At 34.1% G+C, this 133,282-nt stretch overlaps 10 protein-coding genes and 1 long non-coding RNA gene across 21 annotated transcripts; 6 read left to right on the top strand and 5 right to left on the bottom strand.

Moving 5' to 3' along the window:
* Window positions 1–1,986: 1,986 nt before the first annotated feature.
* LOC110646002 (glutamate decarboxylase 4) lies at window positions 1,987–4,549 on the bottom strand. Its single transcript, XM_021799286.2, has 4 exons — window positions 4,331–4,549; window positions 4,017–4,221; window positions 2,890–3,559; window positions 1,987–2,795 (listed from the first exon to the last, which is right to left on the bottom strand). The coding sequence occupies exons 1-4, from the start codon at window positions 4,414–4,416 to the stop codon at window positions 2,263–2,265; spliced, it is 1,494 nt and encodes a 497-aa protein (XP_021654978.2). The 5' UTR covers window positions 4,417–4,549; the 3' UTR covers window positions 1,987–2,262.
* A 25,992-nt stretch (window positions 4,550–30,541) lies between these two features.
* On the top strand, window positions 30,542–34,454 carry LOC110645996 (protein NRT1/ PTR FAMILY 8.3). Its single transcript, XM_021799281.2, has 5 exons — window positions 30,542–30,698; window positions 31,196–31,301; window positions 31,565–31,782; window positions 32,158–32,714; window positions 33,403–34,454. The coding sequence occupies exons 1-5, from the start codon at window positions 30,645–30,647 to the stop codon at window positions 34,223–34,225; spliced, it is 1,758 nt and encodes a 585-aa protein (XP_021654973.2). The 5' UTR covers window positions 30,542–30,644; the 3' UTR covers window positions 34,226–34,454.
* Window positions 34,455–35,813: 1,359 nt separating this feature from the next.
* LOC110645995 (eukaryotic translation initiation factor 3 subunit I) lies at window positions 35,814–40,387 on the top strand. The gene is made up of 8 exons (XM_021799280.2): window positions 35,814–36,128; window positions 36,319–36,534; window positions 37,701–37,828; window positions 38,382–38,501; window positions 38,628–38,717; window positions 39,058–39,144; window positions 39,236–39,315; window positions 40,068–40,387. Exons 1-8 carry the CDS (start codon window positions 35,945–35,947, stop codon window positions 40,141–40,143), a joined length of 981 nt encoding a protein of 326 aa, XP_021654972.2. The 5' UTR covers window positions 35,814–35,944; the 3' UTR covers window positions 40,144–40,387.
* Window positions 40,388–41,317: 930 nt separating this feature from the next.
* Window positions 41,318–42,497, bottom strand: LOC110646000 (short-chain dehydrogenase reductase ATA1). Its single transcript, XM_021799284.2, has 2 exons — window positions 42,326–42,497; window positions 41,318–42,236 (listed from the first exon to the last, which is right to left on the bottom strand). The coding sequence occupies exons 1-2, from the start codon at window positions 42,376–42,378 to the stop codon at window positions 41,438–41,440; spliced, it is 852 nt and encodes a 283-aa protein (XP_021654976.2). The 5' UTR covers window positions 42,379–42,497; the 3' UTR covers window positions 41,318–41,437.
* Window positions 42,498–43,405: 908 nt separating this feature from the next.
* Window positions 43,406–47,404, top strand: LOC110645997 (NADH dehydrogenase [ubiquinone] 1 beta subcomplex subunit 7). Its single transcript, XM_021799282.2, has 2 exons — window positions 43,406–43,881; window positions 47,155–47,404. The coding sequence occupies exon 1, from the start codon at window positions 43,534–43,536 to the stop codon at window positions 43,840–43,842; it is 309 nt and encodes a 102-aa protein (XP_021654974.1). The 5' UTR covers window positions 43,406–43,533; the 3' UTR covers window positions 43,843–43,881; window positions 47,155–47,404.
* An 11,900-nt stretch (window positions 47,405–59,304) lies between these two features.
* Window positions 59,305–63,004, top strand: LOC110646001 (myb family transcription factor MOF1). Its single transcript, XM_058140940.1, has 6 exons — window positions 59,305–60,156; window positions 60,304–60,380; window positions 60,507–60,543; window positions 61,133–61,253; window positions 61,427–61,670; window positions 62,617–63,004. Exons 1-6 carry the CDS (start codon window positions 60,030–60,032, stop codon window positions 62,893–62,895), a joined length of 885 nt encoding a protein of 294 aa, XP_057996923.1. The 5' UTR covers window positions 59,305–60,029; the 3' UTR covers window positions 62,896–63,004.
* A 2,910-nt stretch (window positions 63,005–65,914) lies between these two features.
* Window positions 65,915–69,653, bottom strand: LOC110661491 (uncharacterized). 5 transcript variants are annotated; one of them, XR_009146186.1, is made up of 6 exons: window positions 69,381–69,651; window positions 69,185–69,232; window positions 67,325–69,085; window positions 67,043–67,220; window positions 66,222–66,352; window positions 65,915–66,105 (listed from the first exon to the last, which is right to left on the bottom strand). It is a non-coding gene; the product is annotated as an uncharacterized LOC110661491 (long non-coding RNA). The 5 variants fall into 5 exon arrangements; XR_009146188.1 differs by having other exon boundaries at window positions 65,915–66,352; window positions 67,325–69,104; window positions 69,338–69,653; XR_002496123.2 differs by having other exon boundaries at window positions 65,915–66,352; window positions 69,338–69,652.
* A 435-nt stretch (window positions 69,654–70,088) lies between these two features.
* LOC110661489 (uncharacterized protein At4g15970) lies at window positions 70,089–74,284 on the top strand. The gene is made up of 5 exons (XM_021820143.2): window positions 70,089–70,653; window positions 71,076–71,441; window positions 72,244–72,725; window positions 72,857–72,983; window positions 73,991–74,284. Exons 1-4 carry the CDS (start codon window positions 70,378–70,380, stop codon window positions 72,921–72,923), a joined length of 1,191 nt encoding a protein of 396 aa, XP_021675835.2. The 5' UTR covers window positions 70,089–70,377; the 3' UTR covers window positions 72,924–72,983; window positions 73,991–74,284.
* Window positions 74,285–88,933: 14,649 nt separating this feature from the next.
* On the bottom strand, window positions 88,934–99,225 carry LOC110673114 (protein ACCUMULATION AND REPLICATION OF CHLOROPLASTS 3, chloroplastic). Of its 3 annotated transcripts, none has more exons than XM_021836146.2 (16): window positions 98,778–99,225; window positions 98,563–98,621; window positions 98,023–98,087; window positions 96,736–96,870; window positions 95,309–95,357; window positions 94,620–94,732; window positions 94,466–94,537; window positions 94,076–94,186; window positions 93,643–93,824; window positions 92,987–93,181; window positions 92,790–92,878; window positions 92,256–92,650; window positions 91,924–92,028; window positions 91,670–91,807; window positions 90,802–90,968; window positions 88,934–89,181 (listed from the first exon to the last, which is right to left on the bottom strand). In XM_021836146.2, the coding sequence occupies exons 1-16, from the start codon at window positions 99,113–99,115 to the stop codon at window positions 89,109–89,111; spliced, it is 2,286 nt and encodes a 761-aa protein (XP_021691838.2). In that variant the 5' UTR covers window positions 99,116–99,225; the 3' UTR covers window positions 88,934–89,108. The 3 variants fall into 3 exon arrangements, with proteins under 3 accessions (XP_021691838.2, XP_021691839.2, XP_057996693.1); XM_021836147.2 differs by having other exon boundaries at window positions 98,019–98,087; window positions 98,778–98,912; XM_058140710.1 differs by lacking the exon at window positions 98,023–98,087 and having other exon boundaries at window positions 98,778–98,912.
* A 19,024-nt stretch (window positions 99,226–118,249) lies between these two features.
* On the top strand, window positions 118,250–123,399 carry LOC110673096 (protein indeterminate-domain 5, chloroplastic). Of its 3 annotated transcripts, none has more exons than XM_058140360.1 (4): window positions 118,250–118,403; window positions 118,710–119,106; window positions 120,935–122,230; window positions 123,119–123,399. In XM_058140360.1, the coding sequence occupies exons 1-3, from the start codon at window positions 118,250–118,252 to the stop codon at window positions 122,172–122,174; spliced, it is 1,791 nt and encodes a 596-aa protein (XP_057996343.1). In that variant the 3' UTR covers window positions 122,175–122,230; window positions 123,119–123,399. The 3 variants fall into 3 exon arrangements, with proteins under 3 accessions (XP_057996343.1, XP_057996344.1, XP_057996345.1); XM_058140361.1 differs by having other exon boundaries at window positions 120,935–122,236; XM_058140362.1 differs by having other exon boundaries at window positions 120,935–122,288.
* Window positions 123,400–127,232: 3,833 nt separating this feature from the next.
* Window positions 127,233–132,709, bottom strand: LOC110673116 (protein indeterminate-domain 5, chloroplastic). 3 transcript variants are annotated; one of them, XR_002498445.2, is made up of 4 exons: window positions 132,123–132,427; window positions 131,457–131,853; window positions 129,283–130,486; window positions 127,233–127,432 (listed from the first exon to the last, which is right to left on the bottom strand). XR_002498445.2 is itself a non-coding variant. In XM_021836155.2 (3 exons), the coding sequence occupies exons 2-3, from the start codon at window positions 131,810–131,812 to the stop codon at window positions 129,334–129,336; spliced, it is 1,509 nt and encodes a 502-aa protein (XP_021691847.2). In that variant the 5' UTR covers window positions 131,813–131,853; window positions 132,465–132,709; the 3' UTR covers window positions 129,076–129,333. The 3 variants fall into 3 exon arrangements, 2 of the variants coding, with proteins under 2 accessions (XP_021691847.2, XP_021691845.2); XM_021836155.2 differs by lacking the exons at window positions 127,233–127,432; window positions 132,123–132,427 and adding an exon at window positions 132,465–132,709 and having other exon boundaries at window positions 129,076–130,486; XM_021836153.2 differs by lacking the exon at window positions 127,233–127,432 and having other exon boundaries at window positions 129,076–130,486.
* Window positions 132,710–133,282: the final 573 nt, after the last annotated feature.

The raw sequence follows: 133,282 nt of genomic DNA, 5'->3' as shown, positions 1-133,282 counted from the left end.
ATAGGATCATCTCAAGAAAGTCTGAGATAATAGGATCATCTCAAAAAAGTCTTCCATCGCTAAAATCTTGTGTGTGAATCAAGAAGGGTCAAGAGGAACAAATCAATCTATTAAATTAAAGGGTCTCTCTCAATTATCAGCATAACTCAATTAAACTCCGCATCAGGTACGCTTTCTAAATTAGTGAGAATTTATTTGTTCAAGATCTATTATTAAGATGATGATTTAGTCTTTTGTTTATGATTTACATTATGTTTATGATTGTTAGGATCTATTAAAATTTATTTTACAAGAATCTGACATTTGAATTGAATTGGGTCAGACCTACTCTAATACTATATTATAAACTTGAATTGAACAGGTAAAAGCAAGTGAGTAGGCCGAGGCAAGAATCCATGATGAATGAAATAGACTTATTGGAGCTAAGACCAACTATTGCTAAAATATTATAACTAACCAAATAGGTAGCTAACCCTTTGCCCTTACAAGTCTTTTAAATTACTTATGATTTTTTAACGTGGGTCTCTTGACATTAATCAAGTAAAGTGAAATATATAAACCCTACACGTATTCAAACAAATGAAAGAAAGCTGATTGTGAAATTGGCGTTTGATAAATTTATTTTAAAAATTAAAAAAATAAAGATAGAAATATTTTTAATTATATTAGATTTAAGTCGAGGTTCTTAAATAGACACAGCCTATCACAATATTTATAATAAATTAAACAATATATTTTTATAAATAAACGTTTATAATATGAAGGAATTTAATTGATTTAGTCTATAAAGTAAAAAGCTTATTTTAATTATTAAAAAACACCTAATAATACTTATTGAAGTTCTCATCAAATTAAATGAGTCAGCCAAATTCATATATAATTTGAAAATAACTCAATTAAGCTCAAACTTTATAAAAAATGAGTTTGAGGTTTACGGGCTAAGTAGGCAGATGGAAATTTTGTTGCGCTGTATTGTGCACGCGGGCAGACCTTGAAGGAGAAATTGTCCAGTGCGTTACGTGCCCCATATGCATTAGAAGTAGTCGGCATCTCGCAACTGCGCCCAATAATTATAAAGATTATATTAATAAAATATTTAATTAATATAATATCGCAATTTAAATTTTTATACAAATTTTTTTTTTCGTATATGATAATATTATAGTATATTATTTTTAATTATCAATTAATTTAGTTAAAGTTAATTAAAAAAATAAAAAAATAAAATTAATAAATTATTATTTTAATCAATTAAAATACTATAAATAAAACACATGAAGTAAAATTTTTAATTATTTTAGTAATTAAAATACTATAAATAAAACACATGAAGTAAAATTTTTAATTATTTTAGTAATTAAAATATTATAAATAAAATATTATAAATATAATATGAAAATATGAATATTTTGATTTTAAAAATTAAAATTTGTTATTTATTAAAAGTTATTTTCAAAATAATTTTAATTTTTTAAAATTTTTTTAAATAAATTTATTATAATTTATATAAAATAGAGATTGTAAGGTAAAAATTTATATCTTTTATCAATTTTTTTAATTTAATAAGAATTTTAAAATTAATATTTTTTTATAAATATATTTTAATTTAATACTTTTATAAATAATAAAAATAATGAGCGGTGCTTTACAAAACCCGTGTCTCCATTTAAAGGAGAATCCCATCCAATTACAGCAGCAGCAGATTTCCATCCCAAGCTTTTTAACACTTTAAAATAGTTATGTAGCAAATGAACTTTAAGATGTGGGGTTAGATTTGAATTTTGAAAAAGCAGCTATTTCTCCACTTCCAGAACCAGCACATTGAAATGGCAAAAAAGGAAGATTAGTTTTCCATCAGGAACAATCCAACTTTGTACTGGAGGATTTCGCAAAAGCCACTTCCTACCACTGTAGGGATTTTTTTTTTTTATTTATTTAATTATGATTTTACTTGAACTCAAGAACCTCTATGATTATTTGCCAGCATTCAAATATTAATAACAGTAATTCAATAAGGGCCGATTAAATTAAAAATCAAATAACACCCTTTCTTTCCATCAAAAAGAGATAATAATTTTTTAAAAAAAAACACTGTTTTATAGGGTTGTGTTTAACTTAACAAGATCAGGAACAGGACCACATTTAGAATTTAGACCAATTAAATTAAAAATTCTGAAAATTCAAAAATAATAAGGGGGGAGGGGGGGTTGTTGGTGTTTTAACTCCGGATGATCATCCCTGGAACTGGAAGCCTGTAAGCTCTTAACAAATGGTGTTCTTGTTATTCTTCTTGGCCATGACAAAATTTTTCCAGTAGGTGGTGATTTCCCTCTGGGTCTCAATGGCAGTTTTCTTGATCACCGTACCATTCTTTTGTTCATCAACGATGGAAATTTTAGCATTGATTCTCGCAGGCAGCGAATCCAGCTCATGAAGCACCTTTGTGATGTCAAGCACGAGGCGCTCGGCCAGTGCGCGAGAGAAATCTTCTCTTATCACCACACGGAGGACCGTCACATGCTGAGCATCTGCCGGCATGGTGTAGGCAGGAACAATCCACCCGAAACGCCGTAGCATATCAGCTATCTCAAATTCAGTGTGTCGGCTATTGTCCTTGAGTGAAAATGCCACCAGAGGAACTCCAATGTCCTTTGACACAATGTTGAAGCGTCCTGTTTGCTCTAGTCCCTGTTTCAGGACTATAGCGTTTTGGTGGCAATTCTCCATCACATTTCGGTACCCCTCATAGCCTAGGCGGATCAGTTGATAATACTGAGCAATGATTTGGCTAGAACCTGCAACTCACACAAGCTCAATTTAGTGAATTTTTCTCATCAGGGAAAAAGATGAGGATGTTGATCATGATGACTAATTTACTAATTTTCTTACCCTTGGAGAAATTGAGAGTGAAAGTGGGTTGATCTGTTCCAAGGTAGTTAATGTGGAAGATGAGCTCTTCAGGCAAGTCTTCTTTGCTCCTCCAAATGACCCACCCAACTCCAGCATAGACAAGCCCGTATTTGTGACCACTAACGTTAATGCTCTTCACCAATGGAAGCCTGAAGTCCCATTCAAGCTCTGGCCACAAGAATGGTGCAATAAATCCACCACTAGCTGCATCCACGTGAATGGGAGTATCCCACCCAGTGACTTTGTTCTTCTCTACCAATAGATCATTCAGAAGCTTAACATCTTCGAATTCACCATTGAGTGTAGAACCCAAGATGGCAGCCACACAGATAGTGTTTTCATCCACCATTTCCACAGCCTTTTCAGGGTCCATAACATAGTAACCTTCCCTCAGCTTCACCTCCTTGAGTTCAACCTCAAAGTACCTGGCAAATTTCTCCCAGCATACCTGAACATTGGCACCAGTGACAATGTTGGGCTTGTCATAAGGTTTTCCTTCAGCCTTGCGCTTGTTCTGCCACTTTCTCTTGAAAGCAAGTCCTGCAAGCATTATAGCCTCTGAAGATCCCACCGTTCCAACGCCGATCGCGGCCTCAGAGTCTCCCAGGGGAGCATTGAACAGATGTGCTATCATGTTCACACACCGATTCTGTACATACAGATACATTAACCAATTAATGGGAATTGAAATAAAATAAATTAGTCCCTTTTCTTTTGGTTCACAATTAAAAAAATCTGCCAACTACGCACCAATTTCTTGGATTTTTCTTCTTATTTATACTTTCTTGATTTTTAAGTAATTGGGTCTATAAAATAATTTATATACACCGACGAAACTAAGAATTTTCCTTGGTCAAGCGTCTGTGGGAGAAAAAAATTTTATTGACTGAAACACATCGAAATGGCTGTCCAAATGAGAATTTGACTTGTCAAGTATGAATGAATATATTAACGAGAATATCAAATATAAAATATTTGAATTATTCCTGCAAGTGCAGAATAATTATTAAACTATAAATAATTTTATTATCTTCTTTTTTTTAAAAAAAAAAAAGCCAAAAAAAAATTGTGGTTCCTGTCTCTGTGTTTTTGCAAAAGAGAGATACCTGAAGCTCAGTGGTGACAGGGTACTCATCCATATCAACATAGTTCTTGTTCATGGCGTCCATCATAAGCTTATCACATTCAGGCTCCATCCAAGTAGTCACAAAGGAAGCCAAGTTCAGCCTCGGCTTTCCATCCAGCATCAGCTCATCGTTTATGATCTGGAATGCAGCCTCCTTAGGTATCGAGTTCTCCGGCATCTTGTACCTACATATCCATGCACCACCATTAATTCCGACACAAGATCCCGGGAAAAAACATTTATAAAAGAAACAATAAACACCAGAGATGGTGGTAATTATTGTTAATTAATTACCTTGGAAGTGATTCCCGGACATAGCGAGAGGCGAAGGTGGAGTGAACGGAGACATCAGACTCTGAAGCAATTTTTGAGAGCACCATGGTTATGTCTGGTGACAAAGAAAAAAGAACAGCTATAAATGGGAAATGCAAAGAACAAGAAGGTGAATTTGGTTTGCTTGGAGAAGAGGGTGGAAGCCAGTGGTGGGTATTTATAGTGGGGGAGGGTTCATGGTGGACCACACCTTCTGCAAATGAAAAGTGGAGAAATCTCCCTTTTTCTTTATTAATTATTGCATTTTGTAAATCAGGACGTGTGAGAACGAGGAAGGAACGCGAAAAGAAAACGCAATACTATTCCTGCAGTTCCCTTCTCTGAATTGAAAAAGGAGACCAAAATTGACCACGTTATTGAAAGAGTTTTTTGGGTTTACTTGTTCGCCAAATGGCATTGAATGGAAAGGTCAACTACACATTACAGACCGTCCGATTCAATCAAATGGCTCTTGTAAACCCGACCCCACCTTTGGGGTTCACCATAATCTCTGGTTAGTGGTTTAACTTGCAGCTGCAGGTTTTGCTCTGCTTTGGCATTGCAAAACCCACTGATCTTACCCACCGAAAACTGAAAGGTTCCATTCTATCATGCGTATATAAATTTCTTGGCCCAAAGCAGAAGGAATTTATCAATCAAGTTTCAACTTTCAAGACAATCTTTGAGGTTGCTTGTTACTTTTTACAAAGATCCATGCCATTCTTTATTACGGATATCGCCATTTTTCCTGCTCCCAGATCTGGAAGTTGCGATTTGCATAGTTAACGTACACAAACATTAATTTCTATTTCATACTCCTGTATTATCCGTGATTTTAAGACCATCAAGGTATTAATTTTTTTTCCTAGTTTTATCCTTACTTTTATTAAATATAATTATTATTTTAATATTTTTTATTCTTATTAAGTAAAATAAAAAATAATATAATTAAAATAAAAAATATTTTTATTATAATGTAAGTGTTTTATTTATTTTTTAATTATCGTATAAAAATTTTATATAATAAATAAAAGTGTACAGATGTAATTTTATTATTGCAGTTTGAAAATCAAAAAATAACTATCTTAATATGTATATTAATTAATTATAATTTTAAAAAAAAAATAATAATTTCAGAATTTAAAAAAAAAGTACCAAGTATTTATCGCATAAAAAATAGTAAGAGATTAAAAAAAATTTAAGTTTTGATAATCTTTTTTATCTGTCAAATCTAATAGCGTTCGATGTAAAATTGGATTTAATGGGTTTATTTAGACCTGGCCATGGCTAATTTAGAATCGAAACCGGCCCATATAAATCAGATAAAAATCAATTTACCTAATGTTTGACTCAAATCATGGATGAATTAAATCAGAATTAAACTAAAATTGTCTGGTTAGATTTCTATCTAAATCAGATTATTTTTATTTAAAATTAAAAAATTTGAAAAAAATTTATCATTAAATTTGAACTAAACCAAAACGAATTGAAATCAAAACTTAAACCAAAACTTCCGTGGAGTTACAGGCCAGTTGAAATTCACCCTTTGTTGAATTGTAAATTGAGGATTCCAAATCGATTTGAACCAGAATCGGCCCAATTGCCAAGTCTAGGTTAATTAGCAGAATTAGTGGCGTCAATGAAGCATCAAGTTAAAAAACCATTGCCTTGTTGGTTTCAAAACGTGGAAAAACATTAAAGAGCTTTCTCAAAGGAGCTTTAGAAAAAGTCAAAAAAGAGAACCCTAGTGAACCTGATAATTCCCATTTTTATATATATAAAAAGCTACTAAACTTGAAGACTATAAATGGAATCCAATACCATGACCATTTCTAATTAATTCACCATCAACCAAATAATTTCATTAGAAAATTAAATAAAATGCAATAATACTAATAATAATAATAATAATAACAACAACAACGTGAGTGATTCAACTAATTTTAATTTGTTCCCATTAATTCCTAAATAATTGACGAGAAGTAATTTAAAATAATAATAATAATAATAATAATTTCATAAGGAAAGGTGGTTGGACAGTTAGTGGAGAGAGACCCAAAGGTCTATAAAGAAACTGTGATAATCCTCCCCCAGATAAATATAATACTTTTATATATAAATATGTATATATATATGATCTGGAAGGTCATTATTTATATGTTTTTCATTTTTTTTTTAATTTCACATTTTTCTGAGTTATGGAAATTCAACTCCTTGGCATTTGTCATTGCTTACACAGGAAAATTTAGCAATTTAGAGTCTTTAATTCAAAGCGACTTTAGTGGGTTTTTTTTTATTATTATTATATAGTAGAAAGCTTTAATTTTGGCAATTTAATACATAAACTATAAAATAGGATCACTCAATTTAAATTTTGTTGTCCCTATTCTCTTATAAGTAAATTATATTTTTTTTTTCCTTGTGTTCTCTTTCATTATTAAAAAGAAAGCTAGTTTATTTTTATTTGTATAAGTAGACAAAGTTAGTTTATTCTTCACTTTTATGTAAATTTAGATTAATTAAATTAAATATAATCTATATTTATTTTTCATGTGAACGAGTTTCGAGTTTTTTGAAATTAAAAAGAAAAATATTTATTATTTCGCATTAAAGTGATTATAAACAAGTTGTCGACTTCACTTTCTTTTTGGTTTCAAGCAATTGGAGACCAAAACTCCGTGGCAGAATCACTAGCATTTGTGATTTTTCACTTGTTACATTACATTTCACATTTATTCCTTAAATTTGGAGCCGAAGATTAAAGAATATGTTCCTTAGCAGAACAATTAAGAAACTATAAAAAGCAATTTAAGCGTATGCATTTTGTCTACGGTTCTAATAGAAATACCCTTTTTAACCAATAAAGCAAAGCATATATAAAAGGATAGAAGATGCGGATAAATCTCCCCTCAACCTGCATGAATCACGCCATTCTGCTCATTTTTCTACCAACAGTGCCACTGATCAGGGGTTAATAACGGTCCAATTTGAAGTCCATTAATAATTTTAAATTTAAATTTTATTTTAAATTTAATTAAAATTTATTATAGATAATTAAACTCAAGATAATTAAACTCAATTATTATTAATTAAATAATTTATAAAACCGTTTGTTTGTATATATTTTAACTAATAATTTATATAAAAATATATTTTTATTGATAATTTATATTTTAAAATTTTAATAATTTTATTAAAATATTTAAAGTTTATTGATTTATAATATAATATTTATAAAAATTATAAATATTATTATATAATATATATTTTATATTTAATTAATTATTTATATAAATAAATTTAAATAATAAGTATTTAATATATAAAATTTAAATTCCAACTCAATTTATATTATCTTTTATAAATCCACTCATCTTAAACTTATATTATGTACCACTCAAATTAATTTAGTAAAATTAAATCAAATTAAATATTAAAAAATATACCATCCAATACAATCCCGATCACTAGCTGCACTGCACTTTGATGTTGTATGTGTCTGGTAGAAGCTATCCATGGGGCGTGCCGGTGCCGTCCCCGGTATGGGTATGGCACCATTTCAAACTTTCAAGGGACATTTATGTAATTAAGAGCAAAAACCAGTGTATTTTAGGAACAAACTATTGTTAACGAAGTCAAAGCGTCAAACCCAGGGGTAAGAACCAAGGAAGGGTCTTTCTTGGAGGCGGAAAAAAGAAAACGGCGACGTCTATGGACGAAATGTACCGCCCTGAAATTGAGGACGCGGCGAAACCATGCCGTCACTTTTCGCCGTCGGCCGTCACGCGCTATTTTTTTTTTTGAATTATTCTTATTCAGAAGAGAAAAAAAATGTTGAAAATATGAAATCACTTTTCGTAAAATGATGAATCAGTCTTCGGTCGAAAACAGTGCATAATATTAATTGATAGTTGTTGAATTTTTCATTTAAATTAATAAAAAAAATTCCATTTTATGTTACATAACTTAAAACATGTCTCCGTTCATTATTACAAATTTATGTCAATGTTAGGTACACATAAAATAAAAATCAAATTCAATGGTCAAACCTATAAAAATAATATTAATCAATATTTAACAATTCAAACTAATTGTTCAATTTCAATGTTTTTTAATTATGGGTTTGTTAAGTTATTTGTTGCTAGAAGCTTATGAAATTTAAGAAGCATTTAATATATGGTTAAAAAACTAACGGTAATTATTAAAGTGGTAAAAAATAATTAATGATGTAATAATAAAAAGTAGTAATAGGAAGTGTTCATTTATTTAATTTTTTTTATAAGATTGTGATTAAGAAATCAAATGAATACACATTTAATATAAATTAAAAGATTTTCAATAATATAAAATATCTTATTTATTATTAATATTTTTTGAGGTGAAGTTTTCCTTCATCTTTTACTCTTCCCTCTTTCAATAATTTCCCTCCAACCACATTCTCTTTTTTTAAGCAAATAATAATAAATTATGTTTTCATTTTTAAGAAAAAGTTATATTTTTTTGTTGAAACTATCAAATAATACATGTAATGGTAATAATAAAAACAGTGATTTTTTTTATTATATATTATAAATTAAGACTAATATGAAGGATGATTTATGAGTTATGATATTAATTAATTATTTGTTAATTTATATTACATAAATATAATTATAGATTATATTAAATGGAGTTAATTATACATTAATCAATTTATAATTAGCTATATGACATGTAACATAAATCATATGTGAATGTTCATATAGTTAATTATATATTGATCAATTTAATAATTGACTGTGTGACATGTAAAGTATATAAGAAGTGAATGCTTATATACTTAATTTTATATTGATCAATTTTATAATTTACCATATGACATGTCACATGGATTACAGGTTAAGACTCATATAATTAATTTTACATTGATCAATTTAATAACTAACTATATGGCATGTCACATAAATCATAAGTGAAGGCTTATATAGTTAATTATACATTAATCAGTTTAATAATTGACTATGTGACATGTAATATAGATCATAGGTTAAGTCTCATATAATTAATTATACATTGATTAATTTAATAATTGACTATATGACATGTAATATAGATAAAAGGTGAAAGCTTCTATATTTAATTTTATATTAATCAATTTTATAATTGACTATGTAACATTTCATATAGATCATAGGTTAGTGCTCATATTGTTAATTTTACATTAATCAATTTAATAACTAACTATGTGACATGTCACATAGATCAGAGGTGAAGATTCATATGGTTAATTATACATTGATCAATTTAATAACTGACTATGTAGCATGTCACATAGATCGGAGGTGAAGGCTTATATAATTAATTATACATTGATTAATTTAATAATTAACTATGTGGCATGTAACATAGGTTAAAGGTGAAGACTTATATAGTTAATTTTAAATTGATCAATCTAATAATTGACTATGTAACATGTAACATAGATCAGAGGTGAAGACTTATATAGTTAATTTTACATTGATCAATTTTATAATTGACTACGTGACATGTCACATATATCACAGGTTAAGGCTCATATAGTTAATTTTTTATTGATCAATTTAATAATTGACTATGTGGCATGTAACATAGATTAGAGACGAAGGCTCATATAGTTAATTGTAAAATGATCAATTTAATAATTGACTATGTGGCATATAACATTGATTAGAAGTGAAGGCTTATATAGTTAACTTTAAATTGATAAATTTAATAATTGACTATGTAACATGTAACATAGATTAGAGGTGAAGACTTATATAGTTAATTTTACATTGATCAATTTTATAATTGATTGCGTAACATATCACATAGATCACAGGTTAAAGTTCATATAGTTAATTTTACATAGATCAATTTAATAACTGACTATATGTTATGTCTTACACACACATACACATATTATAATATATTGTTTTTTTATAATATATATATATTTTGTTTAGTATTTATAGATGGCTATATTATTGAAAAAATTACGAATAAAATATTTGCATATACTATCAAATATAGAGAACAAATTTATAGTAAGTAAAATATTTTAAGAAGAAAGATAATATTTTATGGCATGGAGGGGAATGTATGATCAAGAGTATAATTTGAGAGATTATTCAGTTAATAGTCAGCACAATTAAAAGAGACACAATATAGTAAAAAAAAAATGGTGACATAATAATGTTTCCATATTTACAATGAACCTCTATTTGTTAGGCTTAAAAATGCTTTTACTTTTCTCAAAACCAAACACATTTTCTTTCACTTTTGAAAGAAGAGAAAATCTTCTAGCCACGTAAACACACATCTTTTTCTCCCAAACTAATTCTCTCTTCTGTTATACAAAATCATTTCTTCATTAATTATTTTTGATAATTTTCTTTGGCGATGTGAGTTCGCCAAGCAACAAATCAAAGACGCATTAGGGCCACCTAAACTCATTAATCTCTTTGTTGCAGAGCCTACAGTAGGACGATCGCGAAATTACCTATAAGAGTTGCAATTTTTACCACAAATTTATTTATGGAGATCACAAATTGATATAAACATAGTTTTTTTACCCTTTTATCTGTTTTTTTTTTCCAAACCCATTCATCCTTATTTTGTAACACCCTAAATTTTTAAATAATTATTTTGTGTAGTCACTTGAGCATTGTCTAGTTTGGCGAGCCCAAGAGAGGTCATATGATGCTATTACTATTGTGGGTCTGAGGCCTTGTGTATTGCGTTTTGTTGAATTTTCATGCAGGAGGTTAGGTCTAGTTACAAGGAAAACTCTGTCAAAATTTCAATAATATCTTAGGATTTATTTTTGCTTTTATAGATTAAATTAATTGGTTAATTCTATCAGTTTATTGATAGAGGTCAATGTATATATATAGGTGAAAGATGCCGGCCAATCTTCTTCCATCCAGTTGGACTAGCTATAGTCGGGTCATTCTCTCAATGAGTAGATATTTATTTTATTTATAATTATAATATTATTATACTTCTGACATGCTCATGCATCACTTATATATATATATATATATATATATATATATATATGTAGTTAAACATTAGGCATGCCTCGTATTGCATTTGTATTTGATGAATACTGTTTTAGTTGCTGTGTTTTGGTAATCTAGAACGCTATGTATGTGTCGACGTGCATGTGGTGTGGTGTGATAGATATGGGTAGGACGGGCAAATCGGCTTGAGCTAGTCTTGCTTGGGGCCTGGTCCTATTTGAGGAAGTCGGGGTGAGTATGACTTTGAGTTGATCTCGCTGACCCCCATATATGGATTATTAAGCGAAAGTCCGGCTCAAGTTGATCTCGCTGGCAGGCCTTGGATTAAGAGAGCTAGGTAGGGAGATCAGTTCCCTATATATGTATGTGTGAGTATAGGTTTGACATGCGTGAGTGCTACAGATTATCTTTGATGTGACTTAATATGATTTGTATGACTTGTATGAAGATGATGCATTTTATTTTCAAGGATGCATTAGAATTAGATAGTTATAGAAATTATATGTAAAATAAATATTTACTCTCTGAGTCCAATGCTCACTCCTATTCACTATTTTTCTAGGTTACAAGAGAGCTTTGTTCTTAAGTTTAACCTGCTTTTATTCTTCGCAGGTCCCCTTACTATAAATTTTATGTTTTGTACTGTTAAGTATAAATTCTAGTCCTCTGCATGTATAGAAATATATCATTTAGTTTGGGACTGTAAAATTTATTAATTTGGAATTGTAATTTATAAACTTTGGGTATGTGTAATTATGTGGTTGGATTCTTATGATGGTTGAGGGAGCTAAGATCCCATTAATTTTATTTTGAATTATGGATGATTGATGGGTGAGCTGAGCTCCCCAAATGTATTTTTATTGAGATTACAGGTCGGATGAGTTAATAACTCCCTATTGGATAGTCCATTTTATGATTAAACTTTGTCCGGTTGTTTTCTTGAAATTGGGCTCAATATGGGCTTACTGATGGGTTAGAGAATAATTAAGCTTGCTGCAGGCTTTGTGGGCCTTATGCCGACCTAAGTCCTAGTACTAGTCCGGCCCATTGGATCGGGTCATGACAATGTTGGTATTAGAGCTTAGGCTCTAGATTCATGGGAAATACATGTCTAAGGCTTAAGAAGAGTCTAGTTAGGGATTCACATGTGGAGTATAGGATCCTATTTCATCTTCTTCTATAATTATTTGTTTCTAGATTATGCGTTATTTCTCATGTAATATAATAGTGCTTTAGTTAGTGTCTTGGTTTTTATGAAGCATGTAGAGATGTAAAATAGAGTTAGTAGACATATTAAGGTCTACCATGGGGATACGTATTCTAAAGAAATATTGTGTTTCTATTATAGTGGGGCTAAATGGTGTGCCTATCTAATACAAGGCACGAGTACTTAAAGGTGAATTATGATAGCATAGCTGTCCTAGATGAGAGAGAGGGTACTACTGCTAGTAGTCATCAATGGATAGCTTAGTCAGAGTAAGTGTATAATATTAGTGGGTTTAAAAGAGATAAGAGATTGAGGAAGTCTGGCATGTTGAGATGTATTGTGATAACTATGCAATATTCTCGATATTTGTGCTGTAAGCTACAGATTACAATGCTAACATGAGATTATTATATAGAGCTGCATGCTTTCTCGTGGTGCACCAGGATGAGGGTGTTTGCAAACTATCTCTATTTTGGTATAATTATGCTAGAACATAGCTCTATTTCTGCAGAAGAGTTTGGAACTCTTAGTTAGCAGTTTAAAACCCTTGAGCTAGAATATCAAAGGTCATAGTTGGTCAGTAACTAGAGTTAGTGACTCAGTTATCCTAACTTGAGCACATAATTATAACATAAGTAGTACAAGACTAGAGGTTATTAGTATGGTTGCAGTGTAATGATGACACCTACTTAGTGGAGTCATCTGGTCTCTGATATGAGATCATTGGCAGTATTGGTGTTATGGTAGACATAGTGCCTAAAGTTTAATGGAGATAGTATCTCCTTTGTGTGACAATGGAGCATTAGTACGGCTCTACTCCCTAAAGGAGATTGAAGGTTATGAATAATATTCATAGCTTGCGAAGTGACATTCTAGGAAAGTTTACAATATAAAAGAGAGCAGATAGCCTTATATAGTTATGATAATGCGGTAGAGGTAATACCTTTCTTGTAGTTAGTTATGCTACAAAATATGATAATGTCTTCTTAAGAGAGATAGTACAATACCACTAATATAATGATCTATGGAATGATGTCCTAAATAAGACTGTAGTATAATAGGAAATAGTGGCTCAGGTACCCCCGCTTAGAGAGAGTACAATGTTCATTGTAAGGATCATAAGAGATCAGATCATGATGGATGTAGAGCTTGGAGTAGTAAGGGAAAAGGGGATCCTATAGATTCCCTCCTTGAGGTATTAGAGGATAGTTTATAGCTAAGCAATGGAAAGGACAATGGCTGCAAGTCAACGAGAATAAGTCATAGAATGTCAGTATATAAAAGGAATTATAGAAATGAAAATTTGAATAGTTAGTTTCAGATATAACAGGAGAGAAATTCGAATGGCAGTGAAAGTACTAATCAAAGTGATCAAAAGATCAATTCTGAGTAGTACCAAAGTGAAGATGACCTAGCAGAGACACTGAAAAGTACAGTTATCTAGCATAGCTATTAGGTTAAGAAGAAGAATGGAATTAGGGAATAAAGTAATCAAGGTTCTATTTTGGGTAAGATAAAAGAGATGAATTAAAGAGCAAACCGAATAGCCAAGAATAGGACAAGATTAGGAAGAGTAGAGTCAAGATATAAAGGAGGCAAAGTGCAGTTCTAGGAAAGTTAACAAGATAAACAAAATAATAAGGATGGAGAGCTTAGAAAAGGATGACACTAAGGAGGATGTTTGTCACAGTATAGGACCTAGAAGTGCAGAGTTCAGAGCAGGTCATAGTTGATACAATTTTAAGAGCTAGAACATGAAGCTCAAAGTTGAAGGATCTAGAATAAATTTTATCTATTTTCTGTCCCCAAGGTAGAATAAGAGGCAATGGGACAAGGACCTTTTGAGTATTAATAGTATGAGAGAAGTTAGGTGAGGTAGGTAACCAAAGTAAATTGTAACTTGAGGGTGTGCAACAACAACCCGAATATTCTTAGTAAACAAAGAAGTGAAGTTAGTAGGTAGTAAGTTGAATAAAACTCAGCCTAATGGCTTCGAATATGCTTGATGGGAGAACGAAATGATAGATAATGGCACAGAGGTTTAACATTAGAATTCCAGATGGTGAGACCTAGAGTATGTAATTGGAGTTAGACAAATATTTTTGGTGTGACCAACAGGATAGTTATGTAAGAAAACATGAGTAATAGTATGATAATATGTAGCAGAATGCTAGTAAAAATCAAGATAGGACAAGATAGGTATAGATGTAATTATAAGATATTGAGAAGTATATGGATTAGAGGAGTAATTATTGGTAAGATTGGAGTAGATCTGAAAGAATCTGTCAGTACTTTATCTTCTAGAATATAACGAAGTATAAAGAGTATTAGACAAATAATTATAAGTATGGAGAATAAATAGAGAGTAAAAAGGAAATTGTAAATTCTAAGATGATATATCAAGTAGGACAACAGTCCAACAAAGGGTAGATACAACTGATATCTTGTAATAAAGCACAATAATTATAGAGAAATGATGAAATTGAAAAGGGAGACTAGGAGGTAGAGCTAAACATTATTTATTAAACACTAGTGTATTATAAATTATAAGAGAATATCTCTCCTTCTTTTTAAATTAGCTCATGTTTTGATTTTAGAAAATGGTGTTAAGAAGGAAGGCTGTCTCAAGGTGACTAATCAATTGAGAATTTGATGGGCATTATTACGTACATAGCCTCCTGAGGCAAAAATGATAGTAAGTGCATAAATAATGTCAAAAATGAAAGAGGATTAAGAGATGTGGCTATATCAAGGAGAATGAATACATGACATATCTTCTCTGGGATTGTGGTATAATACACATTTTTCATTGCCATGTTAGTATAGGTGGGACCTATAGATTCAAGGATACCTATCTAATCATAAAGGGCAATTCCCTATAAAGAATAGTACAGAACGAAAATGTTTTGATGGACATGTTAGGAAGGAGATATAGGAAGAATCATCCATGAGGGATTGCTTAAGTTCCATAATAGGAGTTGTAAGCTAGTGCTATAGTATGATACTATATGTTGTATTTGCCAGTGGAAACCAATCGCAGAGTTAGAATTTTGGAAGTAATGGAATTAGCAAATCAAGCTAGAATTACGAATCAATAAAAAGGTTAAAGTTAACATTAATGGGATGAATATCTTTAGAGGAAAAGGAATAAGGTGAGAAAAGATAAAAGGAATGGTATGAGAGGAACACTAAGGGACGTTTAGAACGAGTTATGGTAAATTGGCAGGTTGATGGAACGATGGAGCCTTGATTCAAGTGCCAGTGTGCTAGGAAGTAAGTCAGATAGTAAGAAGTCTCAAGCAAAAGTCAAGAAACTCCTTTTTCAGGAAAGGAGTAGGTTATGATAAGTGGTGTTAACTGGGTGGCTTGAGAATACTTAAACTTTTATCAAGTCAAGAGAGAGAGCCATATCACTTTCTGATGTCGATAGATGGTGTAAAGAATGTTTGACAATTGGATGGTATTTAGTGTGGTATAGTAAGGGCAGATACAAGTAAAGTGTTATCAATCATCTATGTAGACATTGAGGGAGCATCAGCTGTATGATAAGTTTTTAAAGTGTGAATTATGGCTGGAGAGTATTTCATTCTTGGGACATGTAGTCTCTAGTGAAGGTATTCAGGTGGATTCCAAGAAAATTAAAGCAGTAACTGATTGGCTTAGGTCTATCACAGTCACTGAGGTATGGAGTTTTCTAAGTATAGTAGGCTACTATAGGCGTTTTGTGCATAATTTTTTCCAGAATAACAGCTCCTTTGACCCGATTGATTCGAAAGAATGTCCCATTTGCCTGGTCAAATGAGTGTGAGGAGAACTTTTAAAAGCTTAAGGAATGTTTAACTACAATTCTAGTGTTAACCTTGCCGGTGAGTGGAAAAGGGTATACAATGTATTGTGATACTTTCAGAGTTAGGTTGGGGTGTGTTTTAATGTAGCACGGTAAAGTAGTGGCTGCTTCAAGGCAATAAAAAAGGCATGAGCAAAACTACCCTACTCATGATCTGGAGATGACAACTGTAGTTTTTGCATTAAAGATATAAAAACATTATCTGTATGGTGAGATATGCTAGATATACACCAACCATAAAAGGTTAAAGTACATTTTCCAACAGAGAGACTTAAATTCAAGGTAGAGGAGATGGCTGGAACTTTTAAAAGATTATGACTGTACCATCTAGTACCACCCCGATAAGGTTAATATAGTGGCAGATGCCTTAAGTAGGAAATCTTCTAGCAGCTTGATACATATATCAGCGGAAAGGAAACCGTTGATTCAAGAGTTACATGAGTTGATGGATCAGGATTTGATCTTGGCCATAATGGATTCGGGTTCACTTTTGGCACATTTTAGAGTAAGGCTAGATCTATGGGACATGATTAGGGTTTCTTAGCATATAGACCCACAATTGATGCGAATTATAGAAAGAGTACAGCAAGGAAAAATTGTGAATTTGGATTTGATGCAGACGATGCCCTTATACAAGGCTCCAAGATATGTGTGCCAGATGTGGACAACCTCAGGAATGAGATCATACAAGAGCCACATTACATATCCTACAGTATTCACTTAGGATCCACCAAGATGTATCATGATGTGAAAGAAAGGTACTGGTAGAATGGCATGAAGAGAGACATGGTAAATTTTATGTCCAAGTGCTTGACTTGTTAGAAGTTGAAGTTTGAACATTAGAAGCCATCAGAGAAGTTTTAGGAGATTCTCATTCCGGAGTGAAAGTGGAAAATGATTACTATGGACTTCGTGATTGGGTTACCTTGTACCACATGAGGACATGATTCTATATGGTAATTATGGATCGTTTAACTAAGTTGGCTCACTTTTTACCTGTGCGGACCACCTATTCTATTGCATAATATACCAAGTTCTATATTCGTGAAATAGTCAATTACATAGAGTTCCTGCATCCATAATATTTGACAGGGGGCCTTAGTTCACTTCTTGGTTCTGGAGGAAGCTACAGGAGGCACTTAGCACACAGTTAAACTTTATTATAACCTTCCACCCTTAGCAGACAGGCAGTCTAAAAGAACCATTTAGGCATTGGAAGACATACTTTGCATGTGTGTCCTAAATTTTGGGGGTTAGTGGGATGATCAGCTGCTATTAGTGGAGTTTGCGTACAATAACAGTTATCATTCCAGTATTGGAATGGTACCTTATGAGGCACTATATGGTAGAAAGTGTAAGTCCCCTCTGTGTTGGACAGAAGTTGGAGAGGTGAGAGTGCATAGTTAGATCTGGTGCAGTACACTTCAGAGATGGTTTTTTTTTTATCGGGGAACATTTAAAGATAGCTTTCAGCAGACAGAAGAGTTATGCAAATCTAAGGAGGAAAGATGTAGAATTTGTAGTAGGTGATTATGTGTTCTTAAAGGTCTATCCTACGAAAAAGATTATGAGATTTGAAAAGAAAGGCAAGTTGGCACCTCATTACATAGGACATTTTGAGATCACGGATAGAGTGAGAGCAGTTGCTTATTGGTTAGAGTTGTCATCAAGCCTTTCTCATATCCACCTAGTATTTCACATTTCCATGCTTAAGAAGTATGTTCCTGACCCTTCTCATGTGCTACGACTAAACACAGCAAAGCTAGATGAGAATTTGACTTTTAAGGAGCAGCTAGTAGTTATAATAGACTATCAACTGAGGCAGTTTCAGTCAAAGTAGATCCCCATAGTTAAAGTTCTATGGAAGGGTCAATCTGTAGAGAAATACACTGGGAGTCAGAGTGGGGTATGGGCAGCAAGTATCAGTATTTGTTTAATATGTAGTTCTTTATTATTATTCTACCTTATGCGAAATTCGAGAATGAATTTTTTGTAAGGAGGAAAAAATGTAATACCTTGAATTTTTAAATAATTATTTTGTATAATTACTTGAGCATTGCCTGGTTTGGCTGGCCCAATAAAAGTCGTATGATGTTGTTGCTATTGTGGGCCTGAGGCCCTGTGTGTTGCATTTTATTGAGTTTTCATGCAGGAGGTTAGGTCTAGTTATAAAGGAAACTCTGTCAAAATTTTATCAATATCTCAGGATTTATTATTGCTTTTATAAATTAAATTAATTGATTAATTATGTCAGTTAATTGATAGAGGTCAATGTATAAGTATAGGTAAACGATGCCGGTCAATCTTCTTCTATCCAGTCAGACTAACTGTAGTCTGGTTATTCTCTCAGTGAGTAGATATTTATTTAATTTATAATTTTAATATTATTATACTTTTAATATGCTCATGCATCACTTATATATATATATATATATGTGTGTGTGTGTGTGTGTGTGTGTGTGTGTGTGTGTGTGTGTGTGGTAAAATATTGGACATGCCTCGTATTGCATTTGTACTTGATGAATACTATTTTAGTTGCTGTGTGTATGTGTAGACATGCGTGTGGTATGGTGTGATGGATATGGGTAGCATGGGCAAATTGGCTTGAGCTAGTCTCGCTTGGGACCCGGTCCTTTTTGAGGAAGGCGGGGTGAGTACGGCTTTAAATTGGTCTCACTGACCCCCACATATAGGTTATTAAACAAAAGTCCAACTCGAGTTGACCTCGCTGACAGGCCTTGGATTAAGAGAGCTAGGTAGGGGGATCAACTCCCCATATATGTATATGTGAGTATAGGCTTGACATGCGTGAGTGTGGGTACTTGTTGGTCACTGACTCCATCCCCCTTCGAGTTATTTGAGAATGAAACACTTGTATCAGGCCAAGCATTTTCTCGAATTCATTTTGGCACTAGTTTCTAGCCTCAATGATATGGTGTTCTGTTGTAAAACTCTTGTTTTTTTGTCATATGGGGAGAGTAGTATGTGCTGGGCAGATCAACTTGAAGGAACGAAAGCGTGAAAAACACAAGTTTATACCATTGAATTCAAAAATTTTCACCTAGGGTCACATGCATCATGCAAGATTTATTTTTATCTATTTGATTTCAATGATAAACAACATATTAAAACTCTTTTAATATGTTTTTGAATCTGTATTTGCCATTTAAGATTTTAAAATTAATCAGATTAATTTTAAAACCCTAGATTAAATCAAGAACGATTACACTAACCTCTTGATGCACTGCAGCGTGTCTGCGCCTTTGAGATTCGTCTTCAGGACACCAGATGTTGTCCCTCTAGCTTGTCCACACCAAGAACACCTATGGCAGCCCTTGAACAGCTTCTAAAGCCTTTTCTATTAATTAGAAATTCAAGTTCTGCCTTTTAAGAGATTAGAGATGTAAACAGGACACTAGAAACAATTCCTAGTGTTCTTAATTCAAGAGATTGATGGCTAATCTCTTTGAATTGATAAGAGATGAAGAAGAAGAGATAAAAACCCTCAAAGTGGCATGACAAAGGAGTGTGGCTGCTGGTTGTATTTTATTTTCTCATAACAATACTAAAATAGCTAGGTTAACACATTAAACCCTTGCCACATGTCACCCTTTGATTAGCTCTAGGTTTAAGTGACCCAATCACATTGTGCCAAGTGTCAAACCTATATTTAATCTTGATTTTAATCATCTTACATGATTAAAAAACATTTGGCAAGCTTATGTGTTATGCCATGTGTCACCATCTCATGGTGCCACGTGTCACACTGCAAAATGACCAAAATGCCCCTGTGTCTTAATTTTGAGTTCTTAACCCAAAATAATTATTTTCTTCTTCTAATTAATTTATATCAAATATAAATTAATTAATTAATCTCTATTAATTAATTTCTCATTAATTAAATTCATATTTAAACACTTTAAATATAAATTTAACTTATATTATACATCCAATAATCTAGATTTGGTTTCAAGTCATGCTAGGGACTTTGCAATCTAATTGCAAACCAAACCTATTTAATTAATCAATTTAAACTCTTTAATTAATTAATTAAATTATATTTAAATAGGTGATAACTTGTGTATGTGTGTGACTTACTAGGCTCATCACTAATTGGCAATGAGACATGATATCGACTCTTAATATCATCAGAACTCTTTCTTACCATAAATGATTTCTCTAAATCATTTTATGAACCTCATAGACCATGGTTAACACCTAGCATAGCATGCCATGGCCACCCAATTAGTAATAAGGTTTACCTTAAATGAACCTATAATCATATGTTACCATGCACTAGAATCTCTGTTACAAAATCCCAACTCAAGCTGGAGTCATGGTTTATGTCAAACTCCATTTGCTATGAATATTATGTTCTCTTTTAATTCTAGTTCTTGATTAAAAAGATTTTCTCATCAGAAACTCTTTTCTGAATAAATCTATCTGTCTGCCAGAACTTGAAACATCAAGAACAATTAAATGAACATAGGATTTTATCTCTATTTACTTAGAGCAACAGATTCCATCTTGATCAACACCTACCTCCATATATAACTAGTAGGAGCCAACACATGCCCATATACCCATACACAGTACAAGTATGAAAGCAGTATCAAACTCAAACTACCTATATACAAGATAACTGTGCTATCTCAGGTCTAAAGATTATATGCACTGATATGATTTATGACAAAACATTGACAAGAGTAAACTCCATGTGCTTGTCATAAGTGTCACTGGTTCGGCCTACTTATCATTTATAAGTGCCTATCATGTTTGTTATATGGCATGAGACTCACCATTCCATCTTATTTATATCTCATATAAATAACTTGGGAACAAACATGAATACAATCTTTCTGGATAAGTCATGTCCTTATTATGAAGTATCCTCGATTGTGAACCTATTTATGATACTTTGTGCTAGAAATATTGTCACTCATATTCTTAACAACTTAAGAATAATATTTCTAACAAAATATCAATTGACCTTTTCTATTACACATAAATATATTATGTAAACGGAAAAGTGGAAATGCCTTTTATTAATAAAAATATGTACAAGATACATACTAAATGATATGCTCTAGGGTATACTACTAACAATCTCCCACTAGCACCAGAACCATTCATTACAATATCTTAGACCTATCTTCTCAAGATGTCGGTCTAACTGAGTTTGTGACATAGGCTTAGTGAATGGATCAGCTGGATTTTCAGCTGATGCTATTTTCTGCATGGCTACATCGCCTCTCCCAACTTTTTCTCTGATAATGTGGTAGCGCCTTTCTATGTGTTTGGATTTCTGGTGAGACCTTGGTTCCTTAGCTCAGTATGATCGCTCCATTATTGTCACAAAGGTAGTGGAACCGCTGACTCAATGGAAGGAACTACTGTAAGTTCTGTCACAAACTTCTTTATCCAAACGACTTCCTTTGCAAGATCCGATGCAAGAATATACTCGACCAGAGTGGAATCTGCAAATGTGCTCGCTTGGAACTCTTCCAACCGATCGCACCTCCATTACAAATGAACACATATCCAGAGGTAGACTTTCTATCATCGATATCCGATTGGAAATCGAATCGTGATAACCATCCAATTGCAAGTCTCCATCTCCATAAATCAAGAATAAATCCTTAGTTCTTCTCAAGTACTTAAGGATATTCTTGATACTATCGATGTTCCAAACTGGATTGGATTGATACCGCTAGTCAAACTAACGAGATATGCGATATCCGCCTAGTACACAACATTGCATACATTAAACTTCCAATAGCCAAGCATATGGAATCTCGCCATCTTATCTCTTTCTTCAGGTGTCTTTGGAGACATCTCTTTAGAAAGATGGATACCATGTCTCACTGGTAACAATCCTCTCTTGGAATCAAGCATGTTAAACCTCTTTAACACCTTTTCCAAGTATAGACTTTGGGATAAACCAATTATTCTTTTCGCTCTATCTCTATAGATGCGAATCCCAAGAATATAGGTTGCCTCCCTACGTCTTTCATGGAGAATGTATTTGACAACCATACCTTTATAGTCCAAGATACCTGTTTCATTACCCATCAACAGTATGTCATCCACATATAAGATAAGGAAAGTGATAGCACTGTCACTAACCTTCTTATATACACATGGCTCATCCTCATTTTTGATAAAACCAAAGGATTTAATGGCTTCATCAAACGGATGTTCCAACTCCTCGAAGCTTGTTTCAACCCATAAATGGATCGCTTTAGCTTGCATACCTTGGAACCATCTTGGGATTCAAATCCCTTAGGTTGTTCCATGAAAATGTTTTCTTCAATGTATCCATTGAGAAAAGTCGCTTTGACATCCATCCGCCAAATCTCATAATCATAGTACGCACTATTGCTAATAAAATCCTAATTGATTTAAGCATGGCAACAAAGCAGAAAGTCTCCTCATAGTCGATTCCTTGCCTTTGGCGAAACCCTTTCGCTACTAGCCTTGCCTTATAGGTCTCTACCTTTCCATCAGAACCAATTTTCTTCTTGAAAACCCATTTGTTCCCTATAGGTATAATACCTTCAGGTGGGTCAACAAGATCCCAAACTTGATTCTTATACATGGAATCAATCTCGGATTTCATAGCATCAATCCATTTTGAAGAGTCTATATCTGATATAGCTTCTTCATAGGTAAGTGGATCATCTCCATGATCTACTTCTTCATGAGTAGACAACTCTTGTTCTTCTTTATGAAGAAAACCATATCTCACTGGTGGGTGAGATACCCTGGTTGTTCTACGAGGAACAGCTGTAGATGTTTCATCAACTGGTATTGGTTGACTAGATGGATCTATATCCATCTGATCTGTTGGTTGGTCAGAATTCTCCAATTCTAACTCTATTTGCCTTCCTTTGCCTCCTTCTTGAACAAACTGTTGTTCAAGAAATGTGGCATCTCTACTTATCACAACCTTTTGTGAAGTAGGCAAATAAAAATAATATCCAAAACTATCTTTTGGATATCCAACAAATCGACCTTTTTCTGATCTGGTCTCCAATTTATCAGTGTTCAGCTTTTTGATATAAGCTGGACAACCCCAAATCTTAACATGCTTAAGACTTGGTTTTCTTCCATGCCATATCTCATAAGGTGTGGAAGAAACTGATTTTGATGGAATCCTATTCAGAATATACAAAGCTGATTCTAATGCAAATCCCCAAAAGGAGATTGGCATATCAGTATAGCTCATCATACTACGTACCATATCCAATAGGGTACGATTTCTCCTTTCAGATACACCATTCAACTGTGGCGTTCCTGGAGGAGTCAGCTGAGAAACAATGCCATGCTCTCTCAAGTATTCATCAAATTCAATATTCAAATATTCACCTCCACGATCTGATCGAAGAGCTTTAATATTCTTTCCTGTTTGATTTTCTACTTCAGATTTAAATTCTTTGAACTTTTCAAAAGATTCATGTTTGTATTTCATCAAATACAAATACCCAAACCTTGATTTATCATCAGTAAATGTAATAAAATAATGAAAACCCCCTCTAGCCATTTCTTTAAATGGACCACATACATCACTATGTATTAGCTCCAAAATATTTTCAGCTGTTAGCCCCTGTCCAATAAAGGGTGATCTAGTCATTTTGCCCTGAAGGCAAGATTCACAAGTTGGAGTAGGCTCAGAGCCCAATGAGGATAGAATCCCCATTTTCTCCAGTTTTGCAATCCTATCTTCTGCAACATGACATAACCTTAAGTGCCAAATATATTTTGAACTTGAGTTGGTTTTCACCATGGCATTGCATTCTTTTAGATCACTTGCATTCAATTTGTGTTTGTCATTATTATCCAAATAATAAAGACCATCATTCATATAACCCAAACTAATATATTTATTTCCAAAATAAATATTGCAAAAATCATCAGTGAACTGAAATTTATAGCCATTTCTAGTCAAACTAGATATAGAAATGATGTTCTTAAAAGCATCAGGTACATATAAAATATTATCCAAACACAAAATATGTCCAAACATGTAAAAAGATTTAGATCCTATGGCTAAAGCTTCAACAGTTGAGCCATTGCCAATCCGGACTCTAATATCTTGAGAACACAAACTGCTACTGTTTGTTAGTTCCTGCATATCATTAGAAATGTGAGAACTAGCACCAGTATCTAAAACCCAAGCTGTAGATGAACTATGAGTATCATCAGAATCTAAATAACAAGATATGGACATACCTTCTGAAGGTGTATCCTTCTTGTCCTTCAGAGAAGCAAGATACTCAGGCGGTTCCTTTTCCAGGCCCATCCTTTTGGCGGTGGAAACACTTTCCTTTGCCTCCATCACTTTAGTCTTCCTTTCTGCTTAGCTATTTTCTTGGAAGGACCAGAATCGAGGTTTCTTTTTCCTATTGCCCTTCTTCTTGTTGGACTTTCCACAGTAAGAAGAAGCAACCAAAGCTACCTCTTTTCCTTTATTGCCTGGCATATTCTTTTGGGCAATAACCAGCATGTTGAGTAAACCAGCTAAGGTGCATTCCTGTTTAGTCATATGGAAATTTGTCACAAAATTCCCAAAAGACTCAGGAAGGGACTGAAGGATCAAATCCGTCTGTAGTTGGAAATCCATGTTGAAGTCAAGATTTTCCAACTGCTCAATCATCCGAATCATCTTGTGGACATGATCCCCAACATTCTGTCTCTCAGACATCCTCATACGGAATAGCTGTCTAGATATCTCATACCTAGCATTCCTGCTGTGCTCACCATACAACTATTGTAGGTGAAGGAGGATCTCACTCGCACTCTGCATGTTCTCATGTTACTTCTGTAACTCATTACTCATGGAAGCAAGCATGTAACACTTAGCTCTCATATCATGCTCCTTCCACTTGTCCAAAGTTTCATGTTCCTCTTGTGTGGCCTCTGGAGGTAAGGGACCAGGAACATTTGAATCTAGAACATATCCTATATGTTCAAGGTTCAGGACAAGTTTCAAATTTCTTAGCCAATCGCATGATTAGGTCCTGTCAACCTATTGTGATCAAGTATGCTTGCAAGGATATTGGATGGTGGTGGTTGTTTTGTGCTCATTTTTATCGTAAAATTAATCGCAGAAAATAATCGATTAATTAGTAAATGTATCATGTAATTAACCAAAATGATTATGGTCTTTTAATCAAATTGGTCCTCCCACTAACTTAGCGAATCCTACACTTCCAAAGTAGAAAACGGAAATCCTAGTTGGATGGATTTCTAGTGGGTGATTGAATTCTTATAATTCTATTGATCATCCTCAGGTACATCCATTATTAGAATTACAATAAACTATAAGTGAGCAACTCTTTGCCCATCACATCTCATGTGAGGTTCAATCCTTTACCTAGCCCCTAATGCTCAAAATCTCAGGTACATCCATTATTGACTTATCTTGCATTAGTTAAGTTGATCCCATTGAGCCAGTAATCATGCAAATAATTTTAATGTCCTCAGGTACATCCAATATTGGCCACTAAACCATTTACATATTTACAACATCTCATGCTTAACAATTATTCTTAAGAAAATCTCTTAAATAAATTGCATCTTATGCAACTATTTAAAATTTCTTAAAATAATTGCCCTAATGGAGGGCCTATGTTATAATTACTTTAATTATAGCATTTCCAACTTAATCATTTGTTTGGAAGATTTTATGGTCATTCTATTTACTATTAAGGTCTCACTTTGCACATTATCCATTTAGCATGCATATATCATATAATTGCATACATTCCCATACATCTCATGCATTCATGGATAAGCAGTAAATATGGTATGATCATGGACTTTTCTAAGGGATTCAATTCTGAGCCACCAAGAATTGAATCAGGGCATTCCTAGGTGCATTTCATTCATTCATTTTACAAGAGTTGCTGAAGGAGTACATAATCAACACTTGATCTTGAATTCCTCTCACCGGGTCCCACCAATGCTCTTGACCTCCTTGAACTTCTTGCAATCCAATATTACATAGTAATCCTTGGCATACCAAGGCGAATTTACAAGAACTTAAATAAATGAAATTACAACCCAAAAATTATTACAAACTTAATAATACATGCCCAAAATAAATTAAAATAAATTAATTAATTTACAATTCCAAAGAAACATAAAAGAAATAAATCCAATCACATTGGTCTTTTATAGTCCATGATCATCCATCATGCATATCACTATTTAACAATTAAATAAAACATACATACTTAAATTAAATTGAATATCTCATATTCAACTTAAAATCCAGATTTGAATATGATTCAAATAAATTTAAAAATTCAGATTTGAATCTCATTCAAACAAATTTAAAAATTCAGATTTGAATCACATTCAAACAACTTCAAAAATTCAGATTTGAATCACATTCAAACATTTTTTAAAAAATCAGATTTGAATCACATTCAAACATTTTTTAAAAAATCAGATCTGAATTTTATTCAATGAATTTTAAAAAATCAAATTTAAATATGATTCAAACAACTTTAAAAATTCAGATTTGAATCACATTCAAACAACTTTTAAAATTCAGATTTGAATCACATTCAAACAATTTTTAAAATTCTGATTTGAATCATAATTTAATTGTGTGATAAAAACTACTAATTAAACACTTTAATTAGTCAAAGAATAGGCCTTAGATCATACAAAAATTGCAGAATTAAAAGCCAAACCTTAAACCACCCATGGAAGCCAAACCATGCGCACCATTGATGGTGTTTTTTTCAAGTATGCCGCCAACTTGCTTTGCAACCAGCAATGAACACTTGATCTCATGATCAAACACACAATTAAATCATATAATCAATAATATAAATGGCAAATATAGTGGCTCTGATACCAATTGAAGGAACGGAAGCGTGAAAAATACAAGTTTATACCATTGAATTCAAAAATTTTCACCTAGGGTCACATGCATCATGCCAGATTTATTTTTATCTATTTGATTTCAATGATAAACAACATATTAAAACTCTTTTAATATGTTTTTGGATCTGTATTTGCCATTTAAGATTTTAAAATTAATCAGATTAATTTTAGAACCCTAGATTAAATCAAGAACGATTACACTAACCTCTTGATGCAATCGCAGTATGCGCTTTTGATTCGTCTTGAGGACACGGATGTTGTCCCTCTAGCTTGTCCACACCAAGAACACCTATGGCAGCCCTTGAACAGCTTCTAAAGCCTTTTCTATTAATTAGAAATTCAAGTTCTGCCTTTTAAGAGATTAGAGATGTAAACAGGACACTAGAAACAATTCCTAGTGTTCTTAATTCAAGAGATTGATGGCTAATCTCTTTGAATTGATAAGAGATGAAGAAGAAGAGATAAAAACCCTCAAAGTGGCGTGACAAAGGAGTGTGGCTGCTGGTTGTATTTTATTTTCTCATAACAACACTTAAATAGCTAGGTTAACACATTAAACCCTTGCCACATGTCACCCTTTGATTAGCTCTAGGTTTAAGTGACCCAATCACATTGTGCCAAGTGTCAAACCTATATTTAATCTTGATTTTAATCATCTTACATAATTAAAAAATATTTGGCAAGCTTATGTGTTATGCCATGTGTCACCATCTCATGGTGCCACGTGTCACACTGCAAAATGACCAAAATGCCCCTGTGTCTTAATTTTGAGTTCTTAACCCAAAATAATTATTTTCTTCTTCTAATTAATTTATATCAAATATAAATTAATTAATTAATCTCTATTAATTAATTTCTCATTAATTAAATTCATATTTAAATACTTTAAATATAAATTTAACTTATATTATACATCCAATAATCTAGATTTGGTTTCAAGTCATGCTAGGGACTTTGCAATCTAATTGCAAACCAAACCTATTTAATTAATCAATTTAAACTCTTTAATTAATTAATTAAATTATATTTAAATAGGTGATAACTTGTGTATGTGTGTGACTTACTAGGCTCATCACTAATTGGCAATGAGACATGATATCGACTCTTAATATCATCAGAACTCTTTCTTACCATAAATGATTTCTCTAAATCATTTTATGAACCTCATAGACCATGGTTAACACCTAGCATAGCATGCCATGGCCACCCAATTAGTAATAAGGTTTACCTTAAATGAACCTATAATCATATGTTACCATGCACTAGAATATCTCACATAAAATCCCAACTCAAGCTGAGTCATGGTTTATGTCAAACTCCATTTGCTATGAATATTATGTTCTCTTTAATTACGGTTCTTGATTAAAAGATTTTCTCATCGTAAACTCTTTTCTCAATAAATCTATCCTGTCCTGCCAGAACTTGAAACATCAAGAACAATTAAATGAACATAGGATTTTATCTCTATTTACTTAGAGAATCGATTCCATCTTGATCAACACCTACCTCCATATATAACTAGTAGGAGCCAACACATGCCCATATACCATACACAAGACAAGTATGAAAGCAAGATCAAACTCAAACTACCTATATACAAGATAACTATGCTATCTCGTGTCTAAAGATTATATGCATCGATATGATTTATGACAAAACATTGACAAGAGTAAACTCCATGTGCTTAAGTGTCACCGTCTTACTACTTATCATTTATAAGTGCCTATCATATTTGTTATATGGCATGAGACTTACCATTCCATCTTATTTATATCTCATATAAATAACTTGGGAACAAACATGAATACAATCTTGTTGGATAAGTCATGTCCTTATTATGAAGTATCATCGATTGTGAACCTATTTATGATACTTTGTGCTAGAAATATTGTCACTCATATTCTTAACAACTTAAGAATAATATTTCTAACAAAATATCAATTGACATTTTCTATTATACATAAATATATTATGTAAACGGAAAAGTGGAAATACCTTTTATTAATAAAAATATGTACAAGATACATACTAAATGATATGCTCTAGGGCATACTACTAACACAACTAATGAAGAGGGGGTATTTGTTTTCTTCTCTTCCTATTATTGAGCTTCATATGTGTTTTAAGCTCTCTTTATGTAGTTTTTCCCTTGCTAGAGTTTCTCTGATATAGGCTTATGGCTTGTACCCATGTTCTTAGAATAAAGTATTCTTATTTCTTGTCAGGGGCGTGCAAACGGTTGGTTTGATTCTGAACCATACTGAATCAATAAAATAAAAAATTAAAAATTAAGAATTTTTAAAATTAAACTAAATCGATTACTAAGAGAGAATCGAACTGAATCAAATCGAAAAATATTAATTCGGTTTGATTTTAAATTGATCAAATCCAATTTTATAAAATTTTATATTTTCAACATTAAATCTTAATAATAAAAATATAAAAAAATACTTAAAAATCAAAACTCAAAAATTTTAGAGTTTCTTTGATATATATAATTTCAGTTCAATTTATTTTTTTATTTTTTATAAAAATAACCAAACCTAACCAATTAATCGAAATTATCAAAATTTATAAATTAAACTAAATCGATTAAATTTAAAATTAATCAATTAAATTAAATTAACTCAATTCAATTTAATTTTTTAATTTTGATCAAAATCTACTCACCCCTATTTTTTGTCAAAAAAAAAATCCAAAATCAGAAGTGAAATTAACCTCGACCTAAAAGGCTGTGCTGTACTGCTCCTAACTTATCCATCTCCCTTGTCCATCGTTAAACGTCATCTTTCACACTTTCCAAAGTATAAAAAAGATAAATTACTATAAGTCCTTATAATTTATTAAAATTAAATACTTAATTTTTATTTTTCTTTAAGTTCAATTAAAACGCCATGTATTTTTGTAAGGTTAAACTCTTTAAAACTTTATTTCAAATAATACATTAATCAATTTGTTACACTCTTAAATATTTATACTATTTATTTTATATAATTTTAATTAATTCAATTATTTAACTTTTATAAAAATTAAAATAAGTTCATTAATTTTTTTTAAAGATTTAATAAAATAATTAAAGAATTTAATTTTATAAAATACAAAATTTTATAATTATGTTTTAAAAAAAATGGACCCATTAGTTAAGTATGATAAGTTGTAGGGATCTGTCAATAATTTACAAAAAAAAAAAAAAGTCATATAATCATCCTTGGCCCACGCTTTGTCAGTATATTTTCTCTGATCCTTCCGCCCAGATTATTTTGTTGTTCAATCGTAGAATCTTTGAAATACCCACGGAGAAAGGAAGTGACGAATCGGAGCATGGGTACGGTGGAGGAACAGACTTCGCTTCTGGAGGACGGGCTCCTGGAACAGGTCTCCATTCTCTCTTTTTCTTATAGCTGGTTCTGTTTTGCCAAATTTGTGTATTGATTATGGTTCAATATATTTGAATAAGCTGAACAATCATGCGGTACAAAGTAATACCTCAAGTTATGAAATTTCTTTCTGGGTTTTTTTATGGATTGTGAATTGCAAGTTCTCTTTCTACTTTTGCGGATAGATTTTGGTTCTTTTAGATCGTTTTGTTGTTAAAATTGTTTGGTGCAACCACTTCCACTTTAGGTAGTTTCTTTCTCCATTTTTTTCATGTTTAATTTCACTTCCTTTCGGAGGAAGTCAAAAGAATTTGCATAATTTTTAATAAATATGAGTATGATTACTTCATTTAATGATCCATCGTCATCTTATAATTATGTACAAATTGAAACATGCTTTTGTTCTCTTGTTTCTATATTTATTTTTTGCTTTTGACTGCCAAAAAAAAAATCTTGCACCATGCCACTTATGCATGATGTTTCATATATCTTCAGAACAAAAGCAATGGGCTCTATACTGGTGATGGCTCAGTTGACCTTCGTGGCAATCCTGTACTTAAGGAGAAGACAGGAAATTGGAAAGCATGTCCTTTCATTTTGGGTACTGTATTATCTTCACACTGCTCTCTTGTATTTAGTATCGCTATCCCATTATTATTATTATTTCTTTCTGATGTTTGTCACATAAAATGTAGGTACTGAATGTTGTGAACGCTTGGCCTATTATGGGATCTCCACTAATCTGGTTACTTATCTTACCAATAAGTTGCACGAAGGAAATGTGTCTGCTGCTAGAAATGTTACCACCTGGGCAGGCACTTGATTATTATTATTTCTTTCTGATGTTTGTCACATAAAATGTAGGTACTGAATGTTGTGAACGCTTGGCCTATTATGGGATCTCCACTAATCTGGTTACTTATCTTACCAATAAGTTGCACGAAGGAAATGTGTCTGCTGCTAGAAATGTTACCACCTGGGCAGGCACTTGCTACATTACACCCCTTATTGGAGCTGTGCTAGCAGATGCTTATTGGGGAAGATATTGGACAATAGCTACTTTCTCCACAATCTATTTAATTGTAAATTATTAACTGAACTCTCTATTTTTATTTTTAGCTACTGTACAGTTTTTTTCAATTGCTTGGCCACTCACCTCTCACTGATCCTCACATTGCTCTAGCTGATGGAGCTAAACCTGGTGTTTGTTATTTCCATTTCAATTAGTTGCCTCAACCGATGAAAGTTTGGATGAAGTTATGATATCTTTTGAATTGTTATAGACTTAGTTGGATGAAGTTATGATATCTTTTGAATTGTTATAGACTTAGCGCACGTTTACTGTGTTCAATGAGGTTTACATTTCTCCTTTCCTGCATTGATTGCTATTTTGTGAATGTGTTTTATGTGCTATCTTAGAGTGTAGCATAACTGAATAGTTGTCAATTGGCGTATAGGGAATGTGTACCTTGACGCTCTCAGCATCAGTTCCTGCATTAAAGCCACCTGAATGTGTGGGTTCTCTATGCCCTCCTGCAAGTCCATCTCAGTATGCTGTATTCTTCTTTGGGCTCTATCTGATTGCACTTGGGACAGGTGGTATCAAGCCATGCGTTTCGTCCTTTGGGGCTGACCAATTTGATGACACTGATCCTAAGGAAAGGGTGAAGAAGGGATCTTTCTTCAACTGGTTTTATTTTTCTATCAATATTGGTGCTCTTGTATCGAGTAGTTTACTGGTGTATATTCAAGACAATGCTGGGTGGGGTCTGGGATTTGGAATTCCTGCATTATTTATGGGCATTGCTATTGCTAGCTTCTTTTCAGGCACAGCCCTCTATAGATTTCAGAAACCAGGGGGAAGTCCTATTACAAGGATGTGCCAGGTTTTGGTTGCATCATTCCATAAGAGGAATCTCGAGGTTCCTAAAGATAGTAGTCTTCTATATGAAACACAAGAAGGAAGCTCTGCAATTGAAGGGAGCAGAAAACTGGAGCATAGCAATGAATTGAAGTAATTTTCTTCACCATTCTCCTTAGTTATTATACTTAACTGATTTAAGCTCTTTGAGATGATGGGCTTTCTTGAATTTCTGTGCAGAGTGCATCGAAATTATATATTTTCTGAGGTCTAAATGCTCTATTTATTAAGTATCCTATTCTTCAGAGTGTCCTGTTGAATTTTGTTCATTCTTCCACTTTTAACCCATGTTTTGTTGACATACATTTAATAAGTGAGGACTAAATGACTATAAAAGCGGACTTACTTATGCATTTTACTTGCAGAATACTTTATAGTTTTTCTCTTTGTAGTAGCACAGAATCATGCAAAGTTCTGCTTGGATAGTTGTTTGCACGGCCTCTTGATTGATATATATTTTATCTATTCTTTTTTCCTTTAGATCTTTGTTTTTGGAAGGTCTTTTCTCAATGTTCCATTGAGTAAATATAATGCTTCTGGAATATTCTCAGCTTTTATAGATTTGTTAACCTGATTTGTGAAACAGTTATAGGAAAGTGCATCATTTGATCCATCTCCTTAATGGTTGACCCTGTATTTATGAATTTGTTCATACCTAATTTGTATCATTATCATTTGTCAGACATTATCTTCTTTCTATTTGTGTGGAAGTTTCATTTAGGTTACAGCCATTAATTAGTATTCAAAAGAAGTTTGAATTTCAAATCTTGGTTCTTTGTAGGTGCCTTGATAAAGCTGCTGTAATTTCAGATACTGAGGCCAAAAGTGAGGACTTTTCCAATCCGTGGAGGCTTTGCACTGTGACACAGGTGGAGGAATTGAAGATTTTGGCCCGCATGTTTCCAATCTGGGCCACAGGAATTGTCTTTTCTGCTGTCTATGCCCAAATGTCTACAATGTTTGTGGAACAAGGGATGCTGATGGACACAACAATTGGTTCTTTCACCATTCCCCCTGCTTCCTTGTCGACATTTGATGTTATCAGTGTTATTTTCTGGGTGCCGATCTATGATAGAGTCATTGTTCCAATTGCAAGGAAGTTCACAGGCAAAGAGAGGGGCTTCTCTGAGTTGCAACGGATGGGCATTGGCCTTTTCATTTCAGTTTTATCCATGTGTGCTGCTGCTTTGGTAGAGATCAAGCGACTGCAGCTCGCTAAAGAGCATGGGTTGGTCGATGAGGATGCTGCCATGCCTCTTAGTATCTTTTGGCAAATCCCCCAATATATGTTAGTAGGTGCTGCAGAGGTCTTTACATTCGTTGGGCAGCTTGAATTTTTCTATGAACAATCTCCAGATGCCATGAGGAGTTTATGCAGTGCATTGTCGCTGCTGACAACATCTTTGGGCAATTACCTGAGCTCTTTTATTCTAACTGTGGTAACATACTTCACTACTGTGGGTGGGAAGCATGGATGGATTCCTGACAACTTGAACAAGGGCCATCTTGATTACTACTTCTGGCTCTTAGCTGGACTCAGCGTAGTTAACATGTTCATCTACATTGTCTGTGCCAAGAGATACAAACACAAGAAGGCCTCCTAGGTTGTTACAACTTACAATTTACAAGGGCGTGATCTCATATACACATGCAAAAAGGGTCTTGGTTGCAAGTGGTTTGCACATAAAAGAATCATGTTCCACAGCTATTATCTTATGATCTCCTTCAGTATGTACCATATTCGTTAATTTGCTTACAATATACAATGCTTATGCTGATGCATTTGATTGAACATCAAATTTTACTTCTATTTTATTGCTACTTTTGGATGGAGTTGGAGTTGTTTTGTTTAGCTGCTAGAGGATAATATCAACAGAATGTTTGACAGGACGAGGGATGTAATTACCAAGGCTATTCAAGCAATCATCAAAGTTAAGATAGAGTAGATGGAGTCACTGATGGATAAAATGCAGTCCCCTGACCCAATTTTTGATTTGGTAACACGGAAGGCAAGTTTAGTATTAGTTTGTCCTCATTAATCTTCTTAGTGGAAGCAATGGCCCTTGGCAAGAAAATGCGAAAATTATTATTTAGTTCATATATTATAACAAAATTAATTAATTGGTCCTTTTATTTTAAAAAATATATTATTTAGTCATTCTGTTAAATTTTTTGTTATTCATGTTATTTAATTTATTATTCAGTTTTTTTATTATAAAAAAATTAATTAGTTGATCTCTGTATTTTAAAAAATGCTTCTACTTAGTCTCTCTATTTTAGTAAAATTAATTAGTTGATATCTGTATTTTAAAAAATGCTTTTACTTAGTCTCTCTATTTTAATAAAATTAATTAATTGGTATATGTATTTTAAAAAAATACTGTATTTCAAAAATATATTATTGGATACAAATAAAAATTTTGCTATTTGAACTTTTTTTTTTAATTTTCAATTTTTTAGACATTATTATTGTATTTTTTTTATTAAGAAATAATTTTTTTTATTACATATAAATTTAAGAAAATTGATTTTTTTTTTGTAAATAGTTTATACCATTTTTATCAATGGATGAAAACAAAGAGAAAATAAGGAATAAGGTTATAGGTGTAAAGAAGAATAAGTATTAAAAGAAAGAAATAGGAAAATATAAGAAAAAAATAAAGGAGAAAGCACAGAGATTAATGTGTTTTTCTAAAAATAAGAATTAATTAATTAATTTTACTAAAATAGAAATGTTAAATAGTATTTTAGTTAGTATTAATTAATAAAAAATTTAATAAAAAGATTAAATAGTTTAATAAAAATAAAATATAAAAAATAAATAATATAAAATATAAAAATTAAATAGTTAATTTCATTAAAATGCAGATATTAAATAATAATTTACACTAAGAAAATGAGGTGCTAAGAAAGTTATTATTTATTATTTTACTTCAGATAAATTTCTAGATGATCCATATAGTTTGACAAAAAACATAAATTAGTCCTACTGTTTGAAAATATGAGATAATTGGATAAGTTACGCCTATGTTACTTATGACCCATAAAAATCGGATCCGGATTAACCAGTTGAGTAATTAATTTTTTCAAAAATTGTATAACAATGAAATCATACAAACATTTTGTAGCCCGAAGCCTTTAAATGGGTTTGCAAAGGCCCATCGACCCACTCTCACTATATATACAAACCTCATATAGCCAATTGCTGCCCTTTCGCTCTTCTTTAAACCCTACCTCTTTGTGTGCTGGTGAAGGAGAGAACTCGAGGAATTTCCTATTTGTGATTCGGAGTGCTTATCGGAGCAGATCAGAATCAGCTAAAGATGAGACCCATTTTGATGAAAGGGCATGAAAGGCCCTTAACGTTTTTGAAGTATAACAGAGAAGGCGATCTCTTGTTCTCCTGCGCCAAAGACCACAATCCCACCGTCTGGTTCGCCGACAACGGCGAACGTTTGGGTACTTACCGCGGCCACAACGGCGCCGTTTGGTGCTGCGATGTCTCAAGCAAGTCTTCTTCTCTCTGTCTCTCTATGAAGATTTCCTATTTTTTTTTTTTTTTTGGTTTGTTGATTTTTACTCGTAGTCTATAGCAATTATTTTACTAACATGGTGTTGTATTAGGAAAATTATGTATCTTGTTGTCTTATCCAAATACCAATAAACATTTGTTTTTTTTTTTTTTGAAAAAAAAAAGGAGATTCGATGCGCCTTATTACTGGAAGTGCAGACCAGACAGCAAAGTTGTGGGATGTTCAAACTGGAACTCAGTTGTACTCCTTTAACTTTGATTCGCCTGCCAGGGCTGTGGATTTCTCTGTTGGTGATAAACTTGCTGTTATCACCACTGATCCTTTTATGGAATCGCCTTCTGCCATTCATGTAAAACGCATTGCAAGAGATCCCAGTGACCGTAAGTTTTATATGCTATTATTTGTCTGTTATGGTGATATGCTTCATTTTTTTGTTTTTCATGTTGTTCATATTCACTTAAATTTAGTAGGATACCACCCTGTTAACCATGTTTTATGGATGCATACCTTGTTGATATGATGGATTATGCATTGTTCTTTTCCCTCTTTCCGATTCCGTCTATGTCATTACTTTAACCCTATGAATTGCGTGAAAGTAAGATACTCAAAATTTGGGAGTCCAAGATCTCCGTTGACAAGTTTAATTCATTCATAGCTCCCTTGTTTTCCTATAATTGGAACCTTAGGAGTCTATCCATTTTTTCATTCGGTAAACTCTTCAATGGACTCCCCATCCCATCTTTTTTCCATCTAATTGTTGGCATAGGGGTTACATCCCGGATGAAACTTAATAGTATACCACTTCGAATAACTCAAGCAGAAAAATGGAGAGTGAAATGCGGTTCTGTTTTCACTTGTTCGAGATGGTGAATCAATTGTATGATATCAATGAAGAGATAATTTTGTGCTCTTCCAATCTTATAAAAACTTGAATTGCAAAGCGGATTATCCTCTTAGCATATAATAGCACTGTGGTATTTGAAGTATGGATTTGGTCATCCTACTTTGGCTTTTCTGTGGAATAATGCCAAGTCCTTTCCCCGCTTTTTCTCATTCATTCCTACTGAATTTTGTGACAATTTTGTTCAATTGTTTAATTAGTTGCATTGCTTGTGCTAACTTGTTAGAATGCACTTTATATTGCAGGTTTTTGTGTAGATTTATTGAAATTAAATAGTATTTTAGTAGCAACTCTATGTGTGTGATTGAGGGATTCTGATTTTGTTTGAAGAGGTAGCAAGGGTTTGAAGTGGAATGATGGAGTTATTGTGTGTAACATAAATTATGAGATACATGATGCAACTGGTTCAGTTGCACAACAGAGGCCATCCTTGTGTTTCATAACTTCTTTTTTATCCAGGCTGACTTAGACATCATGAACTCACCCAAACATGTAATAATATTCTGAGTTTTTATATTATGATATAGATGCTAAAATTGTTTACTTATGATTGGATTTCTACATGTCTTGTAGTCGTTGTTTATACTAGGATATTTCTATACATAGTGTTGTGCCCATCTAAATTTGTCAGCGTCTCATTTTTAGAGACTGGTGAATCTGTGCTCATTCTCAAGGGCCCTCAGGGAAGAATTAACAGAGCTGTTTGGGGACCCCTGAACGAGACTATCATAAGTGCTGGAGAGGATGCTGTAATTCGCATATGGGATTCTGAGGTAACTGGCAATTTATGTGCATAATTACTTTTGCAGTAATGTCACATGGGTGGGAGTGGGACACATAAACTCCCAAAAATATGTAGGATGGATGCATAAAAATGTTTTTTTAATTGATTGTTTGGTGCATTCTTGAAAAGGCCAAATGATTTATAAGTTTTTTCAGAATTGGTAAATACAAAACTGCTATATGAACAATATGTTGTGGTTTTTCTTGTGCTTTAAATACAATTTTTTGATAGATTGCAAGTTTTCTGAGGTTCCATGAGATGGAAGTAAAACTGAATTTTTTACAGTAACAAACAAGCGCTGGTAGAACTGGGGTGTATAATAATTAGCTCATGCCCATAAAGTTGAGACTACCAAACCTTGATTTGTAAAACTAAAGAAAATTGAAAATAATATAATTGCTTTCTATCCCAAATGAATTTAAAAAATGACTTGAAGCTAATTCAACGAGGCTCAAGAATGGAAAGCCTTTAGTTTAAATTTGCAGATTAAGGGCTTGTTTGAGGTTTAAGTTTAAAGTTGCATTCTTCTGTCAAACTTGTAGACTGGAAAGCTTCTGAAAGAGTCAGATCGGGAAATTGGGCATAAGAAGACAATAACATCTCTTACAAAGTCTTCTGATGGTTCACACTTCCTTACTGGTTCTCTAGATAGGTCTGCTAAGGTATAGTGTCCAGCTAGCTGCATATTTTTTAATTTATTATTTCTTACTTTCCTTTCTGATCTTTCTCTCTACAATGTGGAGTTCAACTGGCCCTTTTTATATTAATTGTGTTTCTCCAATTTTTAGCTATGGGACATCAGAACGTTGACTCTTATCAAGACCTATGTGACAGAACGTCCAGTCAATGCTGTTACAATGTCTCCTCTTCTTGATCATGTAAGTTTATTAATATTATTGACTATTTTACGGTATGAGGACCATCATATAGTGTAGGTGTAAGTGGCTTTACCTGATGCCAATAGGTTGGAGTTTCTTGGCCCAAGGGCCAAGGACAGCCAATTTTCGCAAAGGTAAAGGGTAGGGGATTTTTTTCTTTTCTAGGATTCACTGGTTAATGGGTGGTTTAATGATCAAATTGGTTGAAGACAAATTAATGTAGATGACATTATTTGCTGATTAAAGGTCTTATGCATCATTTTGTATTTTTGTATCATTTCTTTTCTCAGTTCCTTCACATAATTTTGCTTGTAAATATCTGCCCTTTTTTGCTTTGCAGGTTGTGCTTGGAGGTGGTCAGGATGCTTCAGCTGTCACCACAACTGATCACCGTGCTGGGAAGTTTGAAGCCAAATTCTATGACAAGGTTAACTTTTCATGCTGATGATGTTTCTCTATATGAAGATATGTGATTTGGCAACTTTTTGATTCTATCCTATTTGAATTTCCTTGTTTAGATTCTTCAAGAAGAAATTGGAGGCGTCAAAGGTCATTTTGGACCTATAAATGCTTTGGCTTTCAACCCTGATGGGAAAAGGTATAGTTTTCTTTTTGGTTCATCTCTTCTATTTGTTTTCTTACCTGAGTTTTATTGCTTACTTGGGTGAGGGGTGAGTGGTAAAAATAGTGGTGACTGGGGTAGTTAAGGTCAAAAACATATTTGTACTATGTAATAGTGAATTTCAATTAGAATCCAGGGGGAAGGGAGCAAGAGGGAGAGTCTGCATTTGTGGGTCAATTCTACATGTTAAGAATAAGATACCACCTTTTGCTTACTACCATAGAGATCTGCGGCTTGTGTATTCATCACTTGGTCACCAAGTGACATGGGCAATTAGACATATACCAACAAATATCTTAGTGCGATTACCGCAATAAGTCTGTTGAACTGCAACCTTATTAATTTGAGGCAAGTGTGAATGAACAACTGATGGAAGTGTTGTACTTCCAGTATGACCACCAATGGTCTAAAATATGAGACATGTTCCTGTGGTGTCTCTTAATCCCAACATTTCAGTTGCTGACAGAATTTCATTCGTTATATGTGGAGCTTTTCTGGTGCATTTAAGAACATTGGTTGATGTGAAACATGTCTCGCTGCGTTGTTTGGATATGCTGGCTACTGTTGTATGAATATCTTTCATTGAATTGTAACATATATTAACAAAAATTCAAGCATTTTCCTGCATGTTAATCTGGAATCGCATGTTTGCCTAAACGATGTTGAAGCTTTGAGTTACCATTAAATGTTTTAGCGCTTACCTATATGTTGCACTTATGGTTTTGTAGTTTCTCAAGTGGAGGTGAAGATGGGTACGTGAGGTTGCATCATTTTGATCCAGATTACTTCAATATTAAGATTTAGATTTGGCATATATTTATTTGTATTGGAAAAGAAGTCAATTTCGGATAGGGTGGAAAGGAATTTTGATGTTTGTTTCTGAGGAGCATAGTGTAAAAAAATACTCTATTTATGCAACTATTTATGCAAATGATAAACCATTTTCGTTCCGTTGTAAGAATTCCATGCCTTGCAATTTTTTGCTGGAGGCAGAGAATATCTTTTGGTTTCTTTGAATGCATCATCTATCTATTATATTTGACAAGCATTGGTCAGTGTAGGTTTTTTTTTTCGAAGATTAAGAAATTTCATTTATATAATGATAGTACAGATGTATTCCAAGAATATCAATCTCTCTTAGATCGAAAAGCTTGAAGGGGAATATATGTGAGAGATAAAATTTTATAGGGGTCTCTTTATAAAGATTTGGATGAGAATCAGTCTAGATTTTTTTTTTTTTTTTAACAACTGTTGGTATTATATAAAATCGTTTTAATATTCATGCTTGAAATCAGCTTGTCTGATGTTTCGGAATAAACTGAGCCATGTTGTAGCAAGTTTTGGCAAGCTTGGGCTCGTAAAATATTCGGAATAAATTTAAATTAAATTAATCTGTAATTTTGATTTAAAAATAATTGTGCCAAGGTTTTTTTTCCAAAAAAAAAAAATAAAACAATAATTTTTAATATTTAAATAATATTACTGTTTATATTACTTAAGTTTTATCTATTTTAAAATATTATATATTATATATATTTATATAAATTAATGTTACTATTATTTGTAATATATAAAAATTTTATAAGGGTGATAATTAAAGCCCCAATAAAAAAATTCAAGCTTCTTTATAAAATTATAATTTAATACAATAATTTTTAGTTTTATTTATCCAAATAAAATTGAATCAATTTATTACAATTTTATCTAATAGAGTAAATTTAATTAAAAATAATATATAAAGAAGACGAACATAACTCGCAGGAAGTAGAACTAAAATTTTCTTTTAGAAAAGTGATAATATCAATAAACAAATGTAAATTGAATGAAATCATAAAATTTGTTAGTATTTAGATAAAAACAAATGAATTTCTGGTTTTTTTATCTAAATTATCGTAAATTGTTAAGATTTTGCCAACATTTTATTTGGTAGAGTGGCAACTTACAAAGAGAGGAGAAAAGAAAAATACAATCATGAACATTCAAAGAAATATGTAGTATTAATAATGGAGATCAGAACTAATTAATCTTGGATACCTTTTTTTTTTTTAATTCTATCATATGCTAATTTTCATGTTCTTATATATATAATTCGTTTAGATTATTGGTAAATGAAAGCCATGTTACTATTTGCAGAGGTATAGCCCCCATCAATGACAAGATTGTGGGCTGTTATGAACCCTGCAGATTCTTCACTAGCAAGAAACAATGCAGCCTGAGCCACATCTTCAACACTTGCATATCTCCCACGCAAAAGACTTCCACTTTCCCCAACAATTTTGCCCACTTCTTCAGGCTTCACGTCCACTTTCCCCATGATCCTTCTGTATGCACTAACAAGCATCTCCGAAGGGACACCATGAGGCGAAATGCAATTGACCCGAATTCCATGCACACCTAACTCACATGCAGTGCTCTTCATCAATCCAACAATTGCCGCTTTTGACAATGTGTAAGTATGTGATCCCAAGCCTCCCATTATAGCTGCAGAGCTTGCTGTGCATATGATGCAACCCCCATTTCGACCTTCTATCATGGCCTTCGCCGCATGCTTGATCCCATGTAAATTTCCATTCACATTAACTGAGAATAATTGCTTTGCTTTCTCCATGTCAAGGTTGGCGATGCTCCCATCATGACCTGCAATACCAGCATTATTGAACATGATGTCCAGTTTGCCTTTCCAAGCTAGTGCAAGATTGATAGCTGATTCTACATCAGCTTCATTAGCAACATCGCAGTAAATATATCTGCCTCCTATTGAATCAGCTAGGCTGCTTCCCAAGTCTTCGAGGATATCAGCAATGACCACGTTGGCCCCATTTTCTGCAAACAATTTTGCTGTGGCTGCCCCAATCCCTCTTGCTCCACCAGTTATAACAGCAACTTTGCCCTTCAGCCTAGCAACATTACAACTGATTAAAGATTATATAACTTTATATCTAAACAAGTTCGCAAGATCAGACATAATCAATTCAGAGGAACTAACCTGTTTGTAGATAACCTCTGGACATCATCATGCATATGAATATGTGACTCCATTGCAATGTAGAATAATGTCTTAGCAGCTGGATGGTGATTATATATAATGGAAATTCAAATGCTATGAAGATGAAAAAATGTTTAAACTTTAAAGATTTGTTTTGATAATCTTTGAAAGAATCTAAGTGCTGCTTTTTGAGAGGCTTATAATTAACGCCTACATGTTCTTTTCATTCCTGGCAACAACCTGCTAACCATATAACCTATTAGCTCACCTATAATTGTGTATAATTTTGTTTTTTCTTGTGTATGATCTAATTCTCAACAACATTTGCCTAGTGCTTGATCAATTATTTGAGAAGAAAAAGAAAAGTAGGATGAAAAACTAAAGTTAATTAATTATTTTGGGGTCAATATAACAAATGAGATGCTAGAGTTGTTCATTTTACTTGTTATAATTGCTGCTTTGTGGACTCATGTTGTCCTCTTCTTTATAATCTTATTTTACTCCATTTCATAATTTAAACTCATAATTAAATAAATATTTTAATCAATTAAAATAATCAATCATAATGGCTTATATATACACTCTTAAAAACATAAAAGCTCAGGATCTCATGACTCAAGTCATAAATAATGTAGAATTAAGAAGATTTTTTGCAGTGATTTCCTATATTGCTCAACTTTGATAAATTCAAGTGAGTTTTCTATCCCTTTCTTTCTCATTCATTTTCAATTATTGTTCTCTACTTTTTCTTTTGATTATATTTCATAATTAAAATTGATAATTCCACATTTTTATTAAGGTTTGATAGTTAGTACAGAATGATGGAAATTTTGATGAAAATCTTTTACTAATTTTAATAACATGTGTTTTGTTTTTTTTTTAATTAGTGAGTTTCTATGGTAACTTTATTTTTTACCGAGTAAATCTTAATTACTTTGTCAATAATTACTATTAGATGAATAAAATCTAACCCTTACGGTGAAATATAAAGAGTATAAATTGTGGAAACGGCAGACGTGAAGCTCAAAACGACGACGCTATTCTGAAAAACTGAGAAAATAAGCCCAACTTCGACAGAGGCCTACGTACGCCCCACAACGAGCCAAATAACGCAAACGATTAGATTAGCCTATAGAGAGTGAAGAGTTAAGCTGAAATTCTGCCTTTGGAACGCGAGAAAAGAGCAGCAACGATTTTGCAAGCCAATCATGGAAGTCGAGGGATCATCGAAGACAATGATAGCAACGCAGGCTGAGATGGTGGAGGCCAGGGTGCCCATCTCCTACAGAGACCAGTGCGCTCATCTGCTGATACCGCTCAACAAGTGCCGCCAGGCCGAGTTCTATCTTCCATGGAAGTGCGAGAATGAGCGCCACGTTTACGAGAAGTGCGAGTACGAGCTTGTCATGGAGAGAATGCTCAAGATGCAGAAGATCCGTGAAGAGGAGGCGAAACTCAAACAAGCCCAGAAGCACGGAAGCCCCATACCTCTCATCCCCAAAACTGCCAATGCCTAGCTGCGAGACATCAAGTGCTTTTCTTCTTTTTATTTCTTGGTAGGTGATTTCTCCTGGCTTTTGGTTGATGGGTTTATTGGGTTAATGTGGTTATATGTGATCATTGATAGGGTATTGAATATTTGGAGTTTTTGTTGGTAAGTTAGGCTTTGAAGTTATTAGATTATTGGGTCTTGATTAATCTAGGTTTTTTTATCTTAGCTATAATTTTCAGAATTTCAGGTCTTGCTCGGTCTAGGGTTTGATTGAGAGCCTAATGTTTAGGCTTTCTTTATATAAATTTTTTCAATCAACGAGATTTCTTATGAATCGCTTAACGAGATTACCATTCTATTCAATTGTGATTCTGTTCGTGGGTTATTGGATTTGGATATGACTAATTGTAGAGTGTGTTTGATAACCAACAATTCATTTGAAGTTGTTTTGGCATTCTGCTGCTGGGTTATCGTTCTCGGTTTATTAATTGACTTCATATAATGTTTGATTATGGTATTTTTGTATGAATTTATGAGGTTATTTTGTGGGAGTTTCATTTTGCACTTTTCTCATTTACTAATTGTTTTTGGAATTTTAGATGTTGCACTTATGAATTTCTTGTCTTTTGGTATAAAGGGCTCTGCTTTACTGAAAATTTTGATTTCAATTCTAAGGATTGCTTCTTTTTGGTAAGTAATTGTTTACAGGTTTAGTTCTCTTTCGGTTCAGGCTCCCTTAGCCCCATGGGATAATTAAGTTACTTCCCAATAGTTGAGAAAAATGACAACCGAACAAGCTGAATTTGTTAACTTGTCATGAACTTAAGTTCCTGATCGAACTTACCTTAACCAAACAGCACCATATTGTATTGCAGCTTTTGAATTCTGACTACACTTCTAACTCTTAAATTTTGTTTTGTTTTCAGCTTTGCATAATATATTTATTTATTTCTTGGTATATGATCATGATGGTTCCTTCTGGTTTAAATGAATTGCACAATTAAAAATTTTAGAATTGAATTCCAGGAAGTGAATTCTATGGAACTGGTTATAACTAAAACCAATTCCCATCAAATTTGACAAAATTTAAAATGAATTCCACAAATTTAGAACAATAAAATTTTTTGGACTAAAATGCCCATGTATTTCTCGCAAACATATATTCGCTTTCTCTTGCCTTTCTCTCCCCCTCTTTCTCCCCTCCCTTTCTCTATCATTATTTACTTAGATGATGACACTGTTTATGTTGCTAAATAGACCTCCTATATATATTATTAATTGATTTATGTATTTATTATTAATTGTTATATATTTATTAGATATAAGTTTTTTTTTTGATAGAAGAATAAATTATAATTTTTTAATTTTACTATTGAGAGTATTTTAGGAAACGAGAACCAATGAATTTTAATTATGAAATTATACCAAACATTAATTATGTGGAATTCAATTGAATTCTTTATTTTAAGTTATGTCATACCAAGCATTAGAATTCATTTCAAATGAATTATAAATTTATAGTTGAACTTTGAATTGAACCGAAAACTATTTTACATAAATTTATGAACTTTTTTTGGGAATTCGTTCTAAACTTATGTTGATACTGGCTCCTGTGGGTACATATTATATAATAATTTGGAATCTTTTGATCCAAAATAATTTGGAAGCAACTTTTATTGGTGTTCTTTTTTCTGGGTCATTTGTGATTTGTGAAGTAGTTTCTACAATGTGACGGTTCAAAATGGTTACATTATCACTTGCTGTTAATATATAGGAATATTGAAGGATGGACAGTTTGTAATATAGTAGGTCATTAGGTTGGGATTGCTGATATAGATCAGCTATCATTAGGTTGGGATTGCTGATATAGATCAGCTACTTCAAAGTGATAGCAGTATTTACCAATGGTCTTGATTATTCATTCAATTGCTGAAATTCTGGAAACATAAAATCTATATTCTGTCAGAAGCTATCTTCTTTCTTATTTAGCTAAGGAATTACATTGTCTTTCTCATTAATAAATGCTTAGTGATTTGTGAAATCATTATTAAAACCCAGGTGATTGATGTAAATATTGTAAATGAATGCCTTTTTCTTGTAAAACACTGCAGTCAATTCTAAGGGAAGAGGTAACAACAAAAACATTGCAGTTGCTATGAATAAATTCTGGCATGAGAACTGTATTGCACTTCAGACCACAGTTCCTGGACTTAAATCACTGGGCTGCTATGTTTTATGGTAGGACTAGGCTAATATATGTCCTGGAGCCCCCAACTATATATGGAAGAAGAAAAGGAAGTTTTAAGCATACTGAGCCTCGTCTTGTTTGCAATTGGGAACTAGTAGAAAATTGAGTCAATGCCTTTTATGCTTTCCTTAGGGCTCACTATTGCTATCTTTGTTTTTGCAATTGTTTGGATATTGTGGATTATTTTCCCAAACCTAAAATGTGTATTTTTCTGACCTGTATTATTTTATTCTTTTAAATTTTCCACGTGGTGTTTATTTGTTCTCATGCCTTCCACATTAGCAAATTCAGGCTTGATTTTTCAGAGGTAAAAAAATGCATAAGTACAATAATTTTTTTGGTTAGGCTAAGTTTAGGTTGTGAGAGAATTGTCTCCCCTTATTCATTTTGATGAAGGAGATGCAAATCAAGTTTCAACCAACATTAATATGAAATAGTTGTACCTATCAATTTGTATTTTGGATTGTAGTCTTATATGTATTGTTTTAGTACAAGAACATTATAACTAGCAATTTAGTACCGTCGAACTCCCCTATTAGGTTACTTGAAACAGGTGCCTTTCTTGGTAATACAAATTATCTTTGTGATTTCTATTACCTCAATAAACCACCTAGATTTTTGCTAGTACGGAGCTTATCCATCTAACTGGTTTATTTCCTTTCATGTGAAAATTGCTTCAGTTCCTAAAGTTTAAATAGAATCACACGATTCTTAATGAAGTTCTTCAAATTAGGGAACATCACAGGTGAAGCCATAATCATATATATATATATATATATATATATATATATATATATATATATATAAATAAAGGAAATTATTTTTATACTTACTACAACATGAGCGGCTGAAAGACATGCACTTGTACCTCAATGAGATTGGGTAATGGGTAAGATGATGATATTTGATGCTCGTCACAATTCATGTGTTTTCTGGAACATAACAACAACCTTTTTCTCGGCTTTTTCCTGGAGGCTTAGCTATTGATATTTGATGAGAAATTTGGTAGCTATGGTTCTGTTATGGTTTGGAGCTTTTACTTACCCGTTTGTTCTGGCCATGGCATTGATTCAAGTTTCTTACATGCAGCTTTCAAAATCTACTTAGAGATGGATCTTCCAGGGTCTCTGAATACTTTTGGTGGGAAGTTATTTGGTAGCGTTTATCAGGAGACATGTAACAGACTCCTTGTATTTTCCTGGTGTTTCCTCAGTTATGCAACCTTGTTCAAGCTTATGGAATAAATACCTTACTGGGACTGATATTTTTTGTTTTAGCATCCTTTGTTAGATATAAATTTGCCCATGAATAATATATCATAATCATGGATATTTCACTAGATGTGCAGTAGGCTCTTCCTTATTTGCAGCCAAGGGAACGTAGATGAGTAGAGTAGCTAACTGTGGTTGGGGAATATGATGTCTTTTCTTCGTCCATTCTGCACCAAGATTAGCATGCCTTTAACAACCAGCAAGAGAGTGTAGACCCATATGGTTTGGCTGTTGATGGAAGCCCATTAAAGCCTTTTTTTTTTTTTTGGGAATGATTCTGAACCCATTAGAGTATTTAACCTTCCTCCTCGATTAATAAATTAATAATTTATTAAAACTTGTTAAGTAATATTTATTAGTTCGTAGATAACTGCTGGTTTTTGAGATGCCAACAGAGTCCACCTAAAAGATAAAAGTGTGAAATGAATTGATATCATTTCTAAATATTGACTAAAAAAGGTTGATTAAATCTAATCATTTCAAACTTTTCACGCCCAATTCATATAGCAACAATTTCGAGCGGGCATTTCACATATCAACTAGTGCTTAGCTTTTGCTTACAGTCCTCATGAGTTGTTGCCTTTACTCACCTTCTTTTTCTATTCCTACACTACACTTTTTCAAAAGCTTAGCTTCCTGCACCAATGAGTGCCCACCAGCTGATGCTTTGGAATTTCATATCGAATAAGGAATGTGTGCATATGAGTTATATAAAAATAAAAATTCTGTGAAATCTATTTCTATTTTCTATTACCAATCTATGTATATGTGTGTTTTATATATTAAAAAAAAATGGTCTAAATACACTTCTAGCTAAACAACAAATTTGATTTCAATATTAATTTTGACTAGAGGGAATAATTCAAATTTTTACACACGATAATTGTATTATAACAAATAATATTATAATAAATACACGTGATGGCTAGGGAATAAAACATGATTATGACATAATTAATTAGACCTAAACCAAAATTGTATATATAATAAGGCTTACCCCCATTGTTTTAATGAGATAATTAACACCCTTCATATATAGAAGTCATAACAAAAATATTATTATAATTATTATATAGTACTAATATCAATTTATGTTCTATATATATATATATATATATGTGATCTTAGCAGTTGGGGAATAACATGGGAAAAGAAGAAAAGATGATAGAAGAAAATTAGTACCAAACCACTTGGAATATTGAATATGAGTAAGGCACACGGCAAAGCATTAAATAAGAAATGCGGAATTAAGCATGAAAGAGGTGGCCAATGTCATTCTCTCTACATTGTTGACTGAAACTTTTTATTTTGAAATTAGTTCATTAGAAAAAAAAAAGTAATTTTTCCTTTTCACTCTTTTTATTTTTTTTCTCATAAAAATTAAAATTAAGAACTTATCCAAAATTATTAGTCCAATAGATGAAGCATGTGTTTGTGGAATTTTAATGTAGTAATCCATGTTGCTTAGTCTAAATCGATTCAGTAGTTAAAGACATCATTCATCTAACAAAATTATATTTAAATTTTCATTCTACTAATTTATTAATTTATTAAAAAGATATAATAATCGATCCCTTAAATAAAATTAAATTAAAATTTTGTGTAATTTTCTAGAACAACTCAATGCCTAAAAATGATTATGAGCAACTTAGTCATAATTAATCAATTAATTAATTACAATAAAACATAATAGTATGACAGTATCATTGTAACGACTCAAACCAAATTCTCAAGTATTGATGCTTTGGCTGGCCGGCCCTTGATGTGGTGTGTGAGGTTTTTCTCCCCAAAACCAAAAAGTTTGGGCTTTAGCGAACCATATATGGCCCGATTCCCTTCTCCCATTTCCGATGTGGGACGCGCACACTGCAGCGCATGACGCGCCCCCACACACACCACCCCACCAAACCAACCACACGCGCCCTCGCCCTCCACTCCACCACCGAGAGTGAGAGTCCTCGACCGATACTCAATTGTAACACCCCTGGTGTACCTTTCGGCTTGGGCTGCTCTCGGGGCCCTCACTATTCTCCCATTGGTTTTTTAAAAAAAACAAAACACACAGCTTTAACTTTGATATACTATACTACACATATTCCCCTTCATCATTCCGTCTCGACGCGCGACACTCGCAACACCAATCATATAGTCACATACATGGTTAATTCCTTTTATTTTTTTTTTTAAAGAATTTACAGGAAATTAAAATCTTCCCAAAATAATTATGGTGATAATGAAAAGAATAAAAATGAATGGAATATATGTATAGTAAAAAATAAATAAATAAAAGAAAGGATTAGCATGGGAATGTTGCAGTATTGTTGATATGCGGATGGGAAGGCTTCTACGTGCATGACCAACGCAGCAATCATACATCGGAAAGAAAGAAAACCAAAAGAGGTAATAACATTGAAGTTCAACCCCAAGTAATTCCAATCTTCGAGGATCAAAAGTCAAGAAAACATGGGTCCCAATTCTTCAATAATCAAATATATTTTTATTATTTTTTTCTCAATCACCCCCACAATTTTTTCTTCTAAATAGGCATTTTGATCCTAAACTATTAAGTTGGACATGAACTAAATTGGAATTGTTCAAATTTATGTTTGATCAGAACTGTCGATAAATTAGGCTGAAATTACCATAATCCTTCAGTTTGGAGTTATCTTTTAATTGAATTAAAATTCTCTTTTTCATGTATGTATAATTGTGAATATTGTTTGGCCATCTTAGAGAAGACTTGGGCATAAAAATGCTCAAGTTGAAGAGTAGAACATGTCAATATCAAACTCAAAAACTTGCCCAATTTTCTAAAGCAGAATCTGTCATTGCATGTGTAGGATGTGGACACAATTGATAATGAATTAATGGTCCTACGACCTTGTTGTTTGTTAAGTCTTTGAAAATTAATGCAGTGTTCCAGTTATAAGAAATTCTTCCTCGATTCAATGTATATCATACTAAACCCAAACTTCTACTCTTCTTATTATTTACATTTTCGAATTTTTAAATTAATATGCACATTTAATTCCCTTCTATAAAATTTAAAATGAAAATTAAGTCAGGAATATGACTTCCTCATATAAAAAAAAACTGAAAATATCTATACATTCATAATATAATATTATAATCAAATAATGAAAAATTTTTTTACGAAAAACGTTTTTGTAGAAAATAATTTTTATGAAAATTATAGAAATTATTTTCTACAAAATAAGTGAATTTTTAATTAGAAAAGAATTTTTTGATTAAATAAAAAAAATTAATAATGATATTAAGGATGAGAAAAGGGGAGAAATAGAAAGAAAACTTTTTTAAATTTCCAATGTGTGTTTAATTTGGAGGTGGGTGGAAAGCAAAACATGTATCCAGTGCATAATTTGAATGATGGGCTAGAAATTTCCTCAATCAATAAAAGCAAACACAATAATTCAAACTTTCTACCTAATTCCATACCTTGAGGTTGAAAATGTCAACATGGTGGGAACTTCTCTTCAATCATTGTTCATTCCCTAGCCAAACATCATTAGAATGAAATATTTTCAATTATATTTTAGCTTTTTCCCATCAAATCATACCCCTATATATATATATATATATATAGATAGATAATATTTTTCTCATTCTTCATTCCAATATTATTCCCTGTAGCTTTCATGAATGCTTGATTTAAGATTGCCTCTCTGTATATAGCCCACATTGTATTACTTTTTCATTTGACCTCAAAACAAGAAAGAGAGAGATTAGGATTCAGCTCTTCTCAACTACCCAAAATTGGCCTGTATCATATTTCAAAACTGTTCAGTCCTTTTGTGTTATTATGCGCATGAGAAAGGAATAGAAAGAAAAGGTTGGATAAATTTAAAAGGATTTGCAATTTGGTCAAAATAAAAAGGATATCAAAATGTTTGCTGTGGTTCCTAATAGGGCAAACTAGGTGAAAAAATGTCCATAATTAATTAAGTGCATAAACTGAACCTTGAGAAGTATTAGAAAGGGTTAAAAGGTAGAAGACAAAATAAATATGCATAATGCCCATGCCCATGGGTCTAAAAAAGTGTTAGAAAACCTGCATTATGACTCTCAATTGTAATGTCCCTTTCAGGGTTCTCATTATTGGATTTATCATGGGGACGTGGATGACCCTTGACTCCAGGCAAAGTTGTGGAAATTGTGGAGCTCTGCTTCTTTTATATGACTTCTTTTTGACGAAAAAGTTAACATATGGGTTTGCTAGTGAATATCAAACTCTCATTAGTTGTAGCAGGTCATGTTTTTGCAAAACAGGTCACATGGCCTGAAAGCTGGAGATGATTGTCCATCCACAATTTATAAATTTGGGAAAAAAAAAATAGTAAATTTTTACCTTTTCCTATAAAAAAAAAAACACATAATATAAAATAATACATACTTTTTAATAAAGTTGTGAAAATTTTATCATAATATATTAAGTTATATATTTTATTTACACATTCTTTTATAATTAATGGTTCTATTCAATAACTAATTTTAAGGTAAAATTTAGTATTTTAATCATAAATATCTCTTTTATTTGTATTATTCGATAATATAATATTTATAATAATATTTAAAAGTTAAATTAGTAATTCATAAAAAATTAACTGATAAAGTATTTTCATCAATATTAATAAAATAATATAATTATTTTTATATTTAAGAATTAATTTAATAATTATTTTTATATCAAAATATAAATAATTAATCACTAATAATAATTAGTAGTTATTAAAATAATTAATATTATCTAATAGAGTTAATATATAATCTGAATGATCAAATCTTACATTTAAAAATAGCATATAACATCACACCACATCATACCAATTTTTTTTATATAAAAAATACACATATAATAAGGATAATGCATAGTCTGAATAAAATAAAAATAATTTTCTTGGATGATCAATAAAATTTAAGATATGATGAACTAACAAAACGGAATGAATTAAATGGCAACAGAGATGGTTAGGAATGGAAGAACATTGATATAAACACAACGAACAATAAAAAAAAAAAAAGAGAGCTGTGGATAAAATGGGATTGGGATGGGATCTTTCACTTGAACTGAGCAGAGCCGAATCTGCAGCATTCAATCTTCTCAACCAGCCACGATGATGACTTTAGATCTCGTAGCTCAATCAGATGACACGCATACACACGTAGTCTACGTCGCTTGCTCTCTCTCTCTCTCTCTCTCTTTCTTTCTTTCTTCTTAGCTCGGCGATTTGACGAGACTCATCATAAAAGACAGCTACACCCTGTAAGTAAAATCAAAATTCTGCAAATTAACCGTGGAAAATCCAAATCAAAAAGATAAAAACAGAGAAAGAAGAAGCAGCCACCGTTGCAGATTTTGCAATCCCATTACCACATTTTTCCCTGCACAATTGTCGAAGAACTCCCCAATTTTATTTTTTATTATGATATTTTCTCTGCAGCAGTGCACACGCCAAAAGGTACCCGATCGGCGTCCTCGAAGCCGGCCCAAAATTTATCCCAGCTATAGCTTAGTAATTTCCAGTCCAGCCTCAAGAAAATCAAGAAAAAATTTTGGATTTTTCCTGCTGCAAAAATTTGAGATTTCAGAAAATAATAAATAGGGACTTTGGAATTTTACTCTTTTTCCTGCCTATGCGCTATCTATTGAATCATTCGATTTGTGCAGGAATTTCCATCATTCCTTTCTCTGCCATTTCCCATCATCATCATTATTGCCAAACAGGATTTTTCCGATTTTCATTTAATACCCTCTCTATTTCCTGTCTGCCCTTTCGTCCTCTTTATATGCCTCTCCCTCCTCTTCCCCCAGGCTCCAACCGTTTTGCCTTTTCTTTTTTCTTCAAATTGATTATGTTTTGTTTTTTCTGTCTTGATCAATTTTTCATTTATGATTTCTCAGCCGTGCTATTTGCTTTTTCAATTTTCACACCTTTTTACTATCGCTTTTTTCCCCAAATAAATTATTTAAATATTAATATTTAATATTAATTACTATGTACATTATTTTTATTCATTTAGAATTTTCATATAATAATTAAAAAATAAATAAAATTTCGAATTCAAATAGTAATCGAAGACAATTTAATATAAAACAAAATCCGTCTCTGTAGCCTTCGCCTCCTTCTAACGTTTATCCTGCTAATTAGACATATTCCTAATTCTAAGATCATTTGTACGTTATTTTTTTGTTCTTTTCGATAAATTATAAATATAGAATCTCATGGCTTCCATGATCTTATTAACTTTGTTTAGTTTATCACGAAATGGAGATCATGTATATGATTATGGAATAAGCTTTAATACATTAAAATCAATTTTTTTTAAAAAATGTTTTTCAAATTAATTATTCTATATTAACATAATGTGTTTAGAACAAAGTGATAACAACTTTAAAATATTAAATTATTTTTATTGATATTTCAAAATTAAACATAATTTTAAGTTAGTTTTGATATTTTATCAACAGCCTGTTTGGATAAATAAAAAGATTACAGAAAAATAATATAAAATACCCACTTCCTCTTGTTTCAATAAGAGAGAGGGAAAAAAAATAAGAAAAGAATGAAAAATTAAACATTTTTTTCTAAATATTTTCTCTTTAAATTAAAGAAAAAAAAAGGACTTTTTAAACAGTGAAATTACATACTGATATTCTTTGGTAATGGGTATCGTAGATAAGTGACAAATAGATGGTGTCAGGGTAAGTATGTTTTGTAGTTATAAAATGTGGGTAAGTACTTTGGTTTAAGACTTGCTATCCGAATAATAGGGACTTGTACTCCGATCGTGTTGAACTCGGAGGAAAGATTGATATCTACTCCATAAAGAAGGTAAAGAGTTTAAATGACTAGAGGGAAGCTGTTCCCCAAAGGTGTTCCGATAATTTAGTAAGAGTTCAAAGAAAGACAGCAGATAGTAGAGAGAATGATATGCTAAGTGTGTGTATTTGAATGTTTTACCTTACAATCATAAAACTTGATATATTGGTGGTTTGATCAATGATGGGTTCCAAATGTTACTATAGGGTGTAGATTAGGTAGTAATATTCAACTTTAACAGTCGTATGATACAAAGTTTATCTGTTGTGTTAGCTTCTTATTATCATTAAAGTGGTGTTTATATTGTTTGTGATGATGATATTGGCTGCATTTTTTTTTTTATAATTTAGGGTGTAATTCATTAATACTCGTGTTAGCTTTTATTTTTTTAATTTTCCATTTAGTTTGTATCCGAATAGGACCTTAAAAAATTAGTGTTGGTGATATTCAAGTGATTTTTCGATAAGATCTAATGATCGATCAGTAAAAAAGAGTATTTAATCAATAGAATAAACGACGAATTAATTTATCAAAGTAGAATAATCTCCTTACAAAGTAAGATATTTCATGTACGAAAGCACCTGCTATTAGGGGTGTGCAAACGGTCGGTTCGGTACAAAATCGAACTGAATCGAACTGAACCTATAAAATCGAAAATCAAAAATTAAAAATTTTAAAAATCGAATCAAATCGATTAATAAGAGAAAATTGAACCGAATCAAACCGATAAATATCGATTCTGTTCGATTTTAAACCCATCAAACCAAAATTTATAAAATTGAGCATTTGATTTTCAACTGGGTTCGGTTCGATTTTAAACTAATTAAACCTAAATCTTATGATTTGGTTCGATTTTCTTTGATTTTCTTAATATATATATATATTAATAATTTTGATTCGATTAGATTTTTTTATTTTTTATGAAAATAACCGAACCGATTAAATAAAATTGACTCGATTCGATTTAATTTTTTAATTTAAATCAAAAATTACTCTCTCCTACTTGCTATATAGAATCATTTGTCATCAATCCATTGAGGAATATTTTTACATGTATGACATGAAATACCTTTTATTTTATTTTTCTTCCTTCATGGTTATGGCAAATTGATAGTCATAAGGGAAAATAAGTATTTTTCTTTTACTCCTTTTTATTTTTTACTTATCTAAAAATGAGTGGAAAAAAATAATTAATTTAAAAAAAAAATGTATTTGTTTTATTTTCATTCCAAAGTGTAAAATTCCAAACCGAGGCGTAAGATGAGACAAACTTGAGCAAAGGCAGAGGTTGACACGTACATCCTATGCCTACCCTTTACTAGTAGTAGATTGATTGATTGATTTGGATCTTCTGAGCTTGGGGTCAAAGGGAGTCCCCTCTCGCTGAAGGGATTGGTTCGCAGTAAAGCCAAGTCAAACGAGCTAAACAGAAACCAGCATTCAATTTGGATTTTCTAACACAATCTTATGGAAAAGTCAAAATTTTTAATTAAGGCAAGTAAAAATAAATTATAAATGTAAAGAAAATAAAACGAAGTGCATATATTATATATTAACAAGATCAATAAATGTTAAACTCCACACTATTTTTCTCTCCAAATTAAAAAAAAAAATCAAGAAAAAATTATTTAAAATTATAAAAATATTCATTTTATTTTCTAGGTTTTTTTAAAAATTAGCTGCAAAATTGTAATTCTCAATTTTCTTTCAATAATTTTAACTTTTCTTTGAATATTTTCCATCTACATCCTAACATAAAAAGAAAAAAAAATTATTTCTCCTTTCAATCATTGTCTTATTTTATTTTCCTTTTATTATTTTCTTTTCTCATCTAAATATAGTGTAAGTTAGAGGAAAAGTGAAAAGGAAATGTATAAAATTACAAAAAAAAAATCTCTATATTTTCTAGGTTTTTTTGAATATTTAGAAGTAAATTTGTAATTTTATTATTCAAAAAATAATTTTCCTTTATATATTTTTCTTTCTATATCTATACATAAAAAAAATATTATTTTCTTTTCAACTACGGTCTTTTTTATTTTTTTCTCATTATTTTTACTCTCATCTAAAGAGAGTGTAAAAAAAAAGTGATTAATAATTCCATTTAAAATTAAAATTAAGAATTAAAAAGTTAGTCTAAATTAATTTCAATTTTGTTGTCTCGAATTTAAATTAGAAATGTTAAATTAAAATTAAAATATTTTTGCTTAATAGTCATAAAGAGATCATCGGGTAATTTGAAAGAGAATTTAAAATAATAATAATAATAATAATAGTAATAATAATAATAATAATAATTTTAATTTAATTTTCATAATAAAATTTTTTTATATATATATTTTCAATTTAGTTCCATAAAATTTTTAACTTTGGTTGACGATGTCAAAAGGCATGGCTCCAAGTTAACTGGGGGCTGGGTTGGAGTTTGGCATGGCGAGGATTATAGCAAAGGCAGAAGGAAGGTAGGAGGGCAAAAAGGTTAAAAAAGATGGGTGAGAAGTGCGCGTATCCCAAAGAGTGAGCGTACAACAGATTAATGATAATTCCCTATGAGACAGAGAACATGGGATACTCTTTGTGGACAGGGAATTGTACACGCGACCCGTCCTATCCTGCCCTTATTGTTATTTTAATTTTGTATTCGATTGAAATTTTAATATCCAATGGGCACCACTGCTATTTTAGTAAATGCGATTTGTCTTTGGCCCCTCGGTCGCCACAGACAATGGTCCTCTTTTTTAATTATTCCACAATTTAGGGTACTCCTCCTACTGTTTTAGTAATCCATTATTATTTTTATTTTTATCCTTCTATAGAATTTTTGTGTCTTTTCTCTCGCTGCAAGCTTTTACACAATTTTTGTGTCATTTTAGTCGTTGTTGTTGTTGTTATGTTATTGAATAGCCGTAAGGAAACATAGATTTTAATTTGGAAACCTAATCATAATTAAGAATTCTCGAGGAGTTAATCCAGTGGTAAAATTTGAGCCTTTTAATCTGCTTCAACAACCGAGACTTTTGAACCACCGGCTATAAAAAAAAAAAAAAAAACTTATGATTAAGTCGTTTAAATATGTGCAATTGTGGAGAATTGTGGATGGTGAGGTGAAATCTAACCATTCAAGGTGTTCTAGAAACCCTCTTCCTGTCTCGCATGAACAATAATTTGTCAATCTTATATCATTATATTCTTTTCATTCGATAAAAATGTGTTTTTTTAAATTTATTCCAAATTATGCATCATTTTTTAAAATACTAATATTATTAATTTTAAAAATAATTTAGTAATATAAATTATTTAAATTTTAATTGCAAATTTAATAAAAAATAAAATATAATGAATTTAATTAACAATACAAATCTGAATTAAGGATGAGAGCAACTGACCAAGTCCAATGATTGGAAAGGTTAACAGAGGACAGTGATAAATAGTGGAAGAGTGTTAGGAGTCTTTCAAAGCGTCGGCACCGTCTATGGAGACTAGAGCGAGCAATTCAGCGGATGTAAACCTACAACTCTACGCTTTTTATTTTTAAAAAATAATTGTGGGAAACTTAACGTGATTGATTTTTCGCTGAATGGACGGTTTGGATTTCAGTAGCAGATTATATTTAATTATTTATTCGTGGGGTCCTCTCTATTTTGGCTTTCGTGTCTTTTTCTTTCCATAATATGGGTTGACTTTCTAAATTCTTTGACGTGAACAAGCAGCACACCACGCCATGACTCTTTACTACACGTGTTTACCACGCTCTCTCTTATATATATGTTAGAGATGGCACTCGTAGAACATTCAACCTCAAATTTAATTATTAATTTTAAAATTTTAATGCCATTAAAATTGATTATCAATTGTATATATTATTTAAATTCATATAATTTTATATATTTTAATCAATAACTTATATAAAATAAAAATATAAAAATTTATAAATATTATTATAAAAAATATATATTTTATAATTAATTAAATATTTTATATAAATAAATTGAATAAACTATAATCAACATTTAAAATTCAAACTCATTATAATTATTATTTTTTAAATTTAAACTCGATTGTATATTATCTAATTCTGTCTCATAAATCAATCGAATTAAATATTTATAAAAATTTAATTTATTAGCATCAGAATATATGCATACATATTAATGGCTAAAAATAATGAAAAGAGTTAAATAATAATTAATATATTAATTAGACGACATCTTATTCTATAATTCACTAATAATTCAGCTTATTAATCATCCATTAAATAAAAAAAAAATCTAATTAATTACAATCTGTAATCTTAATATTAAATTGATTTAGTTAACGATTTTCTATTTTGTACATAATACATAATTTATATTTTTTTCATTAAATTTTTAATTTTATAATTTTTTTAAACTTACAATTAAGACTATGCTAGATCAACTTTCGAGTATTGAGACTAAATCTCATTTTTAAATAATCACTTTCACATTTGTATTATATATTCATAAATTTTAATTATAAAATACTTCCTAATAAAATTAAACCTTGATTTATTTAAAAATGAGGACTCACATTTTTATCAAATAGATTACTCTTGTTAAATTAGTAAAGCTTCGTTTAAAAATAGGGATGTTTGTAATTAAAATGTGACTGCAATTGAAGAACGGTAGAGGTGAAATAAGATATGTAAATATTTATCTTACGTGTGCAAATATTTAATTTTGAATTAAATAAAATATAATTAAGTCATTTAATTTATCTTTAAAATTATGAGATTATATTATTTATTGAGTTAAACTGCTAAAATGAATAAATAAATTGAAAAAAGAGGTTAAATGAATTTATTAAAAGTTGGAAACTAATCATTATAAATATTAATATTTTAATAATAAATATTTAATAAATAAATCATCACAGGTCTATAAAAATAGTTATTAAAAAAGGTAAAAGAGGTAATTGGATGAAAGTGGTAGGGGTAAAATGGTAATTATGGAAGGAGTGCCCCTGGTCCTGGATGTGGTACAGTGAAGAGGGTGAGGGGGTCCGGTGCTGTCCAAGACAGCGAGGGCTGTTCTAAATAGGAAACAAAATTTGAAAGAGAAATAATTAGAAAAAAAGTTTCGTGGGCATTTTGTGATCATGACGACGTTGGCTTATCATGAGATGATTTTAGTTTTGCATTTTCAAGTTACAGAGAGAGAGAGAGAAGAGAGAGAGAGAGCAAAGGTCAAAGCAAAGCAGTTGGTTGGTGTAGGAGCTGGTGTTATATCAGAGCTTGGTATGGCGTAGGGGTAATGATTTTCGGTGAAGAAGAAACAACAATATCAGAAAGACAGAAACTCGTGATTTCAGAATTCTCTTTTAATTCTCTCTCTCTCTCTCTCTCTCTGTGCACCGACTGCGAAAGAGAGGGTAGAAACAGAAGTGAGCCAGAAGCAGCAGGCAGGTATTATCAGTCCTCCTTAAGGAATTTACAGCTACGTCTCTTCCTTTTCTCGTGATCTTTCTCTCTATATGTACCAAGACCCAACAAAAAAAAAAAAAGGAAGAAAAATAACCCTGCTTGCTTTGATACGCTTCAGAATATTTCTTTCTTTGTTTCCTTTCCTGCTTATGAATCAGAATCACTCTCTCGTGTTGCTGCTGCTATATATATAACCTTAGCTCCACACTTTCAACGAGATTATGTACAACGACGACCAAGCAATCTAAGGCCATTTAGAGGGTGAAAAGTATCAAAAGAGAGGTTTTTTTAGGTTTTTAAGAGGATCCAGTCGGTGAAACGTTGGTTTGAAGCGTAAAGGAGGAATTTTTTTTCAGTTGTTAAGTTGGATTACGAAGGGATTATTACAGGAGGAGATAAGAACAAGAACAACACATGGGTAGTTGTGGAAGAAGTGGGACTGTTAGGCAGTATATAAGGTCAAAGGTGCCTCGTTTGAAATGGACTCCTGAGCTGCACCACTGTTTTGTTCATGCCATTGAAAGGCTTGGTGGTCAAGACAGTAAGTTAGATTATACGCTTTTGTTTCTTCGTCTACTATTTTCTGTGTCTATAAGGTTTTTGATGGATGGTTTGTTCAGTTTCTTTGGTTATTTGTTTTTTCTTGGAGCTTCCGGTGATTATGTTCTTCTTTTGTCTCTATTTGCAGAAGCCACGCCTAAATTGGTTCTTCAGTTGATGGATGTGAAAGGACTCACCATTTCACATGTGAAGAGTCATCTCCAGGTTGCCCTTAATTTCTTGTTTTCTTATCTTTTTTATTCCCTTTTTTTTGTTTGTCTTTTAATTCCTTGTCTTCTTGACTTGTGTTCGTATCGCTTTGCTTAAATGGGTTTCCTTTGTTTTGACTAGATGTATAGAAGCATGAGGAGTGATCTGGGCAGACAAGGTATATATCTAAAGCTTTTCTAATTTGTGCCTATGTGTATATATATATTTATTGAGAAATATGTAAGGCACTCTATATTTCAACGACCGCAGCCTCAGCCCTCTCATATTTTCTATGGTTCATATCTTCATCAGGTTCTGAATCATCCATCGTTGTTTGTGTAAACGCATTAATGGCAGGCTTTGTATTATACTTTCCTCTAATGGTTATTATCGAGAGTTCAGAATCAAAGATTTTGAATTTCACATGTAAACGTATGATTTGGAAAGGAGTAGAAGCCTCACTTCATTTATTATCTCTCATTTATGCTGAGTTTATACCAAAAGAGATGAGAACAGAATAATGCTGTATCCCTTTCAGATCTTCTAATATTAGCATTTCTGATGAAACCCACTACACCAATTGTCACTCTAGCTGTTCTTCATGTTCTCTGTATGAAGCCATGTTAAATGCCCATAGACCTGCTGGCCTTTACTTCCCTTCTTTGTAAGGCACATCGAAAAGTGTACTCATAAAAGGCCTATTACATCTTTAACTTGGCATCTTTTTTTTTTTTTTTTCATGCCTGAGTTTGGTCTTTGTGTGACAGATAGAGGCTCTACCCATCAAAGAAGACAATTTTTCGAGGACCATGATGGGTGTGTAGATGAATTAAAACCTATTGAAGAATCAGATTCTCACTTCATCTACGATGCCGTCCATTCAAAAAGGTTAGTTTAGCTTTCACATTATATCCTCGTGGTTTAGACTTTCCAAATGTCAGGAAACGTGGACAGTCTAAGAAAGAAACAAAACAAGATTTGCATTCTTGCATGATCTTTTCCTTTCAATCCTTTGTTTCTTCTTTTCAAGTTCTTTTTGTTCGATCTCCCTTTTTCTGCAGAGCAAGAATCGAGACCAGGAGTTCAATCTCTGATCAGAACCTGCAATGCAGCCAAGGAATATGTGAGACAGTCACGAATCCGTACTCTATTGATGATTATACGGGAATAAAAGAGGGTAACGGTGGTGGTTTCAGATGCGAGCGGACCCATTCCAAGTCCAAACCCACTGCCTTCTCTCTGCCACACGATCTTTGCGGCCTCAACTCCTTCAAATATGCAGTGGAAGAATCTGATTTCCTCAAGGTACGCTATAAAAACCACTCCTCTCACACACACAAGTCAGCTTGCAGCTTTTTTACCGGGGTTGAATGTAGTGTTGGTTTTTAGTTTCACCTTTTTCAAGTTAACAGACTTTCAACCAAGTCCTGTAAGGTGGTCTCTTTTGCAGTTTCCAGTTAATCACTCGTATGACCAGTGGTGGTGTGGAATATCCATGCTTTACAGGTCAACCTGTGTCACCTCTATGGTTGCAAAGTATTCCCATTTTAGACAATGCCTTTATTAGCCTAAATAGTTCCTTCACTGTGCTAAATTGGCCACTTACCACCAAATCTCCTTAATTGCTATTTAAGAAAATTTCTTCAAATAAATGACATCCTCTTTAATTTTCTTAGGCCACCAAAATAATTAATTTTTTTAATAGCATTTAATGCGGTGCATTTTCAAAAAGTATTATTTGGCCTTTCAACCTCAATTACGAGCTCAGAAAAATTGTTTAATTATATAATTAGTTTTTTTTTTAATATCAATTTAACTCTGAAGTATTGTATGTATAAGAAGCATACAATACTTCAGAGTTCAGATCCTATAGTCTTTGCTCTAGCTACACCCACAACAAAGTTATTTTCTAGTTATTCATCATTTTTCCCCTTCACCTATTTATAAACTAAAAGATTTTGAATGATCAGCTCCTTAATCAGCTCCCTTTAGCCTCGAATTTGTATTCCCAAGTCGTATGTTATAATGTTCTCATCACGAAGTTGATGAGCTATCTTTGATATGGTTATCCGTTATCTGGTGTATTCTTGGTCAGAAGGGTTCTAATATTACATTAGGTTTGAAATAATCATGCTTATAAATACAAAAATTTCGAACCTAAAGCTATAATTTAGTTTCAGTAATAATGCAAGTTGAAGTGCATTCAGCTTTTTTTATTGAAGACATTTTCTGTTCCCATTTTGTATTGCAGATTGCCAAGCTAGAGCATGGAAATTGCAAAGCAGCTGCACAATCATGCAAACCTGAGGTTACTAGAGGTGTAAGAACAGAAGATGAAAAGGGTGGTGGCTGCTGCGAATTGTCGTTATCGCTTTCATTGCCCCATGCATCGTCACAGAGAAGTAATGCGTCATGTACGAGTGAGATTAGCGAGGCATTCTCTGGGTCTAGTTTGAAAGACTGTTCTGGGTCTTCTTCAGGAAAACGAAATATCAACTTAGATCTTTCTATTGCACTTTGTGGCATCTAAAATCATTGTAAAGAAAATTCATCTATTTTGTAGATTTTGTTTTTTTGTGATTTTGGAATATTTATTAGCCCATTAATTTTTAGTCGTCTTTTGATTTTTGCCGCTGTTATTCGTTAATTCCCTTTTGCTTCACTACTCTTATCACATTAATATTGCATTGCATGTAGAAAATTAGCAATTGGGTCGTCTTTGTCAAGTACTAGCTGTTGCTGCTAACACTATTTTATAGACTGATCTAATGAAAAAAAAAAATATTTTTTTCAATTTTATATATTATTTTTTAATAATTTGACGTACAATACAACACGTGGATAATATTAAGTTCTGTGCTCGATTATATATATATATATATATATATATATATACATATATTTTCCATAATTGTAAAACGATTTGGAAGTTGGTTAAAATTCTCGTTAGGACATGTTTTGTCTCTTTAATAAAAACATTATAGGATTGTGGTTGTGAATTGACAATGTATACGCAAAAAGTATCTTATTTGATTTTAAACTCAATTTAGTAATTTTAATATTTAAATTCACCTCATATATTGTTAAAAAGTTCTATCTTAAATTCCATTATAATTATCTAAATATTCTCAATCAACTTGGTTTTACATATTTTGATAATTAATTATTAATATAAATAAATTTTTATAATGAATATTAAATATATAAAATTTTAACTTATCTGACAATATAAATATTATTTTTTTAAATTTTAACTTATTTAAAATTACATCGTATAATCAATAAATAAAAGCTGATATCCAACGAGATTTGTCATTTTTTTTTATAATAAACTTGTCATTTATCCAGTGAAAATAATTTAAAATTTTTATTTTTATTTAATTTAAATTAAGTGAATTTTAATTAATTAAATTATTTATTTTTTATATACTAGTAAAAAAATCTAGTTATTATATTTATTTAGTAGTGTTTGATTAAATTGAAATAAACGACCGAATTAAATTTTTGATCTAAATATACTTAGCTTATTAAAGATCATGAAAATGAAATGGAAAAAAAATCAAATAAAGGTTTATTTAAAAAAAAAAAAATTTACTTAAATGCATATTATATGAATCTCATTTGTAGCGTTTAGGATGGATGAAATTCTAGTATCAATTTTTTTTTTTTAGTCTCGCTCTATATTTTAGAGGAAATTTGTCTCGGTAATTACTTTTTTCGTTGGAGACTAATTTCCTTACTCCCTGCCGGTTAGCGGTTGCTCCTACCCTATATCATGCAGGGCCGCAGGGGTGGCCTTCCTTTCTTCCTTGCCTGAATGTGAGTTCCCCTCTCCTACCTTTGAGTGGGTTGTGCATAGTTTGTTTTGGGTTTGTTGATTTGCAGGTTGAGCTTCTTGGTTGAGCTTCTTGGTTGAGGGTTTTGTTGGCCTGCTGTTTAGGGGTTCTATGCTGCTTTATGGTGATTCTGCGGAGAAGGGCAGCCTTGGGGACGTCCACGGTGCTCGCAATGGTACCGGTTCCCTTATAGCCGATATGAGAGTGAGATTGACCAGAGCTCTACCCTCCTCTATTTTCTTGGTGTTCATAGCCTCGTTTTCTTGTCCTCTATTTTAGCTACTCGGTTAAGTCGTCTCGAAGCTTGGGATCTATTGTTGCACGGGACTTTTCTTTCAAGCGTTCTTGGCCTATCTTTAGTCCTTGGTGGTGCTCTCTTCTAAATTTGACCCTGGTGAAGATTCTACTTTCAATGAGTCTTGCAATGTTCCCTACTCATTCAACTGATTCCATGGGGTGTTGTCTTTTTGGAGTTCTTTTATCAGGCGTTGTATGCCGAGTTACTTTCCCCTTGGTGCCTCATCAGAATTTTCCTCTCCTCCGACGACTTGGTTGGACGTCCTGTTGCATTATGGCGGTAAGCGGCCATGTTCATATGGGTTGAGGATCCAGTTTCAGACCTTTCTAACTAGGGTTCTTTTTTCTTTTGGGTTGGTTCTTGAGCTCTTAGCATTTATATATATACACACACGTGTGTGTGTCATATCTCGAATTAGAACTAAATGGTAAATTGAGTGTTTTTTTTTTTTTAAATTCAATTATTACGAATTTGACTTGCAATATAAGTCAAGGTTTTAGTTAATAGTATAAGAAATACTTTTAATATATTATGAAAGAAAATATAAAAAAATATTAGCATATTTCAAATGGCAATTGACATTGACATCTAAATATTGATTCAAGTTCCAACTATGACAGGAACCATATAAAAATAAAATCATTTTAATAACCAACATCTAAATTGAACTAAATTAAAATTTAAATCGAATCTAAATCAATATATCGAAGACCTAATGAATCTAAATTAAAATATTAAAAAAATCAAATTAAAACTAAAAACTTTAACTATTTTTTATTGGATTTAATTTTTAATATGAATTAAAATTCAAATAAATTTTTGTAATTTAAAATTTCATTTATTTTATGAAAAATAATTTACATATTAAAAATATTTTTTATTAAAATTATTTTAAAAAACATTTTATATGAAAATATTTTTTATTATTTATTTATAATAAGAAACTAGTGATATATATTTAGATGATGTTTATATTACGTACATATAAATATTTTTATATTTTAATAAAATTATTAAAATTTAAAAAATATATTTTCTTGAAAAAGGAAATATTTTTCTTAAAAATTAATTTTCATTAAACATTTTTTAATATCTCAATCACTACAAAATACAAAACAGTATCTTTTAAAAAAGCGCAAGTGGAAGTAGATTTTCTGAGCAAGCTAGAAGAAACGAAAATGGTAAACCTGCTACTAACTTGTCCAAGGGCAGCTAAACTTGAAGACGTTCACAATATTCTTTATTTAAATTTTAAAAGAAAAAAAAATTGAAGTGTTAACATTAATTATCCATTCCTTTTAATATTTGTTTTTTGGGAACACTTATCTAAATTCAATTCAACCTGGCTATGGAGTATGGATACGCTTCTAAGATATGGATAGTTTATTTTTGAAAAATATTGTTTCAAACATTCAAAAAAAAAAATTGTCTTGTTATATTTTTTAATATTATTTTCTTATTACAGTGAGGTGATACTACGACTAGGAGTTCACCTTCCCAGCTCCGTAAAAAGCTGGCCGTTCGAAACAGCCATTTAATGGTAAAAGTTTGAAATTTCTAATACAAATTCTTAAGTTTTATCTTCTAATATAAATCTGTTTGGCTGCTGAGGAAACACCAGAAAAGAAGAGTATGTCAGTCTTATTTGTTATGCTTTAGTTTCTTCCACAGGTTCTAGCACTGCTCAACCATCCACAGTAATTACAAAAATAAAACTTGTACCTTTATATGATGTGCTGCTTTTGTTTCGCTTGTCATTCGTGAATTGAAGAACAAGATTTGGTACAACTGTTGGTTGTTCCTTCTCATCCAAATGACATGTAGCTTGGATTGGGAAAATGCGATGACACCAACTGCATCAATGAATTGCCACTTCAAATTAGATCTAATAAACGTAATAAAAGGATAATACAAGCACCAGAGAGGCAGAAACTCGATTGAGAAAACTACTATATTTCAGCATATCTCATACAATAAGGGACTTCTATAGGATGCAATCAGGAAAAAGAAATCTTTGAATTGGTATTACTAATCCTAATAATAGAAGGAAAAATCTTTTAGATCTCTAAAAGTGCCTATGAAGCATAGTAATTCTTTAAAGCTTTGTTCAATGAAACATGAGCAAACATAGATCTCTAAACGTGAGTGGTATTTACCTTAGAAGATGTTAGTATCTCAAGACATGAGATCAAATGCAATGCTCAATAATTAGAAAGATGGTTCATGACATGATACACAAGCTACAAGTCATATCAATACATAAGATTTCTCAAAAGAAAACTGATTTATTGGATGACGCACAGTAAAATCTCAGGAAGAGATGAGTTTCAATATTGGTAGATGAATGCCAAAAGCACATGATGCTACAGAAAGTAGAAAACCAGAAAATTGAAACTATTATTTAACTGTTTCCAGTAGAAGAAAAGCGAGGCATGTAAAAAACAAAACGAAGCAACAGGTTCACATTATCAGAGATCTATGTAGAACCATGCTATTCAGTAAGAAAAGAGAATAAATTAATAACAGTCATGCCCACAACTTACAGAGGTGACCTTAGACTCCCAGATTCCAGACACTGAAAAATATTTGATACTATAACAACAGTGTCAGGAGAACTTTCTCTGGCAAATCTCAGACTAAGCAAACCATTCCCTGTCAACTTGACCAGGGAAAGAACAGAACCTTTTTCTTCTATCGTATCCATCTCTTTTGAAAGGCCATCTATAATTAGGAAATACATGTGATATCACAAATGAGAAAAATCCAATGATTCACAGAGATTTAGTCAGTTATAATTTGCATTTTCTTGGTCAGAACATTATTACCCGTGTCCTCACCAATGCTTTTACTTTTTGTGTCTTCAGCACATATTCCACTTATTACATCAATCTGTGTTTCCCTACTCTTAGTGCTCTGGCTTGCGTTGGAGCTTTCCAAAGATTCAGAGGCCCCACAGTTATAGGACCCTATATACTATAAAAGAACTAGAAAAATCAAAGTATTAGCACTGACAGCAAAATATATTTCTAATATGTGATCTCTCATTACATGTTATATCACAGATGAAACTCCAAGAGAACAGAATGAAGGTGTACTCAAGTAGTCACCTAATTCATCAAGCAAAAAGCCCAGAAGGCCTTCCGCCCATAATCAAGTTAAAAATATATCAACATCTTTTCCTATCAAGGGAGTCCAAATTCGAAAATATGTGGAAGAAAATGTCAGCTCATGGACCCAATAAAATGATAAAGATACCTTTTCAAATGAACACTTTTAAAATGAGAAAGCAGAAAACTGATACACTCTTGAAGTTCATTTAAGTTATCAGCACCTTTCCAAAATCTAATACTCAGAAACCTTCCTAACCGTGAGATTGAAAAATGCAACTGAATGAGTATTGCCCTCCAGAAGAACACCTAGATAAGTTAAAAGGCCATGATTAAGTCACAAATTCATTCTACCAAAGAAGTGAAACCAGAGAAAGTCTCATAGAAAGGTCCCAGTGACAATCATAGTTATTAAAGGCGCACCTCTAACATGCCTCAGGCTCAAGGCTCATAAGGTTCGAACCCTAGCGCCTTATACGCTTAGGCGTGCACCTTTGTTCTAGGAGCAAAATTCTAGAAAGGCATACCTTATTTATTTTCACATTTAGCGAGCATTTTCATTGCCAAAAAGGACTACCACTTAAACTTAATATTTGTTGATTTATAGAAATCCTATATTGACATACTATGAAGTTTTTGAAATTAGTATTGCTGGTGATAACTAGTCGTCAAAATTTTATCAAACTAGTATACCCAATTTCATAAACCTCCGATATTTCCATTTTCAACACTAGCACTCTATTATTATCTTTTTTTAAAAAAAATTTACATCAACACCTATTTCAAGATATATGCTAAAGGAAAAGAAAAAACATTACATTTATTTGACTTTTATGAATTTTTTAAATATTTTTTACTTTTGCGCCTCACCTCATTCAGCGGCGCACGCCTGTGCTTTGCGCCTTGCGCCTGGGCTCCAAGACCCCTTGGCGCCTTAGTGCGTCTTTAGTATTTAATAACTATGGTGACAATCAGACACTTGATTTCAACATTGAAAACTTTCTGATAAGTTTTTAATAAAGACAATGCATTGGAATAACTACTCAAATCATCAAACAAAAATTATATGGTATCATATGCAGGCAGTAAATGAGAAACTAGTATAATAACTAAGTCTAAGAATTCTTGAATTACATAGACACATGCATAGATCTTTACAAGTCCTAATAAACCTACAATTCCAAAAAAGAAAAAAAACTCTTTCCGATAGAAGGATTCATAAAGCTTTAAGAACTAGGAACACAAGTCGAATTTAAATGCTATTAGATCATAAAATATCCCAAACAAAGCAGAAAATCATTAAAAATCTCCAACCTGATGAAACATAAGAACAGAGATAAATAGGGCCATATCTATATGAAAAACCTAATGATCATCAAGTAAACTTTTCCTTAAAATTAAAACGTCTTCTATGATGGCATTGGATAAATAGCTTGAACCCCGGTTTCAAAATTGGATACCTCCTAAACCAAGCAATGTCTGCACCATCATACAAAAACTGAAATTCAATGTGATGACAAATTCATAATCACAGTAAGGAAAAGTTCAAATCTTAAGCGCAAGAAGAGTGAGAAAGACCTTTTCAAGGATGGACATTACTTCTTTCGTCGCACTTTTTTTCCCTGTCTGACAAGATAACAACAGAAAGAAAATATACATATTTTAGAACTCAAATTTCAACCTGAACAAAAAATGCACGATCAATGGTCAAGAAAATGAAGAAATCACTACCCATAATCAGTGGAAGAGTAAGTAATAAGGAAGGAGAACGCACTGATGGAGCAGGTAACGATGAAGCCAGAGTAAAAGCGCTGAAGTAGCGCAGACGGTACTGTGTAATCGAAGCAAGGTATGCTTATGAGTTATGACGGCTGCGTGTTGCTCCCATGGCTTCCCTGTTGCTCCGACGGTGCTTTGTAATCGAAGCTCTTCTTCCGTGCTGCTGCTTCATTTTCATTTTCCATCGCTCTGTTGGAGTAGGAGGAGGAGGAGAAGGAGGAGGAGGAAGGAAGAGATGGATCGGGCTTACAATAACTATGGGCCATTTCCCATCGACCTCAATTAGCCCACTTGACACTGTGCTTCAGACCATTTTACTGGAACGCCCGGAACACTTGTTTTTCAAAATTATTTGAAAAATTCTCAAAAAAAAAAAAAAATTGAAAAAGTAAATTTGAGTTTGAGAAAAATTTTACCAACACAAAAGAGGTTGCTGGCAGAAGATAGAAATTACAGAGCGAGGATCTATCGGCTATCACTGTAGTCAAGCGGTTAAAATGTAAAGATATAGCAATTATTTTTCACATTGTATTTATTAAAATTTATTTTAATTAATTAATTTATAATTTAATTTTAACATAAAAATATAATTAATATAAAATTAATAATAAAGAAATAGATTTAATAAACTTTAATTTACTCATTAAAAAAATTTGAAAATAAAATCATTTTTTCAGATCATGTAACTAATGGAAAATTGACGATTCGTATTTCATGGGTTTTGAAAACGCAGCTTTTCCTAAAACAAGGAAAAGGGAGCGACGAAGCGTCTTCTGTTCTCTTTTCTCTCTCATAAATCCTCACTTTCTCTCTCATAAATCCTCACTGCTCAATTGTTGACCACTACCAACATCCGCTTTCATTAACTGCTAATTAATCCATATCTTAATCATATCTCCGAAACCAAATACTCTACAACTTAAAAACCTCTCTCTCTCTCTCTCTCTCTCTGTAACTGATTATAAATAGCTGTAGCTAAGCCATGCTGCCCAATGAATCGAGGGCTATTGTTCAGGTTCAATCACCGGAGACACTTGACGCCGACGACAGTACTTCGCTCCAGAGTCAACAGCTTTCCTTCTGCCGCAGTTAACATGTTGCCAGAATCCCCTGTTCCTCGCGCCGTACTTGTCTTTGCCGTCTTGTCTATTTTCTGTTTGCTTCTCTATGGAGCTGCCGATTCTCTTCGTTTCCTCACGTTCCCCTCTGGCTCCTCCGTTTCTTTCCCTTACATTTTCCCTTCTCTCCTGGATAGCGATTCTGTTCCTGTGAGTACACTTTTCTGGTTATTCGTTTAATTAATACTGGTGTTAATTAAGTTTAGCTAATCAATGGTGAAACTATTGTTTAATTTAAGTCAGCAGTTATATATGTTAAATGGTCAGAAAAGGAAATGAGGTGAATTGAGATCGCAATCATCTTCCGTTATCAACGAGGCGCAATTTAGCAATGAAAATGATTTGGCGCACGATAGCACACACCGAATCGAAATGCACATTCATTACTCTCTTTTTTGTGCTTTAGCGCACGTTAGCAAATGCCGCTAGCCGTGATAATTTCCAAGTTCTCTCCATCTCTTTATAATTAAGAAATTTTAACCGAAATATAGTTTGAGCATTGAATGCATCGGTTCTAGTTCTAGTTCCATAGCTGACGCCTGAAGGTGTTTCATTGATTGTTGCTATTGTAGCTCAGTAATGAGCAAAAGCTTGAAACGATATTGAAAGATGCGGCCATGGAAGATAGAACTGTTATTTTGACTACTTTAAATGAAGCCTGGGCAGCGCCAAATTCGATTATTGATCTCTTCCTGGCAAGCTTTAGAATAGGGGAGCATACTCGTAGGCTTTTGAACCACTTGGTGATTATTGCATTGGATAAGAAAGCATATTCACGTTGTAAGGAAGTGCATTCTCATTGCTTTGCTCTTGTCACTGAGGGGATTGATTTTCACAAGGAAGCCTACTTTATGACCCCTGCCTATTTGAAGATGATGTGGAGAAGGATTGACTTCTTGCGTTCTGTTCTTGAGATGGGTTATAATTTTGTTTTCACGGTAATCTCTAACTTTATTCTCTCTCTTTGGTGCATGCAGAAGTGCATAATAACATAATTAGACTTATTATCATACATGAAATTGCTCGTTTCATCTCTATGATTTTGTTGCTTCTTTCATCTATTTTTAGAGATTGGATAATCATTGCATTTCATTTCATTTACTGAATTGTTGCATTAGAATGGAAGGATTTCAAATGAAGTGATTTGGAGGAAAATTTTAGTTTAACTTGTTTGAATAAAGTTAGGTACATTCTTTACTTAATATCAATAAGATCATATTTGAGTTGGATTTGAAATTACACCTTTAATAGACAGTCACACTCAAATGTGTGTTTTTGTTCACATTAATGATTATACCTCTTATCACATCCAAATATCTTAATTTGAAACCCTTTCATCTGATTTCAACATGAAGGAAGGTATATGGTTGGAAGAATTTGTGAATTGAAATGTAACTGATTATGGTCCTGGGGCTATTTGACAATGACTGCTTATGAATCAATATCATTGCAAATGGCATGTTAGATCCAAGGGTTATTCAAACCAATGATATCATGGATTGCATGCTTGTAACAGTAGTAGTAGTGGTAGTAGTTTTTTTTTTTTTTTTTTTTTGGGGGGAGGGGGTGTGTGTGTTGCGGGAGTCTGTTCTATAACATTTTTCTATTTTTTGCAGCACTTCATATATTTGGATGTTGAAATCTCTACTACTACTGTGCATCTTATGCTAACCAGTCAGCCTTTTTCTAAATATCTTTTCCGCATATTCAATATCAATTTGGTTCTGGTTCCTCCTCCAGGATGCTGATATCATGTGGTTCAGGGACCCATTTCCGCGGTTTTATTCAGATGCAGATTTCCAGATTGCATGTGATCATTTTACAGGCAGCTCTGTTAATATAGAGAACAAACCCAATGGTGGCTTTAACTACGTGAGGTCCAATAATCGGTCAATAGAGTTTTACAAGTTCTGGTACTCTTCACAGGAGACTTATCCTGGTTATCATGATCAGGATGTCCTTAATTTTATCAAGTTTGATACTTTTGTTGAGGATCTTGGATTGAAGATGAGATTCCTGGATACTGCATACTTTGGTGGACTTTGTGAACCCAGCAAAGATCTTAGTTTAGTTTGTACTATGCACGCAAATTGCTGTTACGGGTTGGATAGCAAGCTTCATGATCTTAGAATTATGCTTCAAGATTGGAAACATTTTTTGTCTTTGCCACCAAGTTTGAAGAGCTCTTCTGTTGTGTCATGGAGGGTCCCACAGAACTGCAGGTGAGATGGATGTTTTAATCTTGCCTGCCTGAATAAACTAAATTTGTGCTTAATATAATTCATTTTAAGTTGCATTATATTTTCATTTTTAATCCCCAAATTGATTTTGTTTTCCTTTAATTATATTTCAGTCTTGATGCCCTCCATCATTATGGTGAGTCGCCAGAAAAGAGTGTTCAAGAAGGATTGCAACAATGAGTTGAATTGATATGAATTGGAGTGGAGAAACTTTTGACCCTTTGCAACCAAAATGAGAAGGTAAAGTTCTGGGCTTTAATGCATGTAAGTGATGTCTACATGTATGTTTGTATGTATGCATACATGAATATATACTCTTTTACAAGAAACTAAATTCACTGAAAATGCCAAAGTATGTACACTGGAAGCATAGAAAAGGTACGCTAAAGATAAGAACAGAGCAAGTCAGTAAGTTAATAAATGAAGAGCACTCAAGAGAATGCATGTTTGAAGTTGCTAGCAGAATGCTTCACGTCGCTGAAGGGAATGGAATTCATGTCAAACCAGACACTACCATCAGAAGGAAACATGTACCCCTTAGCCACCACCTCAAAAGCAACTATTTATCATGATAAAAAGAGATAGCCACAGCCTCTATCCTTCACAGAACGCCAAGTTTCCACAACCATTTCTATAATAGAGATCTGTTAAGAACATTCAACTTTTGAACTAATATTTTCCACGTAACTTACAAGGATGATTCATATCTTGATTAGCTGATTCACATTTAGATTTGTGGTTCCTGATTCCCCATAAAATATAACTTTTTTGGTTTATATATGTTGAACGAATATGAATCAAAGGCATGACTTACATGGTTGGCAATGCACTCTTTTCAATATATGGCCAACTTGACACTTCCACACATCTAAGAATGAGATCTGAGCAACCGTTCTATCCTTATGGGAAGCTAAAATTTTCTCCTTGTACAATCCCTTTCATTCAATGAAATATGTCCAACTAGGGAAGATTTTATTTGCGCGCCTTAAGGGCCTTTACCTCCCCACTATAATGGCTTTAGTGAACGCTGGTCTTCACATTGAGTGATGCATCTTCTAATGCCATGGGTCAGTTAGCATATTGGTTAAATAATGATCTTAATAGTGTTCAATTATTTATTAATTTGAATTTGATAGAGAAGAATCAAGTGATTTTTAGGAAAATTAACAATGTTTAAAAAATATTTATGTTGCTGGTTTATGCTTATTCCTACAAATAAAAATCTGTTTTCTGTGTTGCATTTTCAGATGTTTTGTTGAAGTAGAAAGTCATGAAGACTGAAGAAGGTCCGACTTAATTATTTAATTCGGATTAAGCTGTCTATCTGAATGGTGACAGAGGGGAAGTTGGAGGAATTTCTTTTTGGTTTCTACTGAACTTTTAGTCCGAAACAAATCAAATATTTTTTCTTACTTGCACCTTCTTCAGTTTTTTTTTTTCACAGAGATATGAGAGATACACCTCCTTCAGTTAGTAAGCCCAACATGTATAGAATATTTTGCATTATCACTTTGGAATATATTTTGTTCTACTCCTGCTTAGTTACATTGCAGCAACCGAGGCTATAGCATATCGGCTGTCTTTGTGTCTTGAAAATGTTGTTGGTTGACGTCTTTTCTAAAGCCTTGCAAGTGGATTATGTGCTTACATTTTCAAACATCTTTGCAATATCTTTGAAATAGCAATCGTTTTTAAACATCTTCTCCGCAGACTGGTTGTCTCCTTGCCCTAAAGTAGCGTTAAGAGTGGCTGGTCAACAGAGATTGGACCTTTTGGATTTTGGTTTGGATGAAATGCAAGCTAGAAATTGTGCTGGCATACGTCAACATTATGTGGGGGTTGTCTAATGCTGAACTAATTAATATAATTAGAGATTCAAAATCCTTGTTTTGCTTAAAGATTAGGAGAGAAACTTGATGCCAGTTATGAACATGCAAAGGTGACATTGAAGGGAATTCATTTTGCTTGACAAGCGGAACAGCAACCAGCACAACGGAGTTCTTGCATTGCATGTATCCATGTTAGATAGAACTGACACTTAGAAGAAGAAAGCTAAAGATGACAGATAGAAAAGACTGGTTCGGGAATATGGCTAAGAGATGACAGATAGAAAAGACTGGTTCAGGTATATGGCTAAGAGACACCTTTAGCACCATAATCGTCCGCTTTGCTCTCACTTAGAATTGAAATCTACTGATTGCTCTCTCAAGAGCCCAGCTCGCCATCTTAAGGTGCCTCTTTAAGCTCAGTGTAAAATTTAATTAGACCAGACCCTTCTTGTTGTGAACTTGGCAAAGAAACAAATGATATTCTTGGTTTCACTTTGTAACACCCCTAATTTTTAAATTTATTATTTTTGGGTAAATATTGATATTTTATTTTATTTGAATTTTAGGAAATTATTTGAATTTTTTTTTCAGATTTTAGAAATCGGGTTCGATTTTCGAAAATATAAACTTTGATGATTTTTAAAAATTAATTTAAAGATGACGTGGTAAAACTAAAAATATATTTGTAGTCTACGCATTTTTTTGAGTTTTCTACAATTTTTTCGAAATTTTTGGCCTCGTTTTCAGTCCCAAGGCAGAGTAAAAATTTAAAATTTTGTATCCTGAATCGAACTGACTGAATCGAACCGGACCGGATCAAACCGATCGAATCGGACCGGCCCCTTCTTCTTCTTCTCTTTTTCTCTCGCGCGCGTTTCCTTCTCCCTCTCTTTCTCTCCTGTTTTCTCTCTCCTCCCTCCTCCCTTTGCCGCGCCGCCACCTCCCCTGCCACCCCAGCTTGCCGGCGCCCATCCCTAGCCGTCCCAGCCCACCGGCCGCCGCCTGGAACGCCGAAAAAAGGCTTCTGAAGCGACGCGACGCGTAAGAGCGCCGCTTAGTCTTCCCGGCTGAAATCCGGCCGATCCGGCTACCAATTGGACCGGGTCTTGTGTCTAAACTCATCTATTCGTCGAGAGCTTTCCATAGACACAAAGAACACCGAAATTCATTGAGCGGTTTGTCCAATTTTTGCCAGGGAAGTTTTAGCCCATTTTGACTTTTGGGCTAGATTTCTCACAAACCGTAAACCCCACGAGAAAACTGATAGTACTATAGCACTCCACTCGTCGAAAGCTTTGCGAGGATATAAATTTTAAAATTTTCCGACACCGTTTTTCGGTGGGTCCCACGGAACTTCGCAGTGTTTTTCCGAGCATTAAATGAGCTTAGAAAATTCCGTAAAAATTTTATATTAACCCCCGTGTTGTGGGCTTCGTGTAGGTATCTTCAATTTGCGGAAATTTGATAGTTGTCAGTGCGTGAATTTACGCCGCATGCATCGATTATCGAAAAAGTCTCCGAATTGGATCGAGGTTTTGGCTACCCCACCATTGTCAGACGTCCCGAGCGCGTCCCCGAAGTCGGAATCGGCATAGGTAAACTCGAACCTTACTTTTTCGTAATTTTCTAGTGCTTAAATGAGATTAAAAATCCGTAAAATATTCATGGTAGCTCAGAAAATTATGATTCTTTTTGCATTAGCCTAGTAATATTGCATTAGCCTAGTTTTAGAATTTTTAGAGTTCATTTGGGTAGTTTTTGCAAAAAGAGTCAATTATAAGGACTAAATTGAAATTTTACATATTGTGATGGATGACTGTTTGGATGGGCCCAGGAGGGGCTGTGTGATGTGATTGAGTTGTGGATATATGGATTGTGAATATAGAAATGCATTTTGAGCCCTTTTGCAGGTTGGGTAGGTCCTAGATATAGGGGAGACTCTGCCGGATTTTCGGCATGACTTAGGACATATTTGGTCTTTTCTTGATTTGTATTGAGTCAATTGTATTAAATAATTGTAATGTAATTGTCAGGTGAGCCGAGACAGCCTTCTTCCTTCGCCCAGCCGCCACAGTGACCGCTGTCAAGTCTATGAGTAAAATATTAATTTTAATTGTAATTTCACTATTATTATATGTTCAAGCATGCCCATGCATCACTTATATGTATGTATCTATATAGTTAAACTCTAGGCACGTTTTATATTGCATTCATAATTGTTAAAGTGCCTTGGATGTTATTGTGGTAATTTGGAGCAGTGTGCGTGCGTTGGCGTACGTGTGATGTGGTGTGGACTATGGATAGGACGGGTAGACACGGCATGAGATCTTCGCTGGGACTCGGTCCTTCTGGGTAGACACGGCTTGAGTTCTTCGCTATGACCCCGATTTGGTTATTAAGTGGAAGTCCGAGCTGAGTTCTTCGCTGTCACAGGTTGGATTTAAGAGAGCTGTATAGGAGATCAGCTCCCATATATTATGATTGATATTACTGGGTGTGTGAGTGCTCCAAATTACCTTTTTGCTGTTATGATGTGAATTTGTTGTTGATATTGCATTTCACTTTACAGGATGCATTAGCTTTAGATAGTTATAGAGATTATGGTTAAAATTGATATTTTACTCTCTGAGTCGAACGCTCACTCCTGTTTAATATTTTTCCAAGCCACAGGAGGATATTTTTGAGGTTAACCTGTTTTTCTCCCTCGCAGGTCATCTATTTATGTTTGTGTAATTTTATAAACTTCTAGAATTTTCCCATGTGTTAGAAATATTCATTTGAATTGGGTTTGTAATATAAATTGTTATTTTGGACCTGTAAACTTATTATTCTATGCATGTTGATGGACTGGATGAGGGAGCAGAGCTCCCATTTATTTTATGTTGTTATGAGTATGTGGAGGGTGAGCTGAGCTCCCCAATTGATATATATTGTGTTTACAGGTCGGGTGAGTCAAAAACTCCCCATTGAAAGGTCCATTTTATGGTCGGACTCTGTCCGGTTGAATTCTTGAAATTGAGCCCAAATGGGCCTTAGAGTTGGGTTAATGAATAGTTAGGCTTACTACGGGTCTCGGGGGCTTTAGACTAGCCCAGGTCCTAGTGCCGGTCCGGCCCATAGGTTGGGTCGTGACAAATGTGGTATCAGAGCTTAGGCTCCAGATTCATAGGGAAAAATTGTCTAAGTGTTGGGAAGAGTTTACTAGGAGTCACATGCGGAAAACTGGGTCCACATTTGTCTTGCATTGTCTTCTTTGCTTTTAGTTTCTGCTTCATATATTGTGTGTAAATATAAGTCTATAGAGCTGTGTAACATGCTGTTTTGAATTTTGTGGGCTAATGCTGCTGAATTTCAGGAAAATGCGTAGAAGCAGGAGACCTGCCACTGCACCAGAACCAAATGTGCCTGACGATGTGTCGGCACAGGATGAGGCGCCTGCCCCGAGGAGGTGGGGTAGGAGGCCAAGAGCTGCTCAAGTAGAAGAGCAGCTGTCACCAGTTCAGGACCAGTCTTTTATGGCACAGGGTCCCCTGGACCAAATGGCAGCTACTCTAGCTGGGTTGCAGAGGACCATCGACATGATGGCGCAGTATATGGTCCACCCTCCACAGCAGCAGCAGTCCACCGCACCAAGAGGGGAACCTTACAAACAGATAATCAATTTCAAGAAGTTGGTGCCTGGTACTTATGATGTATCAGACGATGCATATCGGTTTTTGGATTCCTGTAGACAGGCAAGAACCGAATTGCAGTTGACTGATAGAAGACTTGTAGAGTGTATGCAGCATGTCATGGGGCCTATGCCTAGACAATGGATGAATGACTACATATTACCCCGGATGGAGGGTTTGTCGTGGACTCAGTTTGTGGAATTGTTCATCAACCGATTTGTACTAGAAAGTTTCAGAGATCAAAAGCAGTGGGCCTTTGAGGCCTTAAGACAGAATGGCAGGTCTGTAGATGAATATGCTCTGAGAATTTCAAAGCGAGCGGTATGCCCCTACGATAGCTCTGAAACTATGAAGGTGAAGAGATTCCTAAAGGGGCTTGGCATGAGGTATGCAAACCTGGCAATGATGTCTGATCAGTCTTTTGACGTGGTAGTTGATCGAGCCAGATAGATAGAGATTAGCTATGCTGTGGATGACAGCGGAAGGGCAAAGAAAAACAGAGCAGAGGGTTCTTCAGGTGTTCCCCACATGGCTACTACAGATAGTGGTGGCCAAACTAATTACAGAGGAAAAGGCAGAAATAAGAGGAGTGGTTTTAGACACAAATCCCGAAGGTTCAGATCAGGGTACAGATCCAGCAGTGGTCACAGTTCGGGGTACAGTAGTTCTGGGTCTGATTCAAAATCTTCCTTGGCACCTTGTGCACAGTGTGGAAGGGGACATTCAGGACCTTGTATGATGGGTTCAGGAGTATGCTTCAGGTGTGGCCAACCAGGTCACTTTGCTAGGGAATGCCCCGTGTTCAGTGAGCCACAGATGGGGTCACAGGGTTCTGTTGCAAGTGTTCCTCGTCAATTGTATCTGGGTGCTTCGGCATGGCGATCGATTCGGCCAACAGGGCCGAGGACAAGGTGGACGTGGATTTGGAGGCAGATCAGGAGGTAGAAGTCAGTATCAGGATTCTACCACTCAGGGTAGGGGTCAAGCTCGGGTTTTCACCCTGACCCATCAGGATGCTTAGGCTTCAAACGCAGTTGTGGCAGGTATTCTTCTGGTCTGTTCCTATGAGGCTCGTGTTTTAATAGATCCGGGTGCTACGCACTCATTTGTCTCCCCTGTGTTTTCCATGAGATTGGGTAAAAATCTTACCACTTTAGAATACCCTTTATCTGTAGCTACCCCACTTAGTGATAATATAGATGTAGATATGGTTTTTTCGGATAGCTCAGTAGTAGTGGATGGAAAGATCCTCCCAGCAGACTTGGTTCATCTACCAGTAATAGATTTTGATGTAATCTTGGGGATGGATTGGTTGGCAACTCATTATGCCACTTTACACTGCAGGAACAAAAAGGTGCATTTCCACATACCTGGTGTGGAAGAGTTTAGCTTTGATGGTGACAGGAGCGTGGCTCCATATAATTTGGTGTCAGCAATTAGTGCTGGAAAAATGTTAAGGTGTGGATGTCAAGGGTATTTGGCATTGGTAAGAGATACATCTGTAGAAGGTGTCAATATGAAAAATGTTCCTGTTGTCAGAGAATTTATGGATGTCTTCCCTGAGGAGCTTCCAGGGTTGCCACCAGAAAGGGAAATAGAGTTCTGCATTGATGTTGTTCAGGGTACAAATCCCATATCAATGTCCCCTTACAGGATGGCACCAGCAGAATTGAAAGAGTTAAAGAAGCAACTACAGGAGCTTCTGGACAAGGGTTTCATACGTCCGAGCACTTCACCCTGGGGTGCTCCTGTTCTATTTGTGAGAAAGAAGGATGGGTCATTGAGATTGTGTATTGACTATAGACAGCTGAACAAGGTGACTGTGAAGAACAAGTATCCACTTCCTCGGATCGATGATCTGTTTGATCAGCTCCAAGAGGCTAGATTCTTTTCCAAGATAGACCTGTGATCAGACTACCATTAGTTGAGAATCAGGAATGAGGACGTGTCCAAAATAGCATTCAGGACAATATATAGTCATTATGAGTTCTTGGTGATGTCTTTTAGACTCACTGATGCACCAGCAGCCTTCATGGACTTGATGAACCGGGTGTTCAAGCCATTTTTGGACCGTTTTGTCATCGTATTCATAGATGACATTTTGGTACACTCTCGGATCAAGGAAGAACACGTGTGGCACTTGAGAATGGTGTTGCAGACTTTGAGGGAGCATCAGCTATATGCCAAATTTTCAAAGTATGAATTTTGGCTAGAAAGCATCTCATTCTTGGGACACGTGGTTTCTAGTGAAGGTATTCAAGTGGATCCCAAGAAAATTGAAGCTGTAACGGATTGGCTTAGGCCTACAACAGTCACTGAGGTACCAAGTTTTCTGGGCCTAGCTGGTTACTATAGGTGTTTTGTGCAGGATTTTTCCAGGATAGCAGCTCCCCTAACTAAGTTGACTCGAAAAAAAGTTCCATTCATTTGGACAGATGACTATGAGAAGAGTTTCCAAAAACTTAAGGAGTGTCTAACCACCGCCCCTATGTTGACACTACCGATGAGTGGTGAAGGATACACCATGTATTGTGACGCCTCCAGAGTTGGCTTAGGGTGTGTTTTGATGCAGAATGAAAAAGTAGCAGCTTATGCTTCAAGGCAGCTGAAGAGGCATGAGCAGAACTACCCTACCCATGATTTGAAAATGGAGGCTGTAGTCTTTGCACTAAAAATCTGGAGACACTACCTGTATGGTGAAGTGTGCGAGATATACATCGACCATAAGAGTTTGAAGTATATCTTCCAACAGTGGGATTTAAACTTGAGACAGAGGAGATGGATAGAGCTTCTAAAGGACTATGATTGCACTATCCAGTACCACCCTAGGAAGACCAATGTAGTAGCAGATGCTTTGAGCAGAAAATCTTCTGGTAGCTTGGCGCACATTTCAGCAGAGAAGAGACCGTTGATTCGGGAAGTACATGAGTTGATGGATCAAGGTTTAATCCTAGATCTTTCAGATGAGGGGGTATTGTTGGCTCATTTTTCAGTGAGACCAGACTTGTGAGACAGAGTTAGAGTTTTCCAACACAGAGACCAACAATTGATAAAGATCATAGAAAGAGTACAGCAAGGTGAAGGTGGAGAGTTTGGATTTGCCAATGATGGCGCCCTTATGCAAGGTTCTAGGATATGTGTGCCCGATGTGGACAATCTCAGAAATGAAATCATGCGAGAGGCATACTATACACTGTACAGTGTCCACCCAGGCTCCACCAAGATGTACCATGATGTGAAGGATAGTTATTGGTGGAATGGCATGAAGAGAGACATAGCAGCAGACTTCATGTCCAAGTACTTGACTTGTCAGAAGGTGAAGTTTGAACATCAGAGACCGTTAGGGAAGCTGCAAGAGCTCCCTATCCCAGAATGGAAGTGGGAAATGATTATTATGAATTTTGTGACTGGGTTGCCTCGTACCACGCGAGGATATGATTCGATATGGGTAATTATAGACCGTCTAACCAAATCAGCTTACTTCTTGCCTGTGAAAGACTGCATATTCTGTGGCACAGTACGCCCGACTCTACATTTGAGAAATAGTCAGATTGCATGGAGTTTCGGCTTCCATAATATCTGACAGAGGGCCCCAGTTCACTTCTCGATTTTGGAGAAAGTTGCAGGAGGCACTTGGCATATAGTTGAACTTTAGTATTGCTTTCCACCCTCAGACAGACGGACAGTCCGAAAGGACAATCCAAACACTGGAAGACATACTTCGCATGAGTGTTTTGGATTTTGGAGGTCAATGAGATGATCAGCTAGCTTTGGTAGAGTTTGCTTACAACAACAGTTACCATTTCAGCATAGGGATGGCACCCTATGAGGCACTATATGGAAGAAAGTGTAGGTCTCCTCTATGTTGGACAGAAATGGGAGAAGCGAAGGTGCATGATGTAGATCTAGTGCAGTACACTTCGGAGATAGTTCCTTTAATCAGGGAACGATTGAAAACAGCTTTCAGTATGTAGAAGAGTTATGCAGACCGCAGACGGAGGGATGTGGAGTTTGCAGTAGGCGACTATGTATTCCTGAAGGTTTCTTCGATGAAGGGCGTCATGAGATTTGGAAAGAAGGGCAAGTTGGCACCTTAGTATATTGGACCTTTTGAGGTTACGAATAGAGTTGGAGCAGTTGCCTATCGGTTGGAGCTACCACCCAACCTTTCTCATGTTCATCCTGTGTTTCACATCTCCATGCTCAGGAAATACATTCCTGATCCTTCTCATGTACTACAGCCGGATGTAATAGAGCTAAAAGAAAACTTGACGTTTGAGGGGTAACCTGTAGCCATAGTGGACTACCAAGTGAGACAGCTAAGATCAAAACATATCCCTATGGTTAAGGTTTTGTGGAGGAGCCAGTCAGTGGAGGAGTGCACCTGGGAGTCAGAACGGGACATGCATAGCAAGTACCCTTATCTGTTCAATGCGTAATCTTGTACTTTATTCTGCCTTGTGTAAAATTCGAGGACGAATTTTCTGTAAGGGAGGAAGAATGTAACACCCCTAATTTTTAAATTTATTATTTTTGGGTAAATATTGATATTTTATTTTATTTGAATTTTAGGAAATTATTTGAAAATTTTTTTTTCGGATTTTAGAAATCGGGTTCGATTTTCGAAAATATAAACTTTGATGATTTTTAAAAATTAATATAAGGACCACGTGGCAAAACTAAAAATATATTTGTAGTCTACGCATTTTTCTGAGTTTTCTAAAATTTTTTCAGAATTTTTGGGCCTAGTTTTCAATCCCAAGGTAGAGTAAAAATTTAAAATTTTGTATCCTGAATCGAACCGGATCGGATCGGACCGGTCGAATCGGACCGGCCCCTTCTTCTTCTTCTCTTTTTCTCCCGCGCACGTTTCCTCCTCCCTCTCTTTCTCTCCCGTTTTCTCTCTCCTCTCTCCTTTCCTTGCCGCGCCGCCACCTCTCCTGCCACCCCAGCCCGCCGGCATCCATCCCCAGCCATCCCAGCCCACCGGCCACTGCTTGGAACGCCGGAAAAAGGCTTCTGAAGTGAGGCGACGTGCAAGTGCTCTGCTTCGTCTTCCCAGCCAAAATCTGGCCGATCCGGCCACCAATCGGACCGGGTCTTGTGTCTAAACTCATCTATTCGTCGAGAGCTTTCCATAGACACCAAGAACACCGAAATCCATTGAGCGGTTTGTCCAATTTTTGCCCGGGAAGTTTTAGCCCATTTTGACTTTTGGGCTAGATTTCTCACAAACCGTAAACCCCACGAGAAAACCGAAAGTACCAGAGCGCTCCACTCGTCGAGAGCTTCGAGAGGATATAAATTTCAAAATTTTCCGACACCGTTTTTCGGTGGATCCCACGGAACTTCGTAGTTTTTTTCCGAGCATTAAATGAGCTTAGAAAATTCTGTAAAAATTTTATACTAACCCCCGTATTGTAGGCTTCGTGTAGGTATCTTCAATTCGCGGAAATTCGACAGTTGTCCGAGTTTGTGAATTTCCGGCCAGACAAACCCATTACCAGAAAAGTCTCCGAATTGGAGCGAGGTTTTGGCTACCCCACCATTGTCAGACGTCCCGAGCGCGTCCCCAAAGTCGGAATCGGTATAGGTAAACCCGAACCTTACTTTTTCGTAATTTTCTAGTGCTTAAATGAGATTAAAAATTCGTAAAATATTCGTGGTAGCTCAGAAAATTATGATTCTTTTTGCATTAGCCTAGTAATATTGCTAAAGATCGCGGGGCAAAGTTTTAGAATTTTTAGAGTTCATTTGGGTAGTTTTTGCAAAAAGAGTCAATTATAAGGACTAAATTGAAATTTTACATATTGTGATGGATGACTGTTTGGATGGGCCCAGGAGGGGCTGTGTGATGTGATTGAGTTGTGGATATATGGATTGTGAATATAGAAGTGCGTTTTGAGCCCTTTTGTAGGTTGGGTAGGTCCCAGGTATAGGGGAGACTCTGCCGGATTTTCAGTATGACTTAGGACGTATTTGGTCTTTTCTTGATTTGTATTGAGTCAATTGTATTAAATAATTGTAATGTAATTGTCAGGTGAGCCGGGACAGCCTTCTTCCTCCGCCCAGCCGCCACTGTGACCGCTGTCAAGTCTGTGAGTAAAATATTAATTTTAATTGTAATTTCACTATTATTATATGTTCAAGCATGCCCATGCATCACTTATATGTATGTATCTATGTAGTTAAATTTTAGGCACGTTTTATGTTGCATTCATAACTGTTAAAGTGCCTTGGATGTTGTTGTGGTAATTTGGAGCAGTGTGCGTGCGTTGGCGTGGGTGTGATGTGGTGTGGACTATGGATAGGACGGGTAGACACGGCTTGAGATCTTCGCTGGGACTCGGTCCTTCGGGGTAGACACGGCTTGAGTTCTTCGCTGGGACCTCAATTTGGTTATTAAGTGGAAGTCCGAGCTGAGTTCTTCACTGGCACAGGTTGGATTTAAGAGAGCTGTATAGGGGATCAGCTCCCATATATTATAATTGATATTACTGGGTGTGTGAGTGCTCCAAATTACCTTTTTGCTGTTATGATGTGAATTTATTGCTGATGTTGCATTTCACTTTACAGGATGCATTAGCTTTAGATAGTTATAGAGATTATGGTTAAAATTGATATTTTACTCTCTGAGTTGAATGCTCACTCCTGTTCAATATTTTTCCAGGCAACATGAGGATATTTTTGAGGTTAACCTGCTTTTTTCCCTCACAGGTCATCTATTTATGTTTGTGTAATTTTATAAACTTTTAGAATTTTCGAATGTGTTAGAAATATTCATTTGAATTGGGTCTGTAATATAAATTGTTATTTTGGACCTATAAACTTATTATTCTATGCATGTTGATGGATTGGATGAGGGAGCAGAGCTCCCATTTATTTTATGTTGTTATGAGTATGTGGAGGGTGAGCTGAGCTCCCCAATTGATATATATTGTGTTTACAGGTCAGGTGAGTCAAAAACTCCCCGTTGAAGGGTCCATTTTATGGCCGGGCTCTGTCCATTTAAATTCTTGAAATTGGGCCCAAATGGGCCTTAGAGTTGGGTTAATGAATAGTTAGGCTTACTACGGGCCTCGGGGCTTTAGGCTGGCCCAGGTCCTAGTGCCTGTCCGGCCCATAGGTTGGTTCGTGACACCCTTGGGGCTAGGGGTTAAGAATATTAAATTCAGTTTTTTTAGTTCAAATGATTCAATTCGATTATAATTTTTTTAAAGGAAAATTTATCATTTGGATCCTGAATTTTAAAAGATATTACAACTTGGCTTTTATATTTTTGAATTGAATAATTTACTCTCTCACTAATACATCAGTCAGAATTAAATGTCATTCTATTCAATATTATTATTAATTTAAATGAAAAAAATAAATATATTTTTTTATTTAATTAAAGAAAATTTACTGTTTGACTCTTGAGTTTTGACCAATATTACAATTTAATCTCTATATTTTATAAATTGAACGATTTAATATTTATATTTTTTTCAATTAAAATTATGTGATATCAAATAAATTAATTCTTTCTGTTTTATAAAAGGAATTAAAAAAAATTTAATAAGAACAAAATTAATAAAAATAAATAAATTCTAATAGATGGCAATTATTAAATGTAGAGATTAATACATTTAATTTTCAAAACATAAGGACTAAATTATAATATCAGTTAAAATTTAAGAATTAAATAATAAATTTCTCTTTATTAAATAAAGAATATATTTATTTTTTCTCTTAAACTAATGAGAATATTAGACGAAAAAATTTTTAATTTTGACATAAGTATAAATGAGAAATTAAATCATTTAATTATAAAATATAAAGAAAAAATTATAATGTAGTAAAAAATTAAAGATGACATAATAAATTACCTTTTTAAAATTTTCATTTTTATTTAGTTTGACTATTTTAACTAAAAATCGAAATAACCGAATTGATTGATTTTTTTGTTGATTTAAGAGCTATGCTGTTTTACCTCTAGGTGCTGCGTTTTGGTCCTTGTAACTTGTAAGTGAGGCCCATCTTCTTGTCAACTCAGCCCATTTTCATTACAATCCCTAAAAAGGCTAAATCAGTAATCCTCCTTCCCTTTTTCATTTCCATTTTTGTCATTTAAAGTTAGGGTGAGCATTTAAAAAAAAAAAAAAATTTGTATTGAACGGATTTAATTCAAATATTCAGTTCGTTATTTAATAAATCGACTGGATTCTAGTGTTCAAAAAAATTTTAATTTTTTATTTGATTCGATTATTAAAATAAAAAATAAAAATAATCGAACTGAACATATAAACTGTGTCGTTTTAACCGTGTTGAAGCTAACCCTTTTCTTTCACGCGACGGTCCAGATACAGTCCAGTGTCCTCTCTCCCTCCCGCACACGGTTTGCGATCATTCCACTATTTATGAACCCTTATGTCCTTTGGTAGACCACCAAGTGTCATGTAGATGTAAAATAACACTCTTGTGAACTGAAATGGCTTTGGTTTATACTGCAGTGCAGATGAGGAAACAATTATGAGTACGCATGCATGGGCACGAAATGAGTAGTATCATGTATGATTGAAAAGGTAACGTTATTATGTATGGACACATGCTTTAATATTAATGAAAGGCTAATGATTTTAGCATTTAATGCTGATTTTTGCAGGGGTAGCTTCAACACCTGGAATTTAACTGCTGTTGCACTTGGATTCAAAGAGATGGAACTGCCGAGAGAGGGAAAGAGAGGATTCGAAGAAGATCAGTCCTCTCGCAAGATCTGCAACACTGTTCTGTTTGATGTTCATCTGTGTCTCTCTGTGGCAAGCATATTTTGCGTATTTTGAGAGAGAGAAAATGCAGGAATGAATAACATATATTTACAGGAAATAAATCTGCTTCATAATTTCATCAACCTAATCTACAAATAACGATTAGAGCAAGTTTCCTCAAGAGAGTGAAAGTAAGTAATACATCTAAAAATGAAATCTTTCTTTCTGAAATGCACATCATCAATTTATTATAATAAAACTCTTGCTTATACTATATCTACATTTTAATGTATGAATCAAATATATTTATCTATAATTCTACAACCTTCATTGTAGTATTTCATAACAAGTCTTTAATTCAAATTAAAAAAAAATCTGCAATCTGTCATATTATTAGTATAATCTGTTAAATCTGGCTTAAAAAAAAATCGACTTCAATAATGACCTCCTTCTCTGACTTGTACCCTATTTTTTTTCTTCTCCTACCCTATTTGGCTTTGTATTTGAAGATCTAAAATTATTTTCTAAATAAAAGTATTATTTTAGATGCTGTTAAAAAAACAGTTTAAAAAAAACTGTTTTGTTATTTTAGTATTCTTATTATTAAAATTTATCAAATTTAATTTTAAATTATTTTTTAATATTCTCTAACTAATATATCTCAAAAAGTAATTTTCTTAACAACAGTTCTAACAGTAATACCAAACAAGCCTGAACTTCTTCTTCACTTATCTGACTTTAATCCAATTAAGAGTTTTGTAGTGTATGCAATGCATCTTCTCTTCTGCTTCAGAAGTCTGAATGAAGGCGGTGCACTTAAAATCATTCTTTCTGCTTTCTTTTGTTTTTTCAACCGTCAACAAGACTACCTAGAGGCTCACAATATCCTATATATATTTCAATTGGTCACCGAGCATCACTGGATACTGCCATCAAAATTGCAAAAATAACTCCCAAGCATCATTTGCCAGAGCCTGTCAGACAGGTGAAGCATAGCTTTTTGAATCAAATTACAATTAATGGTGTTTCTAATGAATTCTTTGAAATTTATATGACATTTTTGCTACATTTGCTATGCTCGATTTTGTTATTCTATTACAGGCTGATTTAAGATCAAAAGATTACATCCGTAAGCGTAAACCAATGTTATTAAATCTGGTAAGAGAGGTCTCCTATTGACAGATCTTGGTGTTTATATGGTTGACTTGGCTTGATTAATCTTAATTTAATTAGCTTTAACTAAAAAGGGTTATGTACCTAATGCAGGCAGAGAATATATCCTGGAAAACTAGTGCTGCAATAGATCTGTTCAATGACTTGGCCAGTTCTGGTGTCCTGGGGTTTCCTATATACAGAGATGGATTGAAGAGCTTGTGTAGTTGGCACTTAACAGATCTGCACACAACTGATCAATGAGAGATGTTCAGGAGTTTCCCAATCAAGCAAGTTTATTACGGCAATTGACAACTTGGCTCTCACTGAGCTGTAGCTCTTTGCCATGAGGCTAGAGGACTTCCTTATTTCCAATGGAAAAACTGCTCAGATTCTTGAGAAACTGGCCATTGTGTTTTGAGCAGGTGATCATTAACATGGAAAAAAAAAAAAGTTTCAGTATCCATTGTGTTGATTACAATGGCTGATTTCCCACCGCAACGTATCTTTCTAAATGACATTTTAATAGTTTGATAGAGAAAACATAAGATATAATTCACACTAAGCAAAAAGAGCAAGCTGCTTGCCTGAAGTTGTAACCACAAATCTTGGCAAAAAAAATTTCACATACCAGTTTAGTGTCTTGAACTTATAAGTTTGAACCAATGGATTTTAACTCAGTGATGATACAGGAGTCATATCTACAGTTATGAAGTCTCGAGTTTGAGTACCAAGTCCAATCAAAGCTAATTATATAAATAAATTAATTAATTTAAAAAAAAAAAAAAACCTTAATGAGTATGAAGGTCAATAAAAATGAGGGGTTACCGGAAAGTACAATGCACAGCACAAAGGTCCTGAACGTTCTTGTTCAAACTTCTTACGGCATACAAGTGAAATACATAGGGGATATACAGGCAACTGAAAAATATTATAATTTTTTAAAAAAAAAAAAAACAAAAATTTCTAACCAGCATCACTATCATAGTTCAGGTGCTTCCGGCTCACGAGAACACCTTCATCCCATGTCTCCACACACCTGTAAAACGTTGAATTGGTAGAAAAAATAGATCACATAGCTGGAGATTGTGGTTATACAAGCAAGAGTGCAATTATTTTACTAGGAAGTTGGCGCTATCAAAAAACTTGTGTGAAAAGCATAAAATAGGAGGTCTTATATTAATACAAGTGTTTTAACAAGTGTAAATTGAAATGAATGATTTTACAGGGACTAGGTGTAGTTGAGTAAGGCATGAGCCATGAGGCATCAATGATTAGGGGTGTACATGAAAACCGAAAAACTGATAAACTCGAATAAACCGAATAAAATCAAACCGAAAATAATGGTTTTAAACATTTGCAAATTGGTTTTGGGTTGCAAATATAAGTAAACCGAATATTCAGTTCGGTTTTCGGGTTCACTAATAAAATTAAACCAACCCAACCCGAACCAAGTATCACAATATATATATATATCTGCTTACTAAAAAGGACAACACAAGAAGCCACCTACATCCTCTCGATTCTTTTTTATATTCTCTCAATTGCAGCCTTTCGTCCTTCTCATTGAACCCAACCCTTCATAATTTCATCCTTCAACTGTAGCTTATTTGGCAAATACAGATTCTCTATTTTGCATTTGGCTATATGGTATTTTTTTCTCTATCAAAGTTGGGATTTTTGGCATCTGAAGATCGGTATGGTTAGGACTCTCAGAATCTACAGATAGGCATGCATGTGGATTTTATTACTTCTTGCTGAGATTCTTCACAAATGCCATCCATGAGAAATTGATGATTTGATTGTTCTAACTTTGGTATTCGGTACTTTCTCCTTGCCAAACCCTCAATTCTCCTCTGTTATAGCTGATATAGATTTAGCTCTTTAAGAGAAAATTGCAGATTTTTTGCATGCTTGATTTGTAATCTTATGTGCTTATTTTGGACTTTTGTTCTCAATATAGTTTTTCACTTGAGTGTTTATATTTTCCCTTTAAATGGTGTTCAATGCCTTCTCTTTGAATAGAATTCCATTTTTGGATTCCATTTTCTAACTGAAACCGTGTTACGCCGATCAAACCCGAAAGCCACGGTCTTCAATTGCCAATTCTGGGCTTTGATTTCAAGAAATATAAAACTGAAGTGATCGGCTTGGTTTTGCATATATCCTTAAACCAGACTGACCCAACCCACGTACACCCCTATCAATGACTGCTGATTATTAAGAGAATAATGGAATTCCTAAGAAAATAAAGTTGACACCTCAAGGCCAAGCTATATCTCAAGGAATTTGTTATATGCTTTTACATTCACACCGAATTCTGTTCAATTCATCAAGGCTATACAGATCCACTCTTCACCTGATTAATCATAGTTTCAGTGTGTAAATTTTAAAATATTGGGCTTGTTCCTTAAACTGAGAGCTACAAAATAAAGGTAGTTTTTAGATGTGATTTTTGTTCTGTTGGTACATATTAAATGAGCTACAACAGTCAACAAGGATAGTTCTCTCTTTAAATAATTTCTCCATCCCAATTCCAAACAAGACATTTTGAAGAAAAACCCAAAGTCCACTGTACACATCTAAAAACAACAAACTAGTATGTAATTGATTTGCACAACAAGTAGTCGCATAATATGCTAGGACAAAGAATACTGACCTTGCTCCATCAACATCAATGCAAAGAAAGTGGCCATGTCGCCATCCATCTTGGAATTGACCAAAAAAGACTTCACCAGACTTTGAATAGAAACGGCTTTCACCATTGGCCTTTCCCTTCCAAAAGTTTGCAAACCATCGGTCTCCAGTGTGGAAATAAAACCAACCCTACATGATGACAGAATCACAGAAACACTATTTTGAATTCATAACAGTAAATGTGTATGGTTTTCATCAGCAATAATAAAAGGTGCATGGCAGAATGATGCAGCAGACGTAGGGAAAAAATTTGCACTATATTTAGATATGATACAGTGAACCACCGTAAATCATTAAATCTAATACTTATTGGCACAAAAACAATTTGAGGATATACATCATAGGAGAACAACTGCCAAGCTACAAGGTCCACACATAATTTTGTGTGTTCATGTATGTGGGTGTGCACTCTTTTTAGAGCAATGCTACTGATTTTAAAGAAGCTTACCTAAAACACTCAAAAAATTCGCAAAACAAAAGGAAATATATGCTAACCTTGTTAAAACTAAGTGTAATATAAACATTTGTACTTTCAAGTCCCAAAAGCATTCTCATGCATACACATTTATTTATTTATTTATCTATTTTCTCCTTCTTTTATTTTCATTGAAATTCTGAAGTCTTCTAACATGTTAACATTTTGCTAGCGAAGCAACAAGGTACATTTTTAATGCACCAAGGATCAACCAGAGCTAAAGTTCACAAAAGAGTATTTTGATACAAAGAAGTACAGTATATATGATGTAGTACGATAAAGATGATCATAACTACCCATCTTATTCCATAAGTTATCATTCAAGTTTAAAAGTAAAAGAAAAAGGAGAATAAACCTTGCCATGCATCACATCATCCCTCCATGACCCCTGAAACACATCTCCGTTGCTAAAGTAGAATGCACCTAAACCTGATCTCTTGCCATAACGCCACATACCATCATATATGCTTCCACCTCCAAGGATAAGACGGCCCTGTAGAAATTCATTCACAAAGTGGTCTTTGATTTCTTCTACTACTAAGTACTAACCAAATGAATATCCTATAGAAACAAAGTTTTGCCAAAGTTTTGAGAGATATTGCTTAGTACCTTCCCTTCAGGAAGACCTCCTTGGCATCGCCCTCTATACACCCCCCCTCTGTACTGCATCTCCATAACAGGACTCCACTTTTTTGGGGAATCTCGCTCAGCTTCCTGGATGGAACTAAACAATTAGAACAGAAGTCCTTGAAGTGCTGAAAAGGATGGGTTAACCCCACTAACAAAAACTAGAAAAAAGCATACCATTTCATGAGGTTAACATCATTTCTTAACACCAGAAAGCAAGATAGAAAGCTATAATTCCTTGGGTTCACACTTGGCTCCAAATATCTAAATGTGTTAAAATGCAGCCACTTTAAATTGTAGAATTAGTTGATTACCAGCATAGATGCAGCACGAACAGAAAGAACTCCTTGTTTTTTTGGTACATCAGCATTTCTACCCTTTAACATTGTAGATGCATTATTATAAAAATCTCTTACTAAAACAAAACCAGCATCAGTCAATGCCCCCCAAGAAGAGATTCCGGAATTAACATGCTTTTGTTCTTTGTCATCACCCTCAGTTTTTAGCTCTGGGAGTTCTGCAGCATATGAGATATTCAGACCCTCTTTAGATTCTTCTGGATGCCTTACACCAACTGGAAGGCGGAAGATGCTCAGGGTATCAAGCACAGAAGTAGCTCCAGTCCTTTCTCTGGCCCACTCTTGTGCAATCTGATATCCTGGTCCCAAGTTCCAACTAACAGGTGGCTCCCTGTGGAGGGCAGGAGTTTCTACAGAATATAATGTGAACACTATTAGACAAAGACATAATTATGAATTCTCAAAATGCACACAAATACCAGGTGCTTTGACCGATGAATGTGCAGATAAATAATTCAACTATTACTGGGAGTAACCTTTTGGTGCTACCTTCAGCAAGTTGGTCATAAAAATCAGAAGAGTTGCTCCTGCCATCTAATAAACCAATCTCGTTTTCTTTAGCTTCACTACCATAACTCCTATCATAGAAAATAAATTAAGAAATAAAAGTTTAAAATAAAAATGTTGCTCAACATGGCAGAGATATATCAATGTAAACCAAAGCTAAGAGGTAACAGCAACCACACCTTGAACTGTAGATGTCATTGCATTTGCTGTTTGGTAGCATCTCATGTTCCTCAGAGTGTTCATCAATACCATTGATTCCTTCAATATCATCAGGTTGTTGACCGTGTCTCCCTAAAAGTTTAAAAACAAAAGGGAAATGCCAGGCCAGTCTGGATAACAAGCTACCTCTCTGTGGAGTCTGCTCTTCACTGCAGCTGGTAAAGAAAAAAAAAAATTACGCAATAACATTAAGAAGAAAATCCACAACCCAGCCAAACATTTGATTCATAACCTTAAAATTATCACATTTTGGTTGAACATCAGGCCGAGAGTCTTTATCAGCACCCCTTAACACTTGATGCAGTTAGAGATCATATACCCAAGCAATAAACAATGAACAACAACAACAGCAAACAACACTATGAAAATCAGTCTTTCTTATATTGTCATAATTACCATCAGAACTGTGTCTAGCAGGAAAAGGTCTTTATGTGGAGATTAAGAATAAAAAAGGAGTACAAATTTGTGGCCAGAACTAATTCAACTCAACAATGATTGACAAAACTTTAGCAAAACAACACAGAATATCAAGGGATACCAAATCAACCAACACATGTCAATTGACAATTAAGAGCTCATAAATTAGCATTTTTATCTTCTAAACAAGCATTCTTACCCCACAGCAACAACTGTAGTTACTATCATGTCATGATCCAGATTAGGTTCATGAGTTGTAGAAATAATGATTTTCCCCATGTATGCTGCAGTTTGACGAAAAGTAAGCAAAGAGGTATGTACATCTTCATTTTCAATGAAACCTGAACTTGCAACGATGCAAATAATGATGCCATTTAAGTTCTGTAAACAATAAACAACAAAATAATCGACAAACATCAGAATGGCAGTACAAATTTGCCACAGAAAAGAAGGCTATTAGTCCTTACAACAAAAATTTGAGACAAGAAAATATTATTGTTTAATATGTTCGTCGGCAAGACAACCTGAAGAAAGCAATTGTTTCTAGGATACACAATATGCAATTTACTTTTTGTTAAATTAGTTAAGTGAAAACCGCATCCTTCTTCGCTGAAATTTACTTCAGTCATTACCTCAATACCAGCACCCATGAAAGGACAGTCATATAAAGCTTGTATAATTGAACTTTCAATGCTGTTACCAGCTCCAAATCCAATTTTTGCTTCTTTGTGGCTTTCCAGAATCTGTGCATGGTTGCATTCAAAAGTCAACCAGATGCATAATAAAGAGGAAAAGAAATACGATATAAAATCCTAGGAAAGAGAAAAGCTATATTTTTCAAGTTTCTGTATGCATTTATAAAGTGCAAAAAGAAAACACTGCTAATAAAATTTAGCAATAAGCTGGCATAATAGATAAAGCAGAAATCAAAGATAAAAGGCCTGCAGGAAAAAACAACATTAAAGATAAGGAAATGATTAAAATCACTAACTTCCATCAACAAGATTGTCTTCGGCCCTTACTTTCATAACCTCTGAAACTTTGAGTTCTTTCACGCTATTATGTAGTATACCAATTAACTTCTGGTGTGTCTCCTGAAAAAGTCCCAGCAATAATCAAGTCACATGAAGTACAACAGAAAATTTGAGAGCCAAACAGAAGAGAAGGTATACATACTGAGATGAGAACCGAGATGGCATTTATGGCCAACAGAACAGCACTATTTGCAGACTTCAAAGCCTCATCTAGAGTGACCAAATCCTTGTTTAGTAATGTGTCAGTGTCAATATCTGTTACAAGAAACACACAGCCCAACTCTTTTAGATTACGAATCTACTAGCAGCACCATTCAATCAACTGATAGTACACTTTGATATTGAGGGAGACTGAAAACAGTAATTTAACTTCGTTTGGATGGATGAGCAGCTTGTCTTTCAAGTAATTATTATACTGAAGAAAGTATAGCCAGGCAATTTCACAATTCTCTTTTAGACTCGTTGTTGAGTAGATAATCCCCAATGCACAATAAATCACATTTGTAATAACTCAATTACAAGTGAAATGGTGAAATTTACACCTAAACACTATGATTGGTAGAGAGGAAGGATGTGTGTCTAGTCAATAATACATTAAGCGGAGGAAATGTATCTAACTTGCATAGAGTCAAAATACATTTCCTTCCATCCTCTATTCCTTCCAAACAAACACAGCCCATAGCTAGAGTACAGAAATTAGTAAAAAACAAGTATCAATTAAAGCGCACACATGATACAAACATAAGAAAGAAAATCCAAGCCTGAATGGTCATTATCCGAGCCAATAAGTGAACTTCCTTTTATTACCCAAAGATATAACACATTACTTACCAATGCAAAAATTTGTATGATCTTGAAGCTTTCCTGCCAAATTTTTCACCTGCAAAGTGGATTGACAGTGACAATTTTGAGGCAATCAGAAAGGCAAGTGAGAGAATAGTATATTGAAATGAACTGAAAAGTGAGATAGGCATAAACTCAATAACAATGGAAAACCATAATCAATAACGTATCTCAACTAAAATTTTCTGTGATTGAGTTGAAGGCAAAGTATTGCAGTAGCCTACAGGGACTCAACTCAACTCAACTCAACTCAACTAAGCCTTTATCCCAAAAATTTGGGGTCGGCTATATGGATTCGCTTTCTCCACTCTAAACGATTTTGGGTTAAATCCTCAGAAATGTGTAATGCTTCTAGGTCATGTTGTACAACTCTCCTCCAAGTCAATTTAGGTCTACCCCTTTTATTCTTTCTATCCTCTAACCTAATGTGCTCTACTTGTCTAACTGAAGCCTCCGTATTTCTACGCTTCACATGACCAAACCACCTCAATCTCCCTTCTCTCAACTTATCTTCAATTGGCACCACTCCTACCTTTTGTCTAATACTCTCATTACGGACTTTATCTAGTCTAGTATGGCCATTCATCCACCTTAACATTCTCATCTCTGCAACTCTTATCTTAGACGCACACGACTCTTTCAGTGCCCAACACTCACTACCATATAACATAGCCGGTCGTATGGCTGTACGGTAAAATTTTCCTTTCAACTTATTGAGAATTATACGATCACATAAAACTCCCGTGGCACGTCTCCACTTCAACCATCCGGCTTTAATCCTATGACTAACATCTTCCTCACATCCCCCATCTACTTGAAGGACTGAGCCTAGATATTTAAAGTGATTACTTTGGGACAGTACCACTCCATTCAAACTAACTCTTTCCCTATCACCAACACTTAAACTAAATTACCAACTACTCATCATGAGGACTGGATCCCGTATCACTTTAAAGTGGCTTTTGTAGGGTCTCTGGACAAGGCAGAATGTGGGAAAATAATTCATGTTGCTGGCTTTAACTGGCCTTAGAATTAAAGTTTAGATGAACTGAGTTGATTTTTTAGAGATTGGCCAATGACATCTTCTTTCCCATCTGACCAACCTAAAATATAGTTCTTTGTAGTTTCCCGCAGAAACTAGCATGCCACTTTCAGGGAACCACCAACGTAAGTCCAAAATTATCCCCTACAAATGATCAGTTCAGTGAACATGATCAATGAATCAACAATCTATATATAATGTGCAACTTAAGATCATATTCCATTTCTGCTATAATTGAAACATTGTATGTAAGATGGAAAATATATATATATGTTCTTCTAGTTGATTGTCTTGATTGTCTTTTATTGATCTTTCTTATTTTGTTTTCAGTGAAGAAGCATGCCATGACAACAGTTTCCTGTGTATCACCTACCTCATCCTGGCGCCTTTGTCCTTCAAAGCTGAAAGGCCTCAGGAAAATAGAAACTGCAAATCCATTTCTACATCTTACTGTTTTAAGTAAATCGATTGCTGTAACATGATCCAAGCCATATCCAGCACTAGCCACCTATAACACCCAAACACATGTGAAACAAAAGAAAACCAGAGAAGAATCCCATGCCACTCACACCAGTTCAAGGAAAAGAAGAAGAAGAAGAAGAAGAAGAAGAAGAGAAGAAACAATAGCATTATGGGCATAGCACATAGAATATTCTTTTCAGTTTATGTTTTCACCAAATGCTGCTTTCTTCAGATGTCATAAAGTCCTGGGGAAAAAGATAGAGTCAGTTAATGTGGCATTGATTCAGTTTCTGGTTCATATCTAGGCAGGGGCGGAGCCAGAAAATTTTTTTTAAGGGGCCAATATTATATATAAATTAAATTGAAAAATGATTAATTATACTCATTATTTATATATTTTGCATGGATCAATGTTAGATACTAAAAATGACATAATAGTGTAGTTGAGCTAGAAAATTTTTTTTATGGTGCCAATGTCATAAAAATTTATTGAATATATCATGAGAAATAAAGGTTTTAATATTTTACATTATCTATATTATGATAAAACAATAAAAATTATTTTAAGGAGGCCAATAAAACTCAACTCAACTCAACTAAGCCTTTATCCCAAAAATTTGGGGTCGGCTATATGGATTCGCTTTTTCCACTCTGAACGATTTTGGGTGGAGTGTGTGTGAGTGTATATGCACATATATATATATAAAAGGAGAATTTTAGAAGGGTTGGGGGGGCCACGGCTCCCACTTGTCCCCCCTTCCCTCCGCCCCTGTATCTGGGATACAAATATGACAATAATGCATTACACATCAGGGCAATGGACTCTAATTAGCATAAAATACAGAGATCTGAGTTAAGTGTTTTTTTATTCAACCCCACATGCATATTCAAGCATACAAAGGTTAGTTTTAGTGCATAACAATTTAATCACAAAACCATGTATATCAAGAGAGTTACAGCATTGACAGCAAAATGTGAGACCAATACTTCATTAATGGATAATCAATTCTGCCATTTTAATGTGAATATATTTAGTGTCCATCATCCCGTGTCTTCCAGATTTTCATTATGTTGATTTCGATTTTTATCGTCATTAGTGTACAACATTTCTTCTAATAAATAAATGTTATTCCAAGTTTATCAGAAGACTGTCCCATAATTCATAAATATGAGACTGATGGGTAAGGAATGTACAAACAAGGATAATAGCTGTTGAACAAGATCGCAGAAACTGGGAAGCTTCCAAAACCCTCGGATTAAGATCTGCAGAATGAATAAAAGAGGAATTGAAATTACTAGTCTTTATACTTTTGTGATTTTCTTTGAGGATAAAAAGTAGAAGAAGAGTGAAATACAGTAAGATAGCTCCACCTCAATGATACAAGCCATAAAATATAAAATAAAATAAGCATCCTCAATCATATTTAGAATCAGGTAAAGACACTTAAAATAAAGATTCAAGAAATTGGCAGGATGAAGTCTATCTAACTCTAAATTGAATAAGCACTTAAATCAGATATAATGTAGTCCCATAACCCTAAAAAAGGTACTTCTTAGTTACACCGCCTAACTATGAAATTATCTTTGTTGCAGTACCGTGAACAAATTTTCCTGCAAAATCAGGCAGCTTCACTAGAAAACCAAACAGCATGAAACTATTTAAAGAAAAATAAATAGAATGAATAATGAAACTAAGGCATGGTAAGTCCTGAACTTAAAGTACAGAGAGAACACGAACCTTTTCCAGGAATTCTTTCTTGTAATTGCACATTCAGAGGATCTTTGACTTTAATATTCCTGCAAAAAGAATTTGATTTACACATAGCTCAAGCATTAAAAGAAGTACTTCCATTAAAAATGAAATAGAATGCCCATGCACTAAACGAAAGCAGTTGTTGGAAACTCAATGCAATTCAAAAGCATTAGTAACAGAGAAACCAATTGGACATTTACCAGAATCTCAGCAACGACGATAACTGGAAAGGCGAATCCAAGCAGAAATCGAGAACAGCATCCATCCTGCTACCAATGCCAATCACTTCAACGAACTGAGAATTCCCCAAGAAACTCACACCATTATAATCTCCATCCTTCTCTACAGAACTCATGGATATTCGAAGAGAGCGCTTAGAGTTACTAGAACCCAATCTCTTACTCAACTTCACGCGGCAAATAAAGCGGCCATAGAAGGCGCAATTTGAAGAGAAAGGACACAGAGATACACGAGAAACAGATTGAAAGGTCGTGAATAGAGGAAGCTCCATTACAGTGGGCATCGCTGCTTGAGTCATTGGTTAAGGAGAGAGCATTACATCGCAGCAATTGGAGATTTTGCCCAAACCAGAACCTTGTGTTTTTCCATGATCATTTTTACTTGTAGCTGGAGCTGCGCCCACCACTCAAAACTGTACTGGTCACTAGAAGATCAAAACCAAAACCAGGTTCAATAGAATAATTATATTTGAAAAAATAAAAATAAAAATAAATTTATAAATTGAAAATTGAATATTAAGATTATAATTATTTAGGAGTGCATATATTATAGAGCTTAAATAAAAAAAAATCTAAAATATTAAAATAAAATTAACTTATTACAAAAAAAGAAAACACTTAATGAGCATTAATTATTATTGCCATGTGGTTCAAGAAAGGAAGATGATTATATATTTATAATTTTAATTGGTTAATTATAATTATTATAAATTTTAAATTAATATAAAATAATAAAATTAAAAAATAATTAATTAAAATAAAAATAAATATAAATATTTAAATTTTTAATGATTAAAATGATAACATAAAGAGATTGATCAAGTTTTTATGAAAGTTTATATTTTTTAATGATGAACTTTTAATTAATAAAATTACTATTATTTTTAAAAAAGTTTAGATAAAAAGAAATTATACATTTTAAAATTTTAATAATTATTTAGTAACAAAACGTCATATTTGGAAAATAATTTATGCTTTATTTATAATATTTTATTATTTTAATAAAATATTTAAAATTACCTCGATGCTACCTTACCTTTAATAATTAAATTTTTTTTTTTTTAAATCCCAATTATAAATTTTTCTTTCATAGATAAAATGTAACACCTCTAATTTTTTTTAAATTTATTATTTTTGAGTAATTATTGGTATTTTATTTTATTGAATTTTAGGAAATTATTTGAAATTTTTTAGATTTTAGAAATTGGGTTCGATTTTTTGAAAATAAAAACTTTGATGATTTTTAAAATTTAATTTAAAGACTACGTGGCAAAATTAAAAATATATTTAGAGTCTATAAATTTTTTTGAGTTTTCTAAAATTTTTTCAGAATTTTTGGGCCTCGTTTTCGATCTCAAGACAGAGTAAAAATTCAAAATTTTGTATACTGAATCAAACCGACAGAATCGAACCGAACCGGATCGGATCGGCCAAATCGGACCGGCTCCTTTTTCTTCTTCTTCTCCTCTTCTTGCGCGCATTCTCCTCCTTCTCTCTCTCTCTTTCCCATTTTCTCTCTCCTCTCGCCTCCCCTCACCGGCCAGCCGCCTCCCCACCTCGCCGGCGCGCCTCCCCAGCCACCCCAGCTCGCTGGCCACCACCTGGAACGCCGAGAAACGTCGCGTGAAGCGACGCAACGAGCAGCGCGCCTCTTCATCTTCCTGGCCGAAATTCGATCGATCCAGCCACCATTTGGGCCGGGTCTTGTGTCAAACACCATCTACACCTCGAGAGCTTTCCATAGACACCAAGAACACCAAAATCCATCGAGCAGTTTGTCCAATTTTTGTCTGGGAAGTTTTAGCCTATTTTGACTTTTGGGCTAGATTTCTCGCAAACCGTAAACCCCACGAGAAAATTGAGAGTACCAGAGCACTCCACTCGTCGAGAGCTTCACGGAAATATAAATTTCAAAATTTTTCGACACCGTTTTTTAGTGGGTCCCACGGAAATTCGTAGTGTTTTTCTGAGCATTAAATGAGCTTAGAAAATTCCGTAAAATTTATGTACAAACCCCCATGTTGTGGGCTTCGTGTAGGTATCTTCAATTCATGAAAATTCGACAGTTGTCTGGGTCTGTGAATTTCCGACCAAACAAACCGGCTACCGAAAAAGTCTCTAAATTGAATCGAGATTTTAGCTATCCTACCATTTTCAAATGTCCCGAGCGCGTCTCCGAAGTCGAAATCGGCATAAGTAAACCCGAACCTTACTTTTTCGTAATTTTCTAGTACTTAAATAGGATAAAAAATCCATAAAATATTCGTGGTAGTTCAGAAAATTTTAATTCTTTTTGCAATAGGCTAGTAATATTGCTAAGGACCGCGGGGCAAAGTTTTAGAATTTTTAGAGCTTATTTGGGCAGTTTTTACAAAAATGATTAATTATAAGGACTAAACTGTAAATTTACATATTGCAATTGAGGACTGTTTGGATGGGCCCAGGAGAGGCTGTGTGATGTGATTGAGTTGTGAGTGTATGAATTGCGAATATAGAAGTGCGTTTTAAGCACTTTTGCAGGTTGGGTAGGTCCGAGGTATAAGGGAGACTCTGCCGGATTTTCGGCACAACTTAGGACATAATTGGTCTTTTCTTAGTTTGTATTGAGTCAAATTTACTAAATGATTGTAATAAAATTATTAAGTGAGCTGAGACAGCCTTCTTTCTCCGCCCAACCTCCTCAGTGACCGCTGTTAAGTTTGTGAGTAAAATATTAATTTTAATTGTAATTTCACTATTATTATATGTTCAAGCATGCCCATGCATCACTTATATATATATATATATATATATATATATATATATATATATATATATATATATATATATATATATATATATATATATATATATATCTATGTAGTTAAACTCTAAGCACGTTTTATGTTGCATTCACAACTGTTAAAGTGCCATGGATGTTGTTGTGGTAATTTAGAGCATTGTGCGTGCGTTGGCGTGTGTGTGATGTGGTGTTGGCTATGGATAGGACGGGTAGTCACGGCTTGAGATCTTCACTGGGACTCAGTCCTTCGGGGTAGTCACGGCTTGAGTTCTTCGCTAGGGCCCCGATTTGGTTTATTAAGCGAAAGTCCGGCTTGAGTTCTTGGTACAAAGTTGGATTTAAGAGAGAGGCGTATAGGGATCAGCTCCCATATATTATGATTGATATTACTGGGTGTGTGAGTGCTCCAAATTACCTTTTTGCTGTTATGATATGAAAATATTGCTGATGTTGCATTTCACTCTACAGGGTGCATTAGTTTTAGATAGTTACAGAGATTATGGTTAAAATTGATATTTTACTCTTTGAGTCGAACGTTCACTCCTGTTCAATATTTTTCCAGGCCACAGGAGGATATTTTTTAGGTTAACCTGTTTTTCTCCCTCGCAAGTCATTTATTAATGTTTGTATAAACCTGTTAACTCTTAGAATTTCCGCATGTGTTAGAAATATTTATTTGAATTGGGTATGTAATATAAAATGTCAATTTGGACCTGTAAACTTATTATTTTATGTATGTGTGTTGGGCTGGATGAGGGAGATGAGCTCCCATTTATTTTATGTTGTTATGAGTATGTGGAGGGTGAGCTGAGCTTCCCAATTGATATATATATTGTGTTTACAGGTCGAGTGAGTCAAAAACTCCCCATTGAAAGGTCTATTTTATGGCCATACTCTGTCTAGTTAAATTCTTGAAATTGGGCCCAAATGGGCCTTAGAGTTAGATTAAGGAATAGTTAGGCTTACTACGGGCCTCGGGGCTTTAGGCTGGCCCAGGTCCTAGTGCCGGTCTGGCTCATAGGTTGGGTCGTGACAAATGTGGTATCAGAGCTTAGGCTACAGATTCATAGGAAAAAATTGTCTAAAGTGTTGGGAAGAGTCTAATAGGAGTCACATGTGGAAAAATAGGGTCCACATTCGTCTTGCATTGTCATCTTTGCTTCTAGTTTCTGCTTCATATAATTGTGTGTAATATGAGTCTATAGAGTTGTGTAACATGCTATTTTGAATGTTGTGGGCTAATACTACTGAATTTCAGGAAAATGCGTAGAAGTAAGAGAGCTGCCACTGCACCAGAACCAGATGTGCCTGACGAGGTGTCGGCAAAGGATGAGGCGCCTGCCCCGAGGAAGTGGGGTAGGAGGCCTAGAGCTGCTCAAGTAGAAGAGCAGCTGCTACCAGTTCAGGATCAGTCTTTTATGGCACAGGGTCCCATGGACCTAATGGCAGCTACTCTAGCTGGGTTGCAGAGAACCATCGATATGATGGCACAGTATATGGTCTACCCTCCCCAGCAACAGTAGTCCACCGCACCAAGAGGGGAACCTTACAAACAGATAATCAATTTCAAGAAGTTGGTGCCTGGTACTTATGATATATCAGACGATGCATATCGGTTTTTAGATTCCTGCAGACAGGCAGGAACAAAATTGTAGTTGACTGATAGAAGACTTATAGAGTGTATGCAGCATGTCATGGGGCTTATGCCTAGACAATGGATGAATGACTATACATTACCTCGGATAGAGAGTTTGTCGTGGACCCAGTTTGTGGAACTATTTATCAACCGGTTTGTACCAGAAAGTTTCAGAGATCAAAAGCAGTGGGCCTTTGAGGCCTTAAGATAGAATGGTAGGTCTGTAGATGAATATGCTACAAAATTTCTGGAATTGAGCAGGTATGCCCCTACAGCAGTAGCTACAGAAACTATGAAGGTGAAGAGGTTCCTAAAGAGGCTTAACAGGAGGTATGCAAACCTGGCCATGATATCTGATCAGTCTTTTGATGTTGTAGTTGATCGAGCCAGACAGATTGAGATTAGCTATACTGTGGATGACAGCAGAAGAGCAAAGAAAAATAGAGCAGAGGGTTTTTCAGGTGTTCCCCACATGGGTGCTCCAGATGGTGGTGGCCAGAGTAATTACAGAGGTAGAAGTAGGAACAAGAAGAGTGGTTTTAGACACAAACCTCGAGGGTTCAGGCCAGGGTACGGATCCAGCAGTGATCATAGTTTGGGGTACAGCAGTTCTGGGTCTGGTTCAGGATCCTCCTTTGCACCTTGTGCACAGTGTGGGAGAGGACATTCAGGACCTTGTATGATGGGTTCAGGAGTATGCTTCAGATGTGGCCAACAAGGTCACTTTGCTAGGGAATGCCTCGTGTTCAGTGAGCCACAGATGGGGTCACAGGGTCCTGTTGCAAATGTTCCTCGTCAGTTGTATCCTAGTGCTTCCAGCATGGCAGGCAGTCAGTTCAGTGGCCAACAGGGTCGAGGACAAGGGGAACTTGGATTTGGAGGCAGATCAGGAGGTAGAAGTCAGTATCAGAGTTTTGCCACCCAGGTAGGGGTTAAGCTCGAGTTTTCACCCTGACCCACCAGGATGTTCAGGCTTCCAATGCAGTTGTGGCAGGTATTCTTCTAGTCTGTTCCTATGAGGCTCGTGTTTTGATAGATTTGGGTGCTACGCACTCATTTGTCTCCCCTGTGTTTGCCATGAGATTGGGTAGAAACCCTACAACTTTAGAATGTCCTTTGTCTGTAGCTACCCCACTTAGTGACAACATAGATATAGATATGGTTTTTCCGGGTAGCCCAGTAGTAGTGGATGGAAAGATCCTCCCAACAGACTTGGTTCCTCTACCAGTAATGGATTTCAATGTAATTCTGGAAATGGATTGGTTGGCAACTCATTATGCCGCTTTAGACTGCAGGAACAAAAAGGTGTATTTCCACATACCTGGTATAGAAGAGTTTAGTTTTGATGGTGACAGGAGTATGGCTCCATATAATTTGGTGTCAGCAATTAGTGCTAGAAAAATGTTGAGGCGTGGATGTCAAGGGTATTTGGCATTGGGGAGAGATACATCTGTAGAAGGTGTCAACATGAAAAATGTTCCTGTTGTCAGAGAATTCATGGATGTCTTCCCTGAGGAGCTTCCAGTGTTGCCACCAGAAAGGGAAATAGAGTTTTGCATTGATGTTGTGCCGGGTACAAACCCCATATCAATGCTACCTTACAGGATGGCACCAGCAGAATTGAAAGAGCTAAAGGAGCAACTACAAGAGCTTTTGGATAAGGGTTTTATACGTCCGAGCACTTCACCCTGGGGCGCTCCTGTTCTATTTGTGAGAAAGAAAGATGGGTCCTTGAGGTTGTGTATTGACTATAAACAGCTGAACAAGGTGACTGTGAAGAACAAGTATCCACTTCCTCGGATCGATGATCTGTTTGATCAGCTCCAAGGGGTTAGATTCTTTTCCAAGATAGACCTGCGATCAGGCTACTATCAGTTGAGAATCAGGAATGAGGATGTGTCCAAAACAGCATTCAGGACAAGATATGGTCATTATGAGTTCTTAGTAATGTCTTTTGGATTCACTAATGCACCAGCAGCCTTCATGGACTTGATGAATAGGGTGTTCAGGCCATTCTAGGACCATTTTGTCATCGTATTCATAGATGACATTTTGGTATACTTTCGGACGTAGGAAGAACACGTGTGGCACTTGAGGATGGTGTTGCAGACTTTGAGGGAGCACCAGCTGTATGCCAAATTTTCAAAATGTGAATTTTGGCTAGAAAGCATCTCATTCTTGGGACACGTGGTTTTTAGTGAAGGCATTCAAGTAAATTCCAAGAAAATTGAAGCTGTAACTGATTGGCTTAGGCCTACAACAGTCACTGAGGTGTGAAGTTTTCTAGATCTAGCTGGTTACTATAGGCGTTTTGTGCAGGATTTTTCCAGGATAGCAGCTCCCCTAACTAAGTTAACTCGGAAGAATGTTGCATTCATTTGGACAGATGACTGTGAGGAGAGTTTCCAGAAGCTTAAGGAGTGTCTAACCACCGCCCCGGTGTTGACACTATCGATGAGTGGTGAAGGATATACCGTGTATTGTGACGCCTCCAGAGTTGGCTTAGGGTATATTTTGATGCAGAATGGAAAAGTAGTGGCTTATGCTTCAAGGCAGCTGAAGAGGCATGAGCAGCACTACCCTACCCATGATTTGGAAATGACGGCTGTAGTCTTTGCACTAAAAATCTGGAGACACTACCTGTATGGTGAAGTGTGCGAGATATACACTGACTATAAGAGTTTGAAGTACATCTTCGAACAGAGGGATTTAAACTTGAGACAGAGGAGATGGATGGAGCTTTTGAAGGACTATGATTGCACCATCCAGTACCACCCTGGGAAGGCCAATGTAGTAGCAGATGCTTTGAGCAGAAAATCTTCTGGTAGTTTGGCACACATTTTAGAAGAGAAGAGACCGTTGATTCAAGAAGTACATGAGTTGATGGATTAAGGTTTAATCCTAGATCTTTCAGATGAGGGGGTATTGTTGGCTCATTTTTTAGTGAAGCCAGACTTGCGAGACAGAGTTAGAGTTTCCCAGCACAGAGACCAAAAATTGATGAAGATCATAGAAAGAGTACAACAGGGTGAGGGTGGTGAGTTTGGATTTGCCAATGACGACGCCCTTATGCAAGGTTCTAGGATATGTGTGCCCAATGTGGACAATCTCAGAAATGAAATCATACGAGAGGTAGACTATACACTGTAAAGTGTCCACCCAGGTTCTACCAAGATGTACCATGATGTGAAAGATAGCTATTGGTGGAATGGCATGAAGAGAGACATAGCAGATTTTGTGTCCAAGTTCTTGACTTGTTAAAAGGTGAAGTTTGAACACCAGAGACCGTCAGGGAAGCTGCAAGAGCTCCCTATCCCAAATTGGAAGTGGGAAATGATTACTATGGATTTCGTGACTGGGTTGCCTCATATCACGCGAGGATATGATTCGATATGGGTAATTGTAGACCGCCTAACTAAATCAGCTCATTTCTTGCCTGTAAAGACTACATATTCTGTTACATAGTACGCCCGGCTTTACATTCGAGAAATAGTCAGATTGCATGGAGTTCCTGCTTCTATAATATCTGACAGAGGGTCCCAGTCCACTTATCGGTTTTGGAGGAAGTTGCAGGAGGCACTTGGCACACAATTGAACTTTAGTACTGCTTTTTGCCCTCAGAAAAACGGACAGTCCGAAAGGACAATCCAAACACTAGAAGACATACTTCGCATGAGTGTTTTGGATTTTGGAGGTCAATGGGATGATCAGCTAGCTTTGGTAGAGTTTGCCTATAACAACAGTTACCATTCCAGCATAGGGGTGGCACCCTATGAGGCACTATATGGCAGGAAGTGTAGGTCTCCTCTGTGTTGGACAGAAATGGGAGAAGCGAAGGTGCATGATGTAGACCTAGTGTAGTACACTTCAGAGATAGTTCCTTTAATCACGGAACGATTGAAAACAGCTTTCAGTAGGCAGAAGAGTTATGCAAACCCTAGACGGAGGGATGTGGAGTTTGCAGTAGGCGACTATGTATTCCTGAAGGTTTCTCCAATGAAGGGAGTCATGAGAATTGGAAAGAAGGGCAAGTTGGCACCTCGGTATATTGGACCTTTTGAGGTTACTGATAGAGTTGGAGCAGTTGCCTACCTGTTGGAGCTACCACCCAACCTTTCTCATGTTCATCCTATGTTACACATCTCTATGCTCAGGAAATACATTCCTGATCCTTCTCATGTACTATAACCGAATGTAATATAGCTAAAAGAAAACTTGACGTTTGAGGAGCAACCTGTAGCTATAATGGACTACCAAGTGAGGCAGCTAAGATCAAAACAAATCCCTATGGTTAAAGTTTTGTGGAGGAGCCAGTCAGTGGAAGAGTGCACTTGGGAGTCAGAACGGGACATGCGTAGCAAGTACCCTTATCTATTCAATGTATAATCCTGTACTTTATTCTGCCTTGTGTAAAAATTCGAGGACGAATTTTCTGTAAGGGGAGAAAAATGTAACACCCCTAATTTTTTTTAAATTTATTATTTTTGGGTAATTATTGGTACTTTATTTTATTGAATTTTAGGAAATTATTTGAAATTTTTCGGATTTTAGAAATCGGGTTCGATTTTTCAAAAATAAAAACTTTGATGATTTTTAAAATTTAATTTAAAGACCATGTGGCAAAACTAAAAATATATTTGGAGTCTATGAATTTTTTTGAGTTTTCTAAAATTTTTTCGATATTTTTGGGCCTCGTTTTCAGTCCCAAGACAGAGTAAAAATTCAAAATTTTGTATCATGAATCGAACCGACCGAATCGAACCAGACCGAATCGGACCGGTCGAATCGGGCCGGCTCCTTTTTCTTCTTCTTCTCCTCTTCCCGCGCGCGTTCTCCTCCTCTGTCTCTCCCGTTTTCTCTCTCTTCTCGCCTCCCCTCATCGGCCAGCCGCCTCCCCACCTCGCCGGCGCACCTCCCCAGCCACCTCAGCTCGCCGGCCGTCGCCTGGAACGCAGGGAAACGTCGCGCGAAGCGACACGAATAGCAGCGCGCCGCTTCATCTTCCCGGCCAAAATTTGGTCGATCCGGCTACCATTTGGGGCGGGTCTTGTGTCAAACACCATCTACACCTCGAGAGCTTTCTATAGACACTAAGAACACCAAAATCCATCAAGCGGTTTGTCCAATTTTTGTCTGGGAAGTTTTAGCCCATTTTGACTTTTGGGCTAGATTTCTCGCAAACCGTAAACCCCACGAGAAAACCGAGAGTACCAGAGCACTCCACTCGTCGAGAGCTTCGCGGGAATATAAATTTCAAAATTTTTCGACACCGTTTTTCGGTGGGTCCCATGGAACTTCGTAGTATTTTTTCGAGTATTAAATGAGCTTAGAAAATTCTGTAAAATTTATGTACTAACCCCCGTGTTGTGGGCTTCGTGTAGGTATCTTCAATTCGAGGAAATTCGACAGTTGTCCAGGTCTGTGAATTTCCAGCCAGACAGACTGGCTACCGAAAAAGTCTCCGAATTAGATCGAGATTTTGGCTACCCAACCATTTTCTAATGTCCCGAGCGCGTCCCCGAAGTCGAAATCGATATAGGTAAACCTGAACCTTACTTTTTCATAATTTTTTAGTACTTAAATGCGATTAAAAATCCATAAAATATTTGTGGTAGCTCAGAAAATTATAATTCTTTTTGCAATAGGCTAGTAATATTGCTAAGGACTGCGGGGCAAAGTTTTAGAATTTTTAGAGCTTATTTGGGCAGTTTTTGCAAAAATGATCAATTATAAGGACTAAACTGTAAATTTACATATTGTGATTGAGGACTGTTTGGATGGGCCCAGGAGGGGCTGTGTGATGTGATTGAGTTGTGAGTGTATGAATTGCGAAAATAAAAGTGCGTTTTGAGCACTTTTGCAGGTTGAGTAGGTCCTAGGTATAGGAGAGACTCTGCCGGATTTTCGGCACGACTTAGGATGTATTTGGTCTTTTCTTAGTTTGTATTGAGTCAAATTTACTAAATGATTGTAATAAAATTGTTAGGTAAGCCGGGACAGCCTTCTTCCTCCGCCCAGCCTCCTCAGTTATCGCTGTCAAGTCTGTGAGTAAAACATTAATTTTAATTGTAATTTCACTATTATTATATGTTCAAGCATGCCCATGCATCACTTATATGTATATATCTATGTAGTTAAACTCTAGGCACATTTTATGTTGCATTCACAACTGTTAAAGTGCCATGGATGTTGTTGTGGTAATTTGGAGCAGTGTGCGTGCGTTGGTGTGTGTGTGATGTGGTGTTGGCTATGGATAGGACGGGTAGTCACGGCTTGAGATCTTCGCTGGGACCCAGTCCTTCGGGGTAGTCACGGCTTGAGTTCTTCACTGGGGCCCTGATTTGGTTTATTAAGCGAAAGTCCGGCTTGAGTTCTTCGCTGGCACAGGTTGGATTTAAGAGAGCTGTATAGGAGATCAGCTCCCAATATTATGATTGATATTACTGGGTGTGTGAGTGCTCCAAATTACCTTTTTACTGTTATGATATGAAAATATTGCTGATGTTGTATTTCACTCTACAGGGTGCATTAGTTTTAGATAGTTACAGAGATTATGGTTAAAATTGATATTTTACTCTCTGAGTCGAATGCTCACTGCTGTTCAATATTTTTCCAGGCCATAGGAGGATATTTTTGAGGTTAACCTACTTTTCTCCCTCGCAGGTCGTTTATTAATGTTTGTATAAACTTGTTAACTCTTAGAATTTCCGCATGTGTTAGAAATATTTATTTGAATTGGGTCTGTAATATAAAATGTCAATTTGGACCTGTAAACTTATTATTTTATGCATGTGTGTTGGGCTGGATGAGGGACCTGAGCTCCCATTTATTTTATGTTGTTATGAGTATGTGGAGGGTGAGCTGAGCTCCCCAATTAATATATATATTGTGTTTACAGGTCGGGTGAGTCAAAAACTCCCCGTTAAAAAGTCCATTTTATGGCCGGAGTCTGTCCGGTTAAATTCTTGAAATTGGAGCCAAATGGACCTTAGAGTTGGGTTAAGGATTAGTTAGGCTTACTACGGGCTTCGGGGGCTTTAGGCTGGCCTAAGTCCTAATGTCGGTCTGGCCCATAGGTTGGGTCGTGACATAAAACTCAACTATCTTGTGTCAATATATATATATATATATATATATATATATATATATATATATATATATATATATATTTCAAAATAATTATAAATTACTTGATTAATATATTATTTTGATTAGTTTTTGGAAGTTTTTTAAAAAGTCAAATAACTTATTTTTATAAATTATTTTTAAAATTTGGCTTTCACATATATAAATTTAAAAAATTCTCGAAAACGCGTTTATCACGTGATTATAATTAAAAATTAATATTATTTCTTTTTATTGTATAGGTCCACCACCATAGACCATAGTTATGAAACTTACTTTATAAGAAAAGATGTATATGTTTTGGATTACTAATAATTTGTCAATGAATTAGTATTAGTTTGATGGCTCCAAACCTTTCACAAATAGTTTAAAATTATAATCCTATCTAGATCAATAAACCCACTTGTTTAAACCGTTAAATTTCTCCAATAGACTATTCTTCTTTTTTATGCAAGAGAAAAGGGGCAAACACATAATGCTCAATTTGATTGTATAATGAATTTGAGGGATTATTGATTTTTCTGAAGATGCAATGGGCTTCCATTTGATCTGAAGGAGAGAAATAAATCTGCTTAAACAGGTATGATATTTTATATTGATTATTTGATGTTTTTTTTATTAAGATAGAACTCTGACCGATTTGAAATATGATTTATTTATAGACGCGTGATTAGGGCATCCGTCGTTTTCTTTTTATTGTTATGAATAATAGTGATAAAAAAAAAATCATTTCACAAAATTTATATCTTTTATTCTTATCAATGTACATATATGCAAAGAATTAAATTTCTTTTTTATAATTAAAAAAAAAAATCTTATCATATATACACTATACAAAAAAGGGTTAATGGTTTGCAAAGTATTTTTTTCATAATTTTAAAATCAATTATTATAAAATTTTATATATATAGTGAATTGATGTGTGATATAATTCAATTACTTAAAATGATTTAACCCAATTCAATTAAAAATATATTTATAAATCCAAAATGATGTCATCCAAAATAATTTGAAATTGTTCCAACTATGGATACCATAAATGCCTGTAACACCCCCAAAATTTTAAATTAATTATTTTATGAGTATTATTGATATTTTAATTTTATTTAAATTTTAAGAAATTATTTGAGATTTTTTGGATTTTAAAAATGGATTCAATTTTCCGAAAATATAAAATTTGATGATTTTTAAAAATTTATTTAAAGATCACGTGGCAAAACTAAAAATATATTTGGAATCTACAAATTTTTCTGAGTTTTCTAGAATTTTTTCGGAATTTTTGGACCTCGTTTTCGGTCCCAAGGCAGAGTAAAAATTCAAAATTTTGTATCCTCAATCGAACCGGCCGAATCGAACCAGACCAAATCGGACCGGCCTTTTCTTTTTCTTTCTTCTTCTCCCCGCGCGTGTCTCGACCCTCCTCTCTTCCTCTCTCGTTTTCTCTCTCCTCCCTCCTCCCCTTGCCGCGCCGCCGCCTCCCCTGCCACCCCAGCTCGCAGGCGCCCATCCCCAGCCGTCCCAACCAACCGAGCGCCGCCTGGAACGCCGGAAAACGGCGCCCGAAGCCACGCAACGCGCAAGCGCGCTGCTTCGTCTTCCCAGCCAAAATTCGGTCAATCCGACCACCAATTGGACTGGGTCTTGTGTCTAAATCCATCTACTCGTCGAGAGCTTTCCATAGACACCAAGAACACCGAAATCCATCAAGCGGTTTGTCCAATTTTTGCTCGGGAAGTTTTAGCCCATTTTGATTTTTGGGCTAGATTTCTCGCAAGCCGTGAACCCCACGAGAAAACCGAGAGTACCAGAGCGCTCCACTCATCGAGAGCTTCGCGGCAACATAAATTTTGAATTTTTCCGACACCGTTTTTCGGTGGGTCTCACAGAACTTCGCAGTGTTTTTCTGAGTATTTAATGAGCTTAGAAAATTCTGAAAAATTTATGTACTAACCCCCGTGTTATGGGCTTCGTGTAGGTATCTTTAATTCGTGGAAATTCGACAGTTAACCGGGTCTGTGAATTTCCGGCCAGACAGACCGGCTACCGGAAAAAGTCTCCGAATTGAATCGAGGTTTTGGCTACCCCACCATTGTCAGACTTTCCGAGCGCGTCCCCAGAGTCAGAATTGGCAAAGATAAACCCGAACCTTGCTTTTTCGTAATTTTCTAGTGCTTAAATAGGATTAAAAATCCATAAAATATTCGTGATAGCTTAGAAAATTATGATTCTTTTTGCAATAGTCTAGTAATATTGCTAAGGACCGTGGGGCAAAGTTTTAGAATTTTTAGAGCTTATTTGGGCAGTTTTTGCAAAAATGATCAATAATAAGGACTAAATTGAAATTTTACATATTGTGATGAATGACTGTTTGGATGGGCCCAGGAGGGGCTGTGTGATGTGATTGAGTTGTGGATATATGGATTGTGAATATAGAAGTGTGTTTTGTGCCCTTTTGCAGGTTGAGTAGGTCCTAGGTATAGGGGAGACTCTGCCGGATTTTCGGCAGGACTTAGGATGTATTTAGTTTTTTCTTGATTTGTATTGAGTCAATTGTATTAAATAATTGTAATGTAATTTTCAGGTGAGCCGGGACAGCCTTCTTCCTCCGCCCAACCACCATAGTGACCGTTGTCAAGTCTGTGAGTAAAATATTAATTTTAATCGTAATTTCGATATTATTATATGTTCAAGCATGCCCATGCATTACTTATATATATATATCTATGTAGTTAAACTTTAGGCACGATTTATGTTGTATTCATAACTGTTAAAGTGCCATGGATGTTGTTGTGGTAATTTGAAGCAGTGTGCGTGCGTTAGCGTGCGTGTGATGTGATGTGGTGTGGACTATGGATAGGACGGGTAGACACGGCTTGAGATCTTCGCTGGGACCCGGTCCTTCGGGGTAGACAATGCTTGAGTTCTTCGCTGGGACCCCGATTTGGTTATTAAGTGGAAGTCCGAGCTGAGTTCTTGTTTGTACGAGTTGGATTTAAGAGAGCTGAATAGGGGATCAGCTCCCATATATATTATGATTGATATTACTGGGTGTGTGAGTGCTCCAAATTACCTTTTTGCTGTTATGATGTGAATTTATTGCTGATGTTGCATTTCACGTTACAGGGTGCATTAGTTTTAGATAGTTATAGAGATTAGGTTAAAATTGATATTTTACTCTCTGAGTCGAACGCTCACTCCTGTTTAATATTTTTCCAGGCCACAGGAGGATATTTTTGAGGTTAATCTGCTTTTCTTCCTCGCAGGTTGTTTATTCATGTTTGTGTAATTCTATAAATTTCTAGAATTTCCGCATGTGTTAGAAATGTTTATTTGATTTGGGTCTGTAATATAAATTGTTATTTTGGACCTGTAAACTTAATATTTCATGCATGTTTGATGGACTGGATGAGGGAGTTGAGCTCCCATATATTTTTATGATGATATGAGTATGTGGAGGGTGAGCTGAGCTCCCCAATTGATTATTTATTGTGTTTACAGGTCGAGTGAGTCAAAAACTCCCCGTTGAAAGGTCCATTTCATGGTCGAACTCTGTCTGGTTGATTCCTTGAAATTGGGCCCAAATGGGCCTTAGAGTTGGGTTAATGAATAGTTAGGCTTACTATGGGCCTCGGGGGCTTTAGGCTGGCCCAAGTCCTAGTGCCGGTCTGGCCCATAGGTTGGGTCGTGACAATGCCTGTGAGTAAAAAGCTTTTTTTTTAATTGAAGATTGAAAGAGTTAAGGTTTGAACTTGACTCTACTAATTAAATAATAATTTTTTAACTACTAAAATAAAATAAATTAAACAAAAGTAAGAATTTTAAATTTTAATAATTTTCTCTTAATATTTTTTGAATGAAACATTAAAAAATAAAATGAAAGTAACATTACAAATACCAATTAGTGAGTTCTAATTAGATTAGTAAGAGGTAAAATAGGCATAATAGCAATTGTAAACAAAAATAGAATAGGCCTCCATTGCTATATCTACGCAGAAGCTCAGCCTAAGCCCAATAGCTTTGTTGAGTTCAGCCATAGAATAAGCCATTGTTTTGTTAGGCCTACTCTCTTCACCCAATTGGATCTTCTTAAAAGTTTTTGAGCACATAGAGGAGAGAGAAGGAAATAAGAGGAAAGTGGAGGGCAGTTATGGTTAAAAACAAGATGCCGCCGTTCTTGAATTGAAAAGGAAAATACAGCGAATTTTAGCCTTCGTTGGAGCGCCGCCAGTAGATTCTGTTGTCACTTATTGTTTAGAAAACCGACTGCCTCGCTCACTAGCTAGTCTTTGTAAATTGTAATTACTATGAATAATTTATAATTTAATCTTTTAGATATATATTTAATGTGTAGTAATTTTATTTTTAGGATTTAGTATAACTAAATCCTATAAATAATAGGATTAGAGTGTAATTAAGCAGCAAGAGGAGGCAAGTCAAGGATTTAGAATAAAGAACTTGAGACAGCAACCACAAAACGAGATGCAAAAATGAACCCTTTAACATTTTAAAAATACAATGCATAATTTTATCAATGGGTTGAGGATGAGATTGAAAGGGATTGACATTTTTTTGTATTGAGGATGAGATTTGAAGATAAACCGGGGCTAACTAGGGTTTCGCTGCCTGCGGTGGTAACATGTGGTTTAGAAGATTAACGACGGCATTCTAGTGGCTCCTCTACTTCCCACCACTTACCCCACCTCCATTACTTTTAATGGCTATATCATTTGTAAACTTGTTTTTGCCTTAATTTGGTAGTCTCCCTCCTCTCCTTATTTTTGTTTTGTTTAATTTACAAAATTTTAAATTTTTTTGGGATTGCACTCAATTTTATTTTTTATTATTTTATTTTAGTGAGTTCCACAATTTGACATTTTAATATTAAAATTTATCACATCAGCAAAAATTATATCATGTTACTTATATAATTGACCCTTATTTTACTAGCGGCAATAACTATAGAATTTTCTTTTTACTAAAAAAAATTAAAGTATTTTTGTTGGTAATAAAAAAAATTACAAGCTCAAAATTAAAAAAAAAATCACAAGATAAAAAAAAATTGTATTTTACCCTATGATAAAAATCTTGCACGATGAGTCTATAATAATAATAATAATAATAATAATAATAATAATAATAATTTGCCCATAGATAGAATAACAATGGTTTATGAGCTAGCATAGCATTGCTAATTATCAAAGGAGTAATTATATATATGACCTGTCTTGTAAGTTACATAAATGACTTCAGGTGAAAGAGATTAATTAATTAATAATTAATTGACATTTCTTTTTATGATATCATTTTGGTCAAACACTAGCAATTATGATTTCTCTTCAATAGATGCATCCATTTATATATTTATATATAGTTTAAATCATTGTTAAATTAGGAGATAGTGTAGAATAAATTATTTATTAATTTATTTTTAATATAAATTTATATAAGTGATTGAATTATTTTATATATTAAAATAATTAATAAATTAATATTATAATTTATCCATTTGTATTTCATCATTTAATTTTTTTTATTTTCTTAACGTGGTATATGTAACCCCAATAGTATGCACATTTGCTTTCGTTGTCTCAATCTAAGGGTGTGTTTGGTTTTCTATTTAATGGCTATCTAGTCTATGTAGTATTTTGGATTCTCATACATAGCAAAGAAATACAGTCAAAAAAAAGTTTATATTATACATATATATTTATACGTACAAATACACATATCACACACATATATGCATTATTGAAAATTCTTTGTCTTCTATTGAAATAAATAAATTAAAAAAAAAAATACTTGTCCCTATTAGAAAGGGGAATGTCTTGAATGAATTGCAATGAGATTCGAGGAATATATTTATCTTAAAATATATGTTCTGATGATGAGCAGTATGGTACCACTAGCTAGTATTTTAAATGGCCAGTACTGTCTGGTTTTTTCTTCAACAATTCAAAATCAGCCACAAGGGATTTCATATTAATTAATATTTTTTAATTATGAGATAAAGATGTGGTTAATTAAGTTCATATAAGAAATTATAATTATTACAGGATCAGCAAATTATCAGCATGATCAGTGGAAGCAAATGGTTAAGCTGTCACTGTTATAAAGGAATGACAGGTATGATGCTTATTGCAATGGCTTCTCGTTTGAGGAAGAAAAAAGTTAGCTGGCTCGAGGATTTAAAACTGTCAAAATGAGGAAAATTATAACTAGAAATAAATTAAACTGTCTTAATCATAAAAGCACACATTTGACCATGCGTTTTGACACCATCCATGTTTAATGTCCGTATTAAATCTATGGTCAATATTTACTTGTCACTCTGTACAAATGACGGGGATGTGAAGGTAGAATTGTACATACAAAATTAAGTCTCTGGGAGCCTAAAATTCAGTGTGGGATTATTCATCCCCAGTGGGTGGATTAGGTCTTTTCTTAGGTCTTGCGTGTGATTTTCCAACTTTTTAGCAAATGACATAATTACCCTTCTTCTTCTTCTTTTATTATTATTAAATATGCTTGCCTGATGTGACTGGCCGGCCCCTGTTGCATGTAACCGAACCAACCAGATTGCCAAACACAGCATAGGGTGTTGCTGACCACTTTTTGCCCTTTGCATTGTCAATGAATCCCGGTACTGTTAAAACAATATCCACTGCCCAAATATCAAGTACCCTGTTCCTCAAATTATTGTTGGCTAAAGTGAATAGCAATGTGAAAAAGTTCTCATGCATCTTATTAGGTCAATAATTTTAGTTTAATAATTATTAAAATAAATTATATATGTAAATTAAAATTAAAAAATTGCGAGGAAAAAAATACTTAATGTATAAGTTAAATCCTGATAGATAATGAAGGAGAAAAATTGATAATTATGTAATTTTAATAAGATTATCAACTCTTGCATGAACAATTGTGCATGATTATGCAGAAGAAGTAAGTCTTTCAGGTGAGGTGCTACTGTGTATCTGCGTTTTGGATGGATTGATTAAGATTTTGAAAGTAGGCTTTTGATTTGGAAGATTTGAATATGGGGGTTGTATATATACATTATTTTTTTCAAACTAGTTCAGTTTAAATATAATTTACAGTGAGGTCCACTCTGAAAGGAAGTGATGAAGGAAAGTTTGTCTGCAAGTGAATAACAAGATACGAAAAGAGAGAGAGAGAGAGAGAGAGAGAGAGAGAGAGAGGGTGTAGCTGTTAATGCTACCCTCACGCACCATACCCATGTCGTTATGTGGCTATGGATTGGGTCCACCGACTTGTAGGCCTTACCCCTCTCTCTCTCTCTCAGAAATTAAGCTTTCAATTTTATAAAAATATCATTTAAGGCAGGAAAGCAATATGGAGGAAAATCAGGAAAAACTGTGAAAAAAAAGCAGAAAAAAAAGAAGTGGAAAATGGTTTTTATGTATATGTGTTAGCATATCTGCACGACAACGAATCAAAGGAGAAACACAGTAACCTCACTTGTTCAAAATCTGGCATTTAAAACAAAGGGAACAATGGAGAAAGAGGAATCTAAATGCCCCATGGGCTGTGTTGTGCTATTCTGCATCATCTTTCTTAATTATCTCTCTTCTTCTTCTTCTTCTTCTTCTTCTTCTTTGGCTTGATTATATTATTTTATCTTCTCTAGCTAGCTACCTCAGCTCTCTGAGATTTTCCTTTTTAGGATTCTCATTTTAATCAGTATCCAAAACCTTGAATTGTGTTTTTTTGGCCTTTTGAGTTAAGATGCAAAGAGGAACTTAAATCGCATGTGGGGCTGTGTGGTTTCTTGATTATATATTGCTTTGCAACGAGAAGGGATTAATTGGAGAACTATTAAGAGTTGAAGAAAAGGGAGAAGAAGAAAGAAAGACAAGTGTTTCTTTGAAGATGGCTGCTTCTTCTTCATCGGTGCCCTTCTTTGGAATTAGCGATGAAGATCATCAAAACCAGATGAAACAACACCATTCCTCAACACCAACTTCATCTTCAGCTCCGGCTCCGCCGCCACAGAAGAAAAAGAGAAACCAACCTGGAACACCAAGCAAGTATCAGCAATTTTACTTAAGATCTATATATATCTAATATAAGTAAAAAAAATAATTTTTTATGAATTTTCAACTAAGTCTCTTACATTGATTTTTCTTCCAATTTGGTTTTGGCTTCTTTTATTTTATTTTTTTTCTTATTAAAAATCTGATTGAAGAAACTGTAAATTTAGAGACTTTTGGTTGGAATTGACATGGGTGTATGTATGTGTAATAAAAATCCATTGCCTGCCCAAAATTTCTTCGTTTGTAATTAATTTAGAATTTTCAAATATTTTGTTGTTTGGCATTTTTCATAACAGATCCAGACGCAGAGGTGATAGCACTATCTCCCAAGACCCTAATGGCAACAAACAGGTTCATATGTGAGGTATGCAACAAAGGGTTCCAAAGGGAGCAAAACCTACAACTCCACAGAAGAGGACACAACCTGCCTTGGAAGCTAAAGCAGAAGACTACAAAAGAAGTGAAGAGGAAGGTCTATTTGTGCCCTGAGCCCACTTGCGTCCACCATGACCCTTCTAGAGCTCTTGGTGACCTTACCGGCATCAAAAAGCACTACTCTAGAAAACATGGAGAGAAGAAATGGAAGTGTGAGAAGTGCTCTAAGAGGTACGCTGTTCAATCTGATTGGAAAGCTCATTCTAAGACCTGCGGCACTAGGGAGTACAGATGTGACTGTGGCACTCTCTTCTCAAGGTAATTAATTAATCTTAATCACTCTGTATTCTTCTTCTTCTTCCCATTAACGCTTCTCGATAGTTGTCTTCTTCTACTCCTCCTTTGGTTTTAGCTAGCATGACGCAGATACAAATAATTATGAGAGGAGAGGCCTAGCTATACTTACTCCATTCGTAAAAAAGAGAGGACGAATGGGGAAGGAAAAGAAGAGGCGTTATGAGTAGTAGTTCTTGTGCTATCTTGTTTTAGGGCTAAGATTCCTCAAGTGACAGTAGAGAAATAAAAGTTTTGATTCCTCATTTCTTTTTCGTTTTCTTCAGTTTTCTTGCAAATGGGCATTATTATTTTTTTCCTTGGGAAAATTATTTTTGGGTATCTCATAATTGAATTTTCACTACCACTACTACTGTGGTGTGAAAACATGTTCCCACGTGAACAATCTATGGAAACTGCCATGGTCATAGAGGCTTCTTTCAGTGAGGACGAAAAGAAAAGAAAAGAAAATTAAAAAGAAAAGAAAAACAGTTCATCTTTTCTTTCACCTCGGAACCACCGCCCCTTTTGGTTGTTTACTTTTTTCCTATTCACGTGTTGCTATGCCATGTAGAGGTTGCTGCTGCGTGTTGTTTACCATGTTTGTTGTCTTATGGGTTGGCTAGATGTGATCAGTTCTGTACTCTTGCAGGTACTCCTTTTTATGATAACGTAGGCCCTAACTAACCCTTCTTCTCGCCTCCTCTCTCTCTCTCTCTCTCTCTCTCTCCATGGCTGCCGTTTTTAGAGCTGTGATGTGGTCTAACGGTAAGAGAATTGCGGTGTGGGAATTGAGAGTTGATCATCATTAACCAGGATATTCAAAAAACAATGTGAAAATCTTGGCGATGATCTTGTTCTTCTAGTTTTGGAACAATTCTATATTGGAAATCAAAAGCATCATGAGCCTGCTGCTTTCTTGCATTTAATTAAGTTACATATTTAAGATATAATAAGTCCTGAAATGGACTTGTTGATTGACTTCTTTTCATGATGTTGAATACATTCTCTAGTTGTATTTATTGAGCGTCCAGTTCTTGAAATGGTATTTGATTTATTGGTGATTGGTTAATGATTTTCAACTTCTGGTGAAAATTCCTCCCTTCCCACCTACCCTCCATTATTATGTTTCCGTCTTCTATGGAAATTATAGTTGAACTTCTTCCTTTCAGACAATTCCCTTGCTCTTTCTTTTTTGTCTACTTTAAGTCTTCCACATCTCTTCTAAATCAAATCATCAATCCCTTATTGTAACCCAAAAAAAAAAAAATCTTCAATCTTATATCACATATTCATCTCTCAATCTTTTTTACCACTTCAATGTAACCCTAGTTATATTCACATCACAACCGTTGCCATTGTATTGCTGGACCACGTTCATATTTATATGTATATATATTGATGGGGCACATCGATAGGGAAATACAAGGCCAAAAATGGACCGCAACAACTCATGAAAATCTTCATATGGATTATATGTCTTTCGTTCACGGAGATGGTCATCATTTTCTTTAATGCTCTATTTGAAAATATATATATGTTTTGGCATCATACTAACACAGTTCCTATGGGACATCGCATGTGCCCTGTGGTTGTTGCAGTATTTTGCACATTCATAATTCAGCTTTCAACATCTTAAAGATTATTTTTCAGAACTCTATAATTTGATGTTGTAGAGATAGTAGACTTGGATTCCTGCTCGAAGCTATTTTTTCAACTTCCCTTTTATTATTTGTGTACCTTTTAATTAATTAATATTCGATCTTATCTGAGATGATCTAATATTAGCTTCTTTGCCTAATGAGTGTTGCAGACGCGACAGTTTTATCACTCATAGGGCATTCTGCGATGCGTTGGCTCAGGAAAGTGCTCGCAATCCTCCTTCCACCTTGAACACCATTGGCAGCCATTTATATGGAGGTAGTAACATGAGCTTAGGCTTATCACAAGTGGGTACTCAAATTTCCTCAATGCAAGACCAATCTAGTGACGTTTTACGACTTGGCGGATGTGGCCGGATCGGACAATTTGATCATCTCCTTCCCCCATCTATGGGCTCGTCATCTTTTCGACCCCCACAGCAAATGCATTCATCTGCTTTCTTCATGCAAGAATCAAACCAGAATTATCATGAGGACCACCAATCTCAACAAGGATTGTTGCAAAATAAATCATTTCATCATGGACTAATGCAATTTGCTGATCTTCATAACACCGCAAGCAACAATCCTCCTCCCCCTGCTTCCAATATTTTCAACCTTAGCTTTATTTCTAGTAGCAGCACTACAAGCAACATCGCTAACAGCAACAACGCCAACAACTCCAACAGCAATCTACCATCTTCTGGACTGCTAATGCCCAATCATTTCAACAGCCAAAATGGTGCCAGTGGAGGTGGTGAAGAGTCTAGTATCTTCTCAAACAACATAATGGGTGATCATCCTCATCATCATCATCATCATCATCAACAAATGACGTCTGGTGTTCCTTCTCTCTTCAGCTCCTCAGTTCAAAACGATAATATGGTCCCTCACATGTCTGCAACGGCACTGCTTCAAAAGGCAGCTCAAATGGGTTCCACTTCAAGCACCAATAGTGCATCATTGCTAAGAAGCTTTGGTAGCTCTTCCTCAAGCGGAATAAAATCAGATAGGCCACTTGTATCTGCCAACTTCGGAGGCCTTTTCAACGAAAACGACAACAACCTTCATGACTTAATGAACTCATTTGCTACTGGGAATTCATCCCTTTTCGCTTCTGGGCATGGACAAGAAAACCCCCATAGTGGAAACATGGACGAAGCAAAGTTGCACCAGGGTCTGAACATGAGCATTGGAGGGTCTGATAGATTAACCAGGGATTTTCTTGGGGTTGGACAAATAGTTCGAAGCATGAGTGGAGGGTTTTCCCGAAGAGAAAATCATCAACAACAGCAGCAGCAGCAGGAGGCGGCACCACAGCCAGGCATAGACATGAGCTCCTCCTTGGATTCAGAGAGAAATATTACAGCGCAGACAGGCCAATCTTTTGGAGGAAATGGCAATTTTCAGTGAAGATAAATAAAAAAAAAAAGATGGATATAGCCGAGAGATAGAAGGAAAAAGAGAAGGTACGGGTACGTGAAAAACGAATTCCACACCCAGCAATAACGTGTTAAATGATTAAAAGTAAATTCTTGATTTCATCGGTAAATGTGCCTTCTGATTGATTTTTTTTTACTGTTCTTTTGGAATTGGGAATAATTAAAAAAATAAAAGAAATTATATATTCATAATTATTATGGTATTTTGGTGTTCTCTGACACAGTTGCTTTGAATAGGGACAGCCTCGAGATAGTACATATGGGTTGTTTCTTTTCTTGTCTTTTTGTTTTTATTTCTTTTTTCTTGTTTTCATCTTTTAACACACACATGTATGTACACATACCTCTGCAAGAGTTCACGAGTGCTGCCCTTAGGATGCTCAAACAAAATGTCTTTTCCCCTTATCTACTTGATTTTACTCTTGAAAATTATCAATGTAATTAAGGGTAATTGATCCTTAATTTTCTTTTTTCCTTTGCATCCTAATTAATTATTTGGACAATTTGGTAACAGGGAAAAAGAATATTGTCCATACGGTGAAAGATTTTTTTTTTTCTTGTGTTTAAAATGCGGATGGCAGAAATTTGTACCACATCCCAAGAGACAGGACATTAGAGCCCCCACCTCCATGCAATAACAACTATGATTGAGACACGTTCCGCTGCTTTTGCTGCATAAATATCATTCTTATGTCATGGGAAACCTTGTCATATGATTGCAGATTGAAATGCTAATCTTCTCCTGTTTCTTATTCCTAAATTCACCATTTTCAGCTAATTGTTTGCTTATCTCATAATAATAATAATAATAATAATAATAATAATAATAATAATAATAATAATAATAATAATTAGGATGATTAATTTATTTCTTAATTTGCCTATCATATCTAATTTGATTTGGGGTGCTTGCAGGGGTCTGCTCAATTGTTCTGAGAAAGGCAGTGACTTAGAAACATCAATGCCATGAAGTTTTTTAAGTATCAGACAGCTGAATTTTCTTCAAGCTATATCTTATTTTCTCGCTTCCCTTCAAGTCTACTTTAGGAGTTTGATCAATCATATTTTGGATAGTGACTTTAGCTGCTGCAACCTTTTTTGCTGTCTGCCTTTTGAATTGATGTTGCTTTTTCTTTCTTTTTCTCTAGTTGTTAATTAATTACAGTAATACAGAAAAGTTCAAGAGCTTTCATATATGTGCTTTCGTAGGCTATATTATATATATCATGGTACATGTACATGTCATCTAGAGTCCATTTGCCTAGCTATACAGAAATTTCTGCAGGACATTAACACGTAGGCCAACCTTAGGAATTATATCATTACATTTTTATATACAAGTTTATTTGCTATGGAATTCTTGCATTTATGTTTATTACGTTTTGCAATTATTTTCCCCATTTTTAAGAGAAATGTTAGCATACAACTATTGTATGTATAACAGTTTATTATAACCATTAGTTATAGTGAATCCTATTATAATCAATTGTCAAAATCTATCCATTATATGTACAATGGCTGTATGCTTTTTTTTTTTCTTTTCAGACCCAAAAACGTCACCATTTTTTTCCCTTCGTAGTGGCTGCAATTCATTTTGTAGTTTAATTGTATATTCAATTTGGAGATTAGATGTTTATAGTTTCAATAATATGTATATGGAGATTGAAATCATTTTTAATATCATCTCCCAAGTAAGTTCAGCAGATATACCTTTATGTATGTGTAAATTTAAGATTTTGTATGTCTAAATTTTTGAAAATCGTTCATAGTATTATTTTTTAAATTCATGAGTTCACTTATTACTACAAGTTAGAAATATCTAATTAAATGATTAGGACCATATTTAATTCAAACAATAAAATCAATGAGCTTTTACGAGTTTAATGGAGATTTGATATTACTTAATTGTTTATAAATTATAATTCTTTCTTTTCATGTATAAAAGCCATTAAAGATTATTTAACTTGATTTTCAAGTTTTAAGTTTTAAATATTATGCTAATTTCAAAAAAAAAAAAGTTTAAAATATTAAGCTATTGGGCCAGAAAGTCACGTGGTCGATTGAATAATGTATATTTTGTAGTGTAGTTAGAAGTTCTAATTAAAATTAAAATTTAAAATTTATATTTTTTAAAAAATAAATTTAATATCATTAAATTAAAACTCATTAATTACAGGCATAATATAGTGAATAAATCAAAGATTGTTAAGAGATTTTTTTTTTCTTTAATTAACCTAGAATGAGTGAGAGATGTAGAAACTCAAATCTAGGAATTCGCCAAGAATTATGTGAGGACACAGGAGCCTCCATTTCCTTCAATTATTTTATTGTTCCTTTCTCCCATTCTATTTTAATTTTTTAATTTAATGATTTAAAAAAATAACAAAAATGTTTATATATATATATATATATATATATATTATTAAAGTATGAACATGAGTTATATATGTAATTATATACAAATATAAAAAAAAAATAAAATTCTAATCTATCACCATCCCTATTATTTATAAAATTAGATTATATATTTAAGTTTTTTTGGATAAACCAAAAATAAGTATTGTTGGAAAGGAGAAATGTATTTTGAATCACAAGAGGTTTCCCAAAGAGTTTGAACTAACATTGGGATTTCAATTTTAAGTTCTTTAAGGTTTCATTTATTTCCCAAAAAATAACTTGTTATTTCACAGAAAATAACTTGTCTATAAAAAATATTTTTCATAAAAATTATTTTTTAAAAAAAAGTTTTTCATAAAAAAAATATTTTCCATTATTTCATTGCAATATTAAATTAATGATAAGCGTTTATGTTATACATATATAAGAATTTTTGCATTTTAATAAATTTGTCAAAATCTAAAAAATGATTTTATTTTTTAAAGAGGAAGTTATTTTTCTCAAAAATTAATTAGTTTTCCTTTTAATCAAGAAAATATTTTTTGTTTACTCAATTTTTAAATACCTAAAAAAAGTGAAAGTTATTTTAAAAAAAATATTTTCATAAAATAAATGAAACCTAATTTTTTTTTTAATACATTTCAAATTCTCTAAGTTCTAATATTAGGATAAAAGATTAATTTTATAGAAAGAGAAAGCTATTCAGTTTTGTAATTTATAAGATCCGATTGATCTCTGAATCCAATAAAAGAGAATAAGGAAAATAGATATAGTCCCTAGAAACTCTATCTGAATTAAATTTAATTAGAGATGTGAAGGCTGGCGGATTTGGCATATATGCAAGAATATCGACAAGGAAGAAGATATATAAATATATACATATATATCTGCCAATCCTAAGAAAAAGCCATTAATATTAACCTTGTATTTGATCTCACGTGACAGAAGAAATGTATATATTTTCTTGCACATGAAAAAAGAAAGATGCAATTAATAATCTTGCATAATTTCATTCTTTATATTTATATATATATATATATATATATATATATATACCTAAAGGAATTTAAAAAAAAAAAAGGTTAAATTCAAGGTAAATAAATTTATTTTTCTCTATTAAATTTATATAGTCCACTCTAAATTTTTGAGATAAAAATTTAGTTGAATTGAGTATTAAATGGGGAGATAATTTCTTAGTTTTTATAAGATTTTTAAAAAATAATAAATTAATTTGATATATTGGAAAGTGAACGTTTCAAGTTCAAAAGGAAGAAGGGCCAACTTATCAAATTTGGAAGGCCAACTTTATACCTTTTTTTAGGGCAGCGCTAAAAGAGCTTTATTTGGGGGGAGGGGAAGAGCAGGAAGCATAAAGCAGCGTAGCTTTTCATGCAGTTAAGCTCGTAAGACAGCAGTGCTGCATCTTTTGAGAGTTGTTAAATTACTATTTCTGATTGGTTGTTTCTGCTGCCAAGTAATTATTAAGCTTTTTCGTCAAAATTTATTGGAACTGCGAGCAACTCTGCAAATATTTGTTAATATATATACACCTTGCCATCTCAAATAGGTCTCAAGATTGGAGTCTCTAACATCAATTAGCTTCATGTGGTGATATTAAAATTAGTTTTAACATCAATGAGTTTAATGTGGTGATATCAACCAGTACTTATAAATTAATTTAAATTTATAAAAATTTAAAATTTTAAAAAATAAATATTTTATTAAATTACTTATAAGTAATAGATAAATAAATAATATATTTAATAAAAATAGTTTATAAGTATATTTATTATTAAAATAATTAAAAAATATATTAAATAAAAATTATGAAAAAATTTTAAAAATTAAATAAAAGCAACATAGTAAAATTATTGATCAAACTAGTTTATAAGTATAGGAATTATAAGTATCACAATGAAAAACTGCTTTCTCTTAGCTTATTTTTTTTACTTATAAGTCTAAAAAATATTATAAATAAATAAGTAAATTTATTTTTAAAATTTATAAGTTAATTTAACTAACTTATAAATTAAGACAAATATCTTTTTAATTGAGTGATATTGTAGTGGTCTTAAGAGTTGCAGTCAAATTCGAGTTTTAGTTATACCCAATTATTTAAAAAAATATATATTTTTAAGAACTTTGGTTGAAATTAAATAAATTGTTTTAAAATTATACACTTTTAATTTTGAATTTTAATCAGAATTAATTAAATAAAAAAACTAATTTTTTTAATAATCCCACCAAATTAATAGATAAGTGGTGAAAGAGAAATGAAATGAAAAAAAATGATGCAGATAATTAATGAAAGGATAAATTATTTTTTCATTTTTATCTTATATCATAATTGATATTTAGGCTCTTGTGATTTAGAAAATAGATGGAAAGTCCCTAAGTTTTAATTTTTACACAACTTCGTTTTTTTTTTAATTATTTTTGTCAATTTAACTATTAGTCAAGTGATTAAAAAATATAAATCAGAGACAAACATATTAATAATAGTGAAAATTTAGGCTTGAAAGTATTTATCATCAATGATAAAAATTGAGAAAAATAAATAAAAGGACGAAAGTATATATATGATGAAATTAAAATTTAGAATGTAAATATTAATTATGATATAGTTCAGGGATGAAACAATAATTTTTCATTAACGAAAATGTAGTGAAGTTTGAAAATAGAAAAAGTAGAGAAAGAAGTAGACATCACACAGTTTCACAGTCACGGACTGATGATTCCACAAAGAGAAAGAAAAGACAAGAATTACGACAAAGCTGCCGCATGAGTTTCTGTCTATAATTACAATAACGAACAATTCTTGCTGCTTTTTTCCTGCACAATTACATCCCCACTCTGTCAGTCTTCCCAAACAAAATGGCCACACACAATCTTTCAAAAAGAATCCTATAAACCCTTTTTTATTTTTCTTTAAATTCGAAAAATTAAAAATGAAAAATAAAATAAAAGTCTAATTTAACTTGAGAGTCTTAGGGCAGTACATGTTTTCTTGAACGCAGTCAACCTGCCTAGGAAAAGTTTTAGAGAAGAAAATGACTAGAGAATGTCAACAATATCACAGTAGGGCCTGAAATTCTGCAATTACTTTTGGGTTTTAGAATTCTTAATTAATTTTTTTAGGGTTAGGTATTAGGTGAGCAAATACATTCTTTCAACAAATTATAAAGAAATCTAACACTATATATATATATATATATATATATATATATATATATAAGCAAGTGGACAAGATTAAATAGAGAATTGTTACTTGTAGAGATGTTGGGAAGTAGTTAGGAAGTGAAGATTCTTTAAGACTCGTGGAAAACTAAAATACTTTAGAAAAATTTTCTAAGAAAACTGAAATATAGAGTTTTGATATTTAAATATGTCAGTTTTCTAAATCAAGAATCGAAAAATTAATTTTTTTAATTTTTTAAAATTTAAGTAAAACTTGAAATTTTATTTTTTTCACTATATTTTTTTATAATAAAATTTATGTTTTCCCAGTGAAATGAAAAACAATAACTTTTTTATAATAAAAATTGTACTATAAATTTTCATAATTAAAATTAAATAATTATTTAGGAAAAATATTTGTTTATAATGATAAAAATTTGTTATATTATTATATAATAATAAATAAATAATATGTACTAAAATAATTTTAATAATTAATTTTAAATATATTTTATAATGATTTATTTTATTTAATTATGAAAGATATGAAAAATTTTTTAATTTTTGAATTAAAAATTATTTTCTATTAAGACGTGAATACATTTTCTATATATTTCCTTGTTTTTTTATAAAAAAATAAAAATAAAAATATTCCTAAATATTGAAAAACAAACCATTATTTTCTACAAATAAAACAGGGCTAAGTGTCTACTGCTCAAGGCGACCTACCTTCACACCTCAATGGAACTTTGAGTTTTCAATTCATAAAAACTATAAACATGTTTTCAATAAAGTGAGATTCTTTTAATATATACTGGGGATGAAGATTTCAACTTTCAACCTTCTCCACTTAAAAAAATCTTCTCTTTTAGGACCTTTGTCTATGAGAGTAATAATGTATAATATAACTATGCTCTCTAGGTTTTAGTGAAATTACGTAAGAGTAATTTTTAATTTTAGAATATATATATATTATTTAAGGAGAAAGAAAAAGAAAAAAAATTACCAACAAAAAATTTATGTTTTAAATTAAATAATTTTCACATCAATTATGATTCTCAATTAATTTTTCTCCTCATCTAATTTCTTTTTCCCTATAAAGAAGGTTTTAATTTTAATTAGAGAAAAACTTAGCTAAACCGGATACATTCTGTATCTTACATTCACGATAAATTGATTAGGCAAGAATTTCCCTTTTAATTGAATTAGAATTAGAAAATTGAAAACTTACTAACCAATTTATACCATTTTACCTCAATAAATTTTTAATTTTAAAAATAAAATTTTAATTGGAGAAATTTTAGAATACAACTGTTACATCTACATAGTAAATCTCATATGAGTCTCATCTGATCAATAGTTAACATACAATGACTATTTGACTATGAAGTAAATTAACTGTGCTTGTGTGTGTGTGTGAGAGAGAGAGAGAGAGGTTGGATTTCCACTTAAACTTATCATGAGTGCACACACAAAGATAGATTAAGACAAACATACATGCATACCTACAACTGCCCAGATCTGCCTTGTTTTTCTTCCCAAAGACTTTTAGCCCTTCAAAAAGGTTTATTAATTGCTTGTGCCGATTTTATTTCTGTGTCCACTGGGCTTAAATTGATGCCATGCTGCCCTCCACCAATGCTTCTTACCATTCCCCCTACGCCAAGAAAATCTAAGGTCAGTTTATCTGACCCTACGCCAAGAGTTTGATGCAAATTTGCCTCCTCTACATTGCTAAAATTCGTGCTATTATGGGGCTGTTCCAATGAGATTCCGCTGCTGGTAAACCCTCCGAAGCCGTTATCTTGTCCGGGTCCACCACCGAAAAAGGAAGAACCCCCGTTGGTAAGAGAATTCATCAATCCTTGAAGTTGGTTGTCACTTTCCATCTGTACTCCTAGCCCACCCTCCCCAATAGTTGCATTGCCAAAACTATTGCTGCCGAAGTTATTAGTAGACACAAGAGGTGGCCTATCGGATTTAGTGCCGGTTGATGGAGAGCCACCCAGGGCTCTAAGCAAATTAGAATTGTTGCTGCTTGTCGTTGAACCCATTTGAGCAGCTTTTTGAAGCAATGCTGTGGCAGACATGTGAGGGGTGATGTTTTCTTGTTGCATCGATTTACTATAAAGAGAGGGGATACCAGCTGACCCAACATGATCACCCATGTTATTGTCGAAAAGGGTTGTCATCCCTTGTCCACCATTGCCATTGTTGAATGGATTTGGATTCAAGAAGCGGTAATTCACCAAGTTGTTGGTTGTGGTGCTTGAATTGGCATTATCGCTGTTACTCATTCGGTTGGGAGCAGCTGCGTTATTTGAAAAGTAGCCAAGGTTGAAGAGATTGGTAGAAGACGAGTTGTTGGTGGTGCTTTGAAGATCAGGAAGTTGCATTAGCCCATGTAAGGATTTAGTTGGACATGAAACTTGGTTGGCATCCGACATGAAGAAGGCGGAAGAAGAATTGGATGGAGGGATTATGTGCTCGAATTTGGCCGCTCCAACGCTTCCCAGCCGCAACATATTACTAGTTGGGTGGTTCTGATCTTGCAATGGTGGAATTTGAGAACCCACTTGAGATAGGCCGAGGCACATGTGGTTATTTCCATAGAGATGGGTACCTATGGTGCTCAGGCTGGTAGGATGCCTTGCACTCTCTTGAGCAAGTGCGTCGCAGAATGCCCTATGAGTGATGAAACTATCACGCCTGCAACAAATTATAATGACAAAGAACTTGATTATTATTTTACATCTCTTTCTCTAGTAACTAATTGAAGCAAGAGAATTCAGGAGAAGAAGAAGAAGAAGAAGCTAGCTAAAAGTGATCATGACCGAAGATACTGAAAATGATAAATCATCAATCAAAGTCTAAATATCAATTCAAAAACTAGCTCTTTAATAATGAAGAGCAAAACTATTTACTAGTTTGATTAAAAATCAGAAACTCATCAGAATCTAGAGTATGCATTTCAGAAACTTTCTTCTTCAATCAATGAAAAACCCTCTGACTACACTTTCAGGGAAAGAAAATGAAAAGGGAGCAAGATACCATGTTGAGTCACTTACTTACCGGTACTGAAAAAGAGGGAGAGAGATAACGGGAGCGTCTCAACCCAACAACCCTAACGTTATTCATGGGAAGATGTGGCTGGGAGAACTGAGCCAACCCAGAAGAGAACAAATTCCATTAACATAGCCAACTCACACGAGAACAAACCCAGAAAAAATATCCTTCCTGACACTCTATAACAACAACGCTTGAATAGAAAGAAAAGAGATGGAGGGCGTTGTTAATGAGAAATTTATCATTATTTTTTTTGTTTTCTTTTTCTTTTTCCCCCCCTTAATTTCTTCGTTTTTCTTGAGAACTGTCCTCCACTACCATGGTAGATTCGCTGATTATTCGCATGCAAGCATTCCTTTCTCCGTATGTAAGCAAAAGAGAGAAAGGAACTGAGAGAAACCAAAAGATCGGAAAGAAGAGAAAGAAAAGCGGCAGACCCCCCTTTTAGCTGGCTCTCTTCTCCAAAACTCTCAGTTCCTAAATATTTCTTTCAACTTTTCTCATCGTATTTTTGTCTGTAGCCATAATGAATGGATGAATCCTACGACTATATATAATTATATGCATAGATAATTAATGGAGGTTGATTATTAGTTAATTAGGATATAGTTACCTTGAGAAGAGAGTGCCACAGTCACATCTGTACTCTCTAGTGCCACAAGTCTTTGAGTGAGCTTTCCAATCAGATTGAACAGCGTATCTCTTAGAGCACTTCTCACACTTCCATTTCTTCTCTCCGTGTTTTCTAGAGTAGTGCTTTTTGATACCAGTAAGGTCACCGAGAGCCCTAGAAGGGTCATGATGAACGCATGTGGGCTCAGGGCACAAATAGACTTTCCTCTTCACTTCTTTTGTAGTCTTCTGCTTTAGCTTCCAAGGCAGGTTGTGTCCTCTTCTGTGGAGCTGCAAGTTTTGCTCCCTTTGAAACCCTTTGTTGCATACCTCGCATATGAACCTATTTGTTGCCATTAGCGTCTTGGGAGATAGTGCTATAACCTCTGCATCTGGATCTGCAATGAGAAATGCCAAAACAAAAATATTAAAAAGGAAAAAAAAGGAGAAGAAGAAGAAGACATAGTTGAATGAGGAAGATAAAGAAAATGAAAAAAAATAGATCATTTCAATGCTTCAATTATTTATCCCTAAAAAATTAATAAAACCATATCGATGCAAATTGAATTAGCCCAGAAAAATTAGAAATAGGGGTTCACTAATGAGCAATAGAATTGTGGCTTTTGCTAATTGATGACATATTGGATGTAAAAAGCTAGCTACTTGCTTGGTGCTCCAGGTTGATTTCTCTTTTTCTTTTGAGGTGCAGTGGTTGGAGCAGCCGTGGATGAATTTTGTTGCATCATCTGGTTTTGATTTTCCTCCCTAGACCGAAAGAAAGAAGCAGATGATGAGGCGGCAGCCATCTTCAACAATCTCTTTTCTTAGCTCCTTCAACACAAGCAAATCTAGAATTCAAACTTCAACCAAATTATAGAAATTGCCATAACCGACACATAACTATGCTTCTGCTATGGTTTATCCCCGTGAGAGAAAAGAAAACGAACGACTGAAAAATTTTAAATATATATATATATATATATATATATATTGGTCTTAGACATGTTACCTAGAGAGAAAGACTTCCGGATAGAACCCAGAAGGCACCAAGAGGAAAGATTTAAGTTAAAACCCAGAAAGACCCAAGAGACGAGTATAAAAGGGACAGCCAAAATCAGCAGATGAAGAGAAGAAAACAAGCAACCTTTAGACGTATTTTGCTTCTCTTCTTTCTGAGAAGTTGTTGTTTATATAATATAATACATATATACAAAGGAAAGGAAAAAAAGAAATCGATTCACTCGGTCTTAATTGTTCGTCAATCATTTATTGGCATGTATATGGACAACACATATATACATGACCACCATACACATAATCATTTTCCCCTTTATTTTTTAATCTCTATAACTTGTGTATTTCTGATTGTTTTCCGTTGCATATAAATCTATAAAAGATAAAAAAGAAAAAGAAAAAAAAAATGAGAATGACTGAGGAGTAAATATTAGTGCTTTGTGAGATAGCGTTAGTATGTCGTCACTGTATAGGGCAGCCAAATAGTGTCGTATGGTTGGGGCCACACGCGCGCACACACACACTTCCATCATAGCTAGGCCTTAGCTTCTTCTTGCCATCTCTCCTTTCTCTTATTTCGTACCCTGTTAGTAGCAACAAGACAAGCCTCCCATTCGTCACTCCCTGCCTCCCTTTCTCTGTGTCTCTGGTTTTCTTTTCATTTTATACCTATTTTTACATTTGCATGTGGCCGTTGTTTCTTGGTACTTAATTTTCTCTTTCAAATTTGTCTATCTGCTGTGTGCTATACTTCTTTTTAATCTACCCACTCACGTATAGTAACTAGATCTATAATTATGTTAAATATTAATT

This window comes from Hevea brasiliensis, chromosome 18 (genome assembly GCF_030052815.1).
Source record: "Hevea brasiliensis isolate MT/VB/25A 57/8 chromosome 18, ASM3005281v1, whole genome shotgun sequence".
NCBI classification, from domain to species: Eukaryota; Viridiplantae; Streptophyta; class Magnoliopsida; order Malpighiales; family Euphorbiaceae; genus Hevea; species Hevea brasiliensis.
This window is presented reverse-complemented; position numbering and strand designations above follow the sequence as displayed.

Excerpts from the sequence above, each read along its gene's own strand:
- LOC110646002 (XM_021799286.2), bottom strand. The coding sequence starts at position 4,416 with ATGGTGCTCTCAAAAATTGCTTCAGAGTCTGATGTCTCCGTTCACTCC. Across the intron at positions 3,560-4,016 it reads CTGTCACCACTGAGCTTCAG|AATCGGTGTGTGAACATGAT; the intron begins GTATCTCTCTTT and ends CTGTATGTACAG. Across the intron at positions 2,796-2,889 it reads CACTCTCAATTTCTCCAAGG|GTTCTAGCCAAATCATTGCT; the intron begins GTAAGAAAATTA and ends TGTGAGTTGCAG.
- LOC110645996 (XM_021799281.2), top strand. The coding sequence starts at position 30,645 with ATGGGTACGGTGGAGGAACAGACTTCGCTTCTGGAGGACGGGCTCCTG. Across the intron at positions 31,783-32,157 it reads TCTCCACAATCTATTTAATT|GGAATGTGTACCTTGACGCT; the intron begins GTAAATTATTAA and ends ATTGGCGTATAG. Across the intron at positions 32,715-33,402 it reads GAGCATAGCAATGAATTGAA|GTGCCTTGATAAAGCTGCTG; the intron begins GTAATTTTCTTC and ends GGTTCTTTGTAG.
- LOC110645995 (XM_021799280.2), top strand. The coding sequence starts at position 35,945 with ATGAGACCCATTTTGATGAAAGGGCATGAAAGGCCCTTAACGTTTTTG. Across the intron at positions 37,829-38,381 it reads TTCGCATATGGGATTCTGAG|ACTGGAAAGCTTCTGAAAGA; the intron begins GTAACTGGCAAT and ends TCAAACTTGTAG. Across the intron at positions 39,316-40,067 it reads TTCAACCCTGATGGGAAAAG|TTTCTCAAGTGGAGGTGAAG; the intron begins GTATAGTTTTCT and ends ATGGTTTTGTAG.
- LOC110646000 (XM_021799284.2), bottom strand. The coding sequence starts at position 42,378 with ATGGAGTCACATATTCATATGCATGATGATGTCCAGAGGTTATCTACA. Across the intron at positions 42,237-42,325 it reads CAGAGGTTATCTACAAACAG|GCTGAAGGGCAAAGTTGCTG; the intron begins GTTAGTTCCTCT and ends TAATGTTGCTAG.
- LOC110645997 (XM_021799282.2), top strand. The coding sequence starts at position 43,534 with ATGGAAGTCGAGGGATCATCGAAGACAATGATAGCAACGCAGGCTGAG.
- LOC110646001 (XM_058140940.1), top strand. The coding sequence starts at position 60,030 with ATGGGTAGTTGTGGAAGAAGTGGGACTGTTAGGCAGTATATAAGGTCA. Across the intron at positions 60,381-60,506 it reads ATGTGAAGAGTCATCTCCAG|ATGTATAGAAGCATGAGGAG; the intron begins GTTGCCCTTAAT and ends TGTTTTGACTAG. Across the intron at positions 61,254-61,426 it reads GATGCCGTCCATTCAAAAAG|AGCAAGAATCGAGACCAGGA; the intron begins GTTAGTTTAGCT and ends CTTTTTCTGCAG.
- LOC110661489 (XM_021820143.2), top strand. The coding sequence starts at position 70,378 with ATGAATCGAGGGCTATTGTTCAGGTTCAATCACCGGAGACACTTGACG. Across the intron at positions 71,442-72,243 it reads GTTATAATTTTGTTTTCACG|GATGCTGATATCATGTGGTT; the intron begins GTAATCTCTAAC and ends TTCCTCCTCCAG. Across the intron at positions 72,726-72,856 it reads AGGGTCCCACAGAACTGCAG|TCTTGATGCCCTCCATCATT; the intron begins GTGAGATGGATG and ends ATTATATTTCAG.
- LOC110673114 (XM_021836146.2), bottom strand. The coding sequence starts at position 99,115 with ATGACTCAAGCAGCGATGCCCACTGTAATGGAGCTTCCTCTATTCACG. Across the intron at positions 98,088-98,562 it reads AGAAAGAATTCCTGGAAAAG|ATCTTAATCCGAGGGTTTTG; the intron begins GTTCGTGTTCTC and ends TTCATTCTGCAG. Across the intron at positions 94,187-94,465 it reads AAGTTTCAGAGGTTATGAAA|ATTCTGGAAAGCCACAAAGA; the intron begins GTAAGGGCCGAA and ends AACCATGCACAG.
- LOC110673096 (XM_058140360.1), top strand. The coding sequence starts at position 118,250 with ATGGCTGCTTCTTCTTCATCGGTGCCCTTCTTTGGAATTAGCGATGAA. Across the intron at positions 118,404-118,709 it reads AAACCAACCTGGAACACCAA|ATCCAGACGCAGAGGTGATA; the intron begins GCAAGTATCAGC and ends TTTTCATAACAG. Across the intron at positions 119,107-120,934 it reads TGTGGCACTCTCTTCTCAAG|ACGCGACAGTTTTATCACTC; the intron begins GTAATTAATTAA and ends TGAGTGTTGCAG.
- LOC110673116 (XM_021836153.2), bottom strand. The coding sequence starts at position 132,261 with ATGGCTGCCGCCTCATCATCTGCTTCTTTCTTTCGGTCTAGGGAGGAA. Across the intron at positions 131,854-132,122 it reads AAATCAACCTGGAGCACCAA|ATCCAGATGCAGAGGTTATA; the intron begins GCAAGTAGCTAG and ends TTCTCATTGCAG. Across the intron at positions 130,487-131,456 it reads TGTGGCACTCTCTTCTCAAG|GCGTGATAGTTTCATCACTC; the intron begins GTAACTATATCC and ends AATTTGTTGCAG.